This window comes from Geotrypetes seraphini, chromosome 4, assembly GCF_902459505.1.
Source record: "Geotrypetes seraphini chromosome 4, aGeoSer1.1, whole genome shotgun sequence".
NCBI lineage: Eukaryota > Metazoa > Chordata > Amphibia > Gymnophiona > Dermophiidae > Geotrypetes > Geotrypetes seraphini.
Genome location: NC_047087.1, coordinates 218,412,233 through 218,556,411, shown reverse-complemented (window position 1 = coordinate 218,556,411; position 144,179 = coordinate 218,412,233). Strand labels below are relative to the sequence as shown.

Sequence of the window (144,179 nt, the reverse complement as noted above, 5' to 3'; positions counted from 1 at the left end):
TGATGAATCGTTTTTGAGCTGCTTTATTTGATTTTTTTTTCAACTCCTTATACCATGTGAACGGCTTTGCACACACAAAACCTTGCACATTAAAATTGCAGCGTGTATGCAAATTTCACAAACATGATTCTAACACACAAATCTCGTGTGCGTAGTAGCTTATGATTTCATCCACCCTAAATTCCTCTATCCTTCAGTCCCAAATAATCCTCCCCCCCCCCCCCCGCTGCTTTATTAAGCCAGACAGCATGGGCTGACGTGGTATATGCTTTGACGCCTTTAGGTATTGAATGGATGGTGGAACATTTGCTGCATGGCACTCGGGTGCAAGGCTTAATAAAAGGGGGCCAAAGTAACTAACATTAAAAATGTCAGAAAATTGACATTGTAGGGGTGTAGTTATCACTGTGGGCTACTGTTATTTTATCACTAACATCCTATTGTACCATAGGTCCTATTGTACGCAATGAAACCTAGGGGTCCTTTTGCTAAGGCGCATTAGCTGATATAGTGCGTACTAAATATTAACACATGCTAGTTTATGGACGCGTTAGCATTTAGCGCGAATATTTAGCATGCACTAAATTGGCTAGCGAGCCTTAGTAAAAGGACCACCTAGTTACTAATAATTGGGGTTAACAGTAACAAAACGTGTCTTAATGGTAGTCTACATTGCTAACTCCCACGTTGGATGAAAGGGGAGGAAAGATGCTGCACATATGGGGGAGAGAAAGGAAATAGGAAGAATTGGTGGTGGAGGAGAGGAAGGGAAAGATGATCATTACATGAAAAAAAAAATAAGACATCGCCGAAAATAAGACCCAGTGCCTTTTTTGGGCCCCAGATTAATATAAGACAGTGTCTTATTTTGGGGCAAACATGGTATAAGCATATTTAGGAAAATCTGACACATGATTTCACAGAATTTAAAAAATAAATATTTTCCTTGATTTTGTAGAATTGTGTGTCTGTGTTTTAGGCAGTTACTTCCACTCTAGACTGCTGTCAAAACAATCTGAATCCACTCCCCCTTCACCTCCACGCCCCCCCTCCCCCCCCAATTTTCCCAACCATTGAGTGTTTTTGCTATTGAGAAAAGCACAGGTGCTCGCATGTAGTTCATCTTGAGCAAACAGAGAGCAAATTTCACAGTTTTGAAATAAACAAACCAGAGGTTCACAGTTGATGAGAACTAAAAGGGATGGAAAGAAATTGTCAGTATGAGATAGAACGCAGGCTTAAGGAAGAGAAAGAAGCTAAGAAATGAGAGACAATTGATGAGTAGCCAGAGAAAGTAAAAGAAAGTTTCCATAGAAGTTGAAAGAAAACAAAGAGAGAGATACAGAACGATAGGTTAGAAGGAAATAGAGAAAATTCAAGGGAGAGTTAATAAACATAGAAATGGGAATGACAAAGATCTGGACAGGCAAAACTAGACTGAACTCAGGGGAGAAAAAGTAAGAGAAAAATAGAAACTGTATATTGTGATCCTCAAGTCACACACAGTTCAGATTCCTCTTATTGACTTGCAAGTGCATTCACTCTGTAGCCCCTCAATATCTCTCCTCATTTATCTCCCCCTATGATCCTCCCCCCTCCGTGAAGTCCATTCATCGGGTAAGTCCCTTCTATCTATACCCTTCTCCTCCACTGCCAACTCCAGATTCCATCCCTTCTATTTTGCTGCACTATATGCCTGGAACAAACTGCCTGAGTCATTATATTGGGCTCCATCTCTAGCAGTGTTCAAATCCAAGCTAAAGCCAATTTTTTTGAGGCTGCTTTCAACTCCACAAGATACAAAGTCCATCATATCATCCTCTCTGCAAGAAACTCCCCAACCCCTTTATGTCCTGTCTGTCTGTCCAAATTAGATTGTAAGCTCTTTGGAGAAGGGATCATCTATTACATATTAAATGGTCAGCTCTGCGTACACCTTTCAGCGCTTTAGAAATGATAAATAGTAGTAGTAGTAGTAGTAGTAGTGATCAATAGAATCAGTGATAGCTAGGTGAAGGCAGCTCATTCCCTCTCAAGGTACCCAAAGAAGCAGCAGTTAGATCCCAGGGATAAAGCAAGGGAATGCTGGGATCCTTGGAGAAGGAACAACTATGTTGTTATATTAATGTAATGTAATGTAATGTAATTTATTTCTTATATACCGCTACATCCGTTAGGTTCTAAGCGGTTTGAAGAAAATATACATTAAGATTATAAATGAGAAGTAAGAAGGTACTTAAAAATTCCCTTACTGTCCCGAAGGCTCACAATCTAACTAAAGTACCTGGAAATTAATAAATAAGAGAAAATAAAGATGGTTGAAAAAAGAAAAATTCTATGTGAATTTATAGGATGGAAATTAAACTGACAGTGAAGAACTGTATGAAAAATACATATGGAATGCAGTTAGAGAGGGTAGGTTACAATCTATTTAAATCATTAAATTAAATTAAATTATGTTAAATCATGTTAGATTCTTGATTTATCACCTGTGGTACAACCAAAGTAGTTTTTATATTATATTACATACAAGTACCCACGGGTTTTTGCCAGGTATTAGTAAGCTGGAATGGCCACTGTGAGGATGGGCTACTGGGCTAGATGGACCATTGGTCTGTCCCAGTAAGACTATTCTTATGTTCTTATGGAGGGCCATTTTCAAAAAGGATGTCTAAGTCTGATTTGGATGTTTCCTGCTAAACATCCAAAGCTGGATGCACAGAAACGTCCATTTTTGAAAACTGAACCACTAGGCGTCCAAAAATATTGGTTCTTTAAATCTTATACTTGGACTTCTAGGTTTACAGGACATCCAACCGTTAGGATGCTTAATTTTAAATCCCATTTTCAACCAAAGAAACATCCAAGACTGGAGAGACAAGATGGCACTATAGTGGATGGATGTCCGTAATAGAGCTCCTGCCTGTTGAAGAATTTACCTTGGGTTTTTTGTGGTCGGAAACATTTTGGCTATGCCGAAGAAAAGGGGAAGGGTGGTGGTATCAGCCTGACAACCAGAACCTGTCCTAATGTGGCAAGTAGTTCTTACCGGCTTCCTCTCCTCCACGCCTGGGGGCGCTACCGCTCAGCCGAACATGAAGGAGGCATCGATTTTGGGAAGCGAGACTTTCTTAGCCCTGCGGGACCAGCGCCTCCCTTGCAGTCGAGATATCGGAGAGTGCTAGCAGCGATGGTGGCAACAGTTTCAACACCGCGGGTGGAGCTTTCGGGCTGTCTGGTCCCCCCAGGAGACTCTGGCCGGAGGAACTTTACCGAGGGAGGATATAGAAATGTTGGTGCAGAGAGGGGTGATGCCAACTATTCAGCCTCTCATCAGACCCGCCAAGATTACCTTGGACTCAATTTGGACTGCACTGGAGTCCCTGTACCAAGTATGCCTGGGAACCTTCCCTCTTGTTCAGGAACAAACTTTAAAGGTGAAAAAGTGTGAAGAGGCATTAATGACCCAAAAGGAGAAATTCAGCAGTTTAGAGACATTAGTGCAAGGTCTTCAAACAACTTGTGGAACTGTGGTTCAGTTCAAGATAAGGTAGTTTTATTAAGGAAGAAGGAAAATTTGGAAAACTATATGAAACAACTGAATTTAAGATTGTTGAACTTTCCTAAAATTATTACTATGTTACCCAAAGATATATTTTATAAATTTTTGAAGGAAGTTCTCCAGTACTCTGAAGAAGGTCTCCCTCCTCTACATAAGATTTATCTCCTGCCAGTTTCTCCTAAAAAACCTTCCACCTCTGAACCAGCAGATTCACTTTCTGTGATTTCTTCTACTCCATTAGATATTTCAAATATACTGGAAAGCTCTCAGGAGGAAGTAGTACTGCGTTCAACCTTATTAGTAACATTTGTATTCCAACAGGACAAGGAAGCACTTCTTTGCCTTTTTTTTAGGCATAAATGGAAAGATCTCAATTTTTCCAGATGTTTCAAGATCTACACAAACAAGAAGGAAGAGATTCCTGGAGATGAAAGAAAATGTGAAAGCATTGGGGGCGATATTTCAACTACTCTTTCTGTGTAAATGTATGGTTTACTTGGATCAAAATACTTATGTCTTTTATGAACCCTCCCAATTACGATTTTTTCTGGAAGGAAAGGGAGTATCACTGTAGGAGATCGAGTAATTAGCTAGTCCACTTAATGAATGGGGAGGAGCCACTATGAATAATTTTTGGTATAATTGGTTAAATTTTGCTTTAATATCACTCCCTCTGATATGTGTGATTGGCTCTCCCTTAATGTGGGCTGTGGAAGAGTCTTGAAAATTATTAATTTGTTGTAATGATCTCTAACTTTGTTAGATATTTTCATAATGAGATTGGGCTCTTGATTTGTTCAATAATTGTGTTTGTTGAAAAATGAATAAATGATAATAAATAAAAAAAAGAAACATCCAAGTTGAAAATGTCTAAATCCAGACCATTTGGGCATGGGAGGGGTCAACATAGTGATGGACTGGCCACACAGACATGCTAACAGAGCAGTAGGGCACCTTAGAGGGCACTGCTGTGAACTTTACATAAAGGCTGTCAAAAGTACATCTAACCATATACCCCTTATAATTTATGCTGAGCCCTCCAAAATTTCCCCAAATCCTAGTAGACCCACTTGTCTACCACCCCAATAGCCATCAGCCTCAACAACACCTCTATGGTTGGCACCCACTGTAGCCATGCTCTCCTTCCTTCCACAAGGTGCAGTCACTCAAGCATGGTAGCTGTCAGGTATGCTTGTGGCTGGTCTGGGGCGAGAATGTCAGGGGAGAGATGAAGATAATGCTAGCCTGGCCCCAGGGTAAGGGCTGGGGGTGGGGGAGTGGGAGGAAGTAAAGGAAGATGGGACTCAGAGGAGGTACAAGGAAAGGGGTTTGAATGAGAGGGATATAGGGAGGGCCAATGCTAGAAAGGGGTGTGAGAGTGGACTGAGGAAAGGGTGAAACAGTAGGTGTTGCAAGGGACTTGGGGCAGGGCATGGGGGTGGGTCAAAGGAGAAGCATGGGTAGGGTTACCGTATGGCTCCAGAAAAAAAGAGGACGGATTAAGATATCTGGGTTCTACTTCCGTTGAAAGCAATGGAAGTAAAATCCGGATGTCTTAATCTGTTCTCCTTTTTCTGAAGTAATATGGTAACCTTAAACATGAGGCAAGGCAGATGTCAGGATTTTCTCTGCTAAAACAATGGTAACCCTAGGTCATGATGATTCTCAAACTGAGATGGAAGAGAAAACCAATCAAGTGCCTTGGGAGAAGCTAGTGCAGGCCCAAGTTACTCTCTCAGAATCTTGGGAAGTATAGTCTATGACCTCAGTCAGTACCCAATAGACAAGCAGGAGTAAGAGACCCTAGTAGGAAAGGGCCAGGCTCAAGGATGGAGCCCTAAAAGCACATGAGAAGTGTGGGGAGGGGGGAAGCAGAAAACAGAATAACACAAGAGAGAGAGAGAAGCTTCCCTCAGGAAAATAGAAACCCTTTCTTATAGTTCCTTTCTGGAACTACAAGCATATATGTGCCCCTTCAATCATAAGATATGGCAGTATGCTATAAGAGTGCAGAGCAGGCCTTGCAGTAAGAAATAGACAGTTACTCCAATAGAGGGGTGAGCTTCTGCAGACTAATTCTGAAGTTAATCTGATTGTTTTGATGGCCAGTCAGACCTGATTAAAGGGTGGTGGCCTTCCCTATCTGCAGTGCTACCAAGTTAAAAAAGGAAGGAGAACAAGGTTGTCTGCAGAACGGCAAAACAAAGATACTCCGCTGTTGTGTCTTTGTTAAGCTATCAAGTTACCCATTCCAGGAAGGAGACTTTATGGCCAGTTCTAGATTTAAACTTACATCCCAAAGCAGCGTAGTATTTGTAGTCCATGATTCTAACCATTCTAATTAGTTCTGCAGGTCCCATAATGCACCAGGATGAGGATGGCAGAAATCTAGAACTGACCAAAAATGGCTTACTCCTGCAATGGATAACTTGGCAGTTGTGCATCTGCCTTGCCTAAGCTAAGGTTCCCCTATGACTCCAGAAAAAGGAGGATGGATTGAGACATCCAGGTTTTACTTACACTGAAAGCAAGCTCCTTTTCCTGGAGCCATATGGTAACCCTAGAACTCCATGGAGGCAGATGATTTATATAGGGGATTGTTTTCAGAAACTATCCTTGATGATGACTGGGAAACAGTGGCGTACCAAGGGGAGGGCAGGGGGGGTGGTGCGCCCCAGGTGCCAGCTCTAAGGGGGTGTTCCCGGCCTTGCCGTTCAGTCCCCCGCCACCCCCGAAGTACCGCTCGCCCCACTGACCTTCCTGCACCACCTGTGAAGCAGTCCGCAGCAGGATCGCGAAGTCAGCGTCAGCGATCCCTGCGCTGCTTCCTGCGCCGCGATCCCGCCCCTTCTCTGACGTCAGAGGAGGGGCGGGACCGTGGCACAGGAAGCAGCGCAGGGATCGCTGACGCTGACTTCGCGATCCTGCTGCGGCTGCTTCATAGGTGGTGCGGGGAGGCCAGGGGGGCGAGCGGTCCTTCGGGGTGGGTTGGGGCATCAGGCCTTCAGGGTGGGGCGGGCGGGCAGGCAAGCAGGCTTTCAAGGGGGAGGGGGTGACAGGCAGGCAGGCAGGCCTTCAAGGGGGGGACAGGCCTTCGGGGGGGGGGTGTAGGCCTTTGGGGGGGTGCAGACCTTCAAAGGGTGCAGGCCTTCAAGGGGGGGAACAGGCCTTCAAGGGGGGAAAGGCAGGCAGGCCTTCAAGGGGGGGGGACAGCCCTACAAGGGGGGGACAGGCCTACAAGGGGGTGGGACAGGCCTACAAGGGGGTGGGACAAGCCTTCAAGGGGGGGTGCAGGCCTTCAAGGGGGAGACAGGCCTTCAAGGGGGGGAAAGGCAGGCAGGCCTTAAAGGGGGGACAGGCCTACAAGGGGGTGGGACAGGCCTTCAAGGGGGGGGGACAGGCCTTCGGGGGGGGTGCAGACCTTCAAGGGTGTGCAGGCCTTCGGGGGGGGGGTGCAGGCCTTCAAGGGGGTGCAGGCCTTCAAGGGGGGCAGGCAGGCCTTCAGGGGGGGTGCAGGCCTTCGGGGGGGTGTAGGCCTTTGGGGGGGTGCAGACCTTCAAGGGGGTGCAGGCCTTCAAGGGGGGGAACAGGCCTTCAAGGGGGGAAAGGCAGGCAGGCCTTCAAGGGGGGGACAGGCCTACAAGGGGGTGGGACAGGCCTTCAAGGGGGGGTGCAGGCCTTCAAGGGGGAGACAGGCCTTCAAGGGGGGGAAAGGCAGGCAGGCAGGCCTTAAAGGGGGGACAGGCCTACAAGGGGGGGACAGGCCTACAAGGGGGTGGGACAGGCCTTCAAGGGGGGGACAGGCCTTCAGGGGGGGTGCAGACCTTCAAGGGAGTGCAGGCCTTCAGGGGGGGTGCAGGCCTTCAAGGGGGTGCAGGCCTTCAAGGGGGGGAAAGGCAGGCAGGCAGGCCTTCAAGTGGGGGACAGGCCTTCGGGGGGGAGGGTGCAGACCTTCAAGGGAATGCAGGCCTTCGAGGGGGGGGGTGCAGGCCTTCAAGGGGGTGCAGGCCTTCAAGGGGGGGACAGGCCTTCGGGGGGGTGCAGGCCTTCGGGGGGTGCAGACCTTCAAGGGGGGGACAGGCCTACAAGGGGATGGGACAGGCCTTCAAGGGGGGTGCAGGCCTTCAAGGGGGGACAGGCAGACCTTTAAGGGGGGACAGGCCTTTGGGGGGGACCATGATTTAGAAGTACACGGAGAGAAGGGGGTGTTCAAAGAGACGTGCATATGCCAAACTTTGGGGGGGGGGGAAGAAATAATGGGTCTGAAAATAGAGGAGAGGGAGAGAGATGATGGACCATGGGATTTAGGGAGGGAAGGAACAGAAAGGGAGAGAAATTGGATACAAGGGATGGTGTGGAGGAGGGATAGAGATACTGGATAGGAGGGTAATTAGGAAAAGAAAGGGAGAGATGGTGGACTCTGGGATGGTGGGGAAGGAGGGAGAGATGCCGGATGAAAGGGTATTTAAGAAAAGGTGGATCTGTGGAGGGAGATGAAAAAAAGGAAAGATACCAGACTTCCTGGGAAGGGAAGGGAAATGGAAAGGGAGGACAGAGTTGGCAGATGGATGGTTAGCATGCAGAAAGAAGGAGACCCTGGCAAGCAAGTTATCAGAAGAAAACCAGAGCCTTGGACCAACAAGATTTGAAATATAACCAGACAACAAAAGGTAGAAAAATTAATTTTATTTTCTGTTTTGTGATTATAATATGTCAGATTTGAAATGTGTATCCTGCCAGAGCTGGTGTTGGACTGCAAACGTGAGCTAGGATTTAACAGAGAGAGGAAAAGTCCTTTTTGTTTCTTTATTTTATTTACACCACAGCGCCAGTGTGGTTAGGAGAAGCCAAAGGGGGTGAAAAAGCTATAAAACCCACCAGGAGTTTTGAAAAAAATCACCCAACTGGGCAGGAAAATCGAATTGAAAAACCAATTCAATAGGGCTGAATCGAATCAAAATTTTTTTTCCTGTATCTGGCAGCATTAGTTTGCGCTACTGTCTTAGACTTTAGGACCTGGGATTGGGGAGAGATGGCATCCTCAGTACTTTATAATGCAAGTGAAATGAGGATTTGGTCAGACTTTTAAAGGGTCTGCAGAAAAAAAATATTGTATAGGCCGGGGACATGAGACAGCAGGAAATGGGAACTTTTCTTCCTTCTATTTTTGTGAATGGAAAGGCTGAGGATGTCAGAGAGTTCAGTTAAAATATGTGCTTTATAAGAAAATATAATAATGTGTTTTATAAAGTTTATAGCATAGCTGGCCTACCCAGTGAGGTGTTCCTAGTGGTGATGGTGGCAGCGTGTCAATGTGTTGAGAGGAAGAGGTGGTCTGGGAAATTCTGCTGAGCAAACTCTGGGCCCATTTCCACCCCCCAGTTAGTCCACTCCACTCAACTGGTTCACACACTGAGTGGGTCTTTGGGTGTTGTTTTGGGATCTCTTCCAGTGGTTTATCTCCTTCTGGTCCAAGGAAGGAAACTTTGTTATCCTTAGCATTGACCTACAAAATATGTTTGTAACAGCGCTGCTTGTGTGGCATTAGGCTATGTAGTGATCGAAAGAAAAAAACAGACCTTTGCACATTTTTGCACTATATGGTGGGTGTATGAGGAGATTCACATTTCCTGCACAGCTAAGTCCATGTAAAGTTACCTTGTACTGTATTTGACATCTAGCAAGATCTCTGTTTGAAAGGAAAGATCTAAACTTAAAAATGAAGTGGCCAGAAGTTATGGTAAAAGCAGATAGTGTAGCTGGTTTTAAGAAAGATTTGGACAAATTCCTGGAGGAAAAGTCCATAATCTGTTATTAAGACATGGGGGAAGTGTCTGCTTGCCCTGGATCGGTAGCATGGAATGTTGCTACTCTTTGGGTTTTGACCAGGTATTAGTATCCTGGATTGGCTACCATGAGAATGGGCTACTGGGCATGATGGACCATTGGTCTGACCCAGTTAGGCTATTCTTATGTTATGTTCTCATCTGTAGGGGCCTTTGTTTTCACTTCTTATTTTAATATATTTTTTTTCTGGGAACTTATCAGTGTTTTTTATAATGGGAACAAAAATGGAAGAGAATTAATGTGTGTGGGATGAGGGGGTAACTAATTTCTTCAGCTAAATAATTCAATCCACTTCAAACAGACATAGGAGAACTCACGCACCATTCACACACCCTCCAACCAAAAACGTCAAAAGAAAAAAACTGTTCGACAACCTCCTAGCCATTCAAGCTGCAACACTCGACCCCCAACTCTACAACCAATTGACATCGACCACAGACTGCAAAACCTTCAAAAAGAAATAAAAACCCTTCTATTCAAAAAACACATAAAACCGAACTAACACAATCAGAACTGTCCCAAGCATCACCTGCAACTACTCCATATGTACTTCTGATGTCATGACAATTCAGACATAATTTATGTTATGTTATGTTTGGAATATAAGAAAATTTTCACTGCCTGTTTCTATTCTGACCATTTATTCTGTTTCATGGTCATTACAAAAAATATTTTTTTACATAGGGGGGGGGGTGTCAAAAAATGATGGGCCCCGGGTGCCACATACCCTAGGTACGCCACTGCTGGGAAGCAAAAGGTTTTCATTCTGAATAGCTTACAAGGAAAGAGCAAGTGAAAGAGAAGTGCTTGTGACTTTTGGCAACCCCATGAGTTGCTAAGGGAATGCTGCAGAAGCCAGCATTATATTGGTAGAAGTCTTATGGGTCTGTGTTTTTTCTAGTATTGAAGGGAACCCATAGAAAATGAGAGCATCAGAGAAGTATTTTGCCTGTTTGAACTGTGACATTGCTTTGGTGGGTTTTTGTTACAGACTGAAATAAAGAAAAGGGTTTAAGGCACTTAAGAACTGTGTGTCAGAACGGCCTGGAGAATGCTGTGGTTTTATTGTTTTTAATCTATTCTAACTGAGCTTATAGAAATTAAATGCGGCGTTTATTGCCTGTTTCCCTGACTTGGGTTTTTTGTTTTGTTGAAGGAATGTTTTGAACTGCTATCTTTCAAGAGTATTCCTGGAAAGTGATCCTAAGAAGCTGTTTGAGCTCTATAATAATTCCGTTCTCCTGGTTCTTCATATTTTATCAGATCAGCTCAGTCAGATCCTAACACCATCCCACCACCAGGGGGAAACATTATGTTTAAGATTATTTTGTACAGGAGATTCAAAGATGACTAGTGAGAGAAGGAGAGTATGGGTAAGAAAATGAATACATGAAAAATAAGATAAGATCACAGAAAAACATTAAAATATTAGGAGGATAAAGAAACAAACAGAGAGCGGCAAGAGAAAAATGATTATGATATGCAATATTGCAAATGTATCGCTATGTATGTTTTTGTTTTGCAGACTAATAAATAAACCCCTCTTTTTACTAAACCACGGTAGAGGTTTCTACTGTGGCCTGGAGCACTAAATGCTCTGCCGCTGCTTCCTATGAGTGTCAGAGCATTTAGCACTTCGGGTCATGGTAGAAATCTCTATTGTGGCTTAGTAAAAGAGGGCCAAAATAAATGCTGGGTTTTACTAGATGGGGCTAGAGGTTTTTAGCATGGGCCTTCGAGGTAAATACTCCAAAGCTCATAGGAATTCTATGAGGATCAGAGCATTTACTTCGGTGAATCGTTATAAAAAAAACAAACTCTAGCGCCATTTAGTAAAAGGTTCCCAATGTAAACTAAAATATTCTCAATAGGAAAAAATATTAGTTAGCGAGATTTGGTCACTTTTTTAAAATAAAAAGAAAGTGTTTTATTTTTATTTTGGCTATTTGCTCATTTCCTCTAACAAACATCAGTACCAATAATAAGAGACCAATATGATTCAACAATAATAATATTTAGAAAAGCAATTTTTTTAAAAAAGGATCCACATTGTTCCCGATTACAAAATCATTATTTAGACCTTGAAACAGAAGGAACGCTCAGGATACATCCCTGATGACCAGAGCAATGTTCAAAAATATGTCCCCTAAAATTAGGAGCAAAGATTCATGGGAATAGAATCTTGTACCTGTTACATAACCTGAGAGGAATATGAGTTTGAATGGTTAGTTGAGAATATCCCTTGCATCTAATAAAGAAGTCTATTTAAAGGGTAGTATAAGTTTTTGTATGGAAAGCAATTTTTCCAACTTGGTTTCTTTCAAACCTTAAGTAGCAATTTCATTTTAGAGCATTATTTTTTTTTTTTTCTTTACAGATTCACAGAAGAAACCCTGGAGGCAAATAGAACTGGAAACGGAGTCAGATCATGATGGAATCTATCCTGGAACCATGGACCATTGCGTTAGTGGTCTTCTTCAGCATGCTGATTATGAGCTTCCTAATGTTTCTACCCCCACTTGTCTTGCTAATCTGGAGGATCAAGCATGCACCTGACATCTGTCTGAATGGAACAATATAACACAGTCATTTGGTGAACGGGGCTGCATCTGTCTGGATGTTAACTGGACATTTCACATCTACCAAAGGAAGTACTTTCTTCTACCTGTACATGTGTACTTCCAGTTACTTTACATTACCTAGAGCCCAGGTGATTAAAAAATGATTAAAGCAAGTTACAAACATAGGACTGAAACAAATTTAAGTTTCACAAAACCAGGAAAAAAGACACAATTTTGCTCTGTACACTAAAGGAGCAATCCTAGCTGCTGACAGCTTGTAATACTATATCAATACCTCTGTAACTTATCTATCACAGCCCCAAAGCAAAATCCTAGTTTTTACATTGTCACTATTTTTAATATTTCTTTGGAGCAGCAAATATGGCAAACAGACCTGTAGTGCCCTATACACTGACTACGTTTTTGAGACATGAACTTTGGAGAAGGATCCATTCCATCCAATGCATGGCCTCAGATGCATGACAAGAGGAGCTGAGTCATGATAAGACTCTGCTGACTTATTATGTGTATTTTCTTGTGAATACTTGGGGGGAAGGGGAGGGGTTTGGGGAGGTTGTCGAGGGTACACTTGTTTCTGTTGTATAATTGAGTATTCTGTTTAATTGTACCCTTGCCTTCTTGGTGGGTAGTGTTCCAATTTTTTGTAACAAAAGTTTAATAAAAATGTATTGAAACAATAAAAAAAAAAAAAATAGAAAGATGGGGAGATGGGTGAAAACAGAGTAAGAGAGGTCAATAGAGTATTTAGAAGAAAGAGCTTTAGGACTATATCAAGAGTAGAAGGAGAGGAATGAAACAGGGGCATAGCTATGAGTGGGACTTGGACAACCTGCTTAGCAACAGGCATAAATGTTAGCATATGAAAGTAGACGCATATGCACACAGAGGGGCATAATCAAAAGAAACCTCCAAGTCTGATTCAGTCGTAGGGTGCTAGTCGCCCAAAGTTGGCAGCGGCAAAAGTCCATTCTCGAAAAATATGTCCAAAATATTTTTTTCAAAATTCATCTAGGTGTTTCATTGTCCAGACCGCCACTATGTCTATCTTTATACCACATTCTCGACCAAACATTTGTATAAGTCTGAAATGTCCAAAACAAGACCTGTTGGACTTGGGAGGGGCCAGCATTGTGATGGACTGACCATCCAGATATGGCAACAGAGCAGTGGGGCACCTTACAGGGCACTGCTGTGAACTACACAAAACATCTCACCACAACTCCATTATAGGTCTTGGTGAGCCCCCCCAAACCCACTATATCCACCTATCTATAACCCCAATAGCCCTTATGGCTGCAGGTGCCACCTATATGGCAGTACAGTAGGATTTGGGGGGATTTTGGTGGGCTCACATTTTCCACCATGAATGTAGTGGTTAGAGTGGCTTATGGGCCTGAGTCCTTCTCTCTATGGTTCACTAGCCCACCCCCCAGACTACATAAGACACCTCTGTGCAGCTCTACTAGGCTTTCCTATGCCAGGTTCTGATGTTCCAGAGAACTTTGTGGGGGTGTGACGGGGGTCAGTGAACATGGGAGAGGGGGTGTGGGGGGGTCTTTACTTTGTCCCTGTAGGGGTTATCTGATCACTTTGGATATCTTTTGGGCACTTATACTTTATACATCATCTAAGTCACAATGTATAAGTTCCGTCTAGGCAGTCTTGTCAAACCTTCGATTTTCCCTGCAGGATAATCAGATCAATTTCTGGTGGAATCAATTTCTGGCAGATCAGTTTTGTGTAAACTTGGAAATTTATTTGTAAACTTGGCACAACATACCTGAGTTTGCCCATGCTTTGCCTACCACATGTCCGTTAGTTTGTCTGGAATAAGTGATGTTATGGCATAGAATGGGGCATAGTATTAGTTAGGCCTATTTTTAATAGTAGTTTTCAAGCAACCAGAAACTACATTTATCCAGCATTTACCAATCCCCATGGGTGCCGGTTAACTGAGAGTCTACTGTAATAGTGATTGTAGAACACATCAAGGATATATTTTTAAAACTCATTTTATTTTGGATTGTCAACAGAAGCAAATTCCATACATGAGACACCTGAGTAACATATTTAAGAAATTGTTTTCAGTTACAGCCACGACTTAAGATAAGTGAAAGATCTTTATGATAAAATAATTACTAGATTAATGATATGACACATAAGGAGCAGCCGCATACTCCTATGGGAGTGTGACACTCTGAGCACTTTCACTAAAAATTTACCCCTCCTCCCCTGTTACTAAGCTATGGTAGAGGCTTGTACCATGGCCTGGAGTGCTAAATGCTCTGACCCTCAAAGAATTCAGAACATTTTGCACTCTGGACTGCAGCAGAAACCTCTACCACAGCTTAGTAAAAGAGGTCCTTAATTTTATTTAATTGGATTCTTGAATAGTAAAAAGTAGATGAGCATATATATCATGTGTTCTTTAATTATAGTTTAAGTGTTAATATTTTTGAAAGGACAATTAAATTTAATGAGTCATCCCAATGTAAATGCTCATGAGTCAAATCTCTTCCATTTGAGAGGGCATAGGATGAAGTTAAGAGAAGTAATCTAAAGAAATGCTTTGTTTTACAGAAAGGGTGGTAAATGCATGGAACAGTCTCCTGGAAGAAGTGGTGGAGACAGAGACTGCGTCTGGATTCAAGAAAGCGTGGGATCTCTTAGAGAGAGGAAGAGATAATGGCTACTGCAGATGGCCTTTATCTGCTATCATGTTTCTATGGTTCTTTAGTACAGTTAGTTTATCAAGTGTGCAAGACTGAAATTAACACATTGAAAGGATTTGAAGAACATTTCAGCCATCTGTTTGAGGGTTTCAGCGGAGGACTTCAGGGGACGCATGTGGCCATGAGGCTATGCATTGGAGACTACTGCAATATGGCAATGCTTATGTTCTTATGATCTTGAAGTTGTCAATCCATGGTGACAGATATCTCCTTTATTTTCCGTCAATTCCTATCAGCTGTGGTAGCTTGGCCACAGATTATATAATCATAATTTGCCTCATGTGGCTCCATTATGTTCTTCTCTGCAAGTTCCTGGAGAAAGATTTTTATGTGCTCATTTTCCACAGTAGCATTTCCTATAGTTTGCTGGCAATTCATGTTAGGGTGAAAATAAGCTGTTTTCTGTCCACTGACAGCAACTGATGAAGCTGAAATAAAAAAGAAATGTTTAAAAAAAGTTCACTGTGGTGCTAGCCTGAAACAAATGAATGTGCCTGTGCTCTGCACACAACCTGGCAGTTAATTTTATCTATTTACTTAATTATAAGTTCTTTAGTCCATCTCCCAAAAAGTTCAGAATGGGTTACAAAAATCCATTCATAGTAATTTCCATAGACAAAACAAAATTACCCCCCACCCCTCTCTTTTACAAAAGTGCAGAAGAGGTTTTTAGCGCTGGCTAGCGCACTGAATGCTCTGCTCCAATGTTCACAGGAACTCTATGACTGTCAGAGCAGTGCAGAACAGAGCAGTGCAGAACAGAGCAGTGCAGATCAATTAAATTCATAATCTTACAATAAACATTTAAAACAAATAAATTATTACAACTCTATAAAACAATAGCCACTCAATAACCTAATAGTAAATAGTCAATAACCTAATAGTAAACAGAATCAAAACAAACAAGTTTTCAGAGCTTTACGGAATAGTAATAACCCATCTAATCTTAGGGTCCCTTTTACAAACTGTAGTAGCGATTCTACTGTGGTAAATGCACCGAAGCCCATAAGAATGGAACAGGCTTTGGTGCATAGCAGTATCGCTACTGTGGCTTTGTAAAAGGGGCCCTTAGTCTTTATTACGTTTGGTATACTGCTCAAATGGCCCAATGGGCTTCATGGCGGTTTACAATGAAAGCTAGAACAAAACAAAAAACAAAGTAGAACCCAAGATGTTCTATAAAATCTGAGAGGTCAAGAAGAAACAAAAATGTGAAACAAGGTTCTAGGTAAACCAATTTATAACAATTTAATTAAAAAAATCATAAAAATCCAGAGAAAGCTAAAATGCAATAGCAATCCAATACAGTTCACAATAGACCCAATGAATACAACAAAGACCCAGCATGGGTCATTTTTTGGCAAGCCAAATTGTTTTTTTCACGGATCCTAGGCTGTTTAGTTCACAAAACAAATACTAAACAGAAGAATGCAGGGTGCCCACAAAAACACTCCTTAATTTTAAATGGTTACAAAATCAAAACTTATTGGAATATGTTTATAAATAAGATGACAGCAAATACAAGTCCCCAAAAGCATGGTTAGCAAGATCTTACACAATTGCTTGCACTTTCACCCTTATAAGCTGCAATTGGTGCAGAAGACACAACATTCAGACAAAATGACTAGGTGTTCCTCAAGTGGCCCCCGAGATCACCAGACATTACTGTTTGTGACTTTTTCCTTTGGGGGTACGTGTACGTACCTCCACTACCCACAACTATGGATGATCTGCAGGAACGCATCACTGAAGCTATAAACGCGATCATGCCGGATATGCTTCGGAGAGTCTGGTCTGAGCTTGATTATCGCATCGATGTTTGCCGAGTAACAGGTGGAGCGCATATTGAGTGTTTGTAATCAACAGATACCATATGAAACTTTATGAGTTGATGAAACTATAGTCTCAAAGATGAAAGAATATTCCAATAAATTTTGGTTTTGTAACCATTTAAAATCAAGGAGTGTTTTTGTGGGCACTCTGTATATCAAAGAAGAATCAAATAAGTGAGAATGCTGCAAACGGATTCCGCACATGGGAAACTCTTGCGCTAGTAATATTGCTGGCACTTTTTTGTACATCTTAGTAAAAGGGGCCCTATATCTGTATATCTTTGGGAGGAGTCTGGGATTTTCTGGCCAAGACATACCAGTATGTTTATCTACATAGCTGTGGAATCCAGTCACTATGTAAATAAATGTAGCCTTGGATCTCGCTGCAGAAATACAGGGATAAAAATATATGGATGCTATCCATACAGTATATTTAAATTTATATTTGTTCAGTGGCAGCAAGATATATGCTTAAAAAAATATGCAGACAAGTTATCCATATATGGCAACTGCTGCAAATATAGCACAAAATCTGGATGCCATTCAAGGGACTTTTCTACTAAGCTGTGTTACAAGCCTGGTCGATAACACAGGTTATCATCTCTTCTATCGAGTCAAAGGCAGCATACCAGATGTAAGTCCTTGTCATTTAGGAAAAGAATTTGGAATGTACTTCAAGTAAGTAGCAGCTCAAGACTAGTTATATTCGTAATATTAAAGAGATTTAAGAAAGAAAACATGTCTTTATCTTTGCACAGTGGTTAGTCTTATCAAAGTATGGACACTAACCAACTACCTTACAAGGTTTAACACGTTTTATTTTTAGCTGCCTTAACATGGCACTCTTTTTTTTTTTTTTTTTTGTAATTGGCTTAGGCAATATAAGCACATGATCATAGAATATATTCCTTTGTGCACGTAAACTAAGTGGCATAATTGATGCCTAATTGGCAATAACTATCAATAACTGGTCTTAATAGGAAGAGAGTGTTGCGTAATGGTTAGAGTTACAGCCTCAGCATCCTGAGGTTGCAGGTTCAAGCCCCATGCTACTCCTTGTGACCCTGGGCAAGTCACTTAGTCCTCCACTGTCCCAGGTATATTAGATAGATTGTCCATATTCCATTATAGAATACTAGTCTTATAGCCTGTTACATTAACGGGTGCTAGAATATACGTGTGTGTGTCTGGTTTTGTTTTTTTTTCTCTCTCTCCTTAACCGCTTTCTGTATTTCTGTCTTTCTTTCTTTCTTTTTTTTTTCCTTGGCTGTCCACCACCACCCTTGCCTGCTCCCCCTGTCCATTCTCCCTTCCTTTTACCTCCCCTGTGTCCTCCACCACCCCATCACTGCTCACCTTATCCAGCAGCAGCCCTTCTCCCTTTATTTTACCTCCCCCTGTCCATCATCACCTCCTTCCTGTTCCCCCTGTTCAACAGTAGGCCTGCCTTCATTTTTTTGCCCCCCCCCCCCCCACTGTCCATCAGCACCTCTTCCCCTGTCCATCAACCCCTTTTTCCTGCTCCCCCTACCCAGCAGTAGCCTCCCTTCCTTTTTCTGCCCCTCCATTTCCGTGTCTGCAGCATTTCCCTCCCACCCCACTTCCCTGTGCAGCATTTTCCTCTCCCCCCCCCCCCCCCGCCATACCTTCCTCCTTACCTCCATGCCCTACCATTTTCTCCCCCTCTGCTCCCTTTCCTCCTTCAACTTCATCGGGCAGCAGCAGCAGCAGCAGCAGCATTTATAATTAATTGCTGTTGCCGGCTTCAGGTCTTCCTCTCTAGCGGGTCCTGTCTTCATGAAAACATGAAGTAGGCAGGACCCGCCAGAGAGGAAGGCCTGAAGCCGACAACAGCAGCGAATTTTAAATGCTGCTGCTGCCCAAAGAAGCCAGGCCTTAACCACAAAGCTGGGGAGGAGGGTTTTAAAAGGTACAGCGGCTGCGGTGGTGGTGGTGGGGGGGGTTGAAAAGCCATCCTTTAAAAACTTGCCTTTTTTATTTTTAAATGCTGCCCGGGCTCGGCCACTGCGGCCAGAAGCCGCCGCAGCCAACATCCGCCTCGGGGGGAGGGAGAGAGAGAGCTTCGCGCGCATGCGCACTCCTACTTGCGGTGCCCTACAGCTCACAGAAAACGGGCGCACGCAGGTGGGAGTGCGCATGCGCGGCTTAGGGTTTTATTATATTAGACTATTGTAACCTGGCATAGGCATGTCTTACATTTACATACCCAGAGTAGCATCAGCCATAGACCTGGAGTAAATGCAATGGACATGTACAGCGTCCAGTATTCTGTAAGTTATGTGTGTAAGTGGAAGCACCACCCTTGATGTGTCCTCCTTGCCTCACTATGGGGAGAATCCTATAAATTCTCAAAAAATGGGAACTGGAAAACATGGGCACTAAACACCAGTCTATAAGGGGTGTGTGTGCCCTTTATAGAATAGTGCTACTTGCTGATTTCTGCACCCAACTCTGGGTATAAGAATCACGCCTGCTGAAATGTATAAATGCTGGCAACCAAGATACTTGCTCTTACTCAGCATTCTAAAACTATGCATGGAACCTTTTGGAACACTACTTGACACACCCATGCTCTTCCCATGGCCACACCCCCTTTTGAAATACACATTCTGGGATGTAGGAGCCCGATGTAATAGATGCCAGATGGCTGTGCAAATTTTAATGGGTGCCAATTAACATCAATAATTGATTGCTAGCACCTGATTATTAATGTTTTATAGCTCATTATTCAATTGATTTGCATGTACATCTCGACTGTATGCACAGATTTGAGCATGCAAATCTGGAAGCCATTCCCCTAATTTTACAAAAAAAGTGCTGAAAAATGTACATGCAAGTTTGGCCATGTATCTGATTTGCACATGCAATTGAATAACAAGTTAATTAGCACCAATAATTGGTTTCTTAAGTAATTATTGGCACTAATTAGAAATAGTGGCAAGATATGTGTATAAATTTACATATCAATCAAAAATTGGGGGCACGGAAATGGGTGGGTCATGGGCGAATTGGGGGTGTTACTTTAAGTTACACTCATAGTTATAAAATAAGATCATCCACGCCTAAATTTAGGTGTGAGAATTTGCACTACATTTTCATTGGTGCAAAAGAACTGCGCCCAAAGTTGAGCACGGTTCTGGGGTGTAGGTGCTATTCTATAAACTGTGCCTAACTTTAGATTAGATTATGAACCAAACAATTTAGCATTTCAAAGGACGCTAAAGACTCACCTCTTTGGCTCCATATACTCTAATGACAATTAACTATCAAACACAATCAAGTACCCCCTACCTCTTTGGTACCTATACTATGCAACCTGCTAGCTCATCTATTAACTACATCCACATTCCTCAAACAACTGGATAATTCTATATCTTTATGAACTATATCTTCTGCTACTTTGTTTACAATGTATCAATTTGTATTCCCATAATCTCAAACTAAGTCACCTTTAATCTGTTTGGTCATAGTGCAACTCAAAAATCCCAGATTAGATTAGATTCATAGAATAGTGCTTTTTTGGTGGCAGTTTTTTATGGTCCATATATAGAATTTACTCCCATATGTAAAATCCGAGGGCAAATCCATTAATGAATAGCTCCTAAGCACTAAAGGGAAGGTGTGGTACACTGGTAGAGTTGCTGCCTCTGCATTCAGAGGTTGTGAGATCAAATCCCACTGCTGCTTCTTATGACTCTGGGCAAGTCACTTAATAAGAATATAAGATTTGTCACTGCTGAGTCAGACCAGTGGTCCATTGTGCCCAGCAGTCTGCTCACGCGGTGGCCCTTAGGTCAAAGACAAGTGCCCTATTTGAGTCTAGCCTAACTCGCGTATGTTCTGTTCCAGTAGGAACTTATCCAACCTTGTTTTGTATCCCAGGAGGGTGCTTTCCCCTATAACAGCCTGCAGAAGAGTGTTCCAGATTTCTACCACTCTCTGGGTGAAGAAGAACTTCCTTACGTTTGTACGGAATCTTTTCACTGCTAACTTTAGTGAGTGCCCTCTCGTTCTCTTCACCTTGGAGAGGGTGAATAATCTCTCTTTCTCTACTAAGTCAATTCCCTTCAATATCTTGAATGTTTCGATCAGGTCCCCTCTCAGTCTTCTCTTTTCAAGGGAGAAGAGGCCCAGTTTCACTAGCCTCTTGTTGTACGGCAACTCCCCCAATCCCTCAACCATTTCTGTCACTCTTCTCTGGACCCTTTCGAGTAGTACTATGTCCGTTTTCATGTACGGCGACCAGTATTGTACACAGTAATCCAGGTGGGGGTGTACCATGGTCCGGTATAATAGAATGATAACCTTTTCAGATCTGTTTGTGATCCCCTTCGGAATCCTCCAATGTCCACTACTTCAAATGTCAGCTTTGAATGCTAAAGCCACAAAAAGGTGGTTTATTTATTTATTTATTTATTTGATTTTTTAGCCCGTCCTCCCAAAAGAGCCCAGAACGGGTTACAATGAATATATTGGTGCATTAAAATTATAAGTAAGATAGGTACTTAGAAATTCCCTTACTGTCCCAAAGGCTCACAATCTAACTAAAGTACCAGGAAAAATGACATAGAAGAGTAATAAAGAAAGAAAATAGAGATAGAGGAGAAAAATAAGAAAATAAACATACTAATAAGATTACAATGATCTATAGGAATTTGAAAGGTTAAAAAGAGGGGAGTTAAGAATAGATGCAGAGGGAGAACCGTTGAAGCAATAGAATTCTGGGGAAATTTAAATGAAATTTGAATGATAAAATAAAACAAAACAAGTGGTAAAACAATAAGTTAGATTAAAAAATATATCATAAACAAAAGAAGTGAAAATAAAATCAAAACAGTCAAATCTGAAATCCAGCTTGAAGTTTACAAGTCTCCTCCCCCAACCCTCACTTCCTCAGATAAGTGTGTACTTCTATGCACAAGTGCTAGTATTCTGTACATTTACATGTATAAGAGGCATTTAAATGAGTCTGCCCAGTTATGGAATTGCCCTTTCTACTTCTAACAGTAATGCTCACCTATGCAATCAGCAAGTTTTCTTCCCCCAACCAGCTGAGTTGTCCAGGAGTAACCGGTATGATGTCCACATTCTTCATACAATCTGCTTCTTCTCAAGAAAGAAAAGTCATAATCCTTGTACAAAAGATAAACCATCATTAAATATAGAGATTTCAAATTTTAAATACTTTATTCTGCTTTTATTTCTTTTGACAGAATTTACTGACTGTACTGTATCTGTACAGTAGAACACTAGGGGGCATATGATGACGTTAAGAGGTGATAGGCTCTGGAGTAATCTAAGGAAATACTTTTTTACGGAAAGGGTGGTAGATGCATGAAACAGTCTCCCGGAAGAAGTGGTGGAGACAGAGACTGTATCTGAATTCAAGAGGGCTTGGGATAGGCATATGGAATCTCTCGGAGAGAGAAAGAAATAATTGTTGCTCCAGATGGGCAGACTAGATGGACCATTTGGCCTTTATCTACCATCATGTTTCTCTGTTTCTATAACCAAAAAGCTCTATGACATCACAATGCAAGTGTTAAGAGCCTTAGCCAATAGGGAGAGGAAGAGATAATGGTTACTGCAATATGATTAAGTAGTGATGTAAACTGCTTCGATCCCTTTTGGTTTTATAGGCAGTATAGAAAGATTTTAATAAACATAAACATGTCTGACCACTGCGGATTGGCAGATTGGATGGGCCATTTGGCCATTATCAGCCATCATGTTTCTATGTTTCTTATCCAGATATCACGTTATCTAAAAACTCCTATTATCTAGGACACAGATGTATATCCAGGCTGTTCTAATCCTCGCTCTTCATGCCTGCACTCCTCTCCTTCCAAAGCGGCTTCACAGAAGAATGGGGTGCTCTGAAGGGTAATCTAATAAAACATCCTGCGCTTCACCAATCTGATCTGAGCCATATGCTACATGGGAAAGAGAGGCTTTGGTAATAAGGAAAGCAGGTAAGAGAAGGACTGAGCCAGGTTGGGGCTCCATGGGAAGGACTAGGTTGGATAATAGGAGGATCACAGAAAGATGGATTGAGCCTTGAGGCCTGAAATTTCCATTATCCTATAAAACTGCCAGAACAATCTTGTTTCTTCCTAGTGACCATTGCTCCTTTTTAATTTCCATTCCGGTTTTCAGATTATATATCACACATTTAGTTGTGATAAGTCCACACCTTAACAGTGCCTACCTTTGATATGAATTGTACATCCAGAGGCATCTTCTGGCACCTAATGCCACTTTTAGAGTTAGCCACGCCTACAGTGGCATTAGGCGCTGGTAGGCACCTCCGGAGGCATGATTCTGGTACTGTTTTTTTAGGCACCAGTAGGTGAAATATTTTTTAAAGTACCATATGATACTGTGTTTTTTTCACTTAACTTAGGTGCCTAAGTTAAGGCGACAGAAACGAAAAGAGGGAATCCAACCTTGTCTGCAGTGAAAAAATCAATCAGGAAGAAACAAGCCAAAACTGCAGATATGTACAACGATGTAGGCAAAATTTATTGTGACAACCAAATTATATATTAAAACCTTTTTACTAAACAGGGGACCCAACAAGGTCTGTGTTTCGGACAACCTTCATCAGGGGTCCATGGTAGAAAAAGGAAAAAACATATGTCACAACAAATGTTGAAAAGTATATAATAAAAGCAAACTGATGTTATGTCACGCCGAGAGTCACTGTGAATAGTAAAAATCGCTAGAGTAAAGGTTTTAATATATAATTTGGTTGTCACAATAAATTTTGCCTACATCGTTGTACATATCTGCAGTTTTGGCTTGTTTCTTGCCTAAATTAAGGCACCATTTTTAGAATATAATAGTGGATTTATCCGTTGACTTTAGGAATCTTATTCCTCAATTGTGCGCCAATGCATTTAAAAGCTCAAACTCACTGACGACAAGTTTCTTTTAAGGAGGAAACCATAAGAAGAACTGCATGGGAATACTGAAGCACATAGCCAGGGATAAAGGATTGGATGGAACTTCTAAGATAGCTTACACCTTTCCCTGTATCATTTTATCTGATTTGAAATGGTTTTGAAGAGCCCATGCAACTGTTTTAAAATGGGTGCCACACTTCCCCTATTATAATTGGAAGCAGAATCTACCCAAGTTACCACTGTTTGCCCTGGGATCAGTAGCATTGAGTGTTGCTACTACAGTACTGTATATACTCGAATATAAACTGAGATTTTTGGACCAAAAAAATGGCCCATAAATGGGGTTCTCAGTTTATATTCAGGTCAGTGCCCGCATGCCCCCCTCCTGGATCTGTTGCAGGCCTCTGCCGAGCCTGCCTTAAGACCTGGTGGTCCAGCAGTGGGGCGGGACAGAAGGAATCCCTTCCATTTGCTGTCCTGGTTGACTCTGAGAACTTTCACCTCTCTCAAGTTTCGAGTTTATTTAAACTTTGATTTATTCGCAATATCGTATTACAAAGCAATTTACAAGAATAAAAACGGGTATTAGTAAAAAAATGGCATACTTTAAGACACTGACAATACAGGAAACAAGAGGCATACCACCTCCCCAGCATACTTTTAAATCCCTGGTGGTCCAGCGGTGAACCGGGCCATGAACGATCTTCCTATGCTCCTGCCCCATGCATAGTGTTACCATATTTAGAGAATCGCCGAGAGGTTGGATAGGCTGGGGCTCTTCTCTCTGGAAAAAAGGAGGCTCAGGGAAGATATGATAGAGACCTTCAAGATCATGAGGGGCATAGAGAGGGTGGATAGGGACAGATTCTTCAGACTGAAGGGGACAACAAGTACGAGGGGGCATTCGGAGAAACTGAAGGGAGATAGGTTCAAAACAAATGCAAGGAAGTTTTTTTTTTCACCCAAAGGGTCGTGGACACTTGGAATGCGCTACCGGAGGAAGTGATCAGGCAGAGTACGGTACAAGGATTCAAACAGGGATTGGACGGATTCCTGAGGGATAAAGGGATCGTGGGATACTGAGGGAGGAGCTGGGATGTAACACAAGTATAGAAAGCTAACCAGGTAATAAGTATAGAAACCCAACCAGGTCGTGCATGTGCAAGACCGGAGGGTTAGGACTTCGATGGGAAGATAGGACTTCAAAGAGAAACCAAGGTGGTAAGGGAGCCCCTTCTGGTGATTCAGACAGGTCGTGACCAGTGTTCCCGCTAAGCTGCGTTGACGTGCGCACGCGCACAAAATATTACCTCGCAGCGCACATGTTTCTCGTCACAGCGCACACAGTGTAGAGCACAGTTCTTCAACCGCCGGTCCGCAAACAAAATCTTGCCGGTCCGCGAAGGATTCGGTCCCCGCCGCAACGAAAGGCCGGCGTCAGCTGACTTGCAACTTCCTGTTGCAGTCGCTGTGCCGGGACTCCTGCCTTCCACCGCGTTTGCCTCCTGCCTTGTCTCCGCACCTCCAGACCAGCAGCGGCAGCTGTGTATGCTTTTAACTTCGGCACAGAGCTGCCCCTAATCAATAGTTTAGCGCGGTTTCATAAGGCAGCCTCGGGGCCTTTGCTAGGCCGGCCCACATCGCATCATCGAAGCGGGCCGGCTATCAAAGGCCCCGAGGCTGCCTCATGAAACCGCGCTAAACTATTGATTAGGGGCAGCTCTGTGCCGAAGTTAAAAGCATACACAGCTGCCGCTGCTGGTCTGGAGGTGCGGAGACAAGGCAGGAGGCAAACGCGGTGGAAGGCAGGAGTCCCGGCAGTTAAAAGCATACAGAGCTGCCGCTGCTGGTCTGAACTCTTGGGCCGCTGAAGGAGGGCAAAAAGCAGCTGTCCTGGAGGTTTCCCTTCCTCTCGCCTTTACAGGTTCCTTTTTTCCACCTTTTTTTTTTTTCCTTCAATCGGCAACGGGCCCCAGCATCGACATCAATCAAGTAAGTTCCACTGTCAATCAAGCGGTTCTGCTCGGCCAAAGCTTCCCCTGTGACATGAGCCACCCTCAGGGGAAAGAAAGTGACCCACAAAGGTGAGGGGAAGGGGGGCAGATGATGGAAGTTGGGGGGGGGGGGAGAGAGAGAGAGAGAGAAGGGGCAGATGATGGAATGGAGGAGATGAGAGAGAGAGAGAAGGGGACAGATGATGGAAGTGAGAAGAAGGGAGAGAGAGCAGAAGGCAGATGGATGTCAGTTGAGAAGGGAGAGCAGATGCTGAATGGAAGTGGGGAAAGAACACATACAGGATGGAAGGAGGAGATAAATAAAGGGGGAAGAAAATAGTAAGATAATGGAGGGGTGAGGGAAAGGGGTGACAAGCTGTGTGTAGACACAGTGAAAAGAGGGAAACGGGACTAAATAGTAAGAAAGAATTTAATTTAGATGGAGGCAGAAAATAGAGAAGGAAGACCAGAGAAGAAAAGGGAAGAGAGAGCAGAGAATGATCAGATCTGAGTGGAGGAAATGAGAAGAGAGATATGCTAAAAACCACAGGGGGGAGGGAAGGATAGAGATGCCAGACCATGAGGGGAACAGAAGGAAGATGATGGATGCTAGACCAAATTGGGGGGTGGGGGGGGGCAGGAGGAGAGATGGCAGGGAAAGACAGACAGTGAATGGAAGGGGCAGATGCTGGACTGAAGAGACAGAGAAGGTTATCATGCTGCTGTACCGGGCCATGGTACGCCCTCACCTGGAGTACTGCGTCCAGCACTGGTACTTTAAGAAGGACACGGTACTACTCGAAAGGATCCAGAGAAGAGCAACTAAAATGGTTAAGGGGCTGGAGGAGTTGCCGTACAGCGAAAGATTAGAGAAACTGGGCCTCTTCTCCCTTGAGCAGAGGAGATTGAGAGGGGACATGATAGAAACATTCAAGGTACTGAAGGGAATAGACTTAGTAGCTAAGGCAGGGAGAACGAGAGGGCACTCTCTAAAGTTGAAAGGGGATAGATTCCATACAAACGTAAGGAAGTTCTGTGGTAGAAAGCAACATATTTATTTGGCTCATAACTTGCTGGCGCCCGATATTTTTAGCTCACAGTGAAAAAAGTTTGCTCACAACACCCGCCCGCTTAGAGGGAACACTGGTCGTGACCTGTTTGGGCCGCCGCGGGAGCGGACTGCCGGGCAGGATGGACCTATGGTCTGACCCGGCGGAGGCACTGCTTATGTTCTTATGTTCTTATGCATCTCTGGCAAAGCAGGCACCAGAAATGTGCCTACCTTTGACATGAATCCCACATCCGAAGAGTAACTCTGTAAGTGGCATTAGGCACTAGAAGGTGCCTCCAGATGTGTGATTCACATCAAAGGTAGGCGCTGGAAATGTAGGCCTCGAACCGTAAGACTTTTGTGGTATATATATAAAGATTTATGTTATGTTATGTTATATTTAATGACGGACAAACCCGGACACGTGGTCCCCACCCTGCTCCACCCTCAGCCCCACCATGTTCTGCCTCCAATCCTCCCCATTCTGTCTCCAGCCCCATCCCCAAAAAGCCTCATCTCTTTTTTCCCAACTTCCAGGCCGCATCTGGAGGGCCTCCAGCTTGCACAGATGCGTGTGATGTCATCCGCGCATGCATGTTGACAGCCCTCCAGACGTGGCCAGAGCTTTCCAAAACCAGGACAAACTGCTGGGTTTTGGAAAATCCATCCAGGAACCTGGGCAGTCCTCTAAAAATAGGGCATGTCCAGGTTTTCCCAGATGTCTGGCAATCCTACCCTTGCGGAGCAGCTAGCTCAGGGGTGGGCAACTCCAGTCCTCGAGGGCCAAAATCCAGTCGGGTTTTCAGGATTTCCCCAATGAATATGCATGAGATCTATTTGCTTGCACTGCTTTCAATGCATATTCATTAGGGAAATCTTGAAAACCTGACTGGATTCCGGCCCTCGAGGACTGGATTTGCCCACCCCTGAGCTAGCTGAATGGCTGCTGCAAGTTTATATTCGAATCAACCTTTTTTTCTCCTTTGTTTGGGGAAAAAAGATTTTGTTGGTTTATATTCGAGTATATACGATATTTGGATTTCTGCCAGGTACTTGTGATCTGGATTGGCCAGTGTTAGAAACAGGATTCTTGGCTAGTCGGACCCAGCATGGCTATTCTTATGTTTTTTTATAATTGTCATAAATGCATTTCTTAGAAAGCCCAATCAAAGTGCTATTGCAATAGTCCAGGTGTGTGAGAATCAAAACCAGTCACAGCAATTGCATATGGCCAGGCTTTGCTTAGACTCTCCTTTCATTAATAATATCTCAGCACATGAGCAAATGAAGACTCTAGTGCAAGCAGTTACAGAAAAAATGCCATAAGTATTGGGTAGCACTGCCTGACCACAGCTCACGATTTTCCCAGCTGACTTTTTAATCACTTACCTGATTGCACATTACTTTACAGTAGCGGACATGTAAAATGGTAACACACACCAAGCCACCATTGCTGGGAGCCAACGGAGTAGAACAGTTCTTTGGAGTGAAATCATTCCAAGCTTTAAAACAGAGAAATATGATCATACTGCAGGATTTCCACATCACAGAAGTAAAATCAACATGCTTTTCACAAAAAGCACATTTAAAACAGATTGGAGAAAAAAAAAGATCTCCACTCTGCGCTCTTATATTCCTTGTCACAGGATGTTATAAAAGCAGTTAGTGTAACTGAGTTTAAAAAAGGCTTAGATAAGGTCTTGGAGGAAAAGGTTCATAGAGTAGACTTAAGGAAACCCACTCTTTAAACCAGGGGTCCCCAAAGTCCCTCCTTGAGGGCCGAATTCAGTCGGGTTTTCAGGATTTCCCCAATGAATATGCATGAGATCTATGGTGCATGCACTGCTTTCAATTCATATTCATTGGGGAAATCCTGAAAACCCGACTGGATTCGGCCCTCAAGGAGGGACTTTGGGGACCCCTGCTTTAAACAGTATGGAACCTATTTATTGGGATCCTGCCAAATTCTAACTTGAGTGGCCACTGTTGGAAACAGGTTACAAGACTTGATGGACCTTCTGTCTGACCCAGCATGCAATTCTTATGTTCTTATGAACACCAAAGTCTGATTGATGAATTTAGGGTTCCTTTTACCAAGCTATGATAGCGGTTTTAGCGTGCGCTACATTGCCCCGCGCGCTATACGCTAATGCCTCCATAGAGCTGGCGTTAGTATTTTCCGCGTAGCGCAGGGGTTATCATGCACTAATCCTCAGCGGGCGCTAAAAACGCTAGTGCACCTTAGTAAAAGCAGCCCTTAATATCATGTGAAAATATCATTCAGCTCCAGCATGGTCTCCCTTTGTCTTTAAAAGAGCAAAGGGAAGCAAAGGAGAATGGAAATAAAATTGAATACATTTAGGCTCAGTTACAAGTTATGAGGTCAGAAAGGAGACCATAGTAATAATTCTTCAGAAAAGTTAGATGGTTTTAAATACATCACAATTCAAAATAATGAAGGACTGGGGCTCTGCCTTTCATGAAGCACTGAAGCAAATTCATTAACCCAGTTCCCTATGCATGAATTTGAGTAACCTTTTTCGGAAACACAAATGTTCTTTGGTAGGATCAGTCCCCTAGAAGACAAAACTCTGAGCATAATCAAGCCCCAGGTGTTAAATTTAGGCTCAACAAATTGAAAATCGCATGCCTAATTGCCACACCACCATATACTCTCAAACACTTATGAGATTATGGAGCTCAAAAGGGAACACACCAACACTCAAATAAGGTCAAAAGTCTCTTAAAATCAGAAAACAAACCCTCACTATCTTAGCAAGATTTTTTTCACATTGCATTATATTAGTATTTATGGATCGCTAATAATCCCCATAAGGATTTTTAAGTGATTTACATGAAGAAAAAACTGGTCATATGCACGAGATTATATTGTCACATTCAGTGCTTTCATAGGGATCACAGTTTTTATAGGGGGGTCTTGAGTCACAATATGAGTGAAACCGAGTTTAGTGTTGCATCCTGTGTTAAAATTGGCCTTTTCCTAGTGCTAGGAATTTTATGAATAGATATGTTTTTAGGATTTTATGGAAGCGTTTGTAAGTAGGGGAGGTTCTTGGTTTGGGAGAGAGTTCCACCATTTTGCTGTTTGGTATGGAAAGGCAAACAGCAAAATGGTATTGTGTAGCTTTTAATACCTTTGGGGCTGGGGATTCTCAGTCGTAGGTGGTTGCTTATCAGGTTGTAGCTTCTGTGTGGTACTAGCCACTACCGCATCCTCTTGAGCAGGCGGCGGTCTTTCAGCTAGCGCGCGCTATAACGCGTGCTAATCCGGTGCGTGCACTAAAAACGCTAGCGCACCTTTGTAAAAGGAGCCCTAAATGTTCGTCAAGTAGTCAGGGGCTTCGCTATGGAAGATCAGAAAGATTATTGTCCAGTTTCTCACATCTTGTTGCTGAAAATATTTGTCTTGAGGCTACATTCTGGAGGTTGTGTTGTAGTAATCCAACTGAGATAATACTAGTGATTGAATTACAAATTAATAAGTTTCACTTTTGAAGCAATGACATATCTGCCTCAGTTTTTTCAGTATCTGTTTAGGCCTGCTCTAGACCTGGCCACAATGCACCCAAACCAAGTACCCTTGTCATATGTACATTTTTTTCAGTTTTAGACATGTATGTCCCAGCTTTGTAAAATCTGGATTTAGACATATAAGCAATATAAACATCTAAACGATGATTTATACACATCTAAAGCATGATTACAGTTTCTAAAATAATCACCTAAAACAGTAAATGGAGAACATTCTTACCTTTCTCTTGAGCTTTTTTCAGAGTATCAAGTATTTGTTGATATTTCCAAACAAAATTATTTATTTGAGATCTGTCAAGATTAGCTATTGTTTCCGATGAGTAAACCAAATTCTGTGTAAGGTTAAGAAAGCAGAAAATTAAAAATGGTAAAATTATCTAGTAAGGATTTCCAAGAAAATTTTATTTCATCAGAATCCATTTTCTTCATAACCACTTTCTTCTTAACATATATAACTTCATATAATCTTCTACCAACACTCAAAATTCTTCAGTGGATTTCTCGAACATGCCATGAAAGTACGTAACCTCTTAAATTCTTTCTTAGACAATTTATTTCAGAGTCCTAAGGGCAGGTCATTACTGCGTGCTAAGGCCATTTTTACCACTGGAGTAAAGTGGCCGATTTTCAGCATTGTTCAGTGATGGCCACGTGCTAAAGTTCACATTAAAAACATGATATCAAAAGAAAGCAGGTTGAGCCTCCACGAGTGGGTTGGTATCAACATGGGTTTTCCAATAAATTTCATTTTGACGCCAACCCATTCTCGGAAGCTCATCATAATATTTTATTGCATGTGGCTTGATCTCTTGTACTTTGGATTCCCTCATTTTTGTTTATCACATTAAAGCATGGCCATTAGCATGTGAGCTCCTACTGCACCCATTTTGTAAGCAGTAGAGACTTATGTGATAAACATATGTTAATTTGTTAGTGTGCAACAATGTAGCTGCAATAACTGATTAGTGCAGAACCCACCTAACTCTCCAGCCCCAGACATGCCCCTAGGCCAAAAAAAATAAATAGCACATGGGTAACTCATATGCATGACAATATTACAGCAGCATGCCTCAGTGTGCCCCATGGTATTTTTGCTGCAGTAAGCAGATAAGCTAAATCAAAATGGTTCACAATACAAATAAATATAAAATGAATTATGTATTTATTTATTTAGAACATTTATAATCTACTTTTTTACCAAAGCGGCTCATAATTCACATGCACAGCTTAAAATGCATACAGTCAATTAAAAGGAGAACTCCAATAATTGAAGGGAAAGAAGCAATCATTCATTCCCTAGGGTACAAAAAAGAGAGAAATAGAAAGAAAAGCACACTTTCTCTCAAAAACTACAGCTCCACCATTGTGCATCTGTGTACTCGTATCATCCAGTAGATGTATCTGTATGCTCAGCTCAGCTCAGCTCAGCGAATAGAATTAGTGTAATTAAAAAAGAAGCTTTTTCAAAGAGGTGAGTTTTCAATGCAATATGAAAAGTAATATATGACTGTTCTAAACAAGTATGTTGTGGACTGGAGCAGTGAAATCAAAAGTTGACCATCTAGTAGATTTCCATTTAACCTTACAGAGGTATGAGAAAGAGCAAGCCTGTTATCCGTCAATGACCGTAATGCACGAGTGAGCAAATATGAGATAATGAACACTGATAAATATGTAGGAATGCCAGAATGGAAAACCAATGACAGTATTTTTTTTTTTTTAATTAATTTTTATTAAGTTTTTAGAAATACATACAACACGATAACATCGAACATAGCAGAAACAGTTAGGTCTTCCGCGTTATCCCTTCACGAAGACCTGCAGAAACCAAACCTCGCACCAAAGAGCCCCCACCCCCACCCCGAACCACCCCCACCCCCACACTCTAGTGTCAAAAGTTATGACAGTATATTTAAACAATTTTGTTTTTGCACCTGTTTTATTAAGCAGTGGTAGAGGCTTCTATGAGTGTCGGAACAGCATCGGAGCATTTTAGCGCTTTAGGCCATGGTAGAAAGCTGTACCGCATCTTAGTAAAAGCGGGGGTGGGGGCTATTTGGTATTTGTTATACCGTCTTTCCAGTAAAAATCAATAAAAAAAAGGAAAAGGAACTACAATATTTAACAAGCATCGTGATAAAATAAAGTTATGAATAAATACCAGTAGCGACTGTTGCTGACTACCAATCAACAGATCCAAATTTGTTTCCTTAATTTAACAAAACCCCAGCCTAAAGCATGAAAGCTAGGCTGTGCTAGTGTTAGAGTGGCAGAGTGATTGGAGCAGTGGGCTAAAATTCAGGGAAACCAGAGCTCCAAACCTGACAATCTTTTTAACCATTAGTCACTTAGAGGCCTGCTTAGAAATTGGTGCTAAGCCCTTACGAGGGGGTGCTGAAAAGTTCTCAGCCCAACCAATCAATTTCCTAAATTCTTTGCATTGTTTTGCTACTGTAGTTGAAAAGAGTGTCAAAGTTTTTGCTGAGCCTTCACTGCCCATACCCATACTAAGCACCAACAAAATTTGAAGACACTGAAATATTAAAAGCTAGTTGGGGGAGGGGGGAAGGGGACAAAGCCTTCAGAAGCCAGTAGCAGTAGGTTTCTGGAATGTGCTGCTGGATATTTTGCATTCTACTTCACTCTTATCTATGTACTTATAGGAAGGAATTGATGGCTTATATTTTAAGAAAACCTATGCATAAGTTAAAGAAAGGCATTACGGATATGAGATTCATCAATATTATGGTTCATTTAAAATTGTATTGTTTGCCAAATTTATATATCAGGGGTGCCCACACTTATTGGGCTTGCGAGCTACTTTTAAAATGACCAAGTCAAAATGATCTACCAAAAATAAAATTTTAAAAACCACAAAGCATACTGTATGCAGAGAAAATGTTAATTATCATTTATATTCTGGGGGGTTTTCACAGAGGTCAAGGCAGATAACTTTAAAATATGCAATGTCACCTCAGTAACAACTATACAAAAATAGACAAATATAACCCCTCCCTTTTTACTAAACCGTGATAGCGGTTTTTAGCGCAGGGAGCTGCACTGAATGCCCTGCGCTGCTCTCGACGCTGATAGGCTCCCTGTGCTAAAAAACGCTATTGCGGTTTAGTAAAAGGGGGCCATAGTACAAAATATAGACAGCAGACATAAATTCTCAAAACAGACACATTTTGCTCACTAAATTGAAAATAAAATCATTTTTCCTACCTTTGTTGTCTGGTAACTTCATGAGTCTCTGGTTGCACTTTCTTTTTCTGACCGTGCATCCAATATTTCTTCCCTTCTTTCAGCCTCCTGTATGCTTCCTCTCCTCCAGACCTCATTCCCTCTCCCAACTTTTTCTTCCTCTCTCCTTGCCCCTCTCTCCTTTCTTTCTTTCTCCCTGCCCCTTCTTTCTTTCTGTCTGTCTTTCTCTCTCCATGCCCCCTTTCTTTCTTTCTGTTTCCCTTCTTTCTTTCTGTCTCCCTGCCCCCCTTTCTTTCTGCCTCCCTGCAGCCCCCCCCAAGCCACTGCCGCCACCATTGTGGAACAGGCCCCCAAGCCACCGCTTCCGAGTTTTGAGCTCTCCCTGCTTCCCGACGCCATAAACAGGACAGCAGAAGTGCCGGGCCCACCAGCCTTCTCCCTCCAGAGAGGAAGTTCCGGGCCAGCCAGACAGCGATTGGCTGGCCTGGAACTTCCTCTCTGAAGGGGAGGCTGGTGGGCCCGGTGCTTCTACTGTCCTGTTTACAGCGTCGGGAAGCAGGGAGAACACAAAGGCAAAGTGAGTCTTTCATGGAGCCCGGGATGGGCTCCACGATCGACTCGCATTGCCTTTGCGAACTACTGGTCGATCGCGATCGACCTTTTGGGCACCCCTGTTATATATTATTTGAAGTATGTATATCATGATTATTCACCACTTAAATGTATAGATATAATGAATATAAGAACCCTGTACATAAATAAATTCATTAAATAGAAATGCAATACAGTACTGTATACATGAAGGATTCTACATTATGGGCTCCTTTTACTAAGCTGCATTAGGGCTTAAACGTGCGGAATAGCACGGGCTAAATTGCCACGCGTACTAGACCTTAACACCAGCATTGAGCTGGCGTTAGTTTTAGAAGTGTAGCGCGGGTTTAGCACACGGTAATTTCCTCCATGCGCTAAAAACACTAGCGCATCTTAGTAAAAGGAGCCCTATACGTTAACACGATGGGCTAGATTCAATTTGCCCAATGTTCAGCAGTATTTAGCCGGCAAAGAAAGGCTCCCAGCCAGCTAAATAGCACTAAGCCGGCAAATCTTCAATATTCAGCAAGAGATCGGATTTTTGAATATACACATATTAATATGTAACTTGCCCAGGATAAGGGTGGGTGAGAAATAAACAAACAAAAAATAAAAAATTGGCACATGGCCAGATATTCAACAATTAGAAAAAAGGCTATTTTACAGTCCCACTACAAATGGGTTTAGCACATAGGAAAGACCTGCATAAGGACATGCAAAGCCAATATACTAGTGCAACTTAGTAAAAGGGCCCTCAAAGACGTGGGTGTTGTAAATAGAATAGCAGAACATTCACAAGACAATGAAATAACCGCTGAGCTATGGCTGACACCAAATCTACACTGGATTGTACTAAAACTGCTTGAATCCCTCTGGCGTTCTCTGTCTCTGGCAGCATTCAAGTCCAAGTTAAAAGCCCACCTCTTCGACACTGCTTTCAACTCCTAGCTCCCTCATCTTCGGTTCTGTATCTCCAACCCTGTATATCATGTCTGTCTGTCCAAGTTAGATTGTAAGCTCTTCTGAGCAGGGACCATCTATTAAATGTCAAAATGTACAGCGCTGCATAAGCCTTTCAGCACTATATAACCTCCAGGATTCACTGCAGACCCAAAAATTCAATGCTGATGCCAGGACATGGGCAAGCACTGAATATACTACTACTACTACTATTACTTATCATTTTTATAGTGCTGCCAGATGTATGCAGCACTGTACATTAAACATTGAAGAGACAATCTCTGCTCAATAGATAGGAGCAGTCAACATTAAAAAAAAACAGCTTGTTGTCATTTGTGAATATTTACCCACTAGTCTTTAAGCCCGTTACATTAACGGGTGGTAGAATAGATGTGTCTATCTGTCTGTGTTCCTTTATCTCTCTCTCCTTGGCCGCTGACTGTGTCCTTCTGTCTTCCCCCCCTGAGCAAATCTGTCTGCCCCCAGCACACACCTCCACCCAAAGCAGCCCCCCTTTCCCTCTCCCTAACTGTCTCTCCATGGTCCTCTTCTGTCTTCCCCCCCACCCCAGAGCAAAGCTGTCTGTCCCCAGCACACCTCCCCCCCAAAGCAGCCCCCTTTCCCTCTCTCTGTCTCTCCATGGCCCCTTCTGTCTTCCCCCTCAGAGCAAAGATGTTTGCCCCAAGCACACCCCTCCTCCAAAAGTAGCCACCTCTCCCTATCTCTCCTTGGCCCCTTCTGTCTCCTCCCAGCACACCCCTGCCCCCAAAGCAGCCCCCTTTCCCTCTCCCAAGGGGATCAATTCTTACCCTCCCTCCATCCCGGCATCTTCTGGCCTGATCCTCTTCAAAGAAGCATGCGATCGTGGTGGCCAGCTTTAGCGAACCTCGCAGGCCGTTCTCCAACTCGGTAGCACGTTCCCTCTGACGCGATCCCGTGCTTCAGAGGGAACGTGCTACTGAGGTTGGAGAGCGGCCTGCGAGGTTCTTTAAAGCCGGCCACGATCGCAGGCTGCTGTGAAGAGGAGGATCAGCGGCGGCAGCAATGAGCGAGGACGGGAGGTGTGTTCCCTGCAGAGGATGCGGGCAGGGAGAGAGCTTGCCTGCAATTCCAGTTGGTGAGTGAGGGCGGGAGGAGCAGAGTGGCCAGAATGTTCCCTGCCACCAGGTTCTAAAATGGAACACGGCCACAGATCACATACCACAGCGGCAGGGATCACACTGTTTTAATAGCACATGCACCGGTAAGCTTTTATTATATAGGATCAGCTTGTTTTCACAGGATGTGGATTATACTGTTCTTGGACATCGCTGTCAGATATAGAGTGTTCAAATAATATTCTGCACCAACAAAGCAGTGCTTGGATCATTTTCAAGATACAATTTGCTAGAGGGTTTTAGTACAGACCGGAGAGGTAAATTCTATGAATGTTGTAGCATTTACCTCACCAACCTGCGCTAAAAACTTCTAGCGCCATTTAGTAAAAGGAGCCTATAATTCTGGGTTTTATAGTCACACTTGTCTTTAAGCCCGTTACATCAATGGGTGCTAGAATAGATGTGTGTGTCTGTCTTTCTTTCTCTCTCTCTCCTTGGCTGCTTTCTGTCTGTCTGTCTGTCTTTCTTTCTTTTTTTCTGTCTCTCTCTTTCCTTGGCTATCCACCTCCACCCCTTGCCTGCTCCCTCTGTCCAGCAGTAGCCCTTCTCCTTTCCATTTACCTCCCCCGTGTCCAGAAGCACCCCTTCCCTGATCCCCCTGTCCAGCAGCAGCTCTTCTCCCTTCCTTTTAGCTCCCCACTGTCCAGCAGCACCCCTTCACTGCTCCCCCTGTCCAGCAGCAGCCTTTCTCTCTTCGTTTTACCTCCCACCTGTTCAGTAGCACCCCTTCACTGCTCCCCCTGTCAAGCAGTAGGTCTTCCCCCTTCCTTTTACCTCTCCCCTGTCCAGCAGCACCTCTTACCTGATCCCCCTGTCCTGCAGTAGACCTTCTCCTTTCCCTGCTCCCCCTGTCCAGCATCCACTAGCCCGGGCAGGCTCGGGGCTTTTGCTAGGCTGGCCCACCTCGCATTATTGAAGTGGGCTGGCCTAGCAAATGCCCAGCGGCTGCTGCATTTGCTGGTCGTTGGGTGAGAAGAGGCGTCCTGGCAGCACAGGAGTCAAACCGCCGCTGAAATCGCCGTAGCAAGCTGCCCCACGCACCGGAAATGGAATTCGGCACGGAGGGACACAGCACGATGGCAGGGATCACAAAACCGTAAGTGCGCATGCGCGCGTAGGGTTTTATTATCGAGGATAGCCATCTTCTCACTTGTTGGTTAGAGCAGTAAGTATGCTAATTTAAATGGCCCACATAAATTATTTTAGCTGAATGTTTAGTCCATTATACTTAAAGTAAGAGAATAAAAACTAAGGGGGTAGATATTTAGAACTAGATTCAGTATATGGTGCTGCAAAAAAAAAAAAAATCAGAGCTGAACAGTATTCTATAAAGAGCGCTTTGAAATGGACATACTTTTTAGAATAGCGCATAGTACCAGAATCCATCCCAACTTTGGGCACGAGGATTTATATCAACTGAAAACATGTGTAACTCCCAGCCTGCGAGTTGGGTACAGATCCCCCTAATTCTATAACATTGTGCATGTTTCAAAACCCCAACCCTCCCATTGTTACACCCTCTTTTCAGATTGGCACAGAAACACGCACTATTCTATAACTGGGCGCATAAGGTATAGTTCTGCATGGATCTGTTATTTTTAGCCCATTTCAGCACCTTGCTTCCATATGTTTTTTATTCAGCAGCACTTAACTGGACTGGCCTTATCATTTTTATAGAACAGCCAGATGTACACAGCGCTGTACATTAAACATTGAAGAGACAATCGCTGCTCAACAGATAGGAGCAGTCAACATTTAAAGAACAGCAGGCTGTCATTGGCTGAATATTTACCCATAAGCTTTGTTTTCACAGGACATGGATTAGGTATACTGTTCTTGGACATTACTGTCTGGTGTGAAAATAATATTCTGCATCGGCAAAGCAGTGTTTGGATCATCTTCAAGATATAATATGCTTCATGGCAGCAATTCATACATAAACCACTAATTTTACCTCCACTGCATCAGTTACTTCATCTAGGTTAATTTTATTGTAGTTTGAATGTTCCTCAATATCTTTCTGTAGCGTAACTAGGAAATAAAAACATGAGAAAGGGTTAATACAATTGTAGGGTCTTGAAGAAGAATAGCTGAGGGTAGGGGTGTAATGTTAGAATAAATGTCTCCCCCTTCAATATATATATATATTTTTTTTCAAATAATACTACATTGCAATGTACTCTTGTTGTTCAGAGGGGGGTTGTTATTAAAATGAAAAATGAAGTGAGACAACCACTCACAACACCAAAAAGTGAAAAAACAGTGATGGTAGCATGATAGAAAATTATATGATTAAAAAAGTTATTTATTACATGAATAATAATAATAATAAAACCCCTTTTAAAAAACAGTAGCACGTTTTTTAATGCCGGCCTCAGCGGTAACAGCTCTGACGCTCAAAGAATTCCTATGAGCGTCGCAGCTCTTACCGCCACGGCCAACGCTAAAAACTGTGCTACAATTTTGTAAAAGGCAGGGGGGAAGAATGAATTAAAATGAATTAAAACATCCATTAGTTTACTAAATATAAACCCACATAAAAATAAAACAAAAGAAAAAGTCGAATGACTTAACAGAACTTTTTATGACTGTGTTTCGGCAAATGTCTGCATCAGAGGTATAATTTTAACATAAGGACAATAAGGACAATTTTAAGTCAGTGTAGTGGCCATATTAAGACCCAAACCTAAACTTCATACACATATTCAGTGTCATTTTACATATACTATTGCTACTAAGTCACAGTTGCCACAAATTTTTTTTTCTTTATTTATGAGAAAAGAAAGAGGCATAAAACAGGTTCTAAAAGCACCAATTTTAAATAGCTTCTGGACATGCCTAACCCCCTCTTCTATTAAACTGTGCTAGCAGTTTGTAGCACAGAGGGCCGCGCTGAATGGCCCATGCTGCTCCCGATGTTCATAGGAACTCTATGAGCATCGGAAGCAGCGCGGACCATTCAGCGTGGCTCACCGCACTAAAAACTGCTAGCGCAGTTTAATAGAAGAGGTCCTAAGTCATTGCAGAATACTAACACAAAGCTGTTTTGGTTAAGTGTGCCAGCTAAGTTTAAAGTTTATTAAAAATTTGATATCCCGCTTTATCGTTAACAGAGCGCTTTACATAAAAAATTATAAAATCCAAGTTTTAAAGGGGAAATCACAGACTGATTGACTGACAAGATGGAACAAATTTAAACAAGAGGTATCTAGGGGAGAAATACAATTTTTGATAGGAAAGATAAGAAAGATGAACAATGAGGGGAAAGTGCAATAGGGAATGGGGAGTTATCTTCTTTCTTCTTGGAGGGAGTAATCATCTGTCTGCTTGGAGGGAGAGGAAAGAGTTTATAGACTGAAGGCATCTCTGAATAGAAAGCTTTTCAGGCTGAATTTAAATATTTCTAGAGATGACTCCTGAATGAGAGGGGCTGGTAATGAGTAGACCGGTAGACCCGCCGAAACGGGGGGGGGAGAAAGTGCTCACTGCGGACCCTTGGAGCGGTGAATGGTCTTGTCCCCGCAGTTAAGGGAGGGAAGGCATGCGGTCACTGATTGGGCATGGCCCCCCCTCCCTACCTGCGGCTAAATCTATCTCCCTCCCTCCTCCTTACCTTCATGGTACTTTAGAAAATAAACTGAAGCCGGCGATGTGTGGGCGGAAGCTTCTCCTCTGACGCAACTTCCCCCCTCTAAAGCACCCCTCTAAAGCCCCCCCCCCCCTTGGTACGCCACTGATCTCTGGAATTCTTTGCCAGAGAATGTGATAAAAGCAGTTAGCTTAGCAGGGTTTAAAAGGGTTTAGACAAGTTCCTACAAAATCTACAAGACATTATTAACATAGACATAGGAAAATCTATTGCTTATATCTGAGATAAATAGGGTTACCATATGGCTCCATAAAAAGTCCGAAATGAACTTTTCAGGAGCACAATCTGAACACAGCTTGTTAATTGTGTGCTGGGAGCCTCAACCCTGAAGAAATGTACTGAAACATGGCAAGCTGGTGGAGGCGCTCCTAGGATTTATTTATATAAGTTTTTCTACTAAATATTAAATATGAAATCACTATGGGTGTTTAAGTAAAAAATATATAAAAGGATCCGGTGAAGAAAGTGGCTCATGCAATTCTCATATCAAATGCACATAAAGAAATGAAAGCCTACTGAGGATTCTATGCATTAAAAAAAAAATTGGGGGTATAAATGATCGTTTATATATATGGTTATAAAATTTATATATAAGATACTATTGACTGGGTTGTGGTTGGTGAAATTTAATGATATCCCAGTCAAATTAATAGCCTTCAGTCTAATTTGATCGTTATCCATAAAAAGGAGGACAGATTGAGGAATCCGGATTTTACTTCCACTGAAAGCAATGGACGTAGAGACATCTAGCTTTTACATTAAAAGCAATGGAAGTAAAACCCGGATGTCTCAATCCGTCCTCCTTTTTCTGGAGCCCTACTTATTAATACTAATAGTAATAAGAGCATAAGAATAGACACACTGGGTCAGACTAGTGGTCCATCTAGCTCAGTATCCTGTTTCCACAGTGGCCAATCCAGGTCATAAGTACCTGGCAAAAGCCCAAATAGTAGCAAAATTCTATGCTGCTGATCCCAGGGCAAGCAGTGGCTTCCACCATGTCTGTTCTCAATAAGATATACTGTATAAAGTACACCTACCTGCTGGGAAACATGCAGCACAGAGCAAGACTCCCCAAAACATTCTCAAAGTGTTCAGCATTTTTGAGCAGCTTTGTCTGGCTTTCTGGGTGTATATGTCTCTCTCTCTCTCTCTTTCGCTCTTTATACAAACCAGTACCATGGACTTATTTATACTAGGTCATCAAGAAGTCTATTTACTTAGAGCTCTGATGAAGCAACATGCAGTAATCAAGATGGGATGCACATTGCTTAAACTGTGGAAAAACTACAGGATGCAGGCATAGGAGCCAGCTCTTTGGGTGCTTGAGCACCCCCAGTATTGAACAAAGTCCTTGACTGCATTTAAGGATAGGGTCACCAGACGTCCTCCTTATGAGGACATGTCCGGGGGTCCGGACGGCTTTTCAAAACCCGGCACTTTGTCCGAGTTTTGAAAAGCTGTGTCGGGCAGGGAAGAAGTCCACGCATGCGCGGCCATCAGGTGATAACATCACGCATATGTGTGCATGCGCGTGACATCATCACGTGACGTCAAGCGCATGAGCGGACTTCCTCCCTGCCCGACAAGAGCAGAAAGCGGGGCTAGGGTGGGCTTAGGGCGGGGATGGGCGGAATTAGGCGGATCTGGGGGTGAGGCTAGGGGGTCCAGATTTTCCGAAAGGAAAATCTGGCAACCCTATTTAGGGAGGGATAATTTCCATAGGGTTTAGCACCCCTAATCATTTTGAAAAGTTGATTCCTATACCCCCCACCCCACCCCCACCAGCAAGAGAAGCATTAATAAGGCATCATCTCCTGCTGCTGTGAGACCAGTCTCATGGTAAGAGCTTTGAAATTGCTGCCATGGGACCAACCTGAGCTTTTATAGTCAGGTTGGTCCCATGGCAGCAGGAGGTGATTTATTTACACTTCATCTACTGCCAATGGGGGGGGGGAGGATAGGGGGCTGCTGCACTATCACATCTTTTTTTAAAATTCTTTATTGATTTTCAAACTACAAATGCGCCATAAATGAATCACATATATGTACATTGTATAATAAGCGCAGCAAATTTTCAAATATTACTGCAGCAAAGAAATTTCCCCCTCCCTCCCAGTTAATATACAAACAAATAACTCAAACCTTCATGAAACCATCCATAAAATCATAAAATTCCATTCCCTTCCTTACCCCCCCCCCCCCCAGGATGTGTACATTTACTTGTTTATAAAATAAAATAAATTATTCCTCTTTACAGTATTTAGTCAATGGCTCCCACACCTCTATAAAATTCTTCAATATTCCCTGTTTGGCCATACAATGCTCCATTTTATATGTATAACACAGGGATTCCCACCAGAATGTACAGTTCAACCTATCCCAGTTTTTCCAATTTCTTAAAATAAGCTGCATGGCAACCCCCATCATTACTAATAGAAGCTTGTTATTATTCATTAATAGTTGACTTTTGGCTCTCATAAGAGTACCAAATAAAATGGTATCATAAGATAAATCCACTGGATTCTCTAACATGTTATTTACTTGATCCCAAATAGACCTCCAAAACTGCAGAATCAAGGGACAATAGTAAAGTAAATGATCTAAAGTTCTAGCATCAAGATGACAATGCCAACATCTATTTGACTTGGAACGATCTAATTTATGTAAACAAACAGGGGTCCCCACCCTCCGCAATTGGTCTTTGTAAAGATACTAGAGCAACTCTCGCAGTTTTCCCCTGCCAAATAAATTTCTTTGATTAATGTGGACGGAAAATTGCTAGCTAAGTTATTGGCTTTACGTCTGGCCAAGGCTCTCCCTTATATTATTGGTATGCATCAAACAGGGTTCATTGCTCATAGACATTCTTCAAATAATACCAGATTGGCTTTTCATATGTTAAACTTGACAAAAGAATTGGATGATCCGGCCTTCTCTGTATCTTTGGATACAGAGAAGGCCTTTGATTGAGTAGAATGGACCTTTATGTATCAGGCAATGGATTGGTTTGGGATTGGTTCTGGATTCATACAAATGATTCAAACCTTGTATAGTTCCCCTTCTGCCAGATTATATATAAATAATACTTTCTCAGAGCAGTTTCATTTGGAGAGGGGAGTTAGACAAGGGTGTCCATTATCTCCTTTGCTATTTGATATTGTTCTGGAACCTTTGTTATTGGCTATTCAACAGGCAGAGGAGATATGGGGTATTCCTTATGCAGGTCAGGAATATAAAGTCTCTGCATATGCAGATGATATTTTGATTCATTTGAGGAATCCTGAATCAACCATTCCACATTTACTGGATTTGATAGCTAGATTTGGAAAATTCTCTGGTTACCAAATAAACTGGAGTAAATCAGAGGTTCTTTCATTAAATGTACATTGTACAAAAGGATTATTTGATATATTCCATTTTATTTGGAAGGAAGATGGTATAAAATAGTTAGGTATCTAGATAAAAAATACTTTGGAAGAAACGATGAAAGTAAATGAAAAATCCTTATTGCTAAAGGTCACGGCAATGTGTGAGCAATGGAACCCTCTACATATGTCTTGGGAGAGAGTTCAAAAGGTTAAGATGATGATTTTGCCTGGATCGCGTGGTCCAGAAGCCCCCTCCTGCCTGATTGCCGCGTCCTGTCATCTTCCCTCCCTCCACCTCACCTTAGGTGCCAAGTCCAACTTTAATTCTTCTTCTCCTAGCTGCACGCTTTCGATAAGCCACGCGCGTGGCTGCTTGAGCTGTTGAATCTTCTCTTCTGACCCAACTTCCTGTTTCCAATTGCGTCAGAGGAGCAGATTCAACAATTCAAGCAGCTTATTGAAAGCATGCGGCTGGGAGAAGAAGAATTACAGTTGGACTTGGCACCTAAGGTGAAGTGGAGGGAGGGAATATGGCAGGATGCGGCGATCGGGCGGGAGGGGGCTCAGGACGTGGGATGCGGCAATCAGGTGGGGATGCTGGACCGCGCGATCCGTGCTAGCTTCACTCTGTAGACAAGACCATCCACGGGGCGGTGAATGGCCTTGTCCCCGTCCCGCAGCGACTACTAATTTTTCTCTTGCCATGTCAGCGGGTAACAACCACCATGTCATTCTCTACTTCCAAGAGGACGCTTCCCTCTCCTTACACACTCCCTTCTTGCATTTTTTGCTGCTTTCACTTCTTCCTTCAGTCCTTTTGAAGGATTTTCCTTTCTTTTCTTGCTCCCTTAGTCCCTTTTTCCCTTCTTCCTCTCTCATTTATCAGAGACTTCCCTGAGACCCAAGTGAGCAGATTCTTCATTGTGGTGCTGGTATGCACTCTCTCACTCCATCCCCCCAGGGATCTGCTGGACATGAGTTTTGTTCAACATCTGCAGCTCGATTTATTTATTTATTCAATTTTCTATACTGTTCTCCCAGGGGAGTACTGAAAAATGTACATGAATTTATTCAGGTACTCAAGCATTTTTCCTCTCAGTCCCGGTGGGTTCACAATATATCTAATGCACCAGGGGCAATGGGTGGATTAAGTGACTTGCCCAGTGTCACAAAGAGCAGCATGGGTTTGAGGCTGCAGCTTTAACCACTGTGCCACACTGCAGAAATGTTTGGGGGGTGGGAGGGGGGAGATCCAACTATCAGGCCTGTTCTGTTATTCATGCCTCTGAAAAACTTTTTAAATGTTTTTTGTCTGATCTCTAGTTTCTTTCCTCACATCTAGGTTGTCATCCAGTTGGTATTTTACTGGCCTGACAGGTTTCCTTGAAGGGAGGCCAGTGGCCACCAGAGTATGAAAATCCCCCTTAGTAACTGCCAGTATTCTGTTTGCCTTCAGATCAGCATGGACTCTGCATTCCCTTTCCCTGTGTCATAGACTTCTCTCTCATTTTTTTTTTAAATTTAAATTTTATTGAAATTTTACAAATACAAAAGTATAAGAATAAAACAAAACAATAAGCTGCTGCTACCAAAATATACATAATAATATGCAAAATATAGTATAGTTAATATGCAAAGTAAAGTCAATTAGGATTTACACGAGTCCTTACATATTCATCAAGTAGGGTCCAAATTTTTGTGAATCTGACTATGTTATTTTGCTTGAATGTTATTATTTCCTCATACTTTCTGATGATTCAAAGGTGATTCCACCATTCGTAAAAATTAAGCCTAGCATTGTCTTTCCAATTTGGGAACAATATGGTGGCTAGCTAAGGCAATCATGAAATCAAATATTTTTTTATATAACGGTGGTATATATATATCTGGATTAGAGGAACACAATATGATTGATTTATATGACATGGGCAACTCATTAATATTCATGAGCAGATTTTGGACCAAATCTCTGACCAGACCCGCTATAACCTCCCCGACCCTGAAATGTCCTGTCCAAATTAGACTCTAAGGTCTTCTGCGCAGGGACCGTCTATTATATGTTAAAATGTACAGCGCTGCGTACGCCTTTCAGCGCTATAGAAATAAATAATAGTATGAGTGGGAGTAGTGGTGTAGTAATGGGGGGGACAGTCTGCACCAGATGCTGTCTTGGTGGGAGCACTGGCACCCGTCCTCCTCTCTGTCCCTCCCCTCCCCCCCACTACTATGCACGGTGCCCCTTCCTTCCCTCATACCTCTTTAACATTCACGGCGCGAGCAGCAACCCCCAAACATGCTGCTCACACCAACGTCGGCTCTTCCTCTTAAAATCACTTCCTGGACCCACGCCTAAGCAGTGGCATCATTGGAAGAACTGACACTGGCACGAGCAGCAGGTTGGGGGGGTGGCTGCTCACGCCGCAAACGTTAAAGAGGTACAGAGAAAGGGAAGGGGACGCGTACATGCAGCATTAGGGGACAGGGAAGGAGCGGGTGGGGGTGAAGGAGAGGGCGGAGAGGGGTGCCACTGCCCTGGGCGCCTCTCATCCTAGCTACGCCACTGGGTGGGAGGGCTAAAAATGGGGACCATCTCAGTCTCAATGCAAACTGTTATTAAGGGACAGGGACTAGAATATGTAGACCACCTTTTTATAGTTTTACAATTACACTCAAAGCAGTTTAACTATAAGTACTTCAAGCATTTTCCCTATGTATCCCAGTGAGCTCACAAACTATCTGTACCTGGGGCAGTGGAGAATTAAGTGACTTACCCAGGGTCAGAAGGAGAAGTGCAGGGTTTGAACCCACAGAGAAGGACATATTATATAAAGCACTTTCCTAAATGTTGCACCCTTGCATTAGATGGATAAGACACAGGAACTGCTAGGCCTGAAGTAGCAGAAGAGCATTAATGAACAGAGCCGATAAAACAGGAAATGCATGCGAGGAGGTAAAAGAAAAAGGAAGAAGGCCAAGTAGCGGCGTAGTAAGGGGGGAGGGGACAGTGGGCGTCATCTTGGTGAGGGTGCTAGCACCTCTCTGCCCCCTACGCCATGCTTGCACCCCACTTCCTACCTCTTTAAATCTGTGCCAGCGCGAACAACTTCTCCGGCCTGGCTCCCCTCTGAAATCACTTCCGGGTCACTGGGTCAGGAAGTGACATCAGAGAGAAAGCCAATGCCGTCGCGAGCAGCAGGCGGGAGAAGCTGCTCTCGCTGGTGAAGATTTAAAGAGTATAGGATTAGAATGGGCAGCTTGATAAAAAGGGGAGGGGGTAAATGTTAAAGCTCTGAAAGTTATTATTAAACAAGCTCAACAAGAGATTCAGACCTCCAAATTATTTATACTCTACATTAATATGAAAACATGTAGGGGCTCCTTTTACTAAGCTCTGCTAGCATGATTAGCGCGCGCTAACCTCGTGCTACACAAAAAATACTAACGCAAGCTCTATGGAGGCGTTAGCATGTAGCGCATGCGGCAATGTAGCATGTGCTAAAACCACTAGCGCAGCTTAATAAAAGGAACCCTTAATCATTATAAAAGTGATGATAAAGAGATTTATTTATGCTGCTATCTGATATACCTTTTGCAGCTAAGATTTTTGACTCAGTACCAGGATTTTCACCATCATAAAAATTGAAGAAATTGTCTGCTGTAGTCATGGAGGTACCTTCATTTGTTTCACACATGTAAGACTTAATGTCCTTTAGTAAAATGGCTCCATAAACAGCATTTTCAGTTTGTGCTCGGTTATAAAATTGTCCTCTATATTTTGATATGTTTCAATTGATGTATTAACCAAAAATAAATTGTACTGTATTGAAGAAAGCAGGTCTGGACATTGGACTCTTGCAAAAGCCTACTGGGGTGTGGGCAGTGCCAGCTGGAGGAGATGACCATATTTCACTAAAGTACGACCTTGACAGTTCACCTGGACTCCGCTCAATATAGATCCCAGATATCAGCAGTCTGGAGTTTTGTCCTTGCCCCCTACCCACCACCTAGACCAGTGATGGCTAACCTTTTTGAGCCCGAGTGCCCAAACCGCCGCACAAAACCAAAGAATTTCCTCCAAGTGCCAGCACGTCAATTAAACCTTAATAACAAGATTTTAGTATCTAAAAACTCTTTATAAAGTTGCCTGAACTATGTAACATCATTTTTAAAGGTTGGAATCTTTGTATTGTCAGAGAATCAATTTGATTCACAATCCTTTGGTTTTCATTTCAATTTATTGGCAATTTATAATGTTTTAATGATTTCATTCATGGGCCGAATACACACATACTTTTCTCTGTCGCCGCACTCTTTGACCAAAAGATTTGTAAGCCTGCAACCACGTCAAGGTAGACTCTTTCAGCAGCTCCCCTCCCTCCCCCTTACCTTTGTGGCCAAGTCAAAATGATCTACCAACAATAAAATTTTAAAAACACAAAGCACGCTGTACGCAGAGAAAATGTTAATTATCATTTATATTCCGCGGGTTTTCAAAGAGGTCAAGGCAGATGACTTTATGCAATGTCACCTCAGTAACAACTATACAAAAATAGACAAATATTCCCCCTCCCTTTTTACTAAACCACGATAGCGGTTTTTAGCGCAGGGACCTGCGCTGAATGCCCCACGCTGCTCTTGAAGCTCATAGGCTCCCTGCGCTAAAAAACGCTATTGCGGTTTAGTAAAAGGGGGCCATAGTGCAAAATATAGACAGCATATATAAATTCTCAAAACGGACACATTTTGATCACTAAATTGAAAATAAAATCATTTTCCTACCTTTGGTAATTTCATCAGTCTCTGGTTGCACTTTATTCTTCTGACTGTGCATCCAATATTTCTTCCCTTTTTTCAGCCTCCTGTATGCTTTCTCTCCTCCAGACCTCATTCCCTCCCCAAACTTTTTCTTTGTTTCACCCTGCCCACTTCTTTCTTTTTCTCTCTCTCCATACCCCCTTTCATTCTGTATGTCTGTCTTTCTCTCTCTCCGTGCCCCATTTTTCTTTGTTTCACCCAGCCCTCTTTCTTTTTTTTTTTTTTTTTGGCTCCCTGTCTCCCCCTTTCTTTCTTTCTCCTTGCCCTCCCCTATGCCACCACCATTGGGAAAATGCTGCCACCGCCACTGGGGAATAGGCTGCCACTGCCGCTATCGGGAACAGGCCGGCGCAGAGTTCGCCCTGCTTCTCTTCCCCACGGGGCCGACCAACTCTCGCCACTCGACGTCAATTCTAACATCGGAGAGGACGTTCTGGGCCAGCCAGGCAGCGATTGACTGGCCCAGAACGTCCTCTCCGACATCAGAATTGATGCGGGTGGCGAGAGTTGGTTGGCCCCAAAAGGAAAAACAGGGAGAACGTGGCACCGGCCTGTTCCCAATGGCGGCGGTGGCACTCAAGTGGCTAAAGAGACGCAGTTTGCCAGCCTAGGGAGAACACTGGAGGGTGGCCAGCTGTGCACCCTCTTGGGGCGTAAAACCGGGGCAGACTGCCCCCACCCCCACTGTCTGTACCTCACTCCCTCCCTATGACCAAAAATTCTTTCTTCTATTCCCCATGTACACAACCATCTCTTTCCCTCCCTTCCTCTCTCCCAAGTCCTTGCCTTCTGTGTCCAAAAACACATTCCCTCCCCCACCTCAGCATCTATTTCCCTCCCTTCCTCTCTCCCAAGTCCATGCCTTGTGTCCAAAAACCCATTCCCTTCCCCACCTCAGCATCTCTTTCCCTCCCTTCCTTTCTCCCAAGTTCATGCCTTGTGTCCAAAACGCACTCCCTCCCCCTTTTGTGTTCCCCGTTTGTCTCCCAGGCCATCTTAGCAACTTTCTCAGCAAAATGTAGCTCAAGCCACGTAGGCTTGTCTTCTATTTCCTGCCTGTCCCGCCGCGCACACATAGCCGATCGGAAATCTTCCCCGACTTCAGCGCTGACGTCGGGGAAGATTTCCGATCGGCTGTGTGAGCGGCAAGGCAGTCGGAGTAGAAGACGAGCCTCGCGGCTCATTATATTTAACCCCGCGGGTCCCCCATCGTCCCCGTTCAGCTCTCTCTCCTGTGCACCCCCTGGTAGTACTGCCCTGATGGCGGCCCTGCGTGTGCCAGCTGCAAGGCCTTCGCATGCCACAGTTGGCACGCGTGCCATAGGTTCGCCATCGCTGACCTAGACTGTTTAAACTCAGAGGAGTAGCCTTGTAGAGCAGCAGAAAGACCAGGGTTTAAAATCTACTGACACTTATTTGATAACATAAGAACACAAGAACTGCCACTGCTGGGTCAGACCAGTGGTCCATCATGCCCAGCAGTCCGCTCATCCGACGGCCCTCTGGTCTAAGACCAGCACCCTAACTGAGTCTAGCCCTATCAGCGTACGTTCTGGTTCAGCAGGAACTTGTCTAACTTTGTCTTGAATACCTGGAGGATGTTTTCCCCTATGACAGATTCCGGGAGAGCGTTCCACTTTTCTACCACTCTTTGGGTGAAGAAGAACTTCCTTACATGTGTACGGAATCTATCCCCTTTCAACTTTAGAGAGAGTGCCCTCTCGTTCTCCCTACCTTGGAGAGGGTGAACAACCTGTCCTTATCTACTAAGTCTATCCCCTTCAGTACCTTGAATGTTTCGATCATGTCCCCTCTCAAACTCCTCCTCCATTGCTTCAGATGGAAATTTGGCACTATATAATAAAATGCATTATAGCAATAATGAGCATTATTTGTCAATAATGCAGCTTAATGCAGGAAATCTTTACTGCACTAAACGCAGTAGCTCATTATTGTGCAAAATTAATATTTTTACTGCACTACATGCAGTGTGGTGCAGGGGTTAGAGCTCCAGCCTCAGCACCCTGAGGCTGTGGGTTCAAATCCTTCATTGCTTCTTGTGACCCTGGGAAAAGTCACTTAATATCCTCTTTGCCCAAGGTATACTAGAGTTTTGAGCCCACTGGGACAGATAGAGAAATATGAAAAAAGTACCTGAATGTAAAACCACTTAGGATATAAGTGGTATATAAATAATAAAATAAATAAATATTCTGCAAAATGAATAACATTGTTTCCATTAAACTTCTCAACTGCTATTATTCATTGAAAGTTAACAAGCTAAGAGGTACAAAGAGGTAAATTTTCTTGGGAAAAATATCAGAAAATGAACTATTTGCCATGAATTAGTAAATTCTCTAGAGACAGGAAAATACCTGCTGCATCTGAATGTCCTCACTTTGAGCTACTAAGGGAAAGGCATATGCTAATTCCTCAGTCTTCTCCCTGTCCAACCCCATAGTCCCTATTCACTCTCCCATTGTCCTGGCCTTTAAAATCTAAGGCCTAGATTCACTAAGCTCACAGATTGTGTCCCAACCAGTTTGCAAGCATTCCCCGACCCGATTCACTAGCCTTCTGGCCGATCAATCTCCCACCTGATCCAATCCACCCATACAAATGAGGGGAAATGGCATGCAAAGTAGGAAGCCATCGATTCACTAAACAGAAGGAACATCGATTGGGCTTGCTGATCCAAAAAGAAGCAACTGCTGAGGACCAGTCGCTTACTGTCCTGCCGACTCTCCTGCTCTCTGCCACCCTGTCCCTGATGCATCAAATGTAGCTTGCTAATATTTGTATTTTTTTTGCTCTCCACGTTTAAGCACAAGAAGGCAAGCTCTGCCGACTCTCCTGCTCTCTACCGCCCTGTCCCTACCAACTCTCCTGCTCTCTGCCACCCTGAAATTTGTCCTTGCAGTGCGAGCCCGTGGTTCTAACTCAGGGTTTTAACCTACGGGTTAAAAGTGTGTTCTGTTCCATAATTTGGGTGCAGCGTGTTCTGTTCCAATAATCTGGCTAACGCGTGTTCTGTTCCATTAAAGCCACACACACCCTTGTTTTGACCTCGCTTATGCAGAGAGCAAGCGCAAAGAAGATGGTCTGCACATGCGTCTGGATCGCTCTGCAACGTTCCGTGGGGTCGCTGTGGGGCATGCCGCCGATCACATTAATTTGCATGAGGACTCGTAGTGAATCGGTCGCCCGGCAAGACTTGGCCATGGATCACCCAACAAATGTTAGTTTAGTGAACCTAGGCCTAAGTTCCTGCTCTCACCCATCCTCAAACCCTAAACCCATGAAATCTTTTTCCCTCTCCCATTCAAGTCATCAAAGTCCGTTTATTTAAACTCTCCCCCATAATTCCTGAATCCTCATGTTCTTCCTAATCTCTGATCACCCACTTAATCTCAAAGACTCTACTCCTCTCAGGCAACCAATTAATTCCAGATCCCTGCCACTCCCAAGTACTCACCTAACGACTCTCTGTGTCTCTCAAATGCATGGTCTTTTTCTTTGTCTTCACCTTCCTTACCCATGGCATAGTTTAGGGAAGAAGTCATAAGAACATAAGAAATGCCTCTGCTGGGTCAGACCCGAGGTCCATCGTGCCCAGCAGTCCGCTCACGTGGTGGCCCAACAGGTCCAGGACCTGTGCAGTAATCTTCTATCTATACCCCTCTATCCCATTTTCCAGTAGGAATTTGTCCAATCCTTTCTTGAACCCCAGTACCGTACTCTGCTCTATTACGTCCTCTGGAAGCGCATTCCAGGTGTCCACCACACGTTGGGTAAAAAAGAACTTCCTAGTATTCGTTTTGAATCTGTCTCAACTTTTCTGAGTGCCCTCTTGTTCTTTTATTATTAGAAAGTTTGAAGAATCTGTCCCTCTTTACTCTCTACGCCCTTCATGATCCTATAAGTCTCTATCATATCTCCTCTAAGTCTCCTCTTCTCCAGGGAAAAGAGACCCAGCTTCTCCAATCTCTCAGAATATGACAGGTTTTCCATACCTTTTATCAGACGTGTCGCTCTCCTCTGAACCCTCTCGACTTAACGCCATATCCTTCTTAAGGTACGGCGACCAATATTGGACGCAGTACTCCAAATGCGGGCGCACCATCGCCCGATACGGCAGGATAACTTCTTTCGTTCTGGCTGTAATACCCTTTTTGATTATACCAAGCATTCTATTCGCTCTCTTAGCGGCCGCTGCACACTGTGCCGACGGCTTCATTGTCATGTCCACCATTACCCTCAAGTCCCTTTCCTGGGTACTCTTATTCAATAACATCCCTCCCATTGTATAGTTGTACCTCGAGTTTCTGCTCCCCACATGTAATACTTTACATTTCTCAATGTTGAACTTCATCTGCCATCTCGCCGCCCATTCTTCTAGTTTGTTCAAGTCCCTTTGCAATTATTCGCAGTCCTCTGTAGTCCGAGCTCCATTAAATAGTTTGGTGTCATCCGCAAATTTTATTATCTCGCACTTCGTCCCTGTTTCTAGATCATTTATGAAGATATTAAATAGCAGCGGCCTGAGCTTTTACATTGCAATGTGTGCTGGTGTTTCTTGTACCGTTTGAATTATGCGTACTCAGTGCCGCTAAACAGCACCATTGAACCACACAGGTGGAAAACTGCAGTAGAAAGTTAGAAGTGTCTTATGAAATAGAAAAATCAGGACCTGTCAACTACAACCGGACCTAAAAAAGTAAATCAAGTTCTTCCACATAAATCAACTAATGATATGCATTCCAGTAGATTTTAAAAAAGGGAGAATGGTTAACAAAGAGGATGAGAAGTCAGTTTGGGGGATGAATATTTGTCATCCTATAACAACTCTTATGCCTATAAGAGCCAGCAAATTCAGGGTTGTCCCACCACTGGTAGAGATCTTTAAACAGCAACAACAGGAAGGAGAACAGGCACAAGGCTAGCATGCATTCACAGGCCCAACAGTGGCATGGGCTAAGCATGCACTAATAGAATACCACAGGCTACAAGCATATTTCTAGAATTACTACTACTGCCACTACTATTATTATTTCTATAACGCTACCAGACATACGCAGCGCTGTACAAAGTCACAAAGAAGACAGTCCCTGCTCGAAAAAATCTAGGCACTAGCATTTATAGCAGCTTTGGTAGCACTATAGAAATCAAGTTTCAAATTTATTAAAAGTTTGTTGTACACGCAATATCAAATACTTCAATGCATATGACAATAAAAAATTGGGAGACAAAATAAAACAATTTGTACAACAGTAGTAATAGTAGCTGGTGTAAAGGCTCACACTTAAATGCATAATATTCATATATACCTGGTTATGCTAGTATTATAAAAAGTAAAGTTGGCATCTACTTTTTTCACAGATTAGGCTTCAAACAGGTGCCTTCTACGTATCTAAATGTAAAATGAGTGCTAAGGCCAAAGAGCTGCTGGCGGGGTTAACGAGTGAGGTGAAGGAAGCTGTTAGAGCTAAAAGAGAAAGTGGAAGAAGGATCCGACTGAAGAGACTAATGGGAAACAGCATATGGCAGTGGTCTCAAACTCAAACCCTTTGCAGGGCCACATTTTGGATTTGTAGGTACTTGGAGGGCCTCAGAAAAAAATAGTTAATCTCTTATTAAAGAAATGACAATTTTGCATGAGGTAAAACTCTTTTTAGTTTATAAATATTTCCTTTTGGCTAAGTCTTAATAATAATATTGTCATTTATAGCTAAAGAGAGATATGATCAAGAAACTGTTTTATTTTACCTGGCGGGCCGCATGTGGCCCCCCGGCCTGCGAGTTTGAGTCCACTGGAATATGGCATGACAAGTCAAATGCAAGGCACTAATAAGGAAGGCAAAATGCTAGTATTAATATGTAAAAACATAACACATCTTAGACAACTGGCAACTGAATTCAATGATTTAAAAAAAAAAAAAATAAAAAACCAACTGCAGAAGCTGCTTTAGGATTTAAATGAAGCCCTGTTAAATGACATAACTTGTGTCTTGCCTGTCTTTGATGTGGTAACAAGTCATATCTGCTGATCAGACTCCTACCATCTGCAACACCCTTCCAACATGTGTCCAGTTGTTCAAGCATCTTACTGTTACTGCAGTCTATTGCGAACTGTGTGCCGCAGCACACTAGTGTGCCTCCTGAGATTTGAGGGGTGCCATGAGACATTGGGGATGAGGAGAAGCGCCGGCAACGACTGACTGCCTGCAGAATGTGCCTCTCGCAGTGGTGGTTCAGGGCCCGTCTGGAGGTGCCATGTGTTGACATGATGATGTCATGCATGCATGTGACATCATCGCGTCGACATCAACGCACTTCCGAATGCCTCGAGCCACGGGCACTACGTTTACTGTGTTGTGGCTCAACAAAGTTTGCAGGACACTGTGTTACTGCAACAGATTCATCTATTGTTGCTGACATCAAGGAGCATTTCCAATATTTAATAGACACTTAGGGCCAAATTCTATAAACGGCATCCCGATTTCAGGCAGCTGTAGCCATCCTACTGCTGTCTAACCAGCAAATCGTGATGCATGTTTAAAAAAAAGAAATAACTTGAGGCAGATCGCCTACACTATAGGCAGTTTTGTAAGCCTAGGGAGACGCGTAGGGCAGCCTAAGCTTGCCCAAAGCTAGGCATGGGTATGGTTTTGCCCAGAAGTGGCCTTAGGTTAGCTTAGGCAGTCCTAGGCATCTCCCTATGGCCATGGTAGGCAGCTGAAATGTAGGCCAGCAAAATGCTGGTCTACATTTCAAATAGATGTGGCTACTGAGCCGATTGCGACAAAGGAATCTCCCTGCTGTGATCAGTTGAATGGACGCAGCAAGGAACCTGTCCCCCCTCCCCCCCATGAAGTCAGCTGGCAAGAGGGATGCCCACCCCCCCTTTCAGAACCCCTAATGTCCACGGCAGAAGTGCCAAATTCCTCCTGCCGCAAAGGCGAACCTTCCCAACTCAGTTCACGGCAGGAGGAGTGTCCAATTCCTCCTGCCACAACCCCCTGAGGCATCCCCTGGTAGGAGGGATGCCCACTCCCTCCTGCCGCTGGCCCCATCATCCCCCGAATCCCACCAAACACTCCCCGACACCCTCAAGATCCCCCTGCCACTCTCCGATTCAAGATCCCCCTGCCACTCGCCAGATAACTCCCTGACTCCACCTGAACAACTCCCCAACACCCCCAAGATCCTCCCTGCCACTCTCCAGATAACTCCCCGACTCCACCTGAACAACTCCCCAACACCCCCAGGATCCCCCTGCCACCCCCTGAATGCCCCAGTACCTTTATCTGATGGCTAGCAAGAGAGATGCCCACACCATACTGCCAGCAGGACCGCCACTGCAAAATGGTGGGCCTTCCCCTTCCCAGTGCATTCCGATTGGCTAAGATGCCATAAGAGGGGCCTTAGGCCTCCTTCCCAGTGCATCCTAGGACTAAGACTCCGATTTTCCAGATACCTAAAACCCTTCCCAAAGGAGGGGCTTTAGGTATCTGGTCAATCAGAGCCTTAGGCCACTCCCTGGTGCATCCCAGAATGCACCAGAAAGGGGAAGGCCCTCCATTTTGCAGTGGTGGGCCTGCCCGCAGGAGGGTGTGGCATCCCTCATGCCGGCCATCAGATAAAGGTACGGGGGTATTCAGGGGCATTCAGGAGGTGGTAGGGGGATCTTAGGGGTGTCGGGGAGTTGTCTGGGTGGAGTCAGGGAGTGGCAGGGGGATCATGCGGGTGTCCAGGTGGAGTCTGAGAGTGACAGAGGAATCTCGGGGGTGTCTGGGTAGAACAGGAGAGTGGCAGGGGGATCGGGGGTGTTGGGGTGCAGTAGGGGAGTGTTTGGTGGGATTCGAGGGATGATGTGTCCAGCGGCAGGAGGGAGTAGTTTTCTCTCCTGCCGGGGGATGCCTTGACGGTTGGCAGCAGGAGGAAATGGGTACTCTTCCTGACGCAGACATTCAGGGGGGCTTCAGGGGTTCCGGCAGGAGAGAGTGTGCATCCCTTCTGCTGGCCGACTTCTCGGGAGGGACGGGTTCCCTGCTGCAGCCACTAAACTGCCACAATTAGCTCAGCGTCAACGTGATTCTCTAATCGGCGCCTGTGACATTGACAGCGGATAGAGAATCGGGGTGGTTAGGCATCTGTCCAGCAGGATAGATGCGATTCTATATAGGACGCCTGTGTGCGATTCTCAAAAGCCAATTAGGGGGCTGCTGAAACCAGGAGTCCTTTATAGAATCTGGCCTTATTTTCCTGTTCTTCCATTATACAGTGTTGGTTCTCTTCTACACCTATGTCAGAAAGATAATTAACCCTCCTCCCCACCCCACACTTTTAACTAAGCCACGATAGAGGTTTTTACCGCAGCCCGGAGTGCTAAATGATCTGACGCTCATATAATTCCTATGAGTATTAGAGCATTTAGCGTCCTGGGTCGTGGTGGAAACCTCTATTGTGGTTTAGTAAAAGTGGGCCTAAATTATCTTCCCAGATGATGTAAAAACACAGGCAACCAACAGGTTCCAATTTAAGAAACAATTAAAAACTCAGCTGTTTGTCACTGCATTCCTGTGATTTATTGACTGTCATTTGAAGAGAAGAAACTGTTAACTATGGAGTTTAAGATTTTAAGATTTTAGTTTGTCTTCTATTTTATGTATGTTCTAATTGATGTAAACTGTCTTGTTTTTTTTAAACGGTATAAAAAAAGTTTTAAATATAAATATTGAAATGGAAGGTTCTATTTGTGATTTACATATAAACAACAGTTGTACAGAATATTACCCTTCTTCATACTTTATTTAAAAAGATTTAAGTATAAAATCATAAGTGTTTAAGACTTGTGCAGATAAGGACAGAGCCTGCGGGGACAGGGACAGAGCTCATGAGGACAGGGCAGGAATGGGTACAGAGCCTGTGGGGACAGGGAAAACTTTATCTCCGTGTCATAGATTTTGAGGTACCTTTTTTCAGCATCATAGGATTTAAAAAAAAAAAATTATAACATCATCAGCAAAAAAATATATACATGCAAGCAAACTGAAAACATAAGCTAGACTGTAATTGACAACTGGAAGATGGCTAAGGTTTATAAAACCACATGAACCAGTCTTTATTCAACATACAGTTTATTATACGATTATGAAAACCAAAAGGAGACTTGAGATTACACACTGAGATAAGGCACTTACGGGTTAAAACCTGTATAGAACTTGCATTAAAAAGCATGCTAAAATCAGACATACCAATTTCAACATGATTTTCTTTACTCTGTATAGTATTTCAGATAGTGGTACATGAGGAACCAAATTAATGATATGCAGATAAAATGTGCACTCTCCATATTCTTTAGGGTCTTCTTTGCTAACCAGCCCAAATTCAAATGTATGATTTCTTTGAAGAGACATATCAACTCCCTACATAAGTCATTTGGGACTCCATGCATAACCCCAACAACCTCACCTCTGTTATAAAACCTCTTAGATCTCCTAGCTAATTGAAGTCACTTCTTCTTATTATAAGGTTCCCTTATAGTCATCTCAAATCCTCCACAAGCCCACTAACCTCCTCTTCAAATGGCCAGCAGGAGGATATTAACTTACCCTTTCGCTTCAGTTTCTAGTGTTAATTTCTGCCTTGCAGTACTGTACCACATATTTTAAACCACATGCACGGGGGGAGGGGGGTCTTTTGTTAGGAGGACATGGAGGTTGCTTTATGTAAAGCTAGTGGTTTCAGAATTGACATTTCTGCTGGGGTGGGTCAAGAAGTACTTTATCTTAGGGGAATAGGGAATCGCAAGAACTGATGGCAAGCCTATCATGGAGTGGGACCAGGCAGGAAGCGCAAAGGTCGCGTTCCTGCCTTATGCGCCGCTCTGCAGGGAGAAAGGCAGCCGTCCAGCACCGTCCATGCCAGTTAAAAAAAAAGGTACTGGGGGGCGGGGGGGCAGAGGTGTATTCGCTCCATAAGACGCACCCACTTTTCCGCCCCCTTTTTGGGGGTGGAAAAGTGCGTCTTATGGAATGAAAAATACGGTAATTTGAATATGGAATAGTGTTACCATTGGGGAACCTGAAGCCATGTTAATGCATGCAGATCATACAGGTGAAGGCAATTCTGTAAATAGGCATCCTTCGGCCATGCACCTCTTAAGTGCATCACTGCTGAGAAAAATGGGCAGTTAAGACACAGAAGTGCACCAAATGTCATTTTATAAAGGTAAGTGTAACTATTTGCATGAGAATGGATGGAACATGGGCAAGGCATGCCTGGGGGCCCCAACTGACCTTGCAGAATCTTGTATGTAAGGATGCAAGAACATGCATACAATTACACCAAGTCTATGGCAGGCATAACTGATATTTTACAATGGAATCTTGGTACTAAAGTCTCATTACAGAATTGGCACACAACTTTATAGAATTAAGCCAGCACATGGATGCTAGCTAATGCTTGCATTAGAACACATTTATCTGTTTAAAATAGGCATTAATGCAAAAATCCATCAATACTTAAACCATCATAAAACGTTAAAAAGAGACTTTGGACCTCACTTGCATACTCTTGGTATGATTCAGACCTGCTGGGACAATACGTTATCTCTGAGCTGGACTGGTATATCTGTGCATGTCACTCTTCTGCAAAATATAAGATGAATCAGGCCCTTTCAAAATAGCATTTGGGCTTTGTATGAGCAGCCAGTGATGTGCTTCTAAGCAAGTCGTACTACAGTTAAAACAAAGAGCTGTCCAAAGACCAATACTTATATAAACACCATCAAAGAAACTGGACCCTATGCATATCTGGACCAACAGTTTCCTCATCTGAAGTCTGTGCAAATATGAACATAAGGATATAATTTCAAAAGACGTTGAAAGAGAGCTACAGTCCACAGTTTGTAGGGTTTCAAAGTCACATTTTCCTTTGTTAAGCATAGTCAACATAGCAGCAGTAAAAAAAAAAAAAGTATACTTTGTCGTCTGTATGTTTTGTATTCCTAGTATGGTAGCAAAACATACTAAGGTATTTTCCTCCAGATTTGAAAGTTCTTTTGTTTGGTACCAAAGAACAACGCAAGTCATTAAAAACCAGTCCATTGCACAAGAAAGCATATAGTTCCATGAGGTCACGTCAGCATTTCAATTCCTTGAATTAGAAGACTAGTCATGTCAAATTTCTGGAAGAACTGTAGTGTGAAACTGTATTCTGTTCCAGTCAGAGAAGGTAAGCTGCCATCTCTTTTTTGTTAAAAATTCAGTTCTTTGGGTTCCTCCCATGAGAAACCGCTTCGGCCAAAATGACCATAGCATGCTGTTTTCTGATAAATTGGCTTCTTTAAGTCAAGATCCCTGTGCGGTGAGAAAAAATAAAGTTTTGTTGTTAAATAGCTCAGCAAAATGCCATATCACATTCTGTGGGTATTATTTCCTTCTTTGTGGGATGCTAAGAATTATGCTAGCATCAGTTATTCATAGTATCTCAGATTATTAAGGTACATCCATAACCAAAATGATTTATGCGCTTAAGTGGTTGACTTTGGACTTACTGTAGCCACATAAATCACTGTCACTACAAATGTGGGCCCTTTGACCAGTTAAATTTTAACAAGACAACTCACTGTCCAGTTAAAATTTGTCCAAATAACTATGGGAGGGATCGGATGAATTTTGTGATTATAACTTATAAATATATGGATTGTTGACTGTCAACATCAAGAAACATTTACTCATTTTAAAGTCTACACAGAGAATAGAGCTAGGATAGTTCCCTTTTCAGCTTATCATACAAAATACTGTAAATATATATTCAGAGTCTGGTGTCACCTCAGTAACAGCAGCACAAAATCCTTCCACTCGTGAAATTTCCTATGATTTCACCAGAAAAGCCATTTTCTCCATGATGACGCCTCTGAATATCATGCGACATGGCTGCTGGCCGGCTAAGTACCAGTGAAAATCAAGGGTTTGACTTTAACCTACTTTCCATTCTGTTGCAAATACTTGGAGTCTGAGGTACCATAGGATCATCATTTAGAAATTTCCTCCCTTCTATGCCTTATCCTTTTTCCTTCCCAATCTGGCCATAAACTACTAACTAGGACTGAGAAAAATCTTTTTCCTGTCAACCATGTTCATTAAATGATAAATTGAAAAAAAAAAAAAAAAAAAAAAAAAGCAGTAGATATTTATCAATGTCTATGGAACATTTACCTGACAATCACTCCAGGCCGAAGGTCAAAGTTCTGGTTTACAATATGCAGTAGTTCTTTTTCTGTCTTTTGGGAGGTTCCATAAGTGAACAATGAAATAGAGAGAGGCTGAGCCACTCCAATAGCATATGAAACCTTAAGTGGAAGAAAGAAGCGATTACTTATAAAACTATAGTCATATTCTCTACAACATGTTTATTTGATAGCACATATATAATTTCAACTACACAAAACAAAACATCAAAACCAGAAAAAGAATGAAATATACCATCACTGTATGATTGGCATCTACCGTAGAATATAATTTAAAATGATTTTATTCTGAGACAGCCTGAGAGAACAAATGTGCCTTTAAATATTTTCTAAATTGAAGTACCGACGCCATCAAGCCTACTGTATATACTCAAATATAAACCGATCCAAATATAAACCTAAGGGCCTCTTCTACTAAACCACGCTAGCGTTTTAGCGCTGGGAGCCGCACTGAATGAACCGCACTGCTCCCGACGCTCAAAAGAACTCTATGAGCGTCGGGAGCAGCGCGAGCCATTCAGTGCAGCTCCTAGCGCGGTTTAGTAGAAGAGGGGGTAAGTAACCATTTATCCCAAAAAAGGGCAAAAAACATTGACTTGAATATAAACCGAGGTTAGAAATTTGGGTCATCATGGTGAGCCATTCTACAAAGACTAGATGCCCTTGCCATAAGTTCAGATGTTATTCCTTTAATGCACTGCGGTTCAACCATGTTTCCTTGTCTCATATGTCTGTCGCTGCCCTGGAATTCCCTGTGCCGTTTCAGAGTCCCCTGCCTTGTCCATTATTCATACAAAGTAAAGTCATACAGTAGCAGTGTATATGCTTTAACCCAAGAAAGAGGAATAAAAACGTCAAGGTCTTGACTGAATGAATCTTTCAAAGAAAAAGGTCACAAACCCTAAAATCATCTCTGGGAACACTGCTTCTTCACTTTAAAAAACAGCTAGCAAAACCCTACTGCAGTCATAGAAAAGAAACCTACAAGAAAACAATCCAGAGCTGGAAAAATGATATTTTCTACACTACTATTACTAACCTTCTAGCCATCACCTAATCTGAAACAAAACTTAGCAAAAGTAAATTTCCAATGGAAACGCAGAAAGAAGATAGTCACAAATCCCCACAAAACTTAGCAATGGATAAGGGTTAATATGATGTCCCTCCTTCCACCCCTCCTTCCCCAAGATGTCCTGGAAGCTGCCATGCACTTGGACACCTACATCCCCCCACTCCAGACCAGAATTGATCTTACTAGTGCTGAAAAAAAATCCTCCGTGTTGGGCCGGTGTGGGGCCTTGAGTATCCGGTTCCATCAGCTCCAATATTCTCAGACAGAGAGAGTTGGCAGGCCTTGAGCATACGCAGACACTCAAGGCCTCACACCATCCCAACATGGAGGATCACTGGCAAAGTTTTAAGTGCCTGTAAATAAAATGCCAGTTGGGAGTGGGGACTGTACTACTACTACTATTAATTATTTCTATAGCGCTACTAGACATAAGCAGCGCTGAACAGAGTCGCAAAGAAGAAAACAGTCCCTGCTCAATAGAGCTTACAATCTAAACAGCCAAGACAGACAAACAGGATGTCATGGATACAGTTAAGGGGAGCAGTTAATCAGCTGGCTAGGTTGGAGGGCAGAGGGGAGTACAGGACAATCAAGCCATTGTGACATCACTGATGAGGTTGGCTCTTATTGGTGGAATGAGGCATTATGGCATCACAAGCTTAGCTCTGCTTCCCAAAGACAAGCAGGATGTCATGGAAACAGTTAAGGGGAATGGTCAACCAGTGGGCTGGGTTGGAGAGCAGAGGAGTAGGGTTAAGGATTGAAAGCTATATCAAAGGTGGGTATTCAGTCTGCTTTTATACAAAGTAAGGGAAGGGGCTTGACAAACTCAGGTAATTTATTCCAGGCATAGGGGGCAGCTAAATGAAAGGAATAAAGTCTATAATTGGCAGTGGAGGAGAAGGGTAAAACTATGAGTGACTTATCTGAGGAATGGAGCTCTCTGGGAGGTGTATAAGTAGAAGAGAGGAGAGTTATTCAGGGGCAACAGAATGAATACACTTGTTGGTCAGCAATACTGTATGTGATGGCAGATAGTAAGCCAGTGAAGTGACTTAAGGAGAGGGGTGACATGAGCATAGCGAGGTTGGTAGAAGATAAGTTGTGCAGCAGTGTTTTGCACAGATTGCAAGGGGGAGGTTACGAGAGCGTGGACAAGGGTCTGGATAGTGTGCTCAGAGAGGAAGAGGCGAATTTTGATGATATTAAAGAGACAGATGTGAAAGGACTTAGCAGCTTGTTGGATAAGCATAGAAAATGAGAGGTCGGAATCAAAGACGACTCCAAGGTTGCAAGTAGAGGAGACTGGAACAATAATAGTATTATTTACCGAGATGGAGAAAGGAGGAGGAGGAGGAGCAGAGGGTGGAGCAGCTCATTCATGGACATATTTAGTTTCAGATGATGGCAGGACATCCAGGCAGCAATGTCAGCCAAACAGGCAGAGACTTTTTCTTGGACTTTAGGTGAAATTTCAGGTATAGAGAGGTAGATCTGGGAGTCATCAGCATATAGGTGATACTGGAAGCCATGGGAGGAGATCAGGGCACCGTGGGAAGAGGTGTAGAGAGAGAAGAGAAGAGGTCCTAGGAGGTACGCCAACTGCTAGCGGGGTAGCAGCAGAAGAGGAACCACCAACACATACACTAAAGGTGCATTGGGAGAGGTAGGAGGCAAACCAGGAGAGGACAGATTCACGGAATCCAAGCAAGGATAGCGTATCAAGGAGTAAGCTGGGATAAACACTATCAAAGGCAACAGACAGGTCAAGAAGAATGAGGATTGAGTAAAGGCCCTTAGATCTGGCCATGAACAAGTCACTGCAGACTTTAGTGAAAGCAGTCTCTGTGGAGTGTTGGGGGCGAAAATCAGATTGTAGAGGATCAAGAATCTGTCGAGTTGAAAGGAAGTCCAGACAGCGATGGACAACAGCACGCTCAAGTATCATGGATAGGAACGGAAGAAGGGAGATAGGGCGATAGTTGGACGGGCAGGTTGGGTCCAGCAAGAGTTTTTTGAGAAGCGGCTTAACCATCGCATGTTTGAAGGCAGCAGTGGAAACAGATAGATTGAGAATATGGCATATGGGAGGGATAACAGTATGTGAGATGAGGTCGAGTAGAGAGGTGGGAATAGGGTCTGAGGGACATGTGGTAGGCTTGGCTGAAGACAGAAGTTGTGCAGTTTTTTCCTCTGTGATTTCAGAGAAGGAAGAAAAGTCAGGGGTAGTTGACGGAGGGACAGATTGTAGGTATCGAAGCACATGACAGCCAATTGGCTTTCTGGCAGTTGTGCTCGAGGATTCGTCAACTTCAGAGTTTTGAAAACTCACCTGTTTCAGTTATCAAGATTTCAATCAGTACTCACCATGAGAGACAGGACCCCTGAAGAAGGCAAATTTGATTGCTGAAACATGGCCTTTGTAGGGTCTAGTTTCTAGTTTGTTCCGAGACATGTTGTTTACTTTGCATTGCTCGACACAAACTGTTGCATTTTAAATTTTAATAAACATTATATTTTAAATTTATTTCCTGGGACACCAGGAACTGGTTCCACCTTTTGTGGCTTTGGCCGCAGGAAGGAGGTGGAACAGCTAGGAGGACCCGTGGCCGGTGGTAGAACGGCATTAATTCGCTAACTACACAGATTTTGCCTGTGTCAGCAAGGCTAGGAGGATTTAAACTAATTGCCATTAATCAGCCTCTTCTAATGTCACTGTTACTGCACCACCATGCCCTCCTGGAGGCCGGGCCCAGGGAATCTTGCTCCCTCCCCCAACAGCCATGTGTAGAGGGGTTAAAACATGCATTCCAACTCCTATTTTACTTTTCACAGAGCCTTTTGTAAAATAGATAGACATTTCATACATCCCAGACTTGGAGGCTGGAATTCTCCACTGAACGTGCTTTCTAAAATACATGTGCCCTTGCAGAATAGAACTTAATTGATTTCCTGACAATCCCACTTACAACCCCCCCCCCCAAAAAAAAAAAACTGTTCCCCCAGTATTCAGCCAGTGGCGGTATGCATTTTGCTGCCCACCTTTAATGTTATTCCCATGCTTTGGCACTGAATATCTTGGGGGGGGGGGGGTTTGACCACCTAACACATAGCTGGTTAAGTCAATATTCAGTCCCTCACTGCATAAGCCAAACCGCTTAAAGATAGGACTGCAATTTATATGGCCCACTTTAAGCAGCTTATTAATGCAGTGAGGGAGCTGAATATTGGCATGTAACCTGACTCCAACCCTGGAATGCCCACGAGTTAGCCGCCGCCTTTGAATTAGGCACTAACTTGTCATTTTTAGAGGAGATAACCGGTTACGTGCTAATGAAAATGACTGGATTGCTGTGAACAAGCAATCTAACTGGTTAGTTAAATCATTTTGAATATTGGCCAGTGTATGTCTACGCTAAAGTGGTATATTTATATATGGATACTCAGTTATAGACTTGACCTGAAATGCTAATTTCCAAATTAGGCTCACTTTTCTTAAGTAGGCTGTGAAAACTGTAAGGCTGTTTATAGGTATTCTGCATGCTGTTTCAGATTCTTTACGCTGGGATTTACTAAATGGCGCTAGACGTTTTTAGCGCAGGTCGGCGAGGTAAATACTTTGACGCTCATAGGAATTCTATGAGCATAGTGCTGTTTAGTAAAAAGAGCCCTTAATTCGTAATTTTTCAATTTGCATTTTGTATTTTTATCTTTTCACTACATTTTATTCTTTAGTTTTTTTTAGGGCTGTATTTCAAATTAAGATTTGAAATTGCGATTAATTGCACAATTAAAAGTATATATATTAATTTTTTACCACTGCAGCTCCTTGTGACTCGGCAATAGAGGGTTAAGTGACTTGCCCAGAGTCACAAGGAGCTGCAGTTGGGAAAAAAATAGCATATTGTGCGATTAATCATGATTACAATTTTAATCAAAATGCAGCCTTACTCCAAATATGTACAGAAAGGAAAAAAGATAAGAAAAAGTCACATTTTCCTGTTACCCCCCTCCCTTCCACCTCTAGAAAATCCTGAAAATGTACCTGAACCAGCACACGTTGACACAGCTTTGCTTTCACCAGGGATTTTGCAACCCACCGTGCAGCATATGCAGCCGATCGGTCCACTTTAGTATAATCTTTGCCTGAAAAAGCGCCGCCGCCATGCGCACCCCATCCTCCATAAGTGTCCACGATAATCTTTCGACCAGTAACCCCAGCATCACCCTGTAACATTGGAAAACCACACGTCATCTTTTCTAGATGAAAGCATTAAGCAGAAAATGCAGTTTGTTGATCACTACCCAAAGGCATTCTTTCCCCATCCTGCTGCACGAGGGATGGGAGGGTGGGAAGGATAGAAGCTGGGCAAGGGTCCTGCTGCACAAGGGATGGGAGGGAGGGGAGGAAAGATGCTGCACATGCGGGAGAGAGAAAGGAAAGAGGAAGAATTGGGGTGAAGGAGAGGAAGGGAGAGATGATCATGACATACCCCAAAAATAAGACCTAGTGCGTTTTTTGGGCCTAAAATTAATATGACACTGTCTCATTTTCGGGGACACACAGTATATATAGGGGTAGTTTTAGAGCACTAGGTTTAGGTTTCTTCCAGCATGACAGCGCTCTCCATGTCACAATAAATTTAAAAAAAAATATATATATATATATTTTTTTTTTAATATATTGTGACATGGAGAGCGCTGTCATGCTGGAAGAAACCTAAACCTAGTGCTCTAAAACTACCCCTAAACCTGCTCCTAGAAGCAGACAGATTAGGGACACTGCCCTGCAGAATTTAGCCCTAATGAAAGGTAGCCCAAAATTGACCTGATTATACTTGCCCAGTTGTAATGTAGGGAAGGCTAAAAGTAAAGAACTACAAGGACCAGCAGGCACCAGGCTGGGGATAGCAAAACCCACAAAGGGATTAGCTCCTGCAATCAGCTTTTCTGGGGGTAGGGCTAAACAGCAGGAAAGCTATCCAGGCTCATTAGCAAAGAACCAGAAAGCCACAGGTGAACCTAGAGACAATCAGCACAGGGTTAGAGAAAAGGGTGTGGTCTCTAGGCAATGGAAGCAGCCACAAACCTTTAGCATGCCTGAACCCTTGGAAAGAGGCAGACCGGTGCAATCCAGGGAACAGAGGCCAGAAACCAGCATTTCCCATAATTTGGATAGGAAATGTCAGTAGATGTGTTTGCAGGCATTGTCTAGAAGAAGGGTTCATGCTGGTGGGGTAGGTAGTCTTTCCTCGTCTTGCTATCGTAGAGGTCGGTTGGGGATATAAGTTGAAAGTTTCTTTGCCATGTAAGATGGGATCATTCCATTAAAGAATTTGAAAGTTAGTGCCAGGGCTTTAAAGATGCAGGGTTTCTGGATGGGCAGCCAATGTACACCGGTCAGAGCTGAAGTGATGGGGTGGATATAGTTAAGTTCTTCAGAAGGTGAACTAGTGATTTGCAGTAGCCCATGTGGGATAAGACATAGGCATAGAGCCATTGAGTGCATTTTCCTTTGGAGAAGTTTGAATGGATTTTCCATAGTTGGTGCAGGTAGTAGAAAGAGGTCAACACCAACTGTGAGATATGACCTGTTAGTGATAGATCTGCATCAAGGGTAATTCCAAGGTTGTGTACTTGATCCTTAGCTTTGAGGGTTACATTATCCCAGGAGAAGGGATCTAGCTAGGTACTTGGAACATGGGTTGGCCACTGTTGGAAACAGAATACTGGGCTTGATGGACTTTCAGACTGTCCCAGTATGGCAATTTTTACGTTCTTAAGTTCTTAGGAATACATCAGCACTGAGAGGGCCTTCACCTTCATCGATGTCAAGTATCAAATAGTGACCACCAGGACTGGGCATTCTCTGATCTCTTTCCAAGAATAAGAAAGGATTCAACATCATCCTCATCAACACTGAGAGACCTGAAAGGCATGTGTTAAATAGAGACCAAGAAGCACTGGCATTGATCCCTCTTGATGCATGGTATTGAGAACTATGAGGCATCCCCAGTGTGAGGGCCACTCACCCTCTTCAGATCTGGATGAGGTGCAACTGTATCACTGATACTACCCTGGTAAATTCAAATGACCTGACCAAGCCAGCTGAACCCCAGTCTTCACCAATGGCAGCCCTTAAGGAGTGGCTTTGGGCCACTCTAAGAGGAGATGAAGCAGGTGATTGCTCAACAGGAAGCCATGGCATCAAGGGCATCAGAGCTGGCACCACAGGCATTCTAGCCCATTCTGGAGAATTAGGCACTGCCTGTGGAGGAGCACAAGAACATAAGAACAAGAGTTGCCATACTGGAACAAACCAAAGGTCAATCAAGCCCAATAACCTGTTTCCAACAGTGGCCAACCCAGGTCACAAGTTTTTGGCAAGATCCTAAAAAGTAAAACAGAGTTTATGTTGCTTATCCTAGAAATAAGCAATGAATTTTGCCATCTTAATAATGGCTTATGGACTTTTCATTTAGGAAATTATTCAAACCTTTTTTTAAAACCCTGCTAAGCTAACTGCTTTCATTACGTTCTCTGGCAATAAATTCCAGAGTTTAATTACACAATGAGTGAAGAAATATTTTCTCCAGTTTGAGTTACATTTACTACTTAGTAGCTTCATTGCATGCCCCTTTGTCCTGGTATTTTTGGAAAGAGTAAACAAGCAATTCAATTCTAGTCATTCCACTCCACTTTATATTTTATACAACTCCATCATATCTTCTCTAGTCATCTCTTCCCCAACTGAAGAGCCCTAGCCTCTTTAGCCTTTCCTCATAGGGAAGTTATCCTATCCCCTTTACCATTTTTATTGCCATTTTGGAAACCAACATGTATATATGCTGCTAAATCACTCCTATTGAGCTTGCTCAATGAGCATTTTTTACAAACCTACACATACAAGGGAGCAGTTGTAAGTAGAGAATGACACGATGACAAAATTCATCACCGTTCCCGTCCCTGCGGATAACCGCGGTAAACAATCTTCATGTCATTCTTTAAGGAGAGAGGGAAGAATCAGAGTATGAATGGCCTCAACCACTGACCCTCAAGCTTTGCTTTGAAGAATGCTGGTGTAGAAGGACTGAGTGTCTATTTTTAGTGAAATAGACACTAAAAATGACATGGGATTATTTCCCACGGTTATCCGCGGGGATGGGAAAGGTGATGAGTTTTGTCACCGTGTTATTCTCTAGTTGTAAGTCCCGAGGTTGATGTATTAGGACATATGTGTGCATTCTCTTACAGAAATAGGAACCTCATATATGTGTAGATTTTAGTTCTACCCAATACCTAAATTCAACCCTTTTTTAATGTACTGTACATGTGAAGGGCAATGCTATAATGTAGCACATTGGCCAGAACAGCTAACTTTGAGTGGACATGAAATCTCTCTCTGTCCTCCCCCTACCCCTGATCTCCACCCTTTTCTCAGTTCCTCCCCAGCTAAAAATATAAGTATCTGAACTGGCAAGGATTCCCAAACCCTGCCAAGTGCAGACTTCCTCCTCCAGCGGCCAGAACTCCTTCCAAGCTTGGCAACAGCTTGCAGTGTCCCCAAATTACTGCTGGTCTTCTGTACATGCTCAGTTATCACATATGTATGAAACACTAGCCATTACATCTAATCCAAAGATCTCTCTCTCGCCTCACTCACTGTTACAACTGTAATGCTGTAACCGCATTGAATCATTATTGAAAAATTGTGACATATAAGCATAGTAGAAACCAAAGCATATATGGGGTAGTGGATCAGGGACATCACCGTCTGCCGAGCATGGAAAGATTTCTAGCCACCGGAGGAGGTCTACAGCTGGCAGGTCTTGTGGATTCACACCACCCATAGCAAATGCACATATTTTAGGTGATCTTAAGCCCAAAGTAGGTCATTTAGGTGATCTTAAGCCCAAAGTAGGTCAGTAACTACCCACCTGGGTCCACCCATGGCTATGCTACTGACTTCTGCGTGTAAGTGGTAACCAGATACTTAAATGCTATTCTGTAATGTGTGTGTAACTTACATAGGGCCTGACTCTATATATCATGCCTAAAAAATCAGTACAACTAGTATGGCGCTAAGCGTGATTCTATGAAAGTTATGTGCAGCTTATAGAATTACTCATAATGCCTAAATGCCTGCACCTAAGTTGTGCGCACATCTGTGCATAAGCTAAAACTTGCGAATAGCTTAAATGAACGCCCATGATCTACCCTTAACCACACCCCCTTTTCAGATTCATGCACTCAAACTGATGCATAATAATTTGGGTAGTGCGCCTACCAAGTTGCACATGTAACTGTTAATTAATGCCAATCAGCATCAATTATGAGAAATAATAGCCAATTAAAATTATCAGCCCCAATTAGGCCTACTGATCAATTAAGTTGTGTACGTACATCGGCTCCACGCATCGATGTATGCGCACAACTTTAGGCGCCAGATACAGAATTTGGGGGATAGTGCGTAAAATGAAAGGAGGATATAATACATGGACAGAGCATGAGTGGGACATGGACGGGGCTCCAAGTACATAACACTGTAACTTACACACATTCCAACTACAGTTAGACACCCACAGTTATATAAGCTCTATGGCTGCTGTAACTGTGGACAAGTAATTATCCTGTGCTAGTCTTCTAATAAAGAACCTGGGCACCCTGGATCTGTTATAGCATTAGGCTTCTACCAAGCATCCTTGGGACACCTGAATAGAGGTGCACAATTGTAGATTGCGGGAGTGTTCCAAGACATTTTGGAAGGTATCTTAAGCCATGTTCCTGACAGTAGCCCTTCTCCGGAAAGGAATACCTGGTAAACAATGGATTGGGAAGTACAGATGGCCACGTCAGGTGACATGGGGGATGAAGCGTGGTATGATCCGAAGGCTGGAAATTGAAGCAGAGAATGAATACTGGCTGAGCAGACCGTACATGACAAAAGAACAGGAACATGACCATGCAAGAGAACGACGGATTGCAGATTGGGAAGCTTTGAAAAACCTTCAGAAATCAAACTTTCCAGCACACAGATATGCAGTGGACCACTTCAATCATCTAAATGTGACAAAAAAATGGACAAAAGCCTAAAAAAAGAATTTCTAACTAATACTTGCACCCATGACTTGATTTATTAAAAGCCTCTAAGCTGCCAAAAAAAAAAAAAAAAAGAACTGTCCCTATAGTGCAGATATACATGTGCAATTGCTTTCTAAAAAAAAAAAAAAAAAAAATCTGTTTTTTACACATTTAAGTGCAGGCATTTACATCTGTATCGTGAATGAGGCTCGTACATTAAGAGCCTTTTCCTCTTAACTAGGAAGGCCTCACACCTTTCCTGAGAGGCTCCACAAATATCAGTGAATAACAAGAACTGTTAAGAACATAAGTATTGCCGCTGCTGGGTCAGACCAGTGGTCCATCATGCCCAGCAGTCCGCTCACGCGGTAGCCCTCAGGTCAAAGACCAGCGCCCTAACTGAGACCAGCCCTACTGTGTACGTCCGTGTTCAGCAGGAACTTATCTAGCTTTGCCTTGAATCCCTGGAGGGTGTTTTCCCCTATGGATTCAAGGCAAAGCTAGATAAGTTCCTGTTGAAATCAAAAAGATAACCTATTTAACTAACATATTTAAAAGGATGTCACTTAGGAGACATGCTAGCTCAATCCCATTTTATTTGTGTGGAACAAGCGCAGTTATATTTGGAAAGAATCATTTGAAAGATAAATTATTGTGATCAACATAGCGCCTGACCCCAATTTTTTTGTAGCTCTCAGTTACCTGAATTTATTAGACTGAAAATCAAGTTTGACATTTAATTCTTTATGTACAAAAACAAAAACTAAGAACAGAATCTAGATTAGAGATGTTGTTTTTTTTAAAAAAAAGACTGAAGGCTTCTTTCTGTACATTAGCATTTCAGGGATCATATAGATCATTTGTAAAATTTAATCGGGAGATTTATGAAAATGTGACCGACTGTTATATTATTGTGATTTTTTTTTGGTCTTTTTTGAATGTTGTCTTTTTAAGATTGTTGTGTGAGGATTTAAAGATGTTTATTTGAACTGATACATAAATGAACCATTATTGTAAATTGCTTTGTTTTGCTTTATATGTGATTTTTGTTCCCCGCTTAGATTTGTGGATAGGCGGGTTATAAATCATTTTAAATAAATAAATAAATAAGGGGGTATATCATAAGAACATAAGACTAGCCTTACTGGGTCAGACCAATGGTCCATCAAGCCCAGAAGCCCATCCTCACGGTGGCCAATCCAGGTCACCAGTACCTGGCAAAAAAACCCCGAAGAGTAGCAACATTCCTGCTACCAATCCAGGGCAAGATGTGTATTAATATTTGATGTCCCTGCAGAGAGTTTTATATACAACAGATTGTTAGAACAAACATTTTACAGGAACAGATTATTGAGGATTCCTTTATTTTACATCATTCTTTTGAAGATCTAATAATGTCAGTTTTGGATATTCCTCAGAAAAACCCCTGAGGTACAGTAGAGATCAAGATGCATTTCTTTTATTTTGTGACCTGTATATCCTTTCTAACTTGGAGCTACTACTTCTATATGTTGATGTTGGTTGGCCTTTGTGACTTACAGATATGTGGACTATAGTGGTTAATTTCTTTACATTTTTTTAATTTTTCCGAGGTACATATAATTTTTTTTTTCTTTTGCAAACTCTCTGTCACCTATCAAGAACCAGTATGCACACAGGCAACCAAGATAGCAGAGCTAGTTGGGAGAAGTGGAATGTTTGTTCTGCACTGGACCATGAAGGAAGCAAGGTTTCCAGATGGGCCTCTAGGAAATGCTACAATAAACAGGCTCCTTCTGGTTCCTTGAAAATTCAAACTTTTTCCTTTCCTAGAAATCTAGCTGTAAAAATCCTAAATTTTTAAGTTGCCACAAGAAATAACAATTACTACATCACTTGGGTCTCCCAAGTTTAACTCTCTCAAAAGTCTCAGTATCTTGTTTCAATGTTCCTTTTATTTTTTTATTTTTTTGGGGGGGGTGCGGGTGTCTCCTTCCTTGATAACATACACCTCATGTGGGGTCATGGGAAGTGCAGATGAAACCATACAGGTCTTGGAGAGATGATGCATAGAAAATACCCTCATTCTATTAATCATTGCCTTCCAATTAAGGAGGCCCAATGTAAGTTTTGTTAGGAGCATGAAAGAACTGGCACCTCCTTTATTGTACACTCCTCTGCCCCATGATTCACTATCCTTCAATTAAAAGGGCTAGTTTATATTTTGCTACTTCCAAGAGAAGTGACACTATATCTAGACAGCAAAGGAAACATAAAAGAAACATGAAAGAGAACAAAGAAGGTTTATTGCTTGACCTTAGGTTATCAGAGCTAATGAATATACTTTTCCCTATTCAGCCCATCTTACAGAATAACATATAAAAAAAAATCAAGCCCTAAATCTAGCAGGTCTGGACTTTGTCCTACATGGAAGTCAGTGTTTTGCTCTCCCAGAAGAACAAACTCCCTAACTTCTCCATATGTGTGTCCAGTGGCGTACCTAGGGTATGTGGCACCCGGGGCCCATCATTTTTTGACACCCCCCCCCCCCCCCATGTAAAAAATTTTTTTTTTTTTTTTTTTTGCAATAACCATGAAATGGAATAAATGGTCAGAATAGAAACAGGCAGTGAAAATTTTTTTTTATTGAACCTCATATATGTAACCATTATTCCAAACATAACATAACATAAATTATGTCTAAATTGTCATGACATTAGAAGTACATATGGAGTAGTTGCAGGTGATGCTTGGGACAGTTCTGATTATGTTAGTTTGGTTTTATGTGTTTTTTGAATAGAATGGTTTTTATTTCTTTTTTGAAGGTTTTGTAGTCTGTGGTCGATGTCAATTGGTTGTAGAGTTGGGGGTTGAGTGTTGCAGCTCGAATGGCTAGGAGGTTGTCGAACAGTTTTTTCCTTTTGACGTTTTTGGTTGGAGGGTGTGTGAATGGTGCACAAGTTCTCCTATGTCTGTTTGAAGTGGATTGAATTATTTAGCTGAAGAAATTAGTTACCCCCCATTCCACACACATTAATTCTCTTCCATTTTTGTTCCCATTATAAAAAACACTGATAAGTTCCCAGAAAAAAAATACATTAAAATAAGAAGTGAAAACAAAGGCCCCTACAGATGAGAACATAACATAAGAATAGCCTAACTGGGTCAGACCAATGGTCCATCATGCCCAGTAGCCCATTCTCATGGTAGCCAATCCAGGACACTAATACCTGGTCAAAACCCAAAGAGTAGCAACATTCCATGCTACCGATCCAGGGCAAGCAGACACTTCCCCCATGTCTTAATAACAGATTATGGACTTTTCCTCCAGGAATTTGTCCAAATCTTTCTTAAAACCAGCTACACTATCTGCTTTTACCATAACTTCTGGCCACTTCATTTTTAAGTTTAGATCTTTCCTTTCAAACAGAGACCTTGCTAGATGTCAAATACAGCACAAGGTAACTTCACATGGACTTAGCTGTGCAGGAAATGTGAATCTCCTCATACACCCACCATATAGTGCAAAAATGTGCAAAGGTCTGTTTTTTTCTTTCGATCACTACATAGCCTAATGCCACACAAGCAGCGCTGTTACAAACATATTCTGTAGGTCAATGCTAAGGATAACAAAGTTTCCTTCCTTGGACCAGAAGGAGATAAACCACTGGAAGAGATCCCAAAACAACACCCAAAGACCCACTCAGTGTGTGAATCAGTTGAGTGGAGTGGACTAACTGGGGGGTGGAAATGGGCCCGGAGTTTGCTCAGCAGAATTTCCCAGACCACCTCTTCCTCTCAACACATTGACACGCTGCCACCATCACCACTAGGAACACCTCACTGGGTAGGCCAGCTATGCTATAAACTTTATAAAACATTATTATATTTTCTTATAAAGCACATATTTTAACTGACCTCTCTGACATCCTCAGCCTTTCCATTCACAAAAATAGAAGGAAGAAAAGTTCCCATTTCCTGCTGTCTCATGTCCCCGGCCTATACAATATTTTTTTTCTGCAGACCCTTCAAAAGTCTGACCAAATCCTCGTTTCACTTGCATTATAAAGTACTGAGGATGCCATCTCTCCCCAATCCCAGGTCCTAAAGTCTAAGACAGTAGCGCAAACTAATGCTGCCAGATACAGGAAAAAAAAATTTTGATTCGATTCAGCCCTATTGAATTGGTTTTTCAATTCGATTTTCCTGCCCAGTTGGGTGATTTTTTTCAAAACTCCTGGTGGGTTTTATAGCTTTTTCACCCCCTTTGGCTTCTCCTAACCACACTGGCGCTGTGGTGTAAATAAAATAAAGAAACAAAAAGGACTTTTCCTCTTTCTGTTAAATCCTAGCTCTCGTTTGCAGTCCAACACCAGCTCTGGCAGGATACACATTTCAAATCTGACATGTTATAATCACAAAACAGAAAATAAAATTAATTTTTCTACCTTTTGTTGTCTGGTTATATTTCAAATCTTGTTGGTCCAAGGCTCTGGTTTTCTTCTGATAACTTGCTTGCCAGGGTCTCCTTCTTTCTGCATGCTAACCATCCATCTGCCAACTCTGTCCTCCCTTTCCATTTCCCTTCCCTTCCCAGGAAGTCTGGTATCTTTCCTTTTTTTCATCTCCCTCCACAGATCCACCTTTTCTTAAATACCCTTTCATCCGGCATCTCTCCCTCCTTCCCCACCATCCCAGAGTCCACCATCTCTCCGTTTCTTTTCCTAATTACCCTCCTATCCAGTATCTCTATCCCTCCTCCACACCATCCCTTGTGTCCAATTTCTCTCCCTTTCTGTTCCTTCCCTCCCTAAATCCCATGGTCCATCATCTCTCTCCCTCTCCTCTATTTTCAGACCCATTATTTCTTCCCCCCCCCCCCAAAGTTTGGCATATGCATGTCTCTTTGAACACCCCCTTCCCTCCGTGTACTTCTAAATCATGGTCCCCCCCCAAAGGCCTGTCCCCCCTTAAAGGTCTGCCTGTCCCACCTTGAAGGCCTGCACCCCCCTTGAAGGACTGCACCCCCCCCGAAGGCCTGCACTCCCTTGAAGGTCTGCACCCCCCCGAAGGCCTGTCCCCCCCTTGAAGGCCTGTCCCACCCCCTTGTAGGCCTGTCCCCCCCTTGTAGGCCTGTCCCCCCTTTAAGGCCTGCCTGCCTGCCTTTCCCCCCCTTGAAGGCCTGTCTCTCCCTTGAAGGCCTGCACCCCCCTTGAAGGCCTGCACCCCCCCTTGTAGGCCTGTCCCCCCCCCTTGTAGGCCTGTCCCCCCCTTGAAGGCCTGCCTGCCTTTCCCCCCTTGAAGGCCTGTTCCCCCCCTTGAAGGCCTGCACCCCCTTGAAGGTCTGCACCCCCCCAAAGGCCTACACCCCCCCCCGAAGGCCTGCACCCCCCTGAAGGCCTGCCTGCCCCCCTTGAAGGCCTGCACCCCTTGAAGGTCTTCACCCCCCCCCGAAGGCCTGTCCCCCCTTGAAGGCCTGCCTGCCTGCCTGTCACCCCCTCCCCCTTGAAAGCCTGCTTGCCTGCCCGCCCGCCCCACCCTGAAGGCCTGATGCCCCGACCCACCCCGAAGGACCGCTCGCCCCCCTGGCCTCCCCGCGCACCACCTATGAAGCAGCCGCAGCAGGATCGCGAAGTCAGCGTCAGCGATCCCTGCGCTGCTTCCTGCGCCAAGGTCCCGCCCCTCCTCTGACGTCAGAGGAGGGGCGGGATCGCGGCGCAGGAAGCAGCGCAGGGATGCTGACGCTGACTTCGCGATCCTGCTGCGGGCTGCTTCACAGGTGGTGCAGGAAGGTCAGTGGGGCGAGCGGTCCTTCGGGGGTGGCGGGGGACTGAACGGCAAGGCCGGGAACACCCCCTTAGGGCTGGTACCCGGGGCGGCCCGCCCCCCCCCGCCCCCCCCTAGGTACGCCACTGTGTGTGTCTCTATTTGTTCTGTTCTGTTTTTTTATAGAAGTATTTGTGTCATATTTTAATAGTTATCCTTAAAGCCTTATGAGTCTTAGGCTGGGCTTTAAGATTACTATCTATACTATTTTTTTGTATAACATTTTTTTCTCTATGAGTGTGTGAGGAAATAATCTAACCAGAGAAGTTTCTGACAGTGCACAGATTGTGGTGAGTGAGTTCTTTGGTGCTGGGTGTATATGAGGTAAGTGTTTGGGCTTTAGCAGTGTATCGCAAACTGTGTGCCTTTTGAGATTTTAAGTGTGCCACAGCTCACAGGGCAGGAAGAGAGGGTCCTGCGCCTGTGTCAGCTGACTTCTACCGTTGCATTGCACGTATCTGCCAGGACTCCTGTCTTCCTTGTCTCTGTGCCCCTGGACCAGCAGCGGCAGCTCTGTGTGCTTTTAACTTTGGCACACAGCTGCTGCTAGCAGTAGTTTAGCCCAGTTTCATCAGGCAGCCTCAGGGCCTTCGCAAGGCCAGCCTGCATCACATCATCGAAGACATGGGCCTAGCAAAGGCCCTGAGGCTGCCTGATGAAACCGGGCTAAACTACTGCTAGCGGTAGCTCTGTGCTGAAGTTAAAAGCGCACAGTGAGCTGCCGCTAGCAGTGACAGGAGAGGTATTGCTGGACAGGGAAGGGAGAAGGGGGTACTGCTGAACATGGGGAGCAGGGAAGGGGAAGAAGTACTGCTGGACAGGGGGGAGGAGGGAAGGGAGAAGGGGTAATGCTGGACAAGGTGGGGAGGAGGGAAGGGGTAATGCTGGACAGGTGGGAGGAGGAAAAGAAGAAGGGGTAATGCTGGATGGGGAGGAGGGAAGGGAGAAGGGGCAATGCTAGAAAGGGGGAAGGAGGGAAGGGAGAAGGGGCAATGCTGGATGGGGGAGGGAAGGGAGAAGGGGTAATGCTGGATGGGGGAAGAGGGAAGGGAGAAGGGGTAATGCTGGATGGGGCGAGGAGGGAAGGGAGAAGGGGTAATGCTAGACAGGGGGGAGGAGGGAAGGGAGAAGGGGTAATGCCAGACAGGGGGGAGGAGGGAATGGAGAAGAGGTAATGCTGGACCTGGCAGGAGGAGGGAATGGAGAAGGGGTAATGCTGGACCTGACAGAAAGGGAGGGAAAGGAAAGGTGCTACACAATGGAGGGGAGGGTGAGATGGTGCTTGGGGAGAGAGCATGTTGGGTTGGGGATGGGAAGGAGGGATGCCACTCGAGGGAAAAGGCAAGGACAGAGAAAGAAAGCGTGCAGGAGGGAGAAAGTGTTGGACTCATGGGAGAGGGGACAGAAAGGAGTGAAGGAGAAATGTTACACTCTGGTGCAGGGAGAGAGGGCAGAGAGTGAAAAGTTGGACTCATGGAGGGAGAGAGAGAGAGAGAGAGAGAGATGTTGGTTGGGGGAGTGAAGGAGGACCAGAGGAGAAGCATGCAGGAGGAAGAGAGAAAAAATGTTGGACTGGAGGAAAGGAGGGCGAAATGTTGGACTGGGAGAGGGGCCAGAAAGGAGGAAGGGAAGGGAGATGGACTGCAGGGGGCAGAAAGGAGGAAGGGAAAGAGAAATGTTACATGGGGGGAGCGATGACTAATGGAAGGAAGAGATATCAGATCAGGGAATAGAACGGAAGGAGGGGAGTCTGGTAACACTATAGAAATAATAATAGTAGTAGTAAAGAGAGATGGCAGATTATGGGAAGGAGAGGAGAGAGATGCCAGACTTGGAAGGAGGGAAAAGAAGGAGAGAGATGTTAGACCATGGAAATAGGGAGGGAAGGAGAGAGAGATAGTAGATTTTGAGAAGAAAGCAGAAAAATGGAAATATTGAATGTTAAGTTAATGCCAAAGATGGATGCAAGGCAGAAAGTGAAGACAGAGCGAAAAACAGTCAATGGATAAGAAGGCCCTGGAAACATAGTTAAAAGCACAGAAAAATAAAGTCACCAGACAACAAAGGTAGGGAAAATTATTTTATTTTCAATATAGTGATTGAAATGTGTCAGTTTTGAGAATTTATATCTGCTGTGTATATTGTGTGTATATGAAAAATGAATGGATAAAATTGCATTACAATTAGTAAAAGAGGTGGGATCTGAGGAAGAGCTTGGATGAGTCTAGGGTAGAGTTTGGGAAGTCTGTGGTTGGGGGTACTCAGTTGATATTTGTTAACTTCCCTGTTGGCACACCCTACTGGCATTTTAGGGCCTGTCTGGAAGGCCTCTGCGCATGCGTGTATGTCAGCATGATGATGTCACACATGCATGTGATGTCATCACAGAAACGTCCGCGCATTTCTGGGTGCCTCGAGCTATGGCCACTACCTTTAGTGTGCCCCAGCTCAAAAAAGTTTAAGAGACACTGGGCTATAAGATGGCTCTAGGACATTTTTGTCCACTGGAGGGTGCTCTAGGTTCAAACACCTTTCAAACATAAGTTTGTTTTATGCTTCATGAACAGCAATTCTCTAGTTCTTAGGGGGAGCACATGAATTGGTGATGGAGGTAATAGTGCTGGGAAAATCTAATACAACAGCACTTTAAAAAAAGGAGACTATGATAACATGAGGAGAATGGTAAAAAAGAAACTTAAAGATGCAGCTGCAAAGGTCAAAAATATATATCGGGCATGGATGTTATTTAAAAATACCATCCTGAAAGCTCAAACTGGATATATTGCATGTATTAAAAAAGGAGAAAGGAAGACCAAACGACAGCTAGCATGGTTAATGACTGAGGTAAAGGAAGCTATTAGAGCTAAAAGAGAATCTTCTAGAAAGTGGAAGAAGGGTCTGACTGAAAATAATTGTAAACAGCACAAGGAGTGTCAAGTCAAATGGAAGACGCTAATAAGGAAGTCAAAGAGAGACCATGAATAGAAGATTGTGCTGGAATCAAAAACACACAGTAAAAACTTTTTCAGGTATATTAAAAGCAAGAAGACGGGAAGATAATTGGTTGGACTTCTAGATGACCAAGGGATAAAAGGAGCTCTCACGGAAGGCAAGGCCTTAGTGGAGAGATTAAATGAATTCTTTGCTTTAGTCTTCACTGATGAACACGTGCGGGAGTTACTGGTGAAACTAATACAAATCTCTGTAACATTGGATGATGTAATAGGTAAATTTGATAAACTGAACAGTAACAAATCGCCTGGATCGGATGGTATACATCCCAGAGTGCTACAAGAATTAAAAAGCTATTGTTAATAATTTGTAATTTTTCTTTAAAATCCAGCATAATACCAGAAGACTGGAAGGTTGCCAACGTGATGCTGATTTTTATAAAGGATTCTAGAGGTGATCCAGGAAATTATAGAACGGTGAGTTTGATATCAATGCCGGGCAAAATGGTAGAGACTATTATAATGAACAAAATGACAGAATATATATGTAAGCATGGATTAATGCAAGAAAACCAGCATGGATTTAGTCAAGGGAAATCTTGCCTCACCAATCTACTGCATTTCTTTCAAGGAGTGAATGAACATGTGGATAAAGGTGATCCAGTTGATATTGTGTATTTTGATTTTTAAAAGCTATTTGACAAAGGGCTAGATTCACTAAGTTCCGACAACTTAGCGAACCCTTTGCGACCCGATTCACTAACCTCTGTCCCGATCATCCTCCAATCCGCGCATGCAAATGAGGGGGAATGGCATTCTAATGTAGGCAGGCAGCAAGTCACTAAAAAAACATGAGGGACACTGACTGGGCTGACTGATCCAAAAATAAGCGTTCAGGTCCTTTCCAACTGCCCTGCCTTCTGACGCCCTGCTCTCTGCCCCGATCCATGCCCTCCCCCACAGTGCAAGCTTGTGGTTTTAGCCCGCGGGTTTAAATCACAGGCTTGTGAAGAAAAAAAAAGTAAAGTTTCCTGCTCTGCCGGGCATGAAGGGCCAGCACATGTGCAGACCATCTACAGATGGTCTGCGCATGCGTCAGGATCGCTGAAGAGCGATCCGGGCGGTCGGTTGGGAGCGTGATTCCAATCGCCCTCATTTGCATGATCCGTGGCCTTAGTGAATCTGGGCCAAAGTACCTCATGAAAGACTTCTGAGGAAATTAGAAAGTCATGGGATAGGAATGTCCTATTAAGGATTAAGAACTGGTTGAAAGACAGAAAACAGAATAGGTTTGAATGGTTAATATTTTCAACGGAGATGGGTAAATAGTGGGGCTGGGGAATTTCCTCTGCCGTGTCCCTAATTATTTCATCAGTAACGTGGTACACAGAAGGCCCTGGCGAGAAGGCCACAAAGCAGCCTGTTTAGAGTGCTGCTGGCCCAACACTGCTCCGCAGGAAGGTATTTATGTCTCGCGGTTGGCAGGATTCGGATGAGGGGGAAGGATGGAGGGTCAGCAGGGGTTCAGCTGTGCAGTGGGGGCGGGTGCTGAAGGGTTCTGCTGCACAAGGGATGGGAGGGAGGGAAGGATAGAAGCTGGGCAAGGGTTCTGCTGCACAGGGGGATGGAGGGATAGTAAGATGCTACAGAGAGAAGGCACAAGGGAATGGGTGAGAGGGAAGGAAAGATGTTGCACATGTGGAGGCAAGAAAGGAAAGAAGAACTGGGGTGAAGGAGAGGAAGGGAGAGATGATCATGTACATGAAAAAATAAGCCCTACCCAAAAATAAGACCTAGTGTGTTTTTTGGGCCTCAAATGAATATAAGAAACTGTCTTATTTTCTGGTAAACACGGTAATGGATGAGGACAAACACACAGTATTATTTAAAATTCTTCATCAAACATCAATCTTAAATTCTCCAATGGACTTCAATGGCTAACCTCAGGTAATAGAAAAAAGAAAAAAAAACCTTGAAGATTAAATAGCCAATTTCTTCATCAGTCCAAAATATTAAATTTCACCAATTCATTTCGTTTTCCTAGTTTCCATACAAAAGCTCACATCTTGTATTCATAATTCATGATGCGTTACTCATCTTAGTACTGCAGATCTCAAATGGGAAACTAAGAAAATGAAATAAATTGGTGAAATTTAATATTTTGGACTGATGAAAAAAATTGGCTATTTAATCCTCAAGGTTTTATTGTATTACCTGAGGTTAGCCACTGAAGTCCGTTATAGAATTTAAGATTGATATTTGATGAGGGACTTTGAATAATAATGTATATTTTATAAAACACATACATTCATGCCTACTAACATTCAGGTCTGCTCCTGTCATTGCCCACAATTTCAACAGGATTTGTACTAGTATTTATTTAAAGACACATAGAGGGACATTTTAGAAAGGATATATAACACTTGAATGTGGACGTCCCAGTCATTACATCACAAATGCATGTCTTTCTCACAGGTATTTCAGAATACGATACAGCCTCTTCTAAAATACATGTTAGATGGATGTCCATGTGCTAGAAACCACCAGCATAAACATTCAATTTATGAAGAGGGCAAAATGAGGGACATGGACATCTTGTGGTACCACAGAACTGACCATTCATATAATATTTTAAAAACGGTCATTAAAACATTTGCTGACTTGTGAGAAGTTTGTAACTATTTATAGAAAAATGTATTTCTCCCTCCTCTTTTGTGGTTTCAAAGTACTGGAAACGGAGCTGGATATACTGTATTAGCTCTTATTTTTCTGTTTTATCTCAAACCATTTTCCTTTTTTGAACCAGAAAATTTTTTCGTCTTTCTCTACATGTGCTTTTAATTTTGGGAAGTTCATCAAATAAAGATGATACTTTTATGTAAAGTGCATAACCTGTGGACGTTCTTTTTGGAGTGGGTATAGAGTTCATTTTTGGCAGGGAAGGCTTCAGGGAGTTCTGCTTCCCCCCTGCCTACCAAGGCCCACCTTCAGCTAAAAGTAACCCCTGTATTATGACCAAACAGTCTCCACTTCCCTCCTCAGTTACAGCTCTTTGAAGCAAGAGGTGACCAGTTCGTTGAGGACACACAAAACTTACCTGGGGGCCTCCAATGACAAAACGCCCACTGGGCTGCAAATGGTAAACAGTTTTTTCATCCAGGTATTTGGCTGGAACCACAGGCTTAATCACTTGCTCCCTCAGGGTTTGGCGCATCTCGTCTAGTGAGATAGTTTCATCATGCTGCACAGATATCACAATGGTATGCACACGTACTGGGATGACTGCTCCATTTTCCTGGACATATTTAACTGTCACCTGAGCGGGAAGAAATATAAGTAAATGGGGTATCTGCAATATGTGTGTGAACTTTATTGTTCAGCAAGTCAATCCATGCCGATAATTGCCAATTAACAAATTATCGGTACTAATTAGAATTTACAAGCACAATTTTCTAAGCGTATTCTATAAATATGTGTGTATATTCTAGTGCGCAGACCTCAAAAGGGGAAAAGGCCAAGGGAGGAGCGTGGGCGGGCCACGGGTATGCCTAAAAGTTACAGAATATGCCTGATCTGAACACAACTTAGATGTAGGCATTTAGGCATAGCTTTCATTTGCATAATTGCCTGTGCCTAAATGTTTAAGTCCCGTGACTGGGCACCATGTGTGATTCTATAAACTGTGCCTAATTCCAGAGGTGGTTTATAGAACTGCACTAAGCGCCAACCTTTTTGGCGCCAAATTTGGTCCACATTTGGACTTTACATTGTGATACAATGGCGTGTTTCCCCTTTCTCCATTTGCAAATTTGTACATGTCTGTCTGGGGACTGGATATGAAAAGACACAGAAGTCTTTCCCCTAAGATGTGCTAATGGATTTAGCGCGCACTTACGATTCGTGCACTCTTAATAGAAAATGGACTTCTTAGCAATTTGTCACCTGCTAAATCATTAGCATGTGCTAAATCTGTTAGTGCACTTAGTAAAAGGACTCAATAGTCTTATTAGAATGGGAGGGGCTGTATGAAGCACCTGCCCTTCTCTGTCTTTCTGTGTATGTTTGTGTATATGCATGTGTATGTTTGCCAGTATGTATGTGTGTCTGTCGTTGTGCTTATGCATACAGATAAACAAATGGATAGAGTCTCTCCAGTAAGCATTATTACTTGGGTGAAAGGTACCTATCTATAAATCATAGCAATCATCTATGAAGCAACATGATGTAATTATAGCATTTATTTATTTTACATTTTACACTTTACTATACCGCTACAACTGTTCAGGACATAACTACAATCTAAAACTTTGGAGGGGAAAACGAGGAAAAGAGCGCCATCGTGTATATAGGAAAGAAGCAAATCATTCACCCAAGACAAAGGGTAGAGTGTAGAGACAGGGCTAGTAGGACAATGACTCTGCATGGAGTACCCTGAATGCATCTAAGACCCAAGTTCTTCATGCTAAGTGGACGAGAAGGCTCTGTTGAAGAGCCACATCATGAAGGCAACTTTGAATTCCTTAAGAGAGGGAATACTGCGGAATAGAGAGAGGAACAGAATTCCAGTAGAATGGGCCTGTAAAGCAGAATGCTCAGTGACGTGTAGATTTGAGTTTCATCTGACATGCTCCAGGTCGTACTAGCCAAAAGTTGTTCAGTGAACGCAGAGGACGGGCTGGACTTTAAAGGATGGTTAGGCAGGCAAGTTAATCACAGACAATAAAAACTGACAGCAAAGAAAGACTACAGAAGCCATCAAATAATTTATACGAGCATGAATTAGCAACTTTAACATATTAAAGGTCGATATTCAAAGCAGTTTAACCAGCCAGAAGTGGCTCCTGGATGGTTAAATTGCCTGTTTGGAGCTAACTATTAATTTTCAGCAGCACTTATCCAGTTAGCGCTGAACTAAAAAAAAACAAAAAACCAGTTATTTTGGGGGTGTTCTGGGGGCACTTGACCAGTTAAGTACCAATATTCAGTAATTAACTGGCCAGGGTAACTGCATAAACAGGTATTTGCACCACTCCTGCACAGAGCGGGCATGCAAGTCCATCTGTATCTGGACGATTGGCTAATAAGAGCCCAGTCCGAATCCAAAGGCAGACTAGTGGTTCACAGAGTGATTCAACTGCTGCAGAAGCTGGGCTGGGTGATCAACTTTAAGCCATCTGGAGCCAACGCAGATCTTGGAGCATCTGGGGCTCTGGTTCGATCCAAGGGGAAACAAAGTGTTCCTTCCGGAAGCCCCAGAGAGAATCTTCTGCATCAGATATAGGAGTTTTGGAGCGAGTCTGCTCTGATAGCCTGGCATTATTTACAGGTACTGGGATCAATGGTTGGAACCATGGATGTAGTTCCCTGGGCAAGAGCATCCACTCCAGGATGCGCTCCTCTCCCGATGGTGCCCGCAGAGGCATGCACTTCACCAGCAGCTGCCTTAGACAGAAGAAGCTCATCGTAGTCTAGCCTAGTGGTTGGAACTCCAGTCTCTCACCAAAGGAATTTCCTTCACATCTCTTTTGTCACATCATTTGTGGGTGACTCTAATGATGGATGCCAGCCTATACAGCTGGGGGGCACATTGTGAGGGGTGTCTAGTTCAGGGACGCTGGTCCCCTTCCCAGAGGAAGTAGTTGATCAACGGCTTGGAGTGCATTGCAGAACAAAGTGGTACGAGTTTTCTTGGACAATGTATAGGAGGAACCTTAGGTGCCTGAACCAGTCAGAATCTTAGGCCCATCCCAGTGCTTTCCCCTTCCCAGGATGCACTGGGAAGGCCCGCCATTTTGAAGAGCTGGCCTGCCAGCAGGAGAGAGTGGGCATCCCTCCTGCCGATCTTCAATTTAAAGGTAGGGGGTTGGGGATGTGGGGGGATGCAGGTAACCGAGGCAGGAGGGAGCAAGATTCTATAAAAGGCTCCTGCTATATAAAGAATCATGCTTAGCAGCTGTATATGGCATAATATTTAGGCACATGCATTTAGGCAAAGGAAAACCAGGCCTAAATATCTACACCAAAGTTGTGTGTGGATCGGGCATATTCTATAACAGCATGCCCAACTGCCTATGTTCTGCCCCTTGCCATGCCCCCTAGAAGTGACATGCACCACTCTAGAAGTGACATGCACCACTTCATAGGATGCACCTACAAAGTTGTGTAACTTCTAATTAGTGCCATGTAGCATCAATTATTAGGTGTTAATTGGCAATTATCTGCACAGATTGATTTCTTAAACAATTCAGTTGTGCATGCAAATCTGCTGTGCGCACCAATTTGCACATGCAACTTAGAACATCATATATAGAATTTGGGCCTCAGTGTGCAAGCAGGGAAATTAGTTTTCAGCACACTAAGCCCATGTTAATGTTTAGAGCAGGTTAACAAAGGGGTCCCTACAAGATTTCTGTGGAACTTGGATTTATTTGATCTTTAGTAAAAGTGAGCAGACCTCCAAGATGGTGGGCTGATGCAAAGATCTTAGATGCTCTAGGCTAGCTTTCAGCCTTACTCCCCTTACCCACCCCTCACTCCCCACCTCCTGATGTCAAGATGAAAGTAAGCCATCTTTAAAATCTGATTAAGGTACTGTTTTACCTGAGTCTTGGAATCAGGTCTTAGCCAGGGTAGAACATTAGTCCGCCTCAACTCTGCTAACTTTAAGTTGAGCTTGTGTGCAAGGATAATAGTCAAAGGCATACATTCTTCTGTCTCATCTGTTGCATAGCCAAACATCAACCCCTAAAAAAGGCAGAGTTGTGGAGAATAGCTTTAAATTATGGAACAAATTGATAAAAATGAATTAAGATGATGACTAATTTCATTCATATTCAATGCTTGTCAGCTTTTCCATGCAGTTTCTTCTTCGAGACTGCAAAGTATCCTCATTGTAAGTTTGTCAACTGGATCCAGGTTTACCCTATAAAGTTGATCGAATCCTGGGTTTACCCTATTGCATGCAGGGGTTTGTAGCCTTGTTTTTCTTAGGGGATGGAAAGGGGCAATCAGAACCACAAGTCCCTGCATGCAATGGGGTAAACCAAGCACTGGATCAACCCCATTAGGTGAATTTGGATCCAGCTGACAACTCTAATCTCATCAGCTTACTATTTTCCAAACTATATCCTCTTCAGAATTACACCAACACATATAGTATGGTACATTTACCTGCCTTGTTATTCCTACGTCCCTACCATTTCCACTGCTAACTGCGTCCTTAATCTGTTGATATAATCCTTGGTTTGCATATGTAGTAACAAATACAGTTGATGAAAGCAGAGAAAGGCCTGTATGGTCTATCCAGTGTGCCCAACAAGATAGCATTAGGTATGGTGCAAAACTACATTTTTCCCTCCGTATTTGCTGTTTCTGCACTCGCAATTTCGATTATTCGTGGTTTTTTGCTTTCTGGCTCCTTCCCCCCAAATTACATCATCCATGGCCGTCATCTCCGCCGAGACCCGCAGCTGTCCCCCTCGAGCTCCTGTTGGCTGAGACCGTCACGTGAGCGCTGCTGGAATGCTAATGAGAATTTGGGTCCACGATTCTGAGGAGAGGAGATGGGCCAGGTGCAAGGGGGACCCGGAGGTAAGAGCGGCATCTTGGTGGGGTGGGAGGGATTGAAGCAATGCAACGGGAGTTGGCGGTGGGCTTCTCTCTCTTCCCTGCTCTGTAGACAGGGCCAAGGTTAAGGAGAGACCTGGGCATTACTTTGAATCTCATTAACAGGGCAAAGACTGCCACCCAGAGGTAAGAGCAGCAGCTTGGTGGGGTGGGAGGGGTTGGAGCAACGCAACAGAAGCTGGCAGTGGGCTTCTCTCTCTCCCCTGCTCTGTAGATGGGCCCAGGGTTAAGGAGAGACCCGGGCAGGCGGGGGAGGAGGTAAATAACTTTCTCATATGTTATTTGCGATTTTATCATATTCTCAAGGGTTTTTAAGAGAAACCCGCAAATAACATATGAAAAAGTTATTCGTGGTTTTTCTGTATTCGCAGGTCTGTTAATCCCCTATCACTGCGAATACGGAGGGAGAAGTGTACAAATCAGGTTTCAAGTTTACTTAGGCTTGATATACCGCTTTAATTACCAAAGCGGTTTACATTGTACAAAATTTAAAATATAAGTAAAAACGGGATAATAAAAAAGACAAACTACAAGATATTACTGACAAGACATGCTGCATACTTTCCATTCAGGATTCCTTTGTGCTTATATCGTACATTTTTGAATTCCATTATTGCTTCCATCTCCATTTATTCCCCCCTCCCCCCATTCTCCATGAAAAAGTACTTCCTGACATTATTCCTGAGTCGGTCCTCCTGCAATCTAAGTTCATGTCCTCTAGTTCTACCACCTTCCCATCTTTGGAAAATGTTTGTTTGTAGATTAATACTTTTCTAATATTTCAATGTCTGTATCATATCACCTGAAAGGCAACAACAAACCAAGAATCCAACAAAACTGCAGTGAAATATCGAGTCGAAAAGCAAAGGCAAAAACTGCAGTGATGATGTACAAGATGCCAAGTCTTTAATAAACAATCAATATACAGTGGTACCTTGGATTACGAGCATAATCCGTTCCAGGAGCATGCTCGTAATCCAAAATGCTCGTATATCAAAGCAAGTTTCCCCATAGGAAGTAAGGGAAACTTGCTTTGATATGTTCCCACCCCAAACCTCCCCCCCCCCTGAGGCCAGCAGCGCTGCTCCCCCCCACGAGAACTGGCATTGCTCCCCCCGAAGGCCTCCCCCCCCCGTGAACGGGCACTCTCCCCCTCGCGATCCGGCACCCCCCCCCCACCGCCATCATGCCCCCCCCCGCCGCCACCGGCACCCTCCCTGCCGCCACCTGAGATCCACCAACCCACCCGAACCCTCTTCTTACTTCCAGTGTAGCTTCCACATCGGCATCGCCGGCATCAGCATGTCCTGTGCCCGAAAATCTGCTTCCTGTGCCGGGCCTTGAGCATGCGCGCATGCTCAAGGCCCGGTACAGGAAGCAGATTTTCGGGCACAGAACATGCTGGTGCCGATACGGAGGCTACACTGGAAGTAAGAAGAGGGTTTGGGTGGGTTGGGGGATCTCAGTTGGCGGTGGGGGGGTGCCCGATGGCGGTGAGGGGGTGCCGGATCGCGGGGAGAAGGGTGCCGGTTCGCGGGGCGGGGGCGCTCGTACAGCGAGGCAAGCTCGGTTTACGAGGCACCAAATTTGCAAATGTTTTGCTCGTCTTGTAAAACACTCGCAAACCGGTGCACTCGTAAACCGAGGTACCACTGTAAATATAATCATCAATCCTTTTGGATACAAACTGCTTTAGGATTATATTTATATTGATTGTTTCTTGGCATCTTGTACATCATCACTGCAGTTTTGGCCTTTGCTTTTTGTATCATATCATCTACATATATTCTTATTCATTAGGCAGGACACATCCCACTTTCAAGGGTTTTTTTTCTCCCAGCACCTTATTTAAGGAACAAAACTCTATTCAAAACCCAGATCACCTCCCTGGCAACCTTTCTTAAAAAGTCTCAGTATTTGCCTCTGCAAATTAGCTTACCCTCATACTTAATCCCCTTTAGTCTTGTGTTTGTTATCCAACACATTTTACAGCTTACTTTGCTCCCATCATCTTCATACTGTTAACTGCTGGAAGCATCCTGACAAGAACACCAAATTTTAATTTATGGGATTCTTATTTGGAATCACTTTTACATAGGGTTGCCAGATTTTCCAAATCCAGACCCCTAGCTCCGCCCCTGGTCCCACCCTAGCTCCGCCCCTGGCCCCTGGTCCGCCCCATTGCCTGCTTTTCTCTGGCAGGGAGGAAGTCCATGCATGCACGGCTGCCATGCGATGACATTACGTGCATGTGCATGCCGTCATTGCGTGGCAGCCGCGCAGGCGCTGACTTCCTACCTGCCCGATGCGATTTAAGAAGGCGTTTCAAAATCCGGACAAAGTGCCGGGTTTTGCAAAGCCGTCCGGATCCCCCGGACATGTCCTGAAAAGGAGGACATGTCCAGTGAAATCCAGACATCTGGTAACCCTACTTATACAGTCAGCACCAGAAAATGTTTACGTGCTTTTTAAAAATAAAAACTGCAGCTTATTATAATTTACCCCCAAATTCCATAAAAAGCTCTAAAACATATAAAGCCTGCCACCATGTACCTTTTAGAGAGCCAATCTTCACCAGCAGTAAGCAGTGTTGCTGATTCACATTGCTTGTACCAGTCCCAAACCCTTCCTTCTGACAAAATTTCCTATTCCACATAGAAGGAATACATCAGAAGGAAGGCTGTGGGGCCAGCGCCAGCAATGTGTATGAGTCGCACTGCTCACTGCCAGCGAAGACCGGCTCTCTAAAATGTAAGCAGCAGGAAAGATTTCAGGATTTTTTTTAGTAGGTGGATCTTGGGGTTCCCCACCAGCTATATGTAGATGTGCTGCTGCTGGGTGGACCTGAGACCAAAGCGGATGGGCCTGGCCCCACCTGTGGCTACGCCACTGATGTAGGCGTGAAAGTGTCAGAAGGAAACCTAAGCAATATTCTACAAATTCCAATTTAACTTACATAATGTGTATTGTAAGAGAGAAGGATTGTACACTTGAGTAAAGCGTGGACAAGGCTCCCATTTACACACAGAAATATAAATTGCAGGCGTCAATTATGCATTTAGTTCCCTGCATTTATGCTAGCTCTATAGCTGGGATTTATTTATTTAAAAATTTATTACTCGCAAACATCCAACTCAGATGCCTAAATCTTAGGTGCCTCTCAAAATAGCAAAAGGAATTGACCCTATTCATTCCACAAAAAGCCACACACAGAAAAACAAAGAACTCGTGGAGAACTGACATCTCAGTTGATGGCTTTATTAAAACAAATAAATCATCCACATAAATACATCTAGGGCCGGAACCTCTAGAACATTTGGACCTTACACGGTCCATGTTTCGACCCAATTGTCTCTTTCACTTTTGAGCCTCTATCTCTTCTTTTCTTGATCCCCCCTCTATCAATATCCTGATTCATTCTCTTGTAATTTGAATCATAGACTACTGCAATACTCTTTATCAAGTTATAACCCTGAAAGAAATCCGCTGCAGTCAAATTAATCTATCATGCAAAAAAATTTGACCATGTCACTGCTCTCCTCCACAAAACACATTGGCTACCCATCACTCATAGAAACATAGAAACATAGAAGATGACGGCAGAAAAGGGCTACAGCCCATCAAGTCTGCCCACTCTGCTTACCCACCCCCTGTCTATGCCCTAATGACCCAATTTCCTTATCTTGACCCTCGTAGGGATCCCACATGGGTATCCCATTTATTCTTAAAGTCTGGCACGCTGTCTGCCTCGATCACCTGCACTGGAAGCTTGTTCCAATGATCAACCACTCTCTCTGTGAAGAAATACTTTCTGGTGTCGCCATGAAATTTTCCGCCCCTGAGTTTGAGCGGGTGCCCTCTTGTGGCCGAGGGTCCTTTGAGAAATAAAATATCATCTTCCACTTCGACACGTCCCGTGAGGTACTTAAATGTTTCGATCATGTCTCCCCTCTCCCTACGTTCCTCGAGAGTGTAGAGCTGCAATTTGTTCAGTCTCTCTTCGTACGAGAGACTCTTGAGCCCCGAGATCATCCTGGTGGCTGTCCGTTGAACCGATTCAATTCTGCGCACATCTTTACTGTAATGTGGCCTCCAGAATTGCACACAGTACTCCAGATGAGGTCTCACCATGGCCCTGTACAATGGCATTATGACTTCAGGCTTTCAGCTGACGAAACTTCTATTGATACAACCCAATATCTGCCTTGCCTTAGATGAAGCCTTCTCCACATGATTGGCAGTTTTCATGTCTGCACTGATGATTACTCCTAAATCTCGTTCTGCTGAAGTCCTAGTTAAAGTTTCTCCGTTCAAGAAGTACGTCCTGCATGGATTTCCGCTTCCGAGGTGCATGACCTTACATTTCTTAGCATTGAAGCCTAGCTGCCAGGTTGAGGACCAACTTTCCAATGTAAGCAGGTCCTGCGCCATATAATTCTGTAAACTGCATTCACTTACTATATTACATAGTTTGGCGTCATCGGCGAATAGTGTTATTTTACCTTGAAGCCCTTGAGTCAGATCCCCTATAAATATGTTGAAAAGGAGTTGAAAAGGACCGAGCCCTGCGGCACTCCACTGGTCACCTCCGATGTTTTAGAGAGGGTACCATTAACCACCACCCTCTGATGTCTGCCACTCAGCCAATCATTGACCCATGCAGTTAGTGTCTCTCCTAACCCCATCGATTCCATCTTGCTTAGCAGCCTGCGGTGTGGGACACTGTCAAAAGCTTTCCTGAAGTCCAGGTACACGACATCCAAAGACTCTCCCAAGTCCAACTTTCTTGTTACCCAGTCAAAGAAGCTGATGAGATTGGATTGGCAGGACCTTCCCTTGGTGAATCCATGCTGACTGGGATCCCAAAGATTCCCTTCATTCATCGCCTCACCTATAAAATACTCCTCCTCACTGTCAGCATATTGCTAACATTCTTAGTTGGCATTACTTATGTCAGCGAAGGCCTATGGTAAATTATATCAATCTGACTCTGGCATGTGAATGCAGATAGACCCTGAGGGCAGGGAGACTGTTTTAAGTATCTCTGATTGATATGTTTTAAGTATCCCTGATTGATATGTTTTAAGTAGCCCTGATTGAATCATGACTAGCTAAAAGGTGTTAATGTCTGATTAAGAGGGTGCTTAGGACAATGGGTCCAGGTGCACAGATCAAGAAGATAGGCTGCTTGAATGGGACAAAGAAGCCAGAGACTAATCCCATCTACCATGCTTGCAAGTATCACACCCTCCTTTATCAATTAAATTAACCATTGTTTCAAACAGTTTACAAATTCTAAACAGAAAGATACTGGGACTTACAATAGTTTCTATATTCAGAATAAGATTCCAAGCTATAAAAGCCTCCTCTCCGCAAAACACATCTATCTATCAATCTATCTATCTCTTGGGTCTTGGCTCTCTTGTCCTTTCTTTCTTTCTCTCTCCTCTGGCTCTCCCTAGAACTTCAGACTCTCTGTCTCTTTGTCTCTGAACTCTGTAAGGCAGGGAAACTGCTTTGCTCTCTACTTAATTGTAATGCTTCAGGATATTGCTTTTCTGTAAGACTATTTCTATAATATATTCCTTATGCAATCACCTCTGGCTGTGCCTCTTTGATTCTACTTCCTGGTGAATCTTCAGTGAGGGAACTGAACCTGGGACCGGGCGTTTGTCAGGGCGCCTCTCAAGTGACCCCACCAACCATACATTGTGGGGGCCACTAAAAAACCTGACACTCACCTTTAAAACAAAAAACTCTAACCAACTGGCGTTCATAGATAAACTTTTGATCCCATTCTTCGATCTAACAATCAAAACCTACTTTCCATAACGTCAATATGCAAACTGTTTTACGATACCACTCGCAAATCAATTTTTTCAGTTAGTGCCCCCTCTCTGTGGAATGCCCTCCCATTAGATCTTCAATTAGAGAACTCTCTTGAAAAATTTAAAGCCAAACTTAAAACTTTTCTCTTTAAAGATGCCTTTACTCTCTAGTACCAGCTTCTGCTACTCAAACCTTTAACTCTTATAAAGCCTTGAAACACCAAATGCTTCTTCTGAAGCGATCCAAATCCTGTTTTACCACTCCCCATTTACCTTCTTTTTTTACTAATTTCACTTCAATGTATTTTTAAAAACCTTTCCCTCCCCAACTTCCCTTTTGTTCCATGTATGTCAATGTGAATCCGTCTAGTATTTTTAATACTTGATAAAATATTGCTTTTATTTACCTATTTTAATTGTTTTCTTCAATATTTTTATATTGTACATCGTTTAGACACTTGTTTTGATAGACAGTATATCAAAAATAAAGAAACTTGAAACTTGGAGCATGATTTTATGTCATTTCGAGCGCATCAGTTCTGCGTAGAGACTTTTGTTTTCATCCACAAGTTCATTTTTAGGACCAGTAGGAACCCCTGAAGAAGACAATTGTGTTGAAACATGGACCGTGTAGGGTCCAAATGTTTCTAGAGGTTCCGGCCCTAGGTATATTTATGTGGATGATTTATTTGTGTTAATAAAGCCATCAACTTGAACATCTTAGGCGCAGCAATACCAGGTAATACTAATATCCTATAAAGGAATCTAGATGCCCAGATACTGATCTAGAACAGGCTCCTACCGCCTCTAACTTGCTGCCCCCCCCCACCCCCGGCGTCGGCTCTCCCTCTGAAGTCACTTCCTAGTCACAGAACCCGGAAGTCATGTCAGAGGGGAGCGCCAAGGCCGGCGTGAGCAGCAGGTTGGAGCTGCTACTCGTGCCAGCGAAGAGCTAGAGGTATGGGTGGGAGGGGAATGAAGGCATGCACGTGGAGGGGGAGGAGTGGGAAGGAGCAGAGAGGCAGAGAGGAGCTGGCACCCCCACTAAGACAGCACCCAGGGTGGTCTGACCCCCTTACTATGCCACTGCCCCCCCCCACAATACTTTTAGTTGTGCTGTCTGAAAATTGGGTATACTGTAAGTCAGGGGTGCCCACACTTTTTGGGCTTGCGAGCTACTTTTAAAATGACCAAGTCAAAATGATCTACCAACAATAAAATAATTTTTTAAAAACCCCCACAAAGCACACTGAAAGGCAGAGAAAATGTTAATTATAATTCATATTCCGGGTTTTTTTTTTCAAAGAGGTCAAGGCAAATGACTATGCAATGTCGCCTCAATAACAGCCATACAAAAATAGACAAATATACCCCCTCCCTTTTTACTGAACCACATAGCAGTTTTTAGTGCAGGGAGCTGCGCTGAATGCCCCACGTTGCTCTCGACGCTCATAGGCTCCCTGCGCTAAAAACCGCTATTGAGGTTTAGTAAAAGGGAGCCATAGTGCAAAATATAAACAGCAGATATAAATTCTCAAAATGGACACATTTTGATCACTAAATTGAAAATAAAATCATTTTTCCTACTTTTGTTGTCTGGTGATTTCATGAGTCTCTGGTTGCACTTTCTTCTTCTGACTTCTTCTCACTTCAGCCCACTCCTGCATCCAATATTTCTTCCCTTCTTTCAGCCTCCTATATGCTTTCTCTCCTCCAGACCTCATTCTCCCCCCAACTTTCTCTTTCTTTCTCCCTGCCTCCTGTTCTTTCTTTCTCTTTCTCTCCATGCCCACTTTCTTTCTGTCACCCTGTTCCCTCTTTATTTCTGTTTCCCTTCTTTCTTTGTCTCCCTGTCTCCCCTTTTTTCTGTCTCCCTGCCTGCCCCCTTTGTTTCTTTCTCCCTGCCCTCCCCCAAGCCACTAGGTTTTCCACCGCTACCGGGAAACAGGCCTCCAAGCCACCACCGCCCCAAGCTTTCTTTGCAGAAGCCTTGCGCTGACCAGGGTTCCGCTCCCTTCAATTCTGATGTGGGAGAGGAAGTTCCGGGCCAGCCAGGCAGCGATTGGCTGGCCCAGAAATTCCTCTCCGATGTCAGAATTGACGTCGGGGAGAGGAATGCTGGTCAGCGCGAGGCTTCTGCAGGCCCAAATCTCCGGACGCCCAGGGCCGAGGAAAAGAAAAAGCCAGTCTATAAATCCTTCCATGAGAGCTGTTCCAGTCTCCTTTCAGCACGGCACTTACAAAAATGCGTAGCCCCCCCCCCCCCTCCTCAACTTCCCATTTTCAGGCTCAGTATGCCAGAGCAGCAGCAGTTCTTGCATTTTTGGGCAGAGCACCTCCTGCTCCTGAACCGCCTTTCTCCAGTCTGGCGGCTTGATTCCGCCAGGGGCAGCCGGCGCTCAGCTCTCCAGTGACGTGACTTCCCTAGACCTCCCTCCCACTTTCTCCCGAAGGAAGTGACATCATCCCCCAGTCTATCAAAGATTTTCTACGGGACAAAGCAAGGGCATCAGGTCAAAAGCGCGCCGGGACAAAGGCGCGCGAGGAAGACGGGTTCTGGCAGTCGGGCAAGGAAGGACGCAGCGAGAATGGGTGTGCATGAAGTGATGACCAGTGGGGAACCACAGGGAGAGGAAGGCTGATCGGCTGGTCGATCGGGACGGCAACATGAGTCTATCACGGAACCCGGGATGGGTTCCGTGATCGACTCGCATTGCCTTCCCGAGCGACCGGTCGATCGCGATCGACGTGTTGGGCACCCCTGCTGTAAGTAGAAAAAGGGAAAGAAGGTACCAAGCCTCGAAGCAAAGCAAATCCAACAAGAAGAGGCACTGGAGATGTAAAATCCAATCAAATGGTCAGAAATCCTTTATTTGCCGTTTGTATCAAAGTTTAAAACAAGCAAAGTTCCAAAAGACAAAGTCCCGACTAGGATACGAGTTTCGGCGATACCATCGCCTTCCTCAGGGGACAGTTGTACACTTGCAAAGTGCTGTAGACAGTGCGGGTGAACGTGTCGGCGTCTCTTCATCCAAAAGAAGGATTTCTGACCATTCGGTTAGATTTGACATCTCCAGTGCCTCTTCTTGTTTGATATACTGTACTGTAAGTAGAAAATCTACTTTGGGTGTTCCACTTATATATGTATATTCAGCAGTGCTGCCTAAACATATAGCACCACTGAAAATACATATAATTTGAAGCACCTGCTGAACACTGGATTCTATATATAGGAGTACAGTGCAATTCAGATTTTTAGATGTAGCCACTATAGTCAGGCTTTGGCAATGCTGTGATAGATTAGACAGTAGATCACTGCAGGAAATACTATAGATTGACAACATTTTTAATATGTCTGTTAATTTTAAAAAAATTTTGTACTACCTGATCTCCAGCTCCAACATCTTCCTCATGTCTGTCTAAATGAACACCTTGTGCAATATCAGGGGACTGTTGCTCCAAGGCAACCAGGACATTACAGGTCTTGTAGTCGAAGCCTGTTCAAGAAAAATTGTTCGAGTAAGCAGATCTTGTGCCAGAGGATTACTATTTAGTAATTTAGAGAACAATTTCAAAGAAATGCTCTGTGGGTAAAGAGGTATCTACCTAAGGAGAAAGCCTCTTGAAAACAATGCCCCACTCTAGTGCATAGTAAAAGGACGATACCGGGCATAGTCCAAGGCTAAACTAGCAAAGTAAGAATATTAGAACATAAGAACAGCCATACTGGGTTAGACCAATAATCCATCTAGCCCAGAATTCTGTTTCCAACAAAGGCCAATCTAGGTCACACGTATCTGGCGGAAACTCAAATAGTAGCAACATTCCATGCTTCCAATCCCAGGGCAAGCAGTGGCTTCCCCATGTCAAACTCAACAGAAGACTATGGGCTTTTCTTCCAGGAAATTGTCCAAACCTTTTTTCAAACCCAGACACATTAACCGCTGTTACTACATCCTCAGGCAAATGAGTTCCAGAGCTTAACTATTCTCTGAGTGAAAAAAATATTTCCTCCTATTTGTATTAAAGGGGAGTTTGAAGTAAGTGGAGAGTTTGCATTTGCAAACTATGCAAGTATTTGATCTCCAATGGGGAAGAGATTTTCTAGGTGGAGCTCCATTCAGAAATTCATATTGAAAGCTATTTTACAAGCGTAAAGGTTCAAGGAACTCTATAGAGACTGAAAATTTGGCTTCTTACTAAATAAGCAGTAGTAGACTTTAGGGGGCCCAGATGGGAACTACAGGAACAAAAAGGAGCCTCAAACAGGAGGAAGCACAATTTATCGGATGACCAAACACAGCTCGGGTTTCAGCTGATGGGGTCGTATTCCGGTAGCTTCCTCAGATGACAACCAGATGTTAAACTAGGAATGTGTTATTTTGCGATCTCTCTGGCATTTACACTGGTCTTGAGGAGGCCAGTGCAAGCAGTCTCTATGCCCTGTGTGCCCCATTTCAAGGTGTGTTATATGCTCCTATGATACAAATAAATGTGTCCCTGGTGCAGGCAGCTTGCTGCCGAGACATGTAGGGCTTTAACAGTGGGATATGTATTGGCCCGCTCTCCCTCTCACACCCCCACCCCCACACAAACCCCCACCAATAACTAAACCACACTCTGCTTATGGATAAATAGCCGCAGCTCTGTTTATTAACAAACAATTAATTTAACACACTCGCATACAAAAACAGTTTCCCGAGCTATACCTTAAACCATTACCAATAATATTCGACCCCCGACCCTGCCATGTCAGCAAGGGTCTGGGGGATGGCATGTCCCAACATGCCCCTTTAACCAGAGACACCAGAACCCGGGCACGGCTCCCTGCTGGCCCCCCGCTCATCTCCTGATGAGCTCCACCATACCATAGCTCGGGATAACCGCTAACCCAAACCCGGCAACCTACCGAACCAGACAAAAAGGGGTGGGAGGGTGGGCAGGAAAAGCCGCCTCGGAGGACCCAGGAAGATGCCGAGTCCTCCGAGGTCCCGGCTTTATAAGCTCCACCCTTCCGTTAGCCCCGCGCCTCACCTATCAGGAGGCAGACCCCGTGGCGGGAAAAACTCTCCTACCGCTAAGCTGCCCCCTGCCCTCCTAAACCCGCCCACTTGTGCATCGCGTTCGTCTCCATGGGAGGCAATGCGGGCCCTCCATCCCCGCGTTACAGCCGCCCATCGAGACGAGGGCTCTCGGGCTCTCCTTTATTAACATGTCTACATAATAGACAGCACAAGCACACATATCTCTGAAAGTTGGTTTTTCAATAAACTTCATTCATTTGTCCATTAAGCTGCTTCTTTTCTTACATTTAAATCACTGTTGCAGCTTCTGCATGCCTCTTTTTTTTTTTTTTTAGTAATTTGGCAATAAGAATAATTTTCTAAGCGTGCATTGCCACATACATATGAAAATGATATAAAGTTACCCCAAAGGAGGTAATTCTATAACAGGGGTGCCAATATTTAGGTGTCATATTTGTGTGGGCAGTGAAGACTATTCTTTGAACATAAGAACATAACATAAGAAGCGCCATCTCCGGATCAGACCTTCGGTCCATCAAGTCCGGCGATCCGCACACGCGGAGGCCCTGCCAGGTATACACCTGGCTTATTTTATAGCCAACCATATCTTTATATGCCTCTCTCAAGGAGATATGCATCTAGTTTGCTTTTGAAGCCTAGGACTGTCGATTCTGCAATAATCTCTCCTGGGAGAGTATTCCAGATGTCAACCACTCTCTGTGTGAAGCAGAACTTCCTGATATTAGTCCTGAACTTGTCCCCCCTTAGCTTCATTTCATGTCCTCTTGTCCGTGTCAAATTGGACAATGTAAATAATCTCTGCTCTATTTTGTCGATTCCTTTCAGTATTTTGAAGGTCTCGATCATATCCCCACGCAGTCTCCTCTTCTCAAGGGAGAACAATCCCAGTGTTTTAAGTCGATCCTCATATTCCAGTTTCTCCATACCCTTCACCAGTTTAGTCGCTCGTCTCTGCACCCTCTCCAGCAGTTTTATATCTTTCTTTAGGTAGGGAGACCAATGTTGGACACAGTATTCCAAGTGGGGTCTGACCATTGCCCTATAAAGCGGCATTATAACTTTCTCCGATCTACTTGAGATTCCTTTCTTTATCATGCCCAACATTCTATTTGCCTTCTTTGCCGCTGCCGCGCATTGTGCCGACGGCTTCAGGGTCCTATCTATCAGTACACCCAGATCCCTTTCTTGTTCACTTTTTCCCAGAGTTGCACCTGACATTCTGTACTCGTATTCCTTATTTTTACTGCCTAAATGCATTACCTTGCATTTCTCCACGTTGAGAACGCTTAAGGAGGAAATTCTATTTATGTCACCTAAAAAAAATCAGCACCAAAAAAAATCCATGCTTAGCGCTATTCTGTATACTGGCATGGTTTATAGAATGCGCGTAATGCTCTTCCCCATAACAAAAATTTAGGTGCGGCCATTTATGCCAATTAAAACCTGGAATAAATGCATGCGCCTAAATTGTGTGCGGATCGGGCATAATTCAATAAACGTGTGCCTAACTTTTAGGAATATCGATGACTTGCCCCTGCTCCTCCCCTGGCCATGCCTTCTTTTGACATCCACGCTGTAGAATTTACACGCACAGCTTTATAAAATGTGCTTAGAAATTTGTGTGTGTAAATTCTAATTACTGCTGATTAGTGGCAATAGTTGCTTGTTCATGGGCAATTATTGGCGTGAATCGGCTTGTTAACTAGTTAAGTTGCACATGCAAATCGGAATATGCACAGATCTGTGCACACAACTTCAGTTACAGTGCATAGAATCAAGAGGTAAAGGCATAAAAGACTGGTATAACTGAACGAATCTAAATAGGGCATTTGTGTACATAATTTAGGTCCCCTTTTACAAAGCTGCGCAGCTGAGAGCCATGAGGCAAATGCTCCAATGCCCATTCGAGTCCTATGCGTGTTGGAGCATTTGCCGCGCCAGCCCGCGCTGCCGGCTTTAGTAAATGAGGGGATTCGTTTTCTGTATGCAGCTGATGCAAAAGTCGGCCATACCTATGAGACGTCCGTGCCCCTCTCCTGCGCATAATCCAGAAAAGCAGTTAGCCACACTACTGCCATTTGCATATTTGAGTGTACACATTCCCGTGTGAACGACAGTATTTTATGAAATTTTATAAGTGCAACTAGTGCTTAAACTTTGGCAACCTACTATAAGATGAGAGGTATATGGGTTGTCACCTATATATGCATTGGATCTATTTGTGTGTCAAGATACTGCGCATGTATTTTGTTCATATCATCTACTATTTGTATTATCCCTCATGAAAGAAGTTCATCTTAGCAGTACTCATTCTCATATACAGTGTTCCCCTGGTCATTCACGGTTCACGGTCCCGGTCATTCGCGGTATTCTCCGACCGGGACTTCCTGTGCTAACGTCGGGATTTACCAATCAGGAGCTGCGTGTCAAAGCAGCTTCTGATTGGTGAAGCCTGACTTTAGTGCAGGAAGAGGCGGTCGGAGGTGACCGCGATTTCCTTCACTCGCCGGTGCTCCAGCTGCCCTCTCCTGCCTCCCCTTTTGCGGTCGGAAAATACCGCAAATGACCAGGACCGCGGACCGCGAATTCACGGGAGAGCACTGTATATCAGAAAATTCTAGAGTAGAATGTCAGGCCTTTTCAGATCTCACCAGAATCTTGCATTCAGTGGGAGATTCCTGCTTTTGTGGGTCATCTCCTGTACTCCCACTGGGATCCAAGAACTCCCATTTAGCAGCTTCTCCCTCTGTCAGCAGCAGGAGATGTGTTAATAAGACATCATTTCCTGCTGATGTAAAATATGTCTCACAATAAGAGCTGCAAAATCTCACAGCTGTTGTCCCACAGTGACAGCAGCAGGGAGCACTGGGAGAACAGTTCCCGTCCAAGCCTCGCATGAGCCCAGCACCCCCCCATCTCCCCCACTGCCTGCTCTTGTCGGGCAGGAGGAAATCCGTGCATGCGTAGATTTCCTCCTGCCTAACGCGATTTAGAAGAGGCTTTTCAAAACCCGGATAAAGTGCTGGGTTTTGAAAAACCATCTGGACTCCTGGACATGTCCTCAAAAGGAGTACATGTCCGGGAAAATCCGAACTTATGGTAACCCTACACTGGAGGGAAAGGTGGCTTCCTGCTGCCACAGCCAATGGAATTTTAGTGAGTCAGGTGGTGGAATAGGTGGGGCTGGAGTGGTAATGGACAGACTGGAGCAGGGCAGAGTGGACAGGGCTGGAGATGTTTCAGGAAATGTCAACCCCTTTAACAGCTCTGACATTTGTCTATGAAATAAAGCCGAGCTGAAAGTGGGTGAGTAATAATTGTCAAATTCTGTAACAGCTACTTTTTATTTTTTTTATAATTTTATTGAAAAATAATGCAATTAAAAACATCTGAATTTGTACAGTTCTATACAAAACAATTCATTGATTCATTATATATCATTATTTCATAATAAATACTGACATTTTTTAATTATCTATAATGTCTAATATTTCTCAACCCTCCCATCCATTCTCCCCCCCAACCCCTTTGGAAGGATGTGTGCAGGAGATGTGTATAATGTAAATACAGATTTATATATCAGAGATCAGTTGGGGCTATTGTTTTGGGAAATAATCCTAATTTCATATGCACTCCAAATGGTATTATAATTCTGTAACTGGTTTCTCCGAAGAGCTGTTAATTTGGACATTTGCTGTATATATTGTACTTTAGCCAGTAATAGTCGCAGCCCTGGTAGTTCTGGTTATTTCCAGGCGGATGCCAGAACAAGTCTCCCTGCTGTCATTATCAAATGTATCCATATCTGATATTTCAAAGGCAGGGCATCTGGTCCTTTGTTCAACAAACAGCACTCCATGATCTTAGGGATCGGAATGCCTAGTACTGCCTAGAAATTACTTTATCCCAATAAATCTGTATTTAATGCAGTACCACCAAATATGTTCAAGAGTGCCTACTTCTGTACATCCTCTCCAACATTTATCCGATCCATTCCCATACATAGCTTGCAATCGTGCTGGTGTATAATACCAACAAAAGAGCATCTTATATCCATTCTCTATCATATTGCTGGCTATAGTGCCATATAAGAGAGAATGCAATATTTTAAACCATTCCTTATCAGAGTAAATTTTGCCAGTAATCTTTTCCCAGCAACGTCTATATTTCAAAGGGGGGTGAAGATGCTCCAATTGTGCACTATATAATCTAATAATACTTCCTCTTCCACTCTCTCTTATCATTGCCATCTCTAAATCCGACTGTTGTGCAGCAACTGATTCTTTTAGAACCACTTTTCTAAAAAAAACTTTCAATTTGTCTATAATAAAATAGATCACTTGGCCATATTCTTCTCTCAGTAATTAAAAGGGGATAATTTTCCCATCTTCCAACAATTGGCCTAATATTTTTAGACCTTTCTTTCCCCAGAGATGAAAGGCCACATCAACTTCTCCCGGAGTAAAATTAGGCATATATGCAATAGCTACCCCCATATAATAATTTTTATCCCCATAACATCGCCTACGTACCTGAATCCACAGGTCAAGAGTGTGTCGTATTACAGGGTTAGAGTTCTTACCTATTATAGAGAGTTGTAAGAATTGAAGCCAAGGTATCGTCCACAGTGGAAACCCTCCCAATAACTCCTGTTCCATACATACCCAAGATTTTCCACTATCCCATTTCCAGTTTACTAAATATCGTAATCGGGCTGCTTGATAGTAATATTGAAATTGGGATACTGCCATTCCTCCCAATTTTCTAGGTAGATACATCATTGTTCTTATGCAACAGCTACTGTGACAAGAGAATCATGGAAAGCCGAGTGTTATGACTATATCCTCTGTTCCTGCTTTAATTTTGCCTTACATGGCAAGAATATGAGAAAATACTTTTTTCTACTAGAAGTAAAAAAAAAAACAACAAAAAACCCCTCACTTGAGCATTCAACAAATGTATGTACAGTTAGCATACCCATGAACCAGCAAGTTGTGATGTGCCACATCACATTAGCTGTTCTACAACTTTGGATACCAGCCATAAAAGTCTAGACGTTCTGTGAGTTATAAAAGGGAGCTTCACCCACCTTTAGCTGAATCGTCATATCCAATGTGTCTTATTGTGTCTCGAACCACCCGCTGATAATCCACAACAGCGCGAGAGGTAATTTCTCCACAAAGTAACACCATTCCTGTTTTACACACAGTTTCTGGAGGAAAAGCCAAAAAGAACATTGTAGGGCTCACAATAAATTACAGTAGTTTTGCTGTGTGAATAAAGAGGCAGTGACTGAAATTTCAAAGATCAACTCTTAAAAATCATAGATTTATTGAGGCATGTGTTTGAAGATGATGAGCAGTCTAGTCCTACAAAGCTTATACTCAACGAATCTATTAATATATAAAGGGCTATCAATGGCATCACTAGACAAAGGTTATTTGGGGGCACAGAGGAGGTCACCAAGGTATCGAGTGAGGCAAGCCAAAGTGACATTTCTGTACATCACAGACCTCCCTTTCCTTCATAAGAACATAAGAATTGCCATTGCTGGGTCAGACCAGTGGTCCATCATGCGTAGTAGTCTGCTCTTGCGGCGGCCCTTAGGTCAAAGACCAGTACCCTAACTGAGACTAGCCTTACCTGCATACGTTCCGGTTCAGCATGAACTTGTCTAACTTTGTCTTGAATCCCTGGAGGGTGTTTTCCCCTGTAACAGCCTCCGGAAGAGCGTTCCAGTTTTCTACCACTCTCTGGTTGAAGAAGAACTTCCTTACGTTTGTACGGAATCTATCCCCTTTTAACTTTAGAGAGTGCCCTCTTGTTCGCTCTACCTTGGAGAGGATAAACAACCTGTCTTCTTTATCTACTAAGTCCATTCCCTTCATTATCTTGAATGTTTCAATCATGTCCCCTCTCAGTCTCCTCTTTTCAAGGGAGAAGAGGCCCAGTTTTTCTAATCTCTCACTGTACGGCAACTCCTCCAGCCCCTTAAGCATTTTAGTCGCTCTTTTCTGGACCCTTTTGAGTAGTACAATGTCCTCCTGTTCCCTCTCTTTCACCTTTCTTCTTTCTGACCTCCATCTCTCCCTTCCTTATCCCTTCCTCTCTCAAACCAGCAATGCACCCTTCCAAACTCAACAGCACCAGTCATGGCATCTGAGGAGTGGCACTGCCGCATAGTCTCTGGTGCTGTTCAAGGCTTTTCTGCAATTTCCCCCTTCCTGTCCATAGGCAGTCCAACCTGCCAGCTCTCACACAGAACAGTAGAAGCAGCATGCTCCGGGGCATCTCTCTTCAAATGCCTAACTAATTTCACTGCACTTCCTGTTCAATAAAGTTGGGCCTATGTAGAGAGATGCCGCCAAACACGCTGCTTCCATTGTTCTGTGCGAGAGCTGGCAGGTTGTGTCCATGTAGAAACAAGAGAAGGAAAGAAGAATTTTGCCTCAACAACATCGCAGAAAACCAGAAACAAGAGGCAAAAGAGATGTCAGAATATCAACCAAGGGAACTCTTTATAAAATTAGTAACACGGAAGTCATAAAAATAGACGCAGTCTATAGTATAATGTCCATCTTGATATAAGTACAACTGTCTAGGTCACGCCTAGAATGTCCCAACCTAGACCTAGACTCAGTTGTAATTATATCAAGATGGGCATTATACTATAGACTGCGTCTATTTTTATGACTTTCGTATTATTAACTTAATAAAGTTACCTTGATTGATATTCTGACACCTCTTTTGCCTCTTGTTTCAGTTTGTATCCTGGGGCAGGAAGGAGCAAACTGCAGAAAAACCTTTGGGGCAGGAACTAGCATAAAAAAGAGCCCTCAGTTTGGGGTGATAATGGGGTGACAAGCATTATTTGTGTGAGGGCATTTACCTACCCCTATAGTGTCACCTATAAGGACCATCAGCCTCTGTCATTTTTTATAAGAATAGTCTTACTGGTTCAGACCAATGGTCCATCAAGCTCAATAGCCCGTTCTCATGGTAGCCAATCCAGGTCACTAGTACCTGGCCAAAACCCAAGGAGTAGCAATATTCCATGCTACCGAAACAGAGTAACACAGTCTATCCCTCTGGAAATTCAAAAATCAGGATTTTCTTTTATAATAGCAGTGGGAAATGAGCTGGATCACCAGTAGAGAAGTTGTAGTTGCCCTTTCTATGAGAGTTTGTTAACCACATTGCTGGAGTGTTCTCATTGTAATTCTCTCCATATACCAATTCTTCTCACGTTTTGTAAAAAAAAAAAGTGTATAAAAGAATTACAACGCTACTGCTTTCATATTCATGCACCCAAGCATTGGATGTGCAGGAGATATCAGCCCCTTATCAACACCACCAGCTGCGTGGACAAGACTCCTGAAGAAGGTACAGTCCACTATACCGAAACGCTTGCAGCATCGAGTCATTCTCTGCAGAATTGTACCTCTTCTTTCCATCAATAAAGATTTCATTTGGAAACATCCCGATTGACCCACTTGATGCCCTTGAACACCACTTTGGGCTCCTATTATCAAGGCGCACTAAGGGGGTTAGCGCATCGGACATTTCATCGCGTGCTAACCCCCGCGGCAGCCTATAATCCTAATGCCTCGTCAATGGAGGCGTTAGGTACTAGCGCAGCAGGTGGTTTAACGTGCGGTATTCCGCACGTTAAACCGCTACCGCACCTTTGTAAACGGACCCCTTTGTAAGCTATTGCTGAGATTAGGGTTACTAGATCTCTGGCAAACCTGGACATGTCCAGGTGTCCAGAGGGTTTTCCAAAACCCAGAAGTTTGTCCAGGTTTTAGAAGGCCCCAAACTCAGGGCCATGTCTGGAGGGCCTCTGTGCATGCATGTGATGTCATCATGTCAACATCTGCGCATGCACAGAGGACCTCCAGATGTGGCCCCCGAACCTGGGGAACGAGACATGAGGTTTGTGTGGGGGCGGGGCTGGGGCAGATTGGGAAGGACAGAGGAAATCTGTTAACCCTAGGTGGGATCCTACCCATACATACAACTTAAAGAATACTGTAAGTTATGATTGTATCTGCTGCATTTAGTCTTCACATTTACCCCAGCTCTATGGCCAGCATAAGTGTTTACGCCTAAATGTTAGCTGCATAAATATCCAGTTACACTAGTATTCTACAAAGGAAAATAAGCACCTACTTTCCTTTACAAAATAGGCTCCTATTGCATGCCTCCCCCCCCAAGACACCTAATTAGAAGCAGTTTGTTATGCTCCCCTTTAATTCCAAGTTGGAGCATTAGAAAACACTTTAAAAACTCTGAAATTAGAAGGTAAAAAGATCTGTCGCATCCTCACAGATATTCTCACACATTTTTCTTAAACCAGTGGTCTCAAATCTGTTCTGGGGGACCCCCAGCCAGCTAGGTTTTGAGGATATGCATGAGACAGATTTGCATACCTGTCACTTCCATTATATGCAAATCTCTCTCATGCATATTCATCAGGGATATGATAAAAACCCAACTATCTGAACCAATTCACCTGCAGCAAATTTTAAGAGCAAAGCACTTATACAATTAAGACTCAAATGCTGACAATTAAACAGGTATAAATTAAGATCTATAAAATTATAAGGGTCCTTTTACTAAGCCATGGTAAGCACTGATGTGTGCTTAACGCAGGTTAAAAAGCACTACCTCTAGGTGCACTCAGGCGTCTCACAGTAGTTTTGGGATCAATAAGCACTGGGGGTAGGACAAGGAGAGAAAATAGGCATTCTCTGCACTAGTCAGCTCAGCTACATCACTGCGCGCCAACTGATTAGCACATGGTTAGTGCTGGAGCCCTTACCGCCTAGAAAACAGGTGTCGATAAATGCTCACACATGTGCTGATGGGGATATTAGCATGTAGCCCATTAATAGAGAAAATGGAAAATGGTGGCATTTTACCAGCACACTAAAAGGGTCCTCAGTTTGCGGGAAAGCCCCGTGCTAGTGAAAGCGCTAACCACTTTTTAGCGCAGCTTAGTGAAAAAGGCCCATAGTGATATCCTCAAAGTCAAACAGTTGCCAAGGGCTTTCCAGACTTACGAGTCCTCAAAAAACAACCTTTACAAAGCTTCATAAGGAACAGGATATTTAGTGGCATTCCCTACTGACAGTAAAGTAGGAAACCACTGTGAAGCGAAATTTCCAGGATAAAAAGAAAAATTCCTTACCACAGGCCACCTTGGCATCTGGATCCTGCTTCAGATGGGCATCCAGCACTGCATCACTGATCTGATCACAGATTTTATCTGAAAGAGAAGAAATTACCATAGGATGTTTTAGTCAAGTAAGGGCAGAAGAGAGCACAGAATACTTATCTTTATTGCCTTCATTGTATGAACTGCAGAAATGTGTTTTTTTAGCTCAGGATTGTCCATCATCAGTCCCCAAGGGCCACAATCCAGTTGGGTTTTCAGGATTTCCCCAATGAATTTGCATAAGATCTATTTGCATGCACTGCTTCCATTGTATGCAAATACATCCCATACAGATACATTTAGGAAATTCTGAAAACCTGACCCAGTGAAGGCAGAGGTTGGGTTTTCAGGTTCAAAAAGGGTACAAGACAAAGATGCATCCTCTCTCCTTTTCTTTTCAACTTCTATGCCAGGGGTGTCAAAGTCCCTCCTCGAGGGCTGCAATCCAGTTGGGTTTTCAGGATTTCCCCAATGAATATGCATGAGATCTATTAGCATACAATAAAAGCAGTGCAAGCAAATAGATCTCATGCATATTCATTGGGGAAATCCTGAAAACCCAACTGGATTGCAGCCCTCGAGGAGGGACTTGACACCCTTGCTCTATGCAGAAGTAATCACGAGGAAGCTGGACTTAGATGATTTGAGTGTTGGAATGAAAATAGGCAGTAGAACCATCAGCAATCTGAGATACACAGATGATACTATCCTGCTGGCAGAGAGTGAGAATGACCTAAAGAAGTTGATCCTGTAGCTAAAAGAAGAAAGCGAGAAGAAGGGACTTTACCTGAACATCAAGAAGACCAAAATCATGACTACCGCCAACAAGAAAGTCCACATAAAGATCAACAATGAAGAAATAGATGTGGTTGTCAGCTTTGTTTTCCTTGGGTCCCTCACTGATCACAGTGGTGGTTTGACAGCAGAGATCAAGAATTGATTAGCACTGGGTTGTGCAGCCATGGTAAGCATGGACCAAATATGGAAGTGCAAGGATGTCTCAGTCACCATCAAACAAAGACTGGGAACACAATGGCAGTGATCAATCATGGCATATGGCTGTGAGACATGGACACTCATAAAAGCAGATAGAAGAAAAATTGACACGTTTGGTCTGTGGTGCTGGAGGAGACTTCCACGAATCCCATGGATAGCTAGGATCACCAACAATGATATTCTTGATCATATAAACCCAGAGCTGTCCCTAGAAGGCAAGATTACCAGACAGAAACTGACCTATTTTGGGCATGTGATGAGGGTGAATTCACTAGAAAAGGAGGTGCTACTCAGAATGGTCAGTGGGAAAAGGAAGCAGGGGAGACCAGAGGCCCATTGGCTGGGTACCATCAAGAATGACATGGGAATGAGCATCAAGCAATTGAAAGAAGCCATGGAAAACAGGCAAGCATGGTGAGGCCTGGCCTACAGAGTATCCAAGGGTCGGACACGATTGAAAGGATAGTGGTGGAAGTCACTTTTATATCCTGTACAATACCATATATTTTTGCATTTGTATTCAGGGCTTGTATCCATCATTAAGTCCTGTGCCTCTCCTAATTAAAAGCATAAATCTAGTGAACTGGACTATTTTGTTATGTTAATCCCCTCAAGAATTGACCACAATCGTAGTTCCCAAGAATTGGTCAGTGTATCCAACATATGCTAGTAAGTACATGTTAAGGAGCTGGTTTGGAGAGAACTTGTGTTCTTCTAGAGCAGTGGTTCCTAACCCTGTCCTGGAGGATCACCAGACCAATCGGGTTTTCAGGATAGCCCTAATGAATATGCATGAGAGAGATTTGCATATAATGGAAGTGACAGGCATGCAAATCTGCTTCATGCATATTCATTAGGGCTATCCTGAAAACCCGATTGGCCTGGTGGTCCTCCAGGACAGGATTGGGAACCATTGATCTAGAGAGTCTGAGTTAGTCTTCTGTCCATTGTACCTGGAAGGCAACAGGAAAATAAAAACTCAGAGAGGAAACTATCAACATAGGCTACTATTAAGATGTATTTTATCACAACTGTACTGTTTTAGCACAGGATCTATTTTATACAGTGAGATCCAGTTACTAATAACCTGGGTTAAAATAACCCATACACGTTGATAACACCCCCCCCCCCCCTTACCCCCAAATTCTGTATATGGTACCTTAACTTGTGAGCACAAATCAGTGCATATGACTGATTTGCACACACAATTTAATCAATTGGCCTAATAGGCGGATTATTGGCAATGAACACCTCATAACTGACATTAATTGGTACTAATTAAAAGTTACATGCACAACTTAGCATGATTCTATAAAAAGTACGCGCCAGTTCTAGTGCATGAATTTGAAAAGGGGCGTGGTCAGGAAGAGGCATGGGTAGATCATGACTCGCATAGCTAGCAAATATGCCCGATCCATACACATTTTAGACACAGGCATTTAGGTCAGGTTTTAGCAGGCCTAAATATGTGCGCCTAAAAGTTATTCGACATACTGGCTCTTAGCATGATTCTATAAAAGGTAAGTGCATCTTGTAGAATCACACTATCTCACAATTTTTATTTTGTTTATTTAAGGTATTTATATACCGCCTATCAAGGTTATCTAAGGGGTTTACAATCAGGTACTCAAGCATTTTCCCTATCTGTCCCGGTGGGCTCACAATCTATCTAACATACCTGGGGCAGTGGAGGATTAAGTGACTTGCCCAGGGTCATAAGGAGAGGCAGGATTTGAACCCACAACCTCAGAGTGCTGTAATTCTAACCACTAGGCCAGTCAGATTTTCAGGATAGCCCTAATGAATATGCATGGAGCAGATTTGCATGCCTGGCACCTCCATTATATGCAGATCTCTCTCATGCATATTCATCAGAGCTATCCTGTAAACCCGACTGGCCTAGTGATCTTCCAGGACGGGGTTGGGAACCACTGCGCTAGACCACTCCTTCCACAATCTGTGGTGAAAAAGCTTCTGTTGATTACGAGGCAGCTGAAAGTTACATTGATGAATTTGCTAAGAAGATATCTAATGGAAACTTTAGTCCTGAACAAATTTACAGTGCTGATGAAACAGCCCTCTAGAAAAACACTGACAACAGCTGATGAACAAGCACCATCTGGTTTTAAGGACACAAAGGACAGACCTTAAAAGTGGCTACCAACTGCGTGTCAATCACGTGACAGCGCTGGACAGAATCAAGCCTATGGCAAAGGTGGGCACCAGAAATGGAGGCCAAGGTTTTCCTGAGCTACATTTCAGATATTACCTATGTGAATCACATTTCCATAGGTGCTTTAGGCCACCTAACACCTCTTACGGCATGAGTCAGGCCCAGAGTGGCATTAGGCGGTCTAAAACACCTATGGAGGTGCGATTCTGGCACTGGTAGGCACCTTGAAACTCAGTTAAAAATGTTGTGTCAACCCGCGCTGTTCAGAGAATCCACGCCTTAGTGACTTGTTCCGTAACCACTTTGTGCCAGCAGCATGAGCTCATTGTAGAAAAGCTGAACTGGAAAAGAACTGTGAAGTTTTACTGGTTCTAGATAACTGCTCTGCACATCCACATCAAGAACTTCTTGTGAAAAATAATGTTTCTGCTATATTCCTCCCACCCAATGAGACATCCTTACTACAGCCTTGTGACCAAGGAATTTTACTTTTTCATGAAGACTGTTTTCTAAATTGCATGTTTGATGCAATTAACAGAGGCATAAGAATTCAAGACTTTCTCAAAGAGTTCATTCCTAAGGATGCCATGCATGCACTTGCCAATGCCAGGAAAGAGATAGCAAGATCAGCCTTAAAAAATGCTTGGCATAAACTTTGGTCTCTAACAGTGTTCGATAAAAATGAACTTGTAGAGGAAGACTGAAGGTTTCCAAGTCAATGATAAAACGTTGATATCAAACCTCATTGCTTAAGCCAGAAGTTTATCATCTGAAAATGTTAATAAGTTAGAGCAGGGGTCTCCAAAGTCCCTCCTTGAGGGCCGAATCCAGTCGGGTTTTCAGGATTTGCCCAATGAATATGCATTGAAAGCAGTGCATGCACATAGATCTCATGCATGTTCATTGGGGAAATCCTGAAAATCCGACTGGATTAAGCCCTCAAGGAGGGACTTTGGAGACCACTGAGTTAGAGGCATCTGATATTAATGAAGTGCTGAATATTGACAAAGATGCACCTGTTGTGCGTTCCTTCAGTGATGGCGAGATTGCTGAAATGGTGCTAATTTTTTTTTAAAAAAAGCAAAGGATAGAAGTGATGACGAAGACCTTGTGAACACCAGAGAAAAAATCCCTATAGATGATATGATGAAAATGTGTGACCAGTTAATTGCTGGGATGGAACAGCGAGCATGAGATTATGGCAATGCACTCAAAGAGAAACTACTGAAACAAAATCCTTTGTTAATTAGACAGACAACACTGGAAGAAGTCTTTAAAAAAAAGACTGTCACTGTTCCTGCACCATCATCAGATAGCCAAATACAGACATAGATGGTGATGCATGTTAGACGTTTTTGACTAAGAAAGACTATGGGCTCCTTTTACTAAGGTGCGCTAGCGTTTTTAGCGCACGCAGGAAATTACCGCGTGCTACAAGGCGCGCTCCGCTTCTAGACATAACACCAGCTCAATGCTGGTGTTAAGGTCTAGCGCGCGCTGAATGTCCAGCCTTCTTACAATGTAAACCGCCTAGAAGTCGCCTGACTATGGCGGTATAGAAAAATAAAGTTATTATTATTAAGTTATTATTACTATTCCGCGCATTAATGCCCTAGCGCACCTCAGTAAAAGGAGCCCTATATGTGACTAAAGACCATATTTGGAACAAGGTTATATTTGAAGTGTTTAATGTTTGCGACTCTTTCCCCAGTACTGCGTATTTGTTTGGTCCCTTTTACAAAGTCGTGGTATTGGCTTTAAAAAAGGGACCCTTTGTAAATAGTGCGACTCTTTCCTCAGTCGTGCATTCTCTTTCCATAAACAACATAGTGCTCGGTCATAAGCTGCTGTCAGTGTTGGGAAATGGTTGGGATGTGTATTTATTATATATTTGTCCTATAAGAAAAATTTGAGATAGGGACAAGTCAGCTTGTGCAGGTATATGACAGACTAAAGGCTCTTTGGTGAACAAGTTTTTTGTTTAAAGTGCTTAAAATGTTTAATGTTTGCTTTCTTTTGAAATTTAAAAAAAAAACATTTGGTGGCAATTTTATGGTCTTATGGTTTGTCTTTTTTCTGACTTAAGATTAAGTGGTATGCTTGCAATTTGATCAGCATTTGCAGAATCATCCTATTCTTGATGTTCATGAGTTTGCTTTCAGGTAACATCACAGCACCGAGACGCTGCTGGTGTCTAGGCTTAATGAGATGAGGTGTGGATCCCTCCTGTCCCGGCCTACCACTAGACAACCAGAAGGGGAAGAGGGTACAGGGAAGGAAGGTGGGACAGGGTGCAGAGCATGGCAGGGAGTGAGGGGGGCTGGGTTCAGAGCCTGGCAGGGAAGGGGGCTGAGTTTAGAGCCTGGTAGGGCAGAGAAGGAAGGGGGCTGGGTGCAGAACTTGGCAGGGAGGAGGGCTGAGTGCAGAGCCTGGCAGGGGAGGGCGTGAGGGAAGGGACACTGGGTGCAGATCCTGGCAGGGCATGGCACTTGAATATTAAGCCCCCGTCTTATATTTGACCATTTTTCCTCCATTTTGGAGGGGAAAAATGGGGGCCTCAATTTATATTCGGATCGACTTATATTTGAGTATATATGGTACACCTCTATCCTCATCTCTTTCATTTTTAGTTTTCTTCTCCCTCCCATCCTCTTCTATTTCCACCCCTCATTTCTTCAGCTCCCCCTTTCTCTAACTCTTTTTATTATATCTCTCTTCCTCTACTTTTCCTCTATTTTTTCTCTTTTCTCACATGTCTTTCTCCTTCATCCGTTTATCCTCAAATTCCCTCATGCTTTATCCTTTTTCTATACTCTCTCCTTCCTCCTTACCTTATCACCTTCTTTTCCAACCCTTTCTCCATCCCTCCTTTCCCTCCTTCTCCAACCATTTACTATTCAGCTCTCCCAATGGTTAATGCAGTGGGCTGAGAACCTGGGGAACTGGGTTCAGATCCCAGTGCAGCTCCTTGTGATCCTAGGCAAGTTATTTAACCCATCATTGCCCAGGTACAAGACTTAAAAGTGTAAGCCCACAAAGGGCAGAGAAAGTATAAGAACATAAGAATAGCCTTACTGGGTCAGACCAATGGTCCATAAAGCCCAGTAGCCCGTTCTGACGGTGGCCAATCCAGGTCACTAGTACCTGGTCAAAATCCAAAGAGTATCAACATTCCATGCTACCGATCCAGGGCAAGCAGAGGCTTCCCCCATGTCTTAATAACAGACTATGGACTTTTCCTCCAGGAATTTGTCCAAACCTTTCTTAAAGCCAGGTACACCGTCCGCTTCCAGAGCTTAACTATTCTCTGAGTGAAAAAATATTTCCTCCTATGGGTTTTAAAAGTATGTAAACTGCTTTGAATGCAGCCACAGAAAGATGGTGTATCAAATCCATGGCCCTTGACTCTTTCTCAACCTCCCCTTCCCACCTAAACTTTTCTGGATAGTAGCAGCAGTGTAGACCATGGCGTCTCTAATGGCCGATATGGTGCCTGTCCCCATAACTACTTCCTCTTAACCAAAGCCCACCAGTGTCAAAAAGCAGCCGCCACAGAAAAAGGCAGAACTGCAGCTCATAGAGACCCCACAGTTGCTGTTCTCTGCCAGCTTTAAGCTGTTTCACTGCAACAGGTGTTATGCAATGCTGAGTTACTAGTAATTAGTTATTGTAGTTAATCACTTTCTTGCAGATATTGATAAAGTAGTTAACTATTTATTCACTATCCTAGTAACTGTAATTAATTACTTTTGGAGAGCAACTAGCACAACACTGGTAATTGCCCCATGCACCATGGTAAACCTGCCCTCCCCAGCATTACTTGCTGATAAGAAAGACGTGATAACATGTTTTGCCTGCTTGCATCATGCAGTGTCCTCAATCTTTGGACAGATTCAATGTTTGGATTTGGTTTGAGGCTAAACAATATTGATTTTTCCTACAAAATGTCAAAACATGAAGTACCTTTCCTGATTTTCATTAAAACGGAAACATTTCTAGAATGCTTTTCCATTCTACCTTGTCATAGTGTTCCTTTTTTGTAAGTACATATTTCTGAATATCTCCACAGCTTTTCAGAAGGTAATTTTATAAAGGCATACAGGTATCTACATGTCTTTATAAAATTGGCTATAAAGCTGTACATCACCTTGAGTGAATCTCTTCATAAAGGCAGTTAATAAATCCCAATAAATAAATCCACAAAATAATAAACAAATAGATATCTGCTTGACCTCCCTATCTAGGCAATCCTCATGATGGTTAATTTTATAACAGCATGCTTGGTTTAAGAAGGCAAGAAGGCATCTACATAGGAATAATTTTATAGAGACAAATAGGCACCTATATATCATTATAAAATACTAGCATAAGCTGCAGACATTGAGCCTGATATTTAGCCCATTGGAGGCAGCCTGGCCACCTCCCACGGGCTGCAACAATCCCGATATTCAATGCCAGGGCCATATCCGGCCACCAGTACTGAATATCCAGGTCAAATTTGGTGGCTTGGACTTATTTTCATCAGCTGACCATCTGAGGCTAATGAACAAAGATGGTCATCCTATGAAAATAGGCTGGCCATGCGACATAGCCAGTCACTGGGCCAGCCAGCAAACCGAATATTCAGTGAGAGATACTGTAGAAAGCTATCTCCCGCTGAATATTGGAATATAGCTGGCCAAATGGGACTTAGTCGGCTAGGAGCCATTCCCGGCTGGAAAAATCCTGCTGAATATCAGGGGGATTATGCCTACCTTGTAAGTCCCATATTTAAATTTGCTTTTCAGCTGATATACCATGAATAATTCATGCTTGCATTATTCAATTATGTAAGTACCTTGGCATATTTTACAATCAATGCATGAACTTGCAAACTTCACTCATGCTCTGCAATTTCCACCCCATACGTGCCTATCGGCAAAGTACACAACATCATGTCATGCTTCATACATTTACACTGGTTGGTATTTTATAAAAGGCCGTTTACATGCATATGTGACCACATGCATCCAAAAATGACTATAAAAATACCTCCATAGTGGCCACAAGTCCACTGATTCACTGGCCACATGCGGCCATACAAATCTATTTTATTATTGGGCCCTTTTAAAAAAAAAAATAAAAATAACATATCCTCCAATATATTAAAAGAGGCACTCAGGGAGGATAAAGCCATAGTGGAGAGAATGAATGAATTATTTGCATCACTCTTTACGGAAGAAGATATAAGAGATTTTCAAAGGTGATGAAGCGGAGGAACTGAAAGAAATCTCGGTGAATCTGGAAGATGTACTAAGCCAAATCGGCAAGTTAAAAAGTGATAAATCACCTGGACTGAATGGTATACATTTCAGGGTACTAAAAGAAGTCAAACACGAAATTGCTAATCTGCTGTAAGTGATGTGTAAACTGTCACTAAAATCGTCTATAGTACCTGAAGATTGGAAGGGGAGATCCAAGAAATTACAGACCAGTAAGCCTAACTTCATTACCAAGCAAAATGGTGGAAACAATTACAAAAAATAAAATTGTGGAACAAGTAGACAAACTTGATTTAATGAGACAGAGTCTTGCCGAGGGAGATCTTGCCCCATCAATTTGCTTCTTTGAAGGTGTGAATAAACATGTGATATAATTGAGCCGGTTGATGTAGTGTATCTAGATTTTCAGAAAGCTTTTGACAAAGCTCTTCATGAGAGACTCCTGAGAAAATTACAGTCACAGGATAGGTGGCAAAGTTCAGTTGTGGATCAGGAATTGGTTATTGGATAGAAAACAAATGGTAGGATTAAATGTCCATTTTCCTCAATGGAGGAGAAGTACACAGAGGAGTGTGGATCTGTACTGGGACTGGTGCTATTTAACTTATTTATAAATGATCTGGAAATTGGAAAGACAAGTGAGGGGGAAGAATAACCCAAATCGCAGTTACCAGATGCTAGGGTCCACCTTGGGGGTTTGCGCCCAAGAAAAGGATCCGAGTGTAATTGTAGACAATACGATGAGACCTTCCGCCCAATGTACATCGGCGGCCAAAAAAGCAAACAAGATGCTAGGAATTATTTTAAAAAGGTTTGGTTAACAAGACTAACTCCTTGTTCTACAAAACTGTGATAGCAGGTTTTAGCGTGGTGCGCTACGCTGAATGGCCCACAATGCTCCCGAGGCACATAGAGCTCCTGTGAGCGTCGGGAGCAGTGCAGGCCATTCAGCGCGGCTCTCTGCGCTAAAAACTGCTAGCGCAGTTTAATAGAAGAGGGGGGGGGTAAGAATGTTAGAATGCTTCTGTATAGCTCCATGATGCAACCTCAAATTGGAGTATTGCATTCAATTCTGGTCTCCTTATCTCAAGAAAGATATAGCGGCAATAGAAAAGGTTCAAAAAAGAGCGACCGAGATGATAAAGGGGATGGAACTCCTCTCGTACGAGGAAAGACTAAAAAGGTTAGGGCTCTTCAACTTGTAAAAGAGATGGCTGAGGAAAGATATGATTGAAGTCTACAAAATCCTGAATGGAGTAGAATGGGTACAAGTGAATCATCAAAAATTACAAAGATTAGGGGAAACTCAATGAACTTACAGGGAAATACTTTCAAAACCAATAGGAGGAAATATTTTTTCACTCAGAGAATAGTTAAGCTCTGGAACGCACTGCTAGAGGTTATGGTAAGAGTGGATAATGTAGCTGGTTTTAAGAAAGATTTAGACAATTTCCTGGAGGAAAAGTCCATAGTCTGTTATTGAGAAAGACACGGGGGAAGCCACTGCTTGCCCTGGATTGGCAGCATAGAATGTTGTTGCTCTTTGGGTTTTTGCTAGGTACCGAATATACTCGAATATAAGTCAGTTTGAGTATAAGACGAGGTATCCTTTTCCCCCCAAAGAGGAGGAAAAAAAGGTTTACTTGAATATAAGACAGGGGGAAGGGTTACTTGAGAGGGTTCAGAGAAGAGCGACGAAAATGATAAAAGGTATGGAAAACCTTTCATACGCAGACAGGTTGGAAAGGCTGGGGCTCTTCTCCCTGAAAAAGCGGAGACTCAGAGGAGACATGATAGAGACCTTCAAGATCATGAAGAGCATAGAGAAGATAGAAAGGGACAGATTCTTTAGCCTACTGGGAACCACTAGAACAAGGGGGCACTCAGAGAAATTGAAAGGGGACAGGTTTAGAACCAATGCTAGGAAATTCTTTTTCACTCAGAGGGTGGTGGACAACTGGAATGCGCTTCCAGAGGTTGTGATAGGACAGAGTACACTACCGGGTTTCAAAGAAGGATTGGATAAATTCCTGAAGGATAAGGGGATTGAAGGATACAGATAGAGGTAGAGATAGGTTACAATAGGGTATAGATAGAAGGACAAGGGGGATTAAATGATTTAGACAAGGATCACCTTACAGGTCATGGACCTGATGGGCCGCCGCGGGAGCGGACTGCTGGGCGCGATGGACCTCTGGTCTGACCCAGCGGAGGCAACTTCTTATGTTCTTATTCATATCCACTGCCAGGATCTGTGCCCTGCTCCCCCTCACTCCCTCTCCTACCAGGTTCTGCACTCAGCCCCCCTCCCTCCATGCCAGTCTCTGCACCCAGCCCCCTTCCCTGCCCTGTCCCCTGTCCCCTCTCTCTCCTGATGTGCTGCAGGTCTCCACCATGCCTGCAGTATGATCTGGTGGGCCAGAATAGGAGGGATCCCTCCTGTCCCAGCCGACTGTCAATTTTTCGTGCTCCTGCCCTACATTGTGCCCCTCACTAAATGGCCACCTTGAGTTCTCGCAGCCCAATGTACCGGGCATGAGCGAGCTTTCACGCTGCTGCCTGGTGCTGAGCCACTCACTGAATGTCTGCCCCAAGAATCTGGGTTTCCTATCCCATTATAACCATAAAATTATACTACCTTGTCACCTATGATGACCCACCCATCCCTTTCTGTATTTTACCACTCCCTTGCCCAACACCCACCTCTATCTTTCCCTCAAGACTGTCATCAGAATGCTTTTCCTTATGTTTAGTATTTGTACATAATGTATGTATTGATCTATTTTGTAATGCAACGTATGTATTGATTTGTTTTGTTTTTCCTCCCTCTTTTTATACATTTATTACATTGTGAACCTCTTAGATTTTAACTTTGGTTTTATATTTCTGGTATCTCAAATAAATTGAACTTGAACTTTGCATGTTCCACTTAAATAGATAGATGGATAATCTGACAGACACACATCAAAAAAAAAAAAAAAAAAAGAACTTTGTTCATATCTGACCTGAAGAAAGGTTTTGCCTTTGAAAGCTTGCCACATTACTTTATTTTCCTTTCTTTTATTTCTAAGCCAGCCAAGACAGAAGATGCCGTGCAAGAAACGTTCACCGTCCCAGGGAGGAGGGGGAGGGAGTCTCAGTCATAACTTGGTTGTGATACCTGCTGGTTGGACTCAGGATGCGGGCATACCAGATTCTGGAGGGAGTTACAATTTATGGTCCCTAGCCTATAAGGACTAGGCTGTGGAAGGCTACAAAATAATGGAAATCCCCCTGAGTTGTAACTAGTGAATGAGTGGAAGATTAGCCTAATGGTTAGTTCAGTGAGCTGGAGAACTGTGTGCGATTCCCACTGTAGTTTCTTGTGACCCTGGACAAGTCACTTAACCCTCCATTGCTCCAAGTACAAAAAAAAAACCCAAAACACCAAACCTTAGATTGTGAGCCCACTAGGGACAGAAAAAGTATCAACATATAAAGTGTACAGCACTGCATACTTCTGCTAGCACTATAGAAATGATTAGTAGTAGTATGATACTTTAGCCAGATAAATGATTTTGAATGGATAAGTAGCCCAATGATTGGATGGTGGCAAACGTAATGCCAAGTTTTAAAAAGGATTCTAGAGGTGACCTGGAAAATTATAGACCAGTGAGCCTGACACCTGTGCCAGGCAAAATGTTCAGTAATTTCACTGAACATATACATAGGCATGGATTAATGAGCTCACCAATCTACTACATTTCTTTGAAGGAGTGAATAAACATGTGGATAAAGGTGAGCTGGTCAATATTGTGTAGCTGGATTTTCAAAAGGCATTCGACAAAGGCACCTCATAAATGACTCCTGTGGAAATTAGAAAGTCATGGTCTAGGAGACAGTGTCCTATTGTGAATTAAGAACTGGTTAAATGATAGAAAACAGAGTTAAAAGGTCAGTATTCTCAACGGAGAAGAGTAGATCATGGGGTCTATGCTGGGATTGCTGCTTTGTAACATATTTATAACTGATCTTGAGCTGTCAATAACTAGTGAGGTAATTACATTTGCTGATGACAAAGTTGTTCACAATTGTTAAATAACAAGAGGATTGTGAAAAATTGCAAGAGGACCTTATGGGACTAGGGGCTCCTTTTACTAAGCTGCGATAGCGGTTTTAGCACGCGCTGAATTGCCACGCGCGCTAGACCTTATTGCCAGCATTGAACTGGCGTTAGTTCTAGCCACGTAGCGTGGGTTTAGCATGTGCTATAATCCTGCGTGCGCTAAAAATGGTATCGAAGCTTAGTAAAAGGAGCCCTAGGAGACCTCACATCCAAATTTAATGCGAGCAAGTGCAAAGTGATGCATGTAAGACAGGGAAACTCAAACTATAGACAGGTGATGCAAGGATCCACATTAGGAGTCACTGCCAAGGAAAAGAATCTAGGTGTTGTTAGAGTTCAAAGTTTTTATTAAGTTTCCAAAAACACAATACAAAGGAAAACAAACAGAAATATAATTACAAAGTACATGGTCCAGGTACACAGAACAAATGACGTTGAAGTCGTGAGTCTAGTATGCAGCTATGCAAAGCTTGTAAAAATAATTCAGGTTACCTCAATAGTAGTACAATACAAGCAGGTCATCATTTCGCAAGAAATATATATACTTAATAAAGAGAACTAATTCAGATTTATACATTCGAACAGTAATGGTGTATGGGAGACCAAACAGATTTATATTTGCCAAGGGCATTCCTTTTTTCAGCTAGCACCTGTTCATATTTACCATGAAGGCACACAGTGTTCCACCAAGCATGGTATTCTACCTTATCTAGATTTTTCCAACAAAATAGAACATTTTGAATCGCTAAAGACATCATAATAGTCAGAAGGTGTCCTTTCTGTTTGTCTATAGGTAAGGTCAGTCCATGAGACATTAAAATCAGAATTCTGATGGTTATTGGTTCAGAGATATCTAAAATAGTACAAATAGTATCCCATACCTTATTCCAGTAAATAACAAGGTGTTTACAGTTGAACAACAAATGCTCCAAGGAGCCATCAACACTGTCACAAGACCAACATTTAGGTGAAGAGGAGGGGTCTATTCTGTGAGATAAGGTGGGAGTCCAGACAGCACGATGCATCAGAAAGAAAATGGACTGTAGCACCGAAGCAGATCTGATGGATTTATGTATGGTTAGCCATATGGTGTTCCAATCAATGGCGTCAGAAGGTAAGTTCAACACATGCTGCCATTTTATTTCAGAGGACAGAGGAATTTTAGCAGGGGTCGATTGGATCAACTTATACCAGAAAGAGGCTTTGCTGGTGAGTAGTGTAGGTTTTTCCAAATAAGAACTTAAGCTCGGTTTCTCAACCAGAGACTGCAGATCCGGAATAGCAGCATGTAAGCAATGATTGAGCTGAATCCAAGCGTAGAACTGAGTTTTGGGAAGACCCCAAGTAGCAGACAGCTCATGAAAAGACATCCACCCCTTGGCATTCGTCAAGACCTTAACCGTCTCAATGCCCTTCATTCGCCACAGGGGCCAAAGGAAAGATTCAGACTGGATCAGAAACCTCTGATTGTTCCAAATCGGCAGGAGAGCAGATTGTTCCCAACTGTGAGACATGGTGGATTCAAGGACCTGAAGTGCAGATTTATACGACAGTAGAATGCAATCATCTTTATCCAGGCGAGATAGAGTGTGGCCAGGAAGGAATTTCAGGCAGGACATGCCATACAAAAATCTTTCCATGTCAATCCATCCTGGCCTATCCATAGATCTGATGTCAATATGACCATGAATCCATTGTCGAATGATAAAAGCACTGTGGTATTTATAAAAATCAGGGAAATTCACCCCCCCCCCCTCCTTCCTTTGTCAATTTCAATTTTTTAAGCGCAATACGAGGCTGCTTCTTATTCCAAATGAATTGTGTGAGGATAGAGTCTTAGTTATTGTAGAAGGAGCGAGGCAAGAAAAACGGCAGCATGTTTAGTACGTAATTAATTTTTGGAACAATCATCATGTGCACCGACTCCAGTCTGCCCCACCAAGAGAGGTTTAGGGGAGACCAAACTGATGTTGTGTGTCGAGCAATCTGTAGCAAGTATTCAATATTGAGTTGTGTAGTTTCTTCTAAGGAGGGACCAAAATAGACTCCTAAGTATTTCATTTTCGTGGCGGACCATTGTACTCCAAACGTTTCCACATCAGGCTTAACTTCTGGGCAGTTAAGAGGCATGACCAGTGTCTTATTCATATTCAATTTGTATCCGGACATGGCCGAGTATTGCCGGATCGATGTTAATAAATGTGGGAATGAAGCAGGGGTGATGTAGAGGAGTATGTCATCAGCATAAGCCAAGATTTTAGTCTCAGCATCTCTAAACTTGAACCCTTCAATGAGTTTATTATCACGGATCGATATTAGTAGGGGTTCCAATACCAGATCAAACAGCAGTGGGGATAAAGGACACCCCTGACGAGTACCACGGGACGGGTGGAATGTAGATGACAACGTTCCATTTATATATGTTCTGTTTGACGGAGATGAGTAGAGTATCTTAATCTTCTTAATGAAGTCCGCAGAGAATCCATACCAAACCAGGACTTTAAATAGGAAACCCCATTCAACACGATCAAAGGCCTTCTCTGCGTCTAGCCCCACCGCCATAAGATCTTGGTGACGATCCTGAGATTGTGCAATGATGTGTGAAAATGTTCTCGAGTTGTCCGTGGTGAACCTCCCAGTGATGAAACCACTTTGATCCGTCCTGATTAGTTTGGCTATAACTCCTTGCAGCCTATTTGACAGAAGTTTAGCATAAATCTTCGCGTCCACGTTTATGAGAGAAGAGGTCTGTAGTTTGATACAGAGCGTGGATTTTTGTCTGGTTTTGGGAGGACTATGATATGAGCTTCGGTAAATGATCCATGTATTTGTCCCGAGTCAATGACAGAAAGAAGAAATCGTAGGTAGTAAGGGTTAAGTACATCCTGGAATTCTTTATAGAACTCTACAGTAAGCCCATCAGGCCCGGGGGCCTTATGTGATGCCATAGAATTTATCACCTGTGAAAGCTCAGTTAGATTCAAGGGTTCGTCTAGTTTAATATTATCATCCTGGGATAATATAGGATGAGAGAGGTCGTCCAGGAATTGTGAATCAGGCTCATTATCGACCAGTTCGGAAGTGTATAACGTTTCATAAAAAGATTTGAAAGCTTGAGAAATGTCTTTGTTGGTGGTTAAAATATCACCATTATCTAGTTCAATAGCAGCAATATTCTTTTTATCCGCTCTTTTTTTAAGATAAGAGGCCAGCAAGTGACCACACTTGTTGTTGTCTGCAAAATATGAGGCAGACTGCTGAAACACCGAGTTGGCAGCTGTTTTACTGAGCGTGGAGTTATAAAGAAAACGAGCCTTCGCCAAACCAATGAGAGTTGTAATGTCAGCTGGATCACGTTGATGCTTCGATTCCAATTCCTTGATGTCATTTTCCAACTGCAGAGAGGCTTCCATTTGGGTCTTCTTTGTACTAGCTGCAAGTGAGATAATAACTCCCCTAATATAGGCTTTAAAGGCATCCCAGCAGGTAATCCAGGAAGTATGTTCCGGAGAATTAAAGGTGAAGTATTCCTCAATAGCCTTGCGGACATTTAGTTTGAATTGAGAATCTTGGAGCAAAGAGGAATTAAAGCGCCATTGGCGGTGGAGTGGTTGTTTTATGTTACAGTTGATTTGGATTGAGATGGCTGCATGATCTGAAACAGATATGGGTAAAATTTCTGCAGAGAGTCGCATAATGACTTGTTGAGTAAAAATAAATCAGTCCGTGAATAGGACATGTGGGGATTGGAGTAGAATGTGTAATCCCTTGCAGATCCATGGGTGGATCTCCATATGTCTACTAGGTGGAGGTCTGAGATCATATGATGGAGGGCAAACCACGATTTAGATTTTTTATATCTGCACTGGGAATTTCTGTCAATATCCGGGTTCAAAACCATGTTAAAGTCACCTCCCAATACCAGATGTGAATCAGGGTCCTGCAACACTGATGAGGCAATTCCATGGAAGAAATCAGGATTGTCCATGTTTGGACCATACAAGTTGAATAAAGTAAACCTCTGCCCACCATATTCAATGGTAACCTTGACCCATCTTCCTTGCAAGTCGTGTGAGGAAGAGATGACAGTAAGATCTTGCATATTACGAATCAAAATCATAACTCCCCCCTTTTTCTCTATAGCAGGAGAAGAGAAAGCAGGCATAGCCCACCCTAAGCGTACTTTGTCAGATGCCGCTCTGTCCAGATGAGTCTCTTGTAACATGATGACGTCCAGTTTTTGTTGATCTAGGTATAGTAGTATTTTCTTCAGTTTGATTAAGTTGTTCAGCCCTTTGGCATTTAGAGAAATACATTTAAGAGACATGTAAAATATCTATGTGATTAACAGAAAATTTGATTTTGACCTGCGTGAAAGAGGCAACTAGATGATTCACTGTGAATGAACTGCTGCACAACCAAGGAGAAAAAGATTTGTTAGCATACTTCATGACCAGCAACTGTGAAGGACCAAAATAACTAAGACATGACCTAAAGTCATACAATACAATTCCCATGTGCACTGTGAGAGTGAAAACAGCAGCTAAAAAAGCAAAGCACCCATATGAAGATACTGTATAAATCAGGGGTGCCCACACTTTATGGGCTTGCGAGCTACTTTTATAATGACTAAGTCAAAATGATCTACCAACAATAAAATTTAAAAAAAACACAAAGCACACTGAAAGGCAGAGAAAATGTTAATTATTCATATTCCGGGTTTTTTCCAAGAGGTCACGGCAGATGACTCTATGCAATGTCATCTCAGTAACAAAATACAAAAATAGAAAAATACACCCCCTCCCTTTTTACTAAACCACAATAGTAGGTTTTAGCACAGGGAGTTACGCTGAATGCCTCGTGCTTCTCTCAATGCTCATAGGCTCCCTGCGATAAAAAATGCTATTGCGGTTTAGTAAAAGGGAGCCATAGTGCAAAATATAGACAGCAGATATAAATTCTCAAAACCGACATTTTGATCACTAAATTGAAAATAAAATCATTTTTCCTACCTTTACTGTTTGGTGATTTCATGAGTCTCTGGTTGCACTTTCTTCTTCTGACTGTGCATCCAATCTTTCTTCCTTTCTTTCAGCCTCCTGTATGTTTCCTCTCCTCCAGACCTCATTCTCTCCCCCAACTTTTTCTTTCTGTCTCCCTGTTCCCCCTTCTTTCTGTCTCCCTGTCTGCCCCCTTTCTTTCTCCGTGCCCTCCCCAAGCCACTCGGTTTGCTGCCACCGCCATCGGGGAACAGCCCCCAAGCCACCGACGTCCCAAGCTTTCCCTGCAGAAGCGTCACGCTGACCAGCATTCCGCTCCCTGACATCAATTCTGACGTAGGAGAGGAAGTTCCGGGCCAACAAGGCATTTCTCCTCATTCCATCCAGCCTGAGCCCCATCTCTCCTTGATCCAGCATTTCCCTTCTGTGTCTGTCAGAATTACCATTCCACCTATTATCCAGCATCACCCTTCTTTGTGTCCATCTCACCTATATCCCTATCTCACCACTTTTTCAGAATTTTCATTTGTCTCTGTCCTTGTCTTTACCCCATGTTCACCATTTGCCCTTTCAATGTCTTTATCTCCCCCCCACACACTTTTTCAGCATTACTTCTATGTCTCTATTTCACATCCTCTTCATGTCCCCTCTGAATCTCTATCCTTATTCAGTAGGTCCTGCTTACTCTTTCTCTTCTTTGTGTCACTATCTCCATTTTCAGCTTTCCCCTCCCCCTTTTCCTTTGTTAATGCACCCTGTAGCCAGAATCTTTCCACCCTCCCTCCACTCCGACCCAGCCCAGTATGAAATATTTCCTTTTGTTTCCCTCCCCTCTCTCTTTCTCTCTCTCTTCTGCTCCCTCACCCATGAGTCCTGCATCTGGCCCTCTCCCTTCTACCTGCACCTGGCAAAACCCCCCTGCTCCGCGGCTCTCTTAAGCAACTCGTCAGCAGCGGTGATCAAGACAAGCTGCCGACATCGAGGCCTTCCCTCTACAAGTCCCGCCTTTGTGGAAAAAGGAAGTTGAAACAAGCAGGACTCGCAGAGGGTAGGCCCTGACGTCAGAAGCTTGTATCGATCGTTGCTGCTGAGTTGCCGAAGAGAGTCGCGGAGCAGGGGGTGTGGCCGGAAGCAGGTAGAAGGGAGAGGGTTGCTGGAAGAGGTAGAAGTTCCGGAGTATGACACCGACCCGGGCCATGATGATTTCTTTTTCAGGCTGTTGCTGCTGCCGACGCCACACCACCACGCTCCCCCCCCCCCCCCCCCCCGAAATGACAAAAACAGCCTAATGCCCAGCGTCGGCGTCTTTGACGTCGGGGAGAGGAAGGCTGATAGGCCCGGTAGATCGGGACGGCAACACGAGTCTATCACAGAGCCCGGGATGGGCTCTGCGATCGACTCACGTTGCCTTCCTGAGCTACCGGTCGATCACGATCGACGCGTTGGGCACCCCTGGTATAAATCATACATTGAAAGCATGAATGTCAGAACTGAATAAACAGCTTTGTAACTAGAAAAAGTCTAATACATGCAACTGAGCACTAATGTATTAATACAGACAGCAAGATAACATAACACAGACATGTTTGATGAAGCAGCCGAGCAGCAATATCAGTCAAACCTGATGAATAGGGGTGGGAGACTGCAGTTCAATGAATACAGCCAAATCCTCAGGATTAGTGTAATCTTTTGTTTGATTATGGAGGGTAACTCTCATCCTGGCCTGGTAAAGCATTCCAAATTTAGCATTTAGCTGCTTCAGCTGGGGCCGGTAGGAAAGCAGTTTCTTTCTTCGTGCTGCGGTAGACTTACTCAGGTCAGGCAGAAAAAGTATGGTGTCTCCTTCATGTTTAACAGGGGCTCTAATCTTGGCACGCTGCATGACATCCAGTACATGTTGGTATCGAAGGAGCTTAAGGACCACCGGACGGGGGTAGCGATCATTCGGGTTCTTTGAGGAGGGTACTCTGTGGGCCCTATCAATTTCAAACTCCTGAGTAAAAGTGAGGTCTAATAGTTTAGGGATAAATTCCTCCAGATATTTGATTAGATCGCGATCGTGAGCCCCTTCCTTGAGCCCAAGGAGACGGATGTTACAGCGCCGAGATCTGTTATTACTATCTTCCATCTCTGACTCTAAAAAGGCAATTTTTCTGGTCTGAGCTCTCAGCTCAGCCACGTGCTGTGTGGTGGCATCCATCTTGGTTTCCAGAGAGAGAACACGGGTCTGCAGCTGAGATAAGTCAGATGTTAATGTTGTTAGCTTTTCATTTATTTCTTCGGTAGCAGATTTGGTGTCAGTAACTAGATTTTTCAACTCGCGAAGTTCAGCGAGTATTTCAGCGGTACTTCCGGTTTCGGATCCAGGCAGCGGCGTTTTCGAGGGCGACGGGGGATCAGGTTTGTGGCGTTTATTTACTTTTTTATCCGCCATTCTCACCCTGAAAGTTAGCGATTTCAGAAGAGAAAAGATTAATCTTGCCTGCTCGATTGTATTTTAGCTATTTTACACGCTGTAGCTGTGCTGCAAAGTGCGATTCTACGATCAGGTGCAGGAGCTTCACAGTTAAGCTGCCATCACACGTGGGCTCAACAGCGCCCCCCCCTGATAAAAAAATGCTTTTACAGCCTTCACATGCTGAGGAAAGTGAGGTCCTGCTTCCACCAAAAACACTTTGCCGTGCTCGTACAGTCCATCATCCTCTCCAGATTGGATTATTGCAATTCCATTTACCTTAGCTTAACAAAGAAAAGCCTCCACAGACTCCAACTAATCCAGAACACAGCGGCCAAACTTATCTTCTCAAAAAGTAAATTTGACCATGTCTCTCCGCTCCTGTCCAAGCTCCACTGGCTTCCTGTCATCTCCAGGGTCCACTTTAAATGTGCCTGCTTAACCTTCAAGATCCTCCACGGCATCCTTCCACCTCTTATTCCTCTATCCTGGAATTCCTCAAATCCATTCTTCACTAGATCCACGCAAAAACTAAAATTATCCCTCCCCTCCTTAAAAGGTATCTCCCTCGTTGGTAAACTCGGTTCCTCCCTCCACTTCAGAATCGCTCAGTTATGGAATAGTTTCCCTTCCCCTCTCCGCAACTTGAGCCCCCTTCTACCATTCCGTAAGCTTCTGAAGACCTGGCTCTTCTCCAAAACGTAACCTCATCCCCTCCCTAGTATTATCACACCTAACCTCTCTTCTTACCTACTTCTATAAATCTATTGGAGTTCCGTTCCTTCCCTAACCATGTAAACCGTGTCGAGCTCCACCTGTGGAGATGTTGCGGTATATAAACCCAAGATTTAGTTTAGTTTAGTTTAGTGTTGTTGATGATATGTTGAAACCCACTGCTCCGTGTGCAGCAGCAGTGAAGAAAGCAAACAGAACGTTAGGAATTATTAGGAATGAAAAGGAAAACAAAACTGAGAATATTATAAAGCTTTTGTATCACACCTTGAATACTGTGTGCAATTCTGGTCACCGAATCTCAAAAAAAAGATATGGCAGAATTAGCAAAGGTACAGAGAAGGACGATAAAAATGATAAAGGAAATAGGATGACTTCTCAATGAGGAAAAGCTTAAGAAGCTAAAGATCTTCAGTTTGGAGAAGAGTCGCCAGAGGTGAGATATGATAGAAGCTTATTAAATACTGAGTGGATTGAAAATGGTAGACATGAATCACTTGTTTATACTTTGTAAAAACACCCAGACTAAGGGGTATGTAAATGAAGCTATTAATAATAATAATAATAATAATAATAATAATCCTATATAATAAAACACTAGCCGCGCATGCGCACACCTATCTGCGTGTTCTGTATGTCTGTGGCCTCAGGAGTGCGCATGTGCGCTTAACAGACCCCCCCCCCCCCATGCTCGCGGCAGCAGAAAACACTCTTTTGCCGGCTCCCCACTCGGTAAGGTTTTTTCGCCGGTCTGACCCTCCCATCCCTTCCCGACGTCTGACGGCTCACTTAGTCCTTTGCCGCTGTCCCCCTTCCCTTCCCGCGGTCCCAACTACGAACCTGGCGATCCCAGCAGCGTGTGCAGCAGTCTTCACACGTTGCTTCGGGCCCTTCTACTGCCCTGATTTGCTCTGCTGCGTCTCTGGTGAGTCAAATCTGTTTGCTCACCGTAATACTAGCTAAGAACAGTTTCATATTCATCTAAGACTTGTTGACAAAAATAAGGAAATACATTCCAAATAATCGCAAAAATGTATGCAAAAGATCAAGACATATATCCCATGGTTTTAACACCATTAAGAGAAGGAAATGAAAGTTTGAGCATCCGAGACAGTCTTGATCTTGTAGGTCATAAGGAATTCAGTGAAATAGCTACCAAAGATCCCATGTATAATTTTAAAGATTATACTAGCGCATTTGAATTTAATTCTAAAATGAACTGGTAACCAATGGAGTGCTTTCAATGAAGGGGAGACGTGTTCGAACTTCTTTTTTCCAAAAATTAATCTTGCTGCCGTGTTTTGGACTAATTACAACCTTTTTAAGTTACCCTTGCTCAGACAGGTATATAAAGAATTGCAATAGTCCAACTGAGCTAATATTATCGCCTGCACTAATGTAGCAAAATGGTGTTGATAGAAGAAATGTTAAACCCTTCTCAACATATGCTAAAACTTTCAATCACAGAAACAACTGATTTATTTGTAATTTTTCAATCATAATTTCCAAACCGCATTCTCACCAAACAAAATCTAAACTAAGAGGTGGATATATCATAAGGTCATAAGGAGTCAAACTTATATGTTATTTCAGGTCCGCATCCTGCAAAACCATAATTCTAATCAAATATACTCACACCTCGTTCCAATCCCTTATGCTAAATTGCTAATTACTGGTGTTGACTATAGTTTCACTTTCTAGCAGCTACCTTTTTCTTGCTCAATAAGTGTGTGTTAATCCTCTGAATACTACAGACCTTCTGTTACATGAGCTGCAACATTATAACAATACTGTGTATAATACATGGAATGGCAACACTTATCTTTTTTTTGAGTAAATATCACATCCAGCGCTGGCATTTAATGGAAACTCCCGACGCTCTCATACTTATGAGCGTTTCAATCCAAAAGAACCTTCTTCGGGGGACTGACACCTGCATTGCCACGCGATAAGGTGCTTTGTTCACCAATGAATTGCCAGGTACTTTGATTGACCTCCGTGAAGATGAGATAATGGACTGGATGGACCATTGTTCTGACCCAGTAAAGCTATTCTTATGTTCTTATTCACTTCTTGGTTGGGCTGAGAACTTTTTAGCGGCCCCCTCTTAAGCTCTGGAACTTGTTGCAGACAATATTGTAAAAGCAGTTACCTTAGCAAGGTTTAAAAAAAAAAAAAAAAGAAAAAGTTCTGCATAATTTCCTAAAAGAAAAGTCCATTAACCATTATTGAGATGGACTTGGGAAAATCCACTGGGGGGGGGTCCAAGTTTCCAAGTTTCCAAGTTTATTAGTTTTTAATATCCCGATCATAAAACAAATATCTGACTGGTTAACAATAAAAATTTTAATATAGATTTAAAAGAAATAGTGGGGGGGTGTATGAATAATTAGGGTAAACATATATGACACTTACAGACAGACTAGATAGTGAGGGTAAGTTGGGAGGAGTAGAAAAGTTACATAATTGTTAGAGGAAAATGAGATAGAGGAATGGGAAAAAAAACATGAAGGATAAGGGTGCATGGAAAAAGTGATGCATACTGATTAAAGTTGGTTTCTTAGGGTAGCTGATAAATTAAGATTTGTCGAAGGCATCTTGAAATAGATAAGTTTTAAGATGGATCTTGAATTTGGGTAGATGAAGTTCATCACGGATGTATTGAGGGAGAGAATTCCATAAAGTGGGAGCTACTATAGCATAATTAGTTTTTCTGGTATAATAGGAGTCTTTTAAGGATGGAATGAAAAGAAGTTTTTGGTCAGTAGATCTTAAAGAACGAGGCGAGCTTTGAGGTATCAGTAATTTGTCAAGAAATAAAGGTCCCTAGGATAAGTAGCAAAAAACTGTTTAAATCATTTGGTATATTGCTAGGTATTTGTGGCCTGGATTGACCACTCTTGAAAACAGGATACTGGACCTGTCCCAGTATGGCAATGCTTGTATTCTCCTGATTAGAGCAGTGAACTGAAAGCTAGGGGATAAATCCCACTAATGATTCTTGTGATCTTGGGCGAGTCATTAAAGCCATCATTGCCTCAAATACAAATTCAGATTTAAAGCACTCCAGGGACAGGAGAATACCTACTGTAGTTGAAAGTAATTCACCTGAGCTACTATTGAGAAGGTGTGAGCTTATAGCGATTAACTTGTTCTATTGATCACTCTCTCCTCAAAAATGGATTTCCTGGCTGGCTCAAGGGTTGAGTGCTGGGTTAGTAACAGGAGGCTGAGGGTTCAAGTCTCAGTTAAGGAGTAGGGATAATACTTCCCCAAGAGAAAAGGGTGGTAACCTGAAGTTGAGGGTTCAAGTCTTTATTTCTTTTCTTTTATATTAAATATTGAACTAGGCCAGTTACTGGGCAGACTTGCACGGTCTGTGTCTGTGTATGGCCGTTTGATGGAGGATGGGCTGGGGAGGGCTTCAATGGCTGGGAGGGTGTAGATGGGCTGGAGTAAGTCTTAACAGAGATTTCGGCAGTTGGAACCCAAGCACAGTACCGGGTAAAGCTTTGGATTCTTGCCCAGAAATAGCTAAGAAGTAAAAAAATTTAACCCTCTTTCTTCCTCCCCTCTTAAAGTCAATCAATTTGTACCTTGCTTAATCTTTCTAAACCGCATAGAACTTCACGGTATTGCGGTATATAAGCTGTTATTATTATTATTATTATTTTAAACCTCAATTCCTACTGAGCTGGAAGCTTAAGAAGAAAGAGGAAACTCGGTGCTCAGGCCACTGCTATTTAATATATTCATAAATGATCTAGAAACAAGGACGAAGTGTGAGATAATAAAATTTGCAGACGACACCAAACTATTTAGTGGAGCTCAGACCAAAGAGGACTGCGAAAAATTGCAAAGGGACTTGAACAAACTAGGGGAATGGGCGACGAGATGGCAGATGAAGTTCAACGTTGAGAAATGTAAAGTATTACATGTGGGAAGCAGAAACCCGAGGTACAACTATACGATGGGAGGGATGTTATTGAATGAGAGTACCCAAGAAAGGGACTTGAGGATAATGGTGGACATGACAATGAAGCTGAGTGGCCGCTAAGAGAGCAAATAGAATGCTAGGTATAATCAAGAAGGGTATTACAACCAGAATGAAAGAAATTATCCTGCCGTTGTATCGGGCAATGGTGCGTCCGCTTCTGAAGTACTGCTTCCAATATTGGTCGCCATACCTTAAAAAGGATATGGCATTACTCGAGAGGGTTCAGAGGAGAACGACACGTCTGATAAAAGTTATGGAAAACCTTTCATACGCTGAGAGATTGGAGAAACTGGGTCTCTTTTCCCTGGAGAAGAGGAGACTTAGAGGGGATATGATAGAGACTTACAAGATCATGAAGGGCATAGAGAGAGTAGAGAGGGACAGATTCTTCAAACTTTCGAAAAATAAAAGAACAAGAGGGCATTCGGAAAAGTTTAAAGGGGACAGATTAAAAACGAATGCTAGGAAGTTCTTCTTTACCCAACGTATCATGGACACCTGGAATGCGCTTCCAGAGAGCGTAATAGGGCAGAGTATGGTACTGGGGTTTAAGAAAGGACTGGACAATTTCCTCCTGGAAAAGGGGATATAAGGGTATAAATAGAGGATTACTGCACAGGTCCTAGACCTGTTGGGCTGCCACGTGAGCGGACTGCTGGGCACGATGGACCTCAGGTCTGACCCAGCAGAGGCATTGCTTATGTTCTACAATAAAATGTACTTAACTAATTTATTTCCATCATATTCTTGTTAGAAGTTGCAAACAAAGCCCAGATTTTTCAACTGGAAATCTAGAAACATTAATATGGACACAGTCCCTTGTGTGATCTTGTTTTTCTACATTTCTGCAAAATGAGCAGACTTTCTTAGAATCACAGCTAGGATAAATTTTTCATTAAAAAAAAACAAAAACAACATAATTTAAGGCCACTTTGACATAATGAGATTTCTACAAGCACAAGTTCTGATCGGGTAAATAACTGGCTATTCAGCTACAAAATTAATTTGATAAACGTGGCTGAATATTCAGCTAAAGATAACCAGGTGCATTTGCTCTGTCATCTTCACCTAACTGGTACAGACCCCAGCAGAATAACCCTCACTTCTGTCTGTTTATCTGTCTTGCTCTCTCTTCTTCCTCCAGATCATAGGATCATTACTCTCTCCTCCTCCTCTTGTCTTTCTTGTGAGAAGGGGACTACGTAGAATGAATTTGAGAGACAGCAGAGGTAAGAAGTCAACTAACTCTAGAAAAAGGGCCTTGAAAGTCATGTGGGATAGGAGAAAACTAACTGAACTATTAATCCTCACATACAGCCCCAGAGACTGAAAACATAATAGTCCTCTCTAAGGGCCAGATACAGTATTCAGGCATATATGATGAGTAGAAGTGGACACTAGAGAATGGCACGAGGACAAATTTTCCCCGTCCCCATGGGAACTCATTTTCCTTTTCCATCCCGGTGAGTTCTTTTCCTGACCCTGACCCATTCCTGCATGCTCTGTCCTCATCTGCACAAGCTTCAAACACTTTAAAATCATAAGCAGCAACATTCTAGAGCTCAGACTGTGATGTCATAATGCCTCAGTCCAGCAATACCTAAGCTCTGTCCTCATCTGCACAAGCTTCAAACACTTTAAAATCATAAGCAGCAACATTCTAGAGCTCAGATTGTGATGTCATAATGCCTCATTCCACCAATGCCTAAGCTCCGTCCTCATCTGCACAAGCCTCAAACACTTTAAAATCATAAGTGTTCAAAGCTTGTGCGGTTAAGGCAGAGCTTGTAGGCACACAAAATCCTTTATAAACCACCCCCAAAGTAGGCCAGATTCAGTATATAGCGCTGAAAAAAAATTGGTGCTTAATATTATTCTATTGGTACCCTTTAAAGAACAACACATATCGCCAGGATCCATGCTCAACTTGAAAACAGGTGTAAATCGTAACACACAAGATGGATGTGGATCTGCACTGTCCTATAACACTGTACACATAAGAACATAAGACTAGCCTTACTGGGTCAGACCAATGGTCCATCAAGCCCAGTAGCCCATTCTCAAAGTGGCCAATCCAAGTCACTAGTACCTGGCCAAAACCCAAAGAATCGCAGCATTCCAGCATCTCAAAGAATAAGAAGATTCCAGAATCCCAATGAGAGCAACATTCCAGAGCTGAGATTGTGATGTCATAATGCCTCATTCCACAGTGCCTCGGAACCAACCTCAACAGTGATGTTACAATGGCTTAACTGACCTAGATACTTGGCACAAATAAAAGCATAAGAACAGCCATATTTGGTCAGACCAATGGTCCATCTAGCCCAGTAAGTAGCCCGTTCTCACAGTGGCCAATCCAGGTCACTAGTGCCTGGCCAAAACCCAAGGAGTAGCAACATTCCATGCTACCGATCCAGGACAAGCAGTGGCTTCCCCCATGTCTTTCTCAATAACAGATTATGGACTTTTCCTCCAGGAAATTGTCCACACCCTTCTTAAAACCAGCTACGATATCTGCTCTTACCACAACCTCTGGCAATGCATTCCATAGCTTATCTATTCTGAGTGAAATAATCTTTTCTCCTATTGGTTTTAAAAGTATTAACAGTGGGATCTGGAAAGGCCCTGCTGTCTGGCCATATACTCTCATCCAGTGGCGAACCTAGGGTATGTGGCACCCGGGGCCCATCATTTTTTGACCCCCCCCCCCCCCCCCCATGTAAAAAAAATTTTTTTATTTTTTTTTTTTTTTTGCAATAACCATGAAATGGAATAAATGGTCAGAATAGAAACAGGCAGTGAAAATTTTCTTTTATTGAACCTCATATATGTAACCATTATTCCAAACATAACATAACATAAATTATGTCTAAATTGTCATGACATTAGAAGTACATATGGAGTAGTTGCAGGTGATGCTTGGGACAGTTCTGATTGTGTTAGTTCGGTTTTATGTGTTTTTTGAATAGAAGGGTTTTTATTTCTTTTTGAAGGTTTTGCAGTCTGTGGTTGATATCAATTGGTTGTAGAGTTGGGGGTCGAGTGTTGCAGCTCGAATGGCTAGGAGGTTGTCGAACAGTTTTTTTCTTTTGACGTTTTTGGTTGGAGGGTGTGTGAATGGTGCACAAGTTCTCCTATGTCTGTTTGAAGTGGATTGAATTATTTAGCTGAAGAAATTAGTTACCCCCCATTCCACACACATTAATTCTCTTCCATTTTTGTTCCCATTATAAAAAACACTGATAAGTTCCCAGAAAAAAAATACATTAAAATAAGAAGTGAAAACAAAGGCCCCTACAGATGAGAACATAACATAAGAATAGCCTAACTGGGTCAGACCAATGGTCCATCATGCCCAGTAGCCCATTCTCATGGTAGCCAATCCAGGACACTAATACCTGGTCAAAACCCAAAGAGTAGCAACATTCCATGCTACCGATCCAGGGCAAGCAGACACTTCCCCCATGTCTTAATAACAGATTATGGACTTTTCCTCCAGGAATTTGTCCAAATCTTTCTTAAAACCAGCTACACTATCTGCTTTTACCATAACTTCTGGCCACTTCATTTTTAAGTTTAGATCTTTCCTTTCAAACAGAGACCTTGCTAGATGTCAAATACAGCACAAGGTAACTTCACATGGACTTAGCTGTGCAGGAAATGTGAATCTCCTCATACACCCACCATATAGTGCAAAAATGTGCAAAGGTCTGTTTTTTTCTTTCGATCACTACATAGCCTAATGCCACACAAGCAGCGCTGTTACAAACATATTCTGTAGGTCAATGCTAAGGATAACAAAGTTTCCTTCCTTGGACCAGAAGGAGATAAACCACTGGAAGAGATCCCAAAACAACACCCAAAGACCCACTCAGTGTGTGAATCAGTTGAGTGGAGTGGACTAACTGGGGGGTGGAAATGGGCCCGGAGTTTGCTCAGCAGAATTTCCCAGACCACCTCTTCCTCTCAACACATTGACACGCTGCCACCATCACCACTAGGAACACCTCACTGGGTAGGCCAGCTATGCTATAAACTTTATAAAACACATTATTATATTTTCTTATAAAGCACATATTTTAACTGACCTCTCTGACATCCTCAGCCTTTCCATTCACAAAAATAGAAGGAAGAAAAGTTCCCATTTCCTGCTGTCTCATGTCCCCGGCCTATACAATATTTTTTTTCTGCAGACCCTTCAAAAGTCTGACCAAATCCTCGTTTCACTTGCATTATAAAGTACTGAGGATGCCATCTCTCCCCAATCCCAGGTCCTAAAGTCTAAGACAGTAGCGCAAACTAATGCTGCCAGATACAGGAAAAAAAAAATTTTGATTCGATTCAGCCCTATTGAATTGGTTTTTCAATTCGATTTTCCTGCCCAGTTGGGTGATTTTTTTCAAAACTCCTGGTGGGTTTTATAGCTTTTTCACCCCCTTTGGCTTCTCCTAACCACACTGGCGCTGTGGTGTAAATAAAATAAAGAAACAAAAAGGACTTTTCCTCTTTCTGTTAAATCCTAGCTCACGTTTGCAGTCCAACACCAGCTCTGGCAGGATACACATTTCAAATCTGACATGTTATAATCACAAAACAGAAAATAAAATTAATTTTTCTACCTTTTGTTGTCTGGTTATATTTCAAATCTTGTTGGTCCAAGGCTCTGGTTTTCTTCTGATAACTTGCTTGCCAGGGTCTCCTTCTTTCTGCATGCTAACCATCCATCTGCCAACTCTGTCCTCCCTTTCCATTTCCCTTCCCTTCCCAGGAAGTCTGGTATCTTTCCTTTTTTTCATCTCCCTCCACAGATCCACCTTTTCTTAAATACCCTTTCATCCGGCATCTCTCCCTCCTTCCCCACCATCCCAGAGTCCACCATCTCTTCGTTTCTTTTCCTAATTACCCTCCTATCCAGTATCTCTATCCCTCCTCCACACCATCCCTTGTGTCCAATTTCTCTCCCTTTCTGTTCCTTCCCTCCCTAAATCCCATGGTCCATCATCTCTCTCCCTCTCCTCTATTTTCAGACCCATTATTTTTTCCCCCCCCCAAAGTTTGGCATATGCATGTCTCTTTGAACACCCCCTTCCCTCCGTGTACTTCTAAATCATGGTCCCCCCCCCAAAGGCCTGTCCCCCCTTAAAGGTCTGCCTGTCCCACCTTGAAGGCCTGCACCCCCCTTGAAGGCCTGTCCCTTCCCCTTGTAGGCCTGTCCCCCCCCTTGAAGGCCTGCCTGCCTGTCCCCCCCTTGAAGGTCTGCACCCCCCGAAGGCCTGCACCCCCCCGAAGGCCTGTCCCCCACTTGAAGGCCTGTCCCACCCCCTTGTAGCTTCTCCCCCCCCCTTGTAGGCCTGTCCCCCCTTGAAGGCCTGCCTGCCTTTCCCCCCTTGAAGGCCTGTCCCCCCTTGAAGGCCTGCACCCCCTTGAAGGCCTGCACCACCCCCCTCGAAGGCCTGCACTCCCTTGAAGGTCTGCACCCCCCCCGAAGGCCTGTCCCCCACTTGAAGGCTTGTCCCCCCCCCTTGTAGCTTCTCCCCCCTTGTAGGCCTGTCCCCCCCTTGAAGGCCTGCCTGCCTGCCTTTCCCCCCCCCCCTTGAAGGCCTGCACCCCCTTGAAGGACTGCACCCCCCCCCCGAAGGCCTGCACTCCCTTGAAGGTCTGCACCCCCCCGAAGGCCTGTCCCCCCCTTGAAGGCCTGTCCCCCCCCCTTGTAGGCCTGTCCCCCCCCCTTGTAGGCCTGTCCCCCCCCCCCTTGTAGGCCTGTCCCCCCCCCCTTGTAGGCCTGCCTGCCTTTCCCCCCTTGAAGGCCTGTTCCCCCCCTTGAAGGCCTGCACCCCCTTGAAGGTCTGCACCCCCCCAAAGGCCTACACCCCCCCCGAAGGCCTGCACCCCCCTGAAGGCCTGCCTGCCCCCCTTGAAGGCCTGCCCCCCTTGAAGGTCTGCCCCCCCCCCCCCCCGAAGGCCTGTCCCCCCTTGAAGGCCTGCCTGCCTGCCTGTCACCCCCCTCCCCCTTGAAAGCCTGCTTGCCTGCCCGCCCGCCCCACCCTGAAGGCCTGATGCCCCGACCCACCCCGAAGGACCGCTCGCCCCCCTGGCCTCCCCGCACCACCTATGAACAGCCGCAGCAGGATCGCGAAGTCAGCGTCAGCGATCCCTGCGCTGCTTCCTGCGCCACGGTCCCGCCCCTCCTCTGACGTCAGAGGAGGGGCGGGATCGCGGCGCAGGAAGCAGCGCAGGGATGCTGACGCTGACTTCGCGATCCTGCTGCGGGCTGCTTCACAGGTGGTGCAGGAAGGTCAGTGGGGCGAGCGGTCCTTCGGGGGTGGCGGGGGACTGAACGGCAAGGCCGGGAACACCCCCTTAGGGCTGGTACCCGGGGCGGCCCGCCCCCCCCCCGCCGCCCCCTAGGTACGCCACTGCTCTCATCCCCACCCCCCTACAACCAAGTCCTTCCCCACTTTTGCCACCAATAAAACGCTACAATCTTTGATGGAATAAATTAGCCGCAGCTCAGTTTATTAATCAAAACACTTTAACATATCATAACTTCAATTAACATAAAAAAAGAGCTCCTCCTGAGCTACCAAATTAAAATCGTTCAGTGCCCTCGACCCCGCCACCACAGCAAGGGTCAGAGGGGTGGCATGTCCCTCATGCCCCTTTATCCGGGTCACCTGACCCACCAGGCACGGCACCCCGCCGGCCCACCACTCATCACCTGATGAGCCCCAATGACCCAGTAGCTCGGGAGATCCGCCACCCCAAGCTACTTTTCACTGCCCAAAAAACACAGGCGGGTGGGAAAAGCCGCCCTGGAGGACACTGAAGAGGACGAGTCCTCCCAAGTCCCCTCCTTAACCCTTTCAGGACCAAGGGACATATTTGTCCCATAACTTTAAAATCCTATAAATTTTGATTGGGATAGTCTACAGTTCTAAATTTGATATGTACGGATTCCATATGATACTGCCTTTATGTAAACAAACTGGTTCCGACATTCATTCATTAGCGTCGTTGCCAGATTGACGAGAAGATTCACTTGCCACACTGTCCATAAGCCAGAAGTTTGATTTTTTAAATAAAAATAATGATATTTCACAAAAAAAATCAATTTTTTGGCATCTGCAAGCCCTTTTTACCATAAAAATGTCGTCAAAACCACAAAAATTGGCCTACGATCCTTATGGTCCTGAAAGGGTTAAAAACTTTGGTCCTGCGCGTTACCCGCCTACCCTCCAACCAAATTTAAACTTCCCTGCCTGACAGGCCCTCTAACCTATCCTGTTCTTCCCTACCTACTACCCCGCCCCACAACCACCCCAGCCAATGGGTGACACGAAGGCCAACCAGCCCCATGTTATATTCCGCCCATCGACACGAGGGTCTCAGGCTCCCATTTCTCAGTAACATCCTAAGGGAACGCCCTCAACCTGTCCTTGTCCCGAATATGAACATAAGAATTGCCGCTGCTGGGTCAGACCAGTGGTCCATCGTGCCCAGCAGTCCGCTCACGCGACGGCCCTCTGGTCAAAGACCAGTGCTCTAAATGAGTCCAGCCTCACCTGCGTACGTTCCAGTTTAGCTAGAACTTGTCCAACTTTGTCTTGAAACCCTGGAGATTGTTTTCCTCTATAACAGACTCCGGAAGAGCCTCCAAGCGGAAACACTTATGTGCTAGTCTATATACTGGCACATAAGTGTGTTTTCACGCAAATCTGCCATTTCTGCCCCCATTTTGGTACCTTGAACCATTAGAACCCTTTTCCACGCCAAAAAAAGTGGGTGTTGGAGTAGCGCCTAATGTTAGATGCCATATATTTATTTATTTATTTGGGTTTTTAACCCCGACCTCCCAGGAGAACTTAGAACGGGTTACAAGTTTACATAACAAACAATGGTTAAATATATACTAGTATTTTAGCCCGTTATATTAACGGGTGCTAGGTGCCCTTTCCTTTGTCCTTAGTGCCCCAAGTGCCTCCTTCCCATGTCCTTAGTACTCCTTCCTACGTCCTTAGTGCCCCCATTGCCTCGGTCCTGTGTACTTAGTGCCCCCAGTGCCTCCTTCCCATGTCCTTAGTGCCCCCAGTGCCTCTGTCCTGTGTCCTTACTGCCCTCAGTGCCTCCTTCCTATGTCCCCCTCATTATTTTCCAGAATTTGTCCCACCTCCACCCCCCGAAGCCAGCCTGCCTGCCTGCCTCAGATCAGTTGAAAATAAGTTGTTTTTTAGGTTTACATGCATTAACATTTTTTTTTTTAAAGTTCGAAGATTTTATTGAATTTAATAAGCTGTCTAAATGAACTGAATCTAATTAATTCACATCCCTACTCCTTTTTCTCCGGTCTGTAGAGGCCCCTATAGCTAATTTTTTTGGTCTTTTTCCATCTCTTCCCTTCTTTCTTTTCCTTATACCAGTCAGACAATTGCCTTTGGTTCTTCCTCACTTCCTGCCTTGGTCTCCCTCTCAGCATGTACCACTTACCTCTCCCCTTTCTGCTGTCTCCTTCCACATAGCTTCTGCATCAGCTCCCTATTTATTCTTGGCACATAATTAATCCTTAAGAAACAGACGGCCTGGTGGGATAAGACAGCAAGACAGGCTTGCTGCTCAGGAACCACCTGCATGGCTATTTTGCACTTGAGAGGATAAATACAAAGGTACAGACCCGTAGGGCACGGGGGGCTAGGGAGAAAGCAAAAGAGATGACCTTCACTGCTACTGACGGTCACAAAAGCAGAAGGTGGACAAAGCACAAAGAATTTGAAAAGGAATTGCAAAATAGCAAACACTTGGCATTCATTTTCCAAATTTCAACTTCACGCTTTTCCTCAGGAGAGGGGCGGGGACAGGGGGGAGGAGCCACGGCTGGAGGGGTACGGAAAGCGCAGCAGCAAAGGCACAGTCCACAGCCAGCGAGGTTGTATGTCGGGGTGAAGCATGCTCTGCGCTTGCACCTCTCACGAAAGTTTTTTGCAGAAGGACAAAGTTTATTTTTCAGTTCAAAGCCACCGGTGCGGCTCCTCTCTCAAGCCGTACCTGCGTCGGAGAAGGCTTCCAATGCAGGCGGGGATCAAGAGAAGAGCCACCGCAGAGGCTTTGAACTAAAAATTAAACTTTGTCCGTATCAAGGCATTACCAGGTGGAGAGTAGGGGGGGCCCAATGTCTTGCACGCTTTCGCCGCTCCCAGCGTCTTTCCTCTTTGCCAACAGCCCTCCTCCCGGCAGCCGCCGCTCCGCGCGTCCTGGAGTCCTGGTGACGTAGTAAGCGCGCATGTGCACTCTTGCCGGCCACATCCCGACAGATCAGATCTCAGGAAACACGCGGCGAGAGTGTGCATGCGCGCTTAGCATTTGAAAGGCACCAATAGAATCTAGGGGGACAGTCTTTCCATGTCTTGTTCACAGACACATGCACATATACACACATGCACATACCAATGTAAAAAAAAAAATCAAAGTCTCACTCACACACATATAGAAAGACAATTTCCCCACAATGGAGTAATTCTATAATTGGGTTTTTCTATATTAGCTCATGTGATGCTATTCTATACGGGAAAATAGAATACTAGCATAATCAGATATGTACATGCTTAGGTGAAGCAGGGCCAGCCTTATGAATTGCAAGACCCCCAGCAATCCAGTATGTCCCTCTGTTTCTAATTTCCAACCCCTTAAAATGTGGGTTTTTCCATACAGATTTCAGGGCAGCGGCAGCAGCAACAATTCTCATAGGCTGTACTGTTGACCCCTGAATTTGAGTTCGCATCCAGCCTGCCCCACTCCACTCAGACCCACCCATTGCTCTGTCTCTGGCACAGCCAATTGGTGTCCAGAAACAGCAGATGTGGCCTCCCCGTCCTTCAGGACCAGGAAACACCTTCAAAAAATGTCATCTTTAAATACCTACGTAATGTAAACGCGCATGAGTCGAGTCTCTTTCATTTGAAAGGGAGCTCTGCAATGAGAGGGCATAAGATGAAGTTAAGAGGTTAAAGGCTCAGGAGTAATCTAAGGAAATACTTTTTTACAGTGCGCCGAAGAAAAGCACTATTTTAAAGGGCTTCGACAGGGGGTGTGGGGGGGAACCCCCCCCCCACTTTACTTAACAGACATTGCGCTGGTGTTGTGGGGGGTTTGGGGGGTTGTAACCCCCCAAATTATACTTAAAACTGAACTTTTTCCCTAAAAAAACAGGCAAAAAGTTTGGTTTCAAATATAATGAGGGGGGTTACAACCCCCCAAACCCCCCACAACGCCAGCGCGATGTCTGTTAAGTAAAATAGGGGGGTTCCCCACCAACACCCCCCGTCGGAACCCTTTAAAATAGTGCTTTTCTTCGGCGCACCGTCAACCTTGCGCTCAGTTGTCGGCGCTCAGTTGTCTCGCGCGATTTTGTCTATGAACCCTCCCCATGTGTACACACACTATATATATATGCATGTAGTTTAGGGTTATCAGACATCCAGATTTCACCGGACAGCTTTTCAAAACCCAACACTTTGTCAGGAGGCTTTGAAAAGCTTCCAACAAATCGCCATCGGGCAAGAGGGCATCCACGCCTGCGCAGATGTCACGCACACGTGCGTGTGATGTCATCATGTTGTATCCACGCTTGCGTGGATGTCCTCCTACCCGACAAGAGCAGGCAGCAGGGGGCGGAAATGGGGAACTGGTCAGGCCTGGGGGCGGGTCAAGGAGTGTGGATTTTCCATTTGGAAAATCTGGTAACCCTAATGTAGTTATTGCAGAGACCGTAGGCACTGTATTGTCATATGTTTGTGTATCTACGCACATAAATGTCTGTATGCTAGTTTTCTGACCATTTACACAGATGTTAGTGCATAATTATCTTAGTGTAAGCGCACGCATACACACACAGCCTTACACATAGTAACATAGTAGATGATGGCAGATAAAGACCCGAATGGTCCATGTAGTCTGCCCAACCCGATTCAATCTAAAAGTTTGTTGGGTTTTTTTTGTTTGTTTGTTTCTTCTTCTCCTTATCTATTTTTGGGCAAGAATCTAACGCTCTGCCCGGTACTGTTCTTAGGTTCCAACTACTGAAGTCTCCGTCAAAGCTCACTCCAGTCCATCGACACCCTCCCCAGCCCCTGAAGCCCTCCCCAGCCCATCCTCCCCCAAACGGCCTTATACAGACACAGACCGTGCAAGTCTGCCCAGTACAGGCCTTGTGTGTGTTCTGTAGATATAAATTCTTTGAACATTTTGTGTGCCCCATGACATACACCTTCTCAACAGCTGATACTGCTGCAGTTGTTTCTCTCTCTTCCTGACCACCCCCGACGTCTCCAATGGGAATAGAAAGAACTGCAAGGATCGTTATAAAACGTGTTTGGGCGAACCAGTATCACCGAGTTAAAGTTAAACCGCACAAATCGGCATATAAACATTTCTGTGATCTTCTTTACGACTGATCTGTTTTCTTGGTTGATGGTGTAACAAGCACGTGGATGCTTACCCCTTGCCTCAGGACAAGCAGTGTCGTAAATGATTCACTTTTATCTGCTGCAAGTAATTCTATATGCAGAGGCCATGGCGGAGAAGACAGCTGCTGTGGTTACAAAATTTTCACTTTTGCAACAGCTTATTAATGGGCACTGTTTTTTTAAGTTCAACCATCTTTATTGACATTTTAAAATATACAATAAGTGGGCAACAACGACCAATAAACTAAGCCAATATTAGCAATAACAATGCATTTTGTCGATCGTTAATTTGTGGTTGGTATCTTTTTTCAGCACATTACAGTATATTGGAAATCGGATCAAAAAAAAAAAAAATCTCAGATGTCAAAAAAAAAATAAAAAAAAAATCATCCAGTGTTAAATGTGGCTTAGTTCTTTAATTCTACAGTGTACATATATATATATATATATATATATAAAAGAAAAAATGCTGAAGCCAGTATCTGGATTTAAAGTGCACATTTTAGTACATCAGCAGAGATCCAATGCAAAATAATATATATTTTTTTTTAACCAAACTTTCTTTAGCTAGTGAAACAGATTTCCAACAGAAAGCATTCTGACTGAGTTGGGGTAAATCGCCAGAAGAAAGCTACTCACCGGGATGGCCTTCCCCTACCGATTCCGAGGTGAACATGAAAGCCCCTTCATCGTCCAGCGACTGGTCGTACCAGCCATCCACCGGCCCATTCATGGTCTGGTTCTTTTATTGTGACGCAGTGTGTGTAACACGTTGCAGCTACTGTGAACGTCTGCCTCCTCTTTCTCGTAGCTTGTAAAGTCCTGCCGCAGTCGCTGGTTAAGACAAACTTTTTATGTGCTACCGAGTACGCATGTCTGGCCAGAGAAGTTCGGGTTATCGTCTGTGTTGCCCATATATATGGGAAAGGGAAAGTGCCTGAAGAATCATGTGAACAGACGGGAGCAATCCGTTGCCTGACGCAAGGACCGAACGATTTTAGGGGATTTAAATGATTAACTCTGCCTTCATCACTTCAAAACCCAAAGTTGGAAATACTTAGTAAAGGAATGAAGCAAAGCAATCAATGCGTGCCAATTAGCTGCAGCAAGTAAACATCTGAATTTATAGGTCTTGTATTTTGGGGTTGTGTGTATATGCAAAAAAAAAAAATAAATAAATAAAAATCATGCAACTGTGCTTCTGCAAGGAAGTTGGATGTACCTGGCAGATGTCAATTAATCTCAATAGAAAGCAGTCTGGAGTTTATTTACTATTCATTTATTTGGATTTA

At 43.5% G+C, this 144,179-nt stretch overlaps 2 protein-coding genes across 3 annotated transcripts; both read right to left on the bottom strand.

Moving 5' to 3' along the window:
• Positions 1 to 14,357: 14,357 nt before the first annotated feature.
• On the bottom strand, positions 14,358 to 40,786 carry LOC117359932. Its single transcript, XM_033943410.1, has 6 exons — positions 40,683 to 40,786; positions 37,948 to 38,024; positions 30,299 to 30,410; positions 27,916 to 28,028; positions 21,594 to 21,708; positions 14,358 to 15,151 (listed from the first exon to the last, which is right to left on the bottom strand). The coding sequence occupies exons 1-6, from the start codon at positions 40,741 to 40,743 to the stop codon at positions 14,946 to 14,948; spliced, it is 684 nt and encodes a 227-aa protein (XP_033799301.1). The 5' UTR covers positions 40,744 to 40,786; the 3' UTR covers positions 14,358 to 14,945.
• Positions 40,787 to 58,829: 18,043 nt separating this feature from the next.
• On the bottom strand, positions 58,830 to 143,816 carry MAT1A (methionine adenosyltransferase 1A). Of its 2 annotated transcripts, XM_033943681.1 has the most exons (9): positions 143,527 to 143,788; positions 106,686 to 106,763; positions 102,582 to 102,704; positions 95,832 to 95,944; positions 85,594 to 85,737; positions 82,091 to 82,309; positions 65,202 to 65,384; positions 60,053 to 60,186; positions 58,830 to 59,191 (listed from the first exon to the last, which is right to left on the bottom strand). In XM_033943681.1, the coding sequence occupies exons 1-9, from the start codon at positions 143,618 to 143,620 to the stop codon at positions 59,089 to 59,091; spliced, it is 1,191 nt and encodes a 396-aa protein (XP_033799572.1). In that variant the 5' UTR covers positions 143,621 to 143,788; the 3' UTR covers positions 58,830 to 59,088. The 2 variants fall into 2 exon arrangements, with proteins under 2 accessions (XP_033799572.1, XP_033799573.1); XM_033943682.1 differs by lacking the exons at positions 58,830 to 59,191; positions 60,053 to 60,186; positions 65,202 to 65,384 and adding an exon at positions 69,821 to 70,048 and having other exon boundaries at positions 143,527 to 143,816.
• Between the last annotated feature and the right edge of the window lie 363 nt (positions 143,817 to 144,179).

Bases quoted from the DNA above. Each gene is read 5' to 3' on its own strand.
- MAT1A (XM_033943681.1), bottom strand. From the start codon at position 143,620: ATGAATGGGCCGGTGGATGGCTGGTACGACCAGTCGCTGGACGATGAA. The intron at 106,764-143,526 runs GTGAGTAGCTTT...CTTCTCTTTCAG, and splicing joins GGTAGGGGAAGGCCATCCCG to ATAAAATCTGTGATCAGATC. The intron at 59,192-60,052 runs GTAAATGTTCCA...CTCACCGCACAG, and splicing joins CGGCCTGGAGTGATTGTCAG to GGATCTTGACTTAAAGAAGC.
- LOC117359932 (XM_033943410.1), bottom strand. From the start codon at position 40,743: ATGCTGAACACTTTGAGAATGTTTTGGGGAGTCTTGCTCTGTGCTGCA. The intron at 38,025-40,682 runs GTAGGTGTACTT...TTTATTTCCTAG, and splicing joins TGCTGCATGTTTCCCAGCAG to TTACGCTACAGAAAGATATT. The intron at 30,411-37,947 runs GTAAAATTAGTG...AACCTTACACAG, and splicing joins AAGTAACTGATGCAGTGGAG to AATTTGGTTTACTCATCGGA.